General features: G+C 42.5%; 10 protein-coding genes and 2 non-coding genes across 23 annotated transcripts in view; 3 read left to right on the forward strand and 9 right to left on the reverse strand.

The window, feature by feature from the left end:
• LOC143015014 (coagulation factor VII) overlaps positions 1 to 2700 on the reverse strand; it is a 4570-nt gene extending 1870 nt beyond the window's left edge. The window contains exons 1-7 of the mRNA XM_076169077.1: positions 2610 to 2700; positions 2315 to 2393; positions 2000 to 2169; positions 1734 to 1758; positions 1267 to 1380; positions 961 to 1095; positions 81 to 373 (exon numbers count right to left, since the gene is read on the reverse strand). Of these exons, the coding sequence (XP_076025192.1) occupies positions 81 to 373; positions 961 to 1095; positions 1267 to 1380; positions 1734 to 1758; positions 2000 to 2169; positions 2315 to 2393; positions 2610 to 2672 (879 nt within the window). The 5' untranslated portion in view covers positions 2673 to 2700. The remainder of the gene's footprint in view (positions 1 to 80; positions 374 to 960; positions 1096 to 1266; positions 1381 to 1733; positions 1759 to 1999; positions 2170 to 2314; positions 2394 to 2609) is intronic.
• Positions 2701 to 3234: 534 nt separating this feature from the next.
• On the reverse strand, positions 3235 to 22698 carry dgkd (diacylglycerol kinase delta). Of its 2 annotated transcripts, XM_076168513.1 has the most exons (31): positions 22560 to 22698; positions 19219 to 19329; positions 19004 to 19084; positions 14983 to 15087; positions 14742 to 14874; positions 14515 to 14621; positions 14275 to 14400; positions 14036 to 14138; positions 13785 to 13947; positions 13564 to 13672; positions 13131 to 13270; positions 12868 to 12952; positions 12477 to 12571; positions 12276 to 12375; positions 11835 to 12150; positions 11439 to 11600; positions 11078 to 11206; positions 10800 to 10896; positions 10582 to 10692; positions 10111 to 10207; positions 9846 to 9953; positions 9580 to 9693; positions 9359 to 9493; positions 9056 to 9228; positions 8675 to 8786; positions 8431 to 8523; positions 8102 to 8221; positions 7903 to 8020; positions 7177 to 7307; positions 6785 to 6884; positions 3235 to 6585 (listed from the first exon to the last, which is right to left on the reverse strand). In XM_076168513.1, exons 1-30 carry the CDS (start codon positions 22695 to 22697, stop codon positions 6795 to 6797), a joined length of 3702 nt encoding a protein of 1233 aa, XP_076024628.1. In that variant the 5' UTR covers position 22698; the 3' UTR covers positions 3235 to 6585; positions 6785 to 6794. The 2 variants fall into 2 exon arrangements, with proteins under 2 accessions (XP_076024628.1, XP_076024696.1); XM_076168581.1 differs by lacking the exons at positions 19004 to 19084; positions 19219 to 19329; positions 22560 to 22698 and adding an exon at positions 17451 to 17723.
• Positions 22699 to 31124: 8426 nt separating this feature from the next.
• Positions 31125 to 38809, reverse strand: LOC142992622 (S-arrestin-like). Of its 2 annotated transcripts, XM_076143120.1 has the most exons (15): positions 38762 to 38809; positions 38146 to 38206; positions 37199 to 37243; positions 36541 to 36740; positions 36256 to 36315; positions 36085 to 36158; positions 35856 to 35991; positions 35396 to 35480; positions 35022 to 35094; positions 34582 to 34719; positions 33759 to 33836; positions 33276 to 33290; positions 33124 to 33176; positions 32758 to 32767; positions 31125 to 31613 (listed from the first exon to the last, which is right to left on the reverse strand). In XM_076143120.1, the coding sequence occupies exons 1-15, from the start codon at positions 38807 to 38809 to the stop codon at positions 31532 to 31534; spliced, it is 1158 nt and encodes a 385-aa protein (XP_075999235.1). In that variant the 3' UTR covers positions 31125 to 31531. The 2 variants fall into 2 exon arrangements, with proteins under 2 accessions (XP_075999235.1, XP_075999227.1); XM_076143112.1 differs by lacking the exon at positions 32758 to 32767 and having other exon boundaries at positions 31125 to 31615; positions 33119 to 33176.
• Positions 38810 to 42504: 3695 nt separating this feature from the next.
• On the reverse strand, positions 42505 to 56076 carry atg16l1 (ATG16 autophagy related 16-like 1 (S. cerevisiae)). 6 transcript variants are annotated; one of them, XM_076169523.1, is made up of 21 exons: positions 55893 to 56076; positions 54794 to 54905; positions 54328 to 54421; positions 52030 to 52135; positions 51107 to 51180; positions 50902 to 50971; positions 50590 to 50771; positions 50451 to 50516; positions 50215 to 50301; positions 49599 to 49655; positions 49424 to 49468; positions 47805 to 47907; positions 46926 to 47031; positions 46560 to 46630; positions 46019 to 46090; positions 45388 to 45508; positions 45088 to 45193; positions 44682 to 44831; positions 44509 to 44556; positions 44262 to 44363; positions 42505 to 44005 (listed from the first exon to the last, which is right to left on the reverse strand). In XM_076169523.1, exons 2-21 carry the CDS (start codon positions 54897 to 54899, stop codon positions 43912 to 43914), a joined length of 1860 nt encoding a protein of 619 aa, XP_076025638.1. In that variant the 5' UTR covers positions 54900 to 54905; positions 55893 to 56076; the 3' UTR covers positions 42505 to 43911. The 6 variants fall into 6 exon arrangements, with proteins under 6 accessions (XP_076025638.1, XP_076025412.1, XP_076025480.1 ...); XM_076169297.1 differs by having other exon boundaries at positions 47805 to 47910; XM_076169365.1 differs by having other exon boundaries at positions 47805 to 47910; positions 55889 to 56076.
• On the reverse strand, positions 45667 to 45934 carry LOC142995987 (small Cajal body-specific RNA 6). The gene has a single exon (XR_012961712.1).
• On the reverse strand, positions 47139 to 47413 carry LOC142995981 (small Cajal body-specific RNA 6). The gene has a single exon (XR_012961710.1).
• A 170-nt stretch (positions 56077 to 56246) lies between the features above and the next one.
• Positions 56247 to 59240, reverse strand: cldn15lb (claudin 15-like b). 2 transcript variants are annotated; one of them, XM_076170069.1, is made up of 6 exons: positions 59084 to 59240; positions 58249 to 58466; positions 57981 to 58145; positions 57732 to 57813; positions 57498 to 57611; positions 56247 to 57216 (listed from the first exon to the last, which is right to left on the reverse strand). In XM_076170069.1, exons 2-6 carry the CDS (start codon positions 58463 to 58465, stop codon positions 57117 to 57119), a joined length of 678 nt encoding a protein of 225 aa, XP_076026184.1. In that variant the 5' UTR covers position 58466; positions 59084 to 59240; the 3' UTR covers positions 56247 to 57116. The 2 variants fall into 2 exon arrangements, with proteins under 2 accessions (XP_076026184.1, XP_076026099.1); XM_076169984.1 differs by having other exon boundaries at positions 59080 to 59240.
• Positions 59241 to 60301: 1061 nt separating this feature from the next.
• On the reverse strand, positions 60302 to 64288 carry parlb (presenilin associated, rhomboid-like b). 2 transcript variants are annotated; one of them, XM_076169780.1, is made up of 11 exons: positions 64187 to 64288; positions 63364 to 63577; positions 63063 to 63203; positions 62853 to 62921; positions 62407 to 62455; positions 62091 to 62186; positions 61800 to 61949; positions 61346 to 61416; positions 61041 to 61142; positions 60779 to 60876; positions 60302 to 60696 (listed from the first exon to the last, which is right to left on the reverse strand). In XM_076169780.1, exons 1-11 carry the CDS (start codon positions 64261 to 64263, stop codon positions 60573 to 60575), a joined length of 1191 nt encoding a protein of 396 aa, XP_076025895.1. In that variant the 5' UTR covers positions 64264 to 64288; the 3' UTR covers positions 60302 to 60572. The 2 variants fall into 2 exon arrangements, with proteins under 2 accessions (XP_076025895.1, XP_076025975.1); XM_076169860.1 differs by lacking the exon at positions 62853 to 62921.
• Positions 64289 to 64745: 457 nt separating this feature from the next.
• LOC143015974 (nucleotidyltransferase MB21D2) lies at positions 64746 to 71522 on the forward strand. Its single transcript, XM_076170182.1, has 2 exons — positions 64746 to 65115; positions 66924 to 71522. Exons 1-2 carry the CDS (start codon positions 64863 to 64865, stop codon positions 68186 to 68188), a joined length of 1518 nt encoding a protein of 505 aa, XP_076026297.1. The 5' UTR covers positions 64746 to 64862; the 3' UTR covers positions 68189 to 71522.
• A 20013-nt stretch (positions 71523 to 91535) lies between these two features.
• On the forward strand, positions 91536 to 101770 carry fgf12b (fibroblast growth factor 12b). 2 transcript variants are annotated; one of them, XM_076143140.1, is made up of 6 exons: positions 91536 to 91734; positions 93283 to 93393; positions 95135 to 95238; positions 97106 to 97304; positions 97939 to 97981; positions 101195 to 101770. In XM_076143140.1, exons 1-6 carry the CDS (start codon positions 91536 to 91538, stop codon positions 101274 to 101276), a joined length of 738 nt encoding a protein of 245 aa, XP_075999255.1. In that variant the 3' UTR covers positions 101277 to 101770. The 2 variants fall into 2 exon arrangements, with proteins under 2 accessions (XP_075999255.1, XP_075999247.1); XM_076143132.1 differs by lacking the exon at positions 101195 to 101770 and having other exon boundaries at positions 97939 to 98099.
• Positions 101771 to 104509: 2739 nt separating this feature from the next.
• il1rap (interleukin 1 receptor accessory protein) lies at positions 104510 to 121603 on the forward strand. 2 transcript variants are annotated; one of them, XM_076170250.1, is made up of 12 exons: positions 104510 to 105097; positions 108091 to 108176; positions 111745 to 111940; positions 112959 to 113042; positions 114804 to 115008; positions 115206 to 115374; positions 115477 to 115548; positions 117302 to 117428; positions 117722 to 117870; positions 117982 to 118125; positions 118499 to 118642; positions 119314 to 121603. In XM_076170250.1, coding segments are annotated over exons 1-12 (1821 nt in total). In that variant the 5' UTR covers positions 104510 to 105095; the 3' UTR covers positions 119757 to 121603. The 2 variants fall into 2 exon arrangements, with proteins under 2 accessions (XP_076026365.1, XP_076026445.1); XM_076170330.1 differs by lacking the exon at positions 112959 to 113042.
• A 9922-nt stretch (positions 121604 to 131525) lies between these two features.
• On the reverse strand, positions 131526 to 134735 carry gmnc (geminin coiled-coil domain containing). The gene is made up of 4 exons (XM_076142904.1): positions 134452 to 134735; positions 133690 to 133775; positions 133457 to 133573; positions 131526 to 133196 (listed from the first exon to the last, which is right to left on the reverse strand). The coding sequence occupies exons 1-4, from the start codon at positions 134537 to 134539 to the stop codon at positions 132030 to 132032; spliced, it is 1458 nt and encodes a 485-aa protein (XP_075999019.1). The 5' UTR covers positions 134540 to 134735; the 3' UTR covers positions 131526 to 132029.
• Positions 134736 to 137871: the final 3136 nt, after the last annotated feature.

A 137871-nucleotide genomic window follows, 5' to 3' on the forward strand; every position in this document is an offset into this window, starting at 1 on the left:
ACTACATGAGTACATTCCATACCTGCAAACATAAACATAATAGAAGAATATTTAAACTCCACAGAGAATGTCCCCCATACCTGCCATGGACTCCCCCCTCGCTTCTGCAGGAGTCCACCGACTATACGAGTGTCATCTCCGTCCATGTCCTCCTCCCACAGCTGCGTCTGGTTCCCTCCTGCCTCCACATCCGTCACATTCAGTGCCAGCCGCTCTTCTTTTTCTGTAGTGTTCGTCCCGCCATCAGTGATGTTTCTTGCCCAGCTGGTGGCGTTACTCGCTGTGTCACTGCTGTTGTCCGGTGGAGAGTCAGTCAGCAGAGAGCGAACACTATAAAAAGCTTCATTCTGCTGTCGGCCACAGGGGAACTCCACTGCAGGACAGTACAGAGACACAAGACAGAGACACAAGACAGAGACACAAGACAGAGACACAAAAGACACCAAGAGTGACACCATGAGTTTTTTTGAGGCCCTGACCTTTCCCCTAGACTCTGACAGATGATTATAGCAGCCTCAAGAGGCCAGCTATTGCACTTGTTGTCTCTAAATAACACTTTAACTAGACTGTGCATATGTGACAAATTAGAACGAAACTAAACTTTATTACGTGTATTAACACCATTCTGATCCACCATCATACTTGTAGCAAAGCTGAGACATAATGGCGAACAGGTAAAGTAGGAGGAAGGTAAATAATTCAAATCAGACATCTTTAGTTCTCCAGCAATAGAGTAAGTTGATCAGATGTCCAGCAGATGGCGCCATATCAGATTATTCAATTTGACATATCACCATACAATATAGGTGATCAGCATCAATCAGCAAATTAATTTGACAAAAAAAAGTCTCAATGATATTAAAATATTTGTTGTATTTTCTGTACCTCCACACCTTAGTGACTGAGGAACATGGGGCTCTTAACTTCAGCTGTAGTATAAACAGTAGCCGTCAGTATTACCAGTTTTGGAGCAGCCGAGTCCATCAGAATCCAGTTTGAATCCTTCAGCGCAGCCACACTGAACTCCTGCATCACCCGGCAAGTCTGCACAGTACTGCTTACAGCCTCCGTTTCTATGGCTACACTCCAACACCGCTACACACACAAACACATGCAGATATTTGCAGATCAGGTATGTAAACTCTTAAATTGTCCCGTTAGGAGTTACTGTTAGACTTAGAATGTGTTGCATTATTATTATTATTACGGCTCCTGTAGTGGGACCGTTTGGTTTAAATGAGTGAAAACAGTGCATTGTGTTGTTACCTGAGTCGCAGGTCTTTCCGTGGAACTGTGGAGGACAAAGACACACAAAGTTTCCTCTGTCCAGAGTGCAGAATCCTCCGTTCAGACACGGGTTGGTCCGACACGGATTCAGATCTACAACACAGATGAAGAAAAGAGGATGATTCACACTATCTCTCTGCTGTTCATGTCAACAGACCAAAAGTTTGTAGGTGTTGTAACTTGCAAATATCCTGCATTACACCTGCACAACCAAGAATTTGTACAAACACAGCAAAGATGTGTCAGCATCATGTGCACACAGAGTTAATACCTGATTTACATGGTGGGGTGCTTATGGTAATCTGGCAGTAACCATAGCAACAATACTTTACTACTTTACATGATATAAATAATATGACGTGATATTAAAGCCCTAATGCCCGCTGAGATGCACCGACACAGACAGAGATTAACTATGTAAACAGCTGATTACTGAATGTACTCACTTGTGTATCTGAACCAAAACTCAAGCTGTAGAAGGAAAAAGATTGTTAAATCATTTAATGATGTGACCTTTGACCCCTCACCTCCCCAATATTAGGATTTATAAACTACTATTCTTGTGAATGGCATTGAGAAACACAAACATATCTAGAATGACTTATCAATCATTTTATACACTCAATTAAGCAAAACAAGAATTTTCAAAGTGGCACTTTCTTGATGAGCAGTCAATCCCCTCACCACAGGGGTCACAGAGTGTCATATTTACCGTCCTTTCCCGCATCCCAAAGATTTCGGCAACCTCCTCCTGTGAGCAGATCTCCTCATAACATTCCCGCTCCAGGTTGCCAGGCATGATCTCCTCCAGGAAGTTGGAGTTGGCTCGACGCCTCCTGGAAGAGAGAAGGAGCTGCCCGGCCGACGACTGATCTAGAAACACTGAGGGGGGAGGGACAAGATCTTGTAAGGTGTTTAAAACACCTGTAATTGATGTCATTTTCTGGATACTTCGGGTCCAATGTCTGACTATAATTATAGTTCTTGAGAAGTTGATGCTGAGCTGCTGGTCCTCAGTCCGTCTCACCTTTACATTGTGTCAGGACACAGCTGATGAGCAGGGTGCAGAGAGACAGAACCAGACCATCAGACAGCAGCATCTCCTCCTGCAGACAGACAGGAAATATGTCAGCAGCTCAAGTTACTCAAGAGATCAGAGTGAAAGAGGATGCAACATGAATCAAAAGACAGAACAGATTAGAACCGATGAGGATTAGTCACACACTGGAACCGTCCAGCCTGTGGCTCCAAAACCAGCAGGTTGAGAAACTCTAAATTATATTATGTGAACATGGAAGAAGGTAGGTTGGTTTTCAAATCACCTTCCTCAGTGTTGATTGAGCCTCTTTGTCAGGTCGCCGTCGTCTGTGCTCTGGAGCTAACATGGGCGCCTCGCTGTCATTCAGCTCTGATCTATTGATTGTTAACCAGACTTCAAATATTGACACATGGAAGTCAGGATCAGAAAAACAAGTCCAAGTTTCTATTCACAGCATTTGGGTTCGCATGGTGCGTCAAATACGATCAGGTCAAAGCACTCAGCAATTAAAATCAAATAAAATCTGTGTCTGATTCATTCATTTTTCAGTAGCAGTAGGCCCAAAAAACTTTGTACAATTGTTAACAATTGTACAGATTGATACAAAAACATGATAACTACAAGAGAGCTCAGATACTTACACGTGTACATTACTTTGTGTTTTAAAATACTTCCTCTAGGTGGCGCCAATATGTAGTTGTAAAACAACACAAAAATAAAAGACAAGTTAGTTTCTACAGTCCAGACATCAAGTTTATTTCTAAAAGGGAATTGTGTTGTTTCTCTGTACAGGACAGAACCTATTTACAGCCCAGCAGGGGGCGTATGTACAAAGAGAGGTATGACAGCGTACAGTATCTTCAGTTCTAATGCATAAATTATCCAATAAATACACAGGGATGCATGGAGAGAGAGGACAATGTCTGTATGTAGACACAGAATGACACGTTTAAAATCATTTTTTACATTTGGGTATAACAGCTGAGTATGAAAATGACACTCAAATGGCCCTTGAGCAAGGTATTCACCACTGTGTGTCCGTGTTCTCACTCACCAATACAAGTAACAATATGGCAGAATGAAAGACGCCATCACAGGGATGCTAAATAACACTTTCCTATGCTTGCTTACAAATGTTAGCAAGCTGACAGTTATATTTATGTTCAATATCAGCGCCTTCAACTGTACGAGTATTAAAATTGACACATTATTCACAAAATGCTCATGAGATCTATGTGCAACCAAAGATATTAGTTAACATTTTCGGGGGGGAAAAATTGGACTGTACAAATGTTTGACCTCAAATGTTTTAAAATATTAGCAAAAGACACTAAAGCACTTACCACAAAATATTAGCTGCTTTACAACCACAAACTACGGCTTTATAGTTCAAATGGGATAAGACTGAAGTCACAAAAAGCTAACGGGACCTCCCTGCTAGTACAGGCAGCTAGCTAAAACATTAGCCTGTGAGTAACATTTTAGCACAGAGTTGTTAGTTTCCTCAGTGTTCTAAAAATGTATCTTTTATAGTTAATAGTATGTTTGACTCTTCCTATCCTGTCAGTTTTATTTCTCTTTTTGGTGACATGTCAACATGCTCACAAACGTCATAAAGACAGATACATTTAGCTTTTTGCGAGTTCCACTGACTCCACCAAGCTGTTTGATGGTTGTGAAAGTTATGGCCAAATATTAACACAAAATGTAACTAAAATAAATGCTTAGAAAACAATTGAAACTTGTGTTGCTCATAAAACGTGAAGGGGCAACATGTCAGAGCTACTCACCGCTAAACAGTAAACATGTTCAACAGAAATGATATGAACGGTTTGACACACAAAGGCACACACACACGTACCACAAACTGGTTTCTTGAAATTAAAATGCCTGTTAAAAAACACTGATCTATTGGTTTGAGTTTAAAAAAGTGGGTAGGCAGCATCTGTTTCATACAAACATGAAGCTAAAGTTAAAGGGTTAAAGTTCAGAGAGTGTAGAGGAGCGACTGGCTGACATGTGATCGGAGGGAGATTTAAGGCCTCGTTCATTTTAGGACTGGTTGAGGTTTGGTTTTGACCGGCAGGCGAACAAAATCCATTCATTAGCTTACTGTTTGTGATAATAGCAGAGATGCTCATTGCTAAAGGATCGTTTTTACAGTACTTTGTTTCTAAACATTTCAGAGGAGCAAACTATTGTGGATCATTATAATACATTAATCGAGCTATATAACATAATGTTTCCTATAAACACTGCATTGTCACATCACAATTCTTCTCTAACTCCTTCCTGTCATATAAATGTGAGTTTGTTTTGGTGTAAAAAGGGAATCATTAATCACAAAAATTCGATTAAACCATTTAGCATACAAAACGGTTTGAGAGAGGAAAATCGCAAACTCAGACCCAAGCATTTTGTCAATATCAATAGAAATCTCACAAACAGGCACAGAGGGATGAAGTTTTTCTTCATTGTCAAGTCTCCAGCAACAATGAGCATCTCTAATTCAGGAAGCCAAGCGTGGACTTTATCTCCCCTTGAGTCTACAATAAATTAACAGTTTGTTTGGTCCCAAAAACACTGCTGGACCCACAACTGTTATGTTATCACGGAACAATTTCACAAATGACAAAATCCTGACATCCGAATGTGACATAGGAAGCTTACGACATTTTGACATTGGATCATAAAACACGTTTTTCTCCTGGACAAACCATGTGCACAGAACTGACATTTAACGTCGCTGAAAACATCAGAAAATCTTCTGGATTTTTCAGAGCAACAAGCAATGCTGGGGACCCCGACCGGTGGGGACAGACTGCTAGGGACAGACAGCTGGGGACAGACTGTTGTTAACAGTTGGGTCATTGGCATCAAATGATCCGATTGTCGCTGCAAAGCCTTAGCTGTAATGATTGGTGCGTCAGCGTCTCCCCCTCTGCACTTTAACCATTTTCAAAGATACAAAGTGAACTCTGGAAACTACACATCAACTCCAAGTCAGTAAAGAAATAAATATGTATATCAGTACAAAACTCTTAGTCCATTAAAATGTCCTGTTTTCCTTTCTTGATCCAGTCAGCAGAAAGGGGAAAACTATTGGTGCATGCTAGCCCACTTCCTGTTTGATGCAGGAAGTGGGCAGACACTCGAGCTCAGACATCCTATGCTCCTTTGTTTTTTATGATGTCACAGTGTTCTTATGTCGCATCCATTTTGGCGTCTCTCCTCATAGAAGTCTGGCTGGAGATGCAAAAATAAAAACAGAAATTTCTATAAAGTTTCTCTAAAAACAAAAACGCACACATCTGAAAATGTAAAGGGTTCTGCTGCAGCATGAAGCAAAACTTTGGTTCCTTCAGGTACCAGTGGAGGTTCTGATTGGTCAGCTGACTGATGAAACAATCAACTTTAAGTTACTAAGTTACATCTATCAGTGATAATCAGGAGAGGTATTAGATGAGATTTTATTTGGAACAACAAAACTATGAAAATATCTCCATCTTTTAGCCTTTTAGATGTTTGCTACAATCAATGTTCCTATTGATTTCCTAATGAATAGTTAAAGGAAAGCCTGTAAGCTTTAAACTGGGAAACACTGAGATTGTGCTTTGTAAAACGGTCAGCAGTAATAAAAGCAGGATTGGTTGTAAAGGGTCCACGTGATCGTCATGACACCAGTTCGAACCTAGGTAAAGCAACTGGGCCTTGGAGATTTCTTTACAGTGTACAGAAAATACTGCAGGTGATACGGACAGGTAGATCCTCCTGTGACTGGCAGCCACGATGGCACCACAGTCGGTATCCATGGTGATTCCTTCACTGACTGTATATGGCTGTTGTCCAGTCTGAAGCCCTTTCCACTGGTTGGTTTTGGTAGATAAGTTTGGCTCTGTATCATCCGCCTCCTGAATGCTGATTGGGCAGTGGGAGGAATGACAAGGCACTGGTGGATAAGCTGCACTCGGCAGTCAGGTTGTGAGTTTGATTCCTGACCCACGTGGTTTTTCTTCTCCCTGTTGTGCCGCTGTGATGTTTGAAGACATCACGCATGAAACAAACCCGAATCCAAACAAACTGCTGCACAGAGCCCATAGTTTTGAAACGGTGTCATGTGAAGCCCTTCATCTATCAGGGCCATTGGTCAGAGCTGAGGAATGCATCGGCGTTGGACCCGGGTCGTGAGGTCAGAGGTCAGGTCAGGTGGTTGAGGTTGTCGACAGTAGCAGAGGTAGGAGGAGAGCAGGCAGCCGTCGCTATGAGAACAACAAAGAGTCAGACTGTTTAGTGATAGCTCTACGTGTGTTGTTTTTTTGTTTAGCCACACTAACTAACGTTCATGGTGCCCAGATGATGAAACCTCATGACTTTGATTCTTCATGCAGCGCCACCAACAGGACAAACCTGAGACTTTAAGTAAGGCGTTAGCAGCACAGCCTCATAGTGATGCGTTACCTTTTGTTGGCTAGGCCTCGCTGGCACTGCTGTTCCTGTTCAGCTCTCTGATGCCCTGCAGGATACGCTTCATGTGCCCCACCTTCGTCACACCCAGGTCCTAACAAAACACACACACAGTCACAGAAACAGAAACAGAAACAGACACACGCACACACACACACACACACACACACACACACACGCACACAAAAAAACATTAAGTGCTGATGTTGAATTAGAAAAGCTACTCACTAAACCTTCATTCATCCATATTCTATCCAAACATTTATCAATTCATCCATACATCTCTCAGCTCACAGCCCAAACAGCCCTGATAAGTGCTGATCATTACCTATTAGCAGTAAGGTCAGGTAAACTAAGCTAAGCTAAACTAAGCTAGCCAGCAGTACCTTCAGGTCCCTCCTCTCCAGGTGAATGAGTTCGGCTCCGCGGACATCGTGTCTGCTAAAGATGTCCTTATATTCAGTGAGACACAGAAAGTCCAGCCACGCCCCCACCTCCTCCGTCCCCCACTGGTGAACTGAGACCAACAGGAAGTGGTTCAGACAGACAGGAAACACCCGAGCACAGAAACACCACACGTGACCCCAAGGCAAAAAATAAATAACTTACTTCTACTTCTACTAACAATAAAAAGAATACTGTTACTTTTCTTCTATGGCCAATCAGCCTTGTGTTTGTATTGTTTTACCAATGATCAATCATTATATGTTGCACTTACTTAAACGATTAAAATCATGTTTTAACATGGATATATATGTATTCTTTTTGCCCAGGGCAGAAAAAAACAAGACACCACAATCAGACATGGCGCCACCTGCCGGTTCACAAAGGGACCTTAAAGATGATAAGCCAATCGGAGAGCGATGACAATGACCAATGACAGCGAGCAGTTCGCTCAGGTGACATGTGCAAGATTGTGGCGCTATCAAAGATCATGGACCTGATTACACCACAACAGTGTGATCAAACCAATCAAATACAACCCCATAATCTGAGCCCACAGTGGGACAGAAGTGTCAATTGGGGTGAAAAAGGTGTGAGACAGAAAGAAAAAGAGTGGTGGTGGCAGAGAGAGAGAGAGAGCAGGAGAAAGGGAGAGCAAGAGACCTTACCAGGTAGTGAGAGAGTGGCACAGGTCTCCTTGTTTTTGTTGTTCTTGTCTTTCTTGAACTTGGGGACGAGGCGGAATTTGGCACTTCGACTTCGCTTCGAGAAATCTGTCAGACGACCCTGAAGACAGAGACGGACAGGTAAGACAGAAAGGCAGGTGTACATTGCAGGTATTACTGATGGGAGGCAGCAGTGTCTTACCTCGTGGTCTGAGGGGTCGATGACGGGACACAACCAGGGAACGTCGGCCAGGCGGCGGAGCAGCTGAGCCACAGAACTCAGAGCTCCTTTCAGCTGCTCCTGCTGGGGAGGATCCAACTGCTGCAGAGAAAAAGACGCACAACAGCCATCACAAGCAGGAATAAGACCAGGACCAGGAACGGGATCACACTGAGAATCTTATAAATGAAATGATTAGTGGGTTAATCCGAAACAAATTCTGACTGAACTATCCTTAGCTGCGAAAGATACTTCAGCTAAAACTTCTGCACATACAGTATATGCACCATCTTATAGAGACAGTTGGTTACCATGGATATCTTCCCAGCCAGCAGCAGCTCAGTCTCACTGTGTAAAGCCTTGACGTTACTGACCATCTGGACGACCACGCTGCAGCTCAGAGCCTGGACAGACAGAGACAGGACAACATTACAAACGGCCTGCAGTGTAACGGACGGAATGGACAGCTACTTCAGTGTGTGATTACAGCGCAGGAAAACACAGAATAGATGGGACAAACTGGACAGTGGAGGACAGCATGGATGTCATTTGTACCTCAGAGCTCTTGGAGTTTGCGTAGACGATGTCCATGGCCTTGGAGCTGGCGTTGACAGCGTGAGCCAGTTCCTGCTCCATACTGTGGTGAGACTGTGCGATCTCACGAATACTAAAAAGGTAAAAAGCGGAAGAAATGACAACACAAAACACACAATACGAATGAAATACTCTCTTGTGAGTGTTTTGAGGGTGCATGACTGATCCAAAGTTACTACTAAACTGCTTTGGTCAGATAGAAGCAGGGAGAAGTGAGTTGTGTCTGACTGGAAACTAAAATGACAAAATACTTGGATTTGGTGTGCTAATGTGATTTCTTAATTTGCTATAATAATAATAATGGTACTTATACTAATGACAAGCAGTTCTCTTTCAGGCTACCTGTGGATGAGGGTTCCTGCTGCTTGTCCAAAGTCACTGATGAGTGTCGCCTCGTCCTCTGAGACGATCTCTGGCTGTGAGGAGAGGGGGGGCTGTGGAGGCTGTGGGGGCGGAGCACGCGGGAACTCGAGCTTCTGTTTATCCTCCCATGACTTCAGAGTGCTCTCAAAGGCCTGGAAGACAACCAAAAGCTTTAAAAAGCAAAGAGCCACGTAGCTTCCAGTAAAGCATCCCACTCTGACTAAGATGGGGGCATTTGGAGACAAGGTAACTACATAAGCAAAGTTATAAATAAGTACTCACGCGGTCACGGGTGAGGGTCTGCGTTCGATTTTTGTGGATAATCTTAATGTAGCCTGGAGGCTGGATCCAGGCCTCCCCGTCCACCTGCACCGGAACGCCCTCATCACCAAGTATGGTGATCTTCACTGTCCGACACTGAGACAGGGAAGAGACAGTAAGAGAGCTGGAAAGAGAGGCAGTCAGACAGAAAGAGAGAGAGAGAGAAGGGCAAGCAGTCAGACCTGAGCTATGCGGTGGTGCTGCAGGTTAATGACCCGGGACACGGCCATCTGCATGCTGCCAAACACAGCCACCACCTCCAGGATCTTATCATCGAACGACGGTGCGGTGAAGGTCTGCAGGGAAACAGAGGAAGAATCTGGATCAGTTCATGTCGTCTCCTGATGCTGCTGGAGTCAAATTTAAGCCGACGAGACAATAACACGTCACGAGGCGCAGCTCTGACAGACAGGCAGACAGGCAGAAGGGAAGACAGGCAGGTTCTTACATCGTCCTCCTTGGTTCCTCCCCAAAAGTTGGTTCCTCCTGCGTAGCTTGGGATGTTCAACACAGCGATGCCCTGCAGACTGGGGAGGGGGATGGGGCGACCATCACACTGAACACACACACACGCACACAAAGTGAAGTCACATTTGATTGGGTGATAGATGATAATAAACAGGACAAAAACATGGATTGAATAGATTAAAATAGGACTGAAATTCTGCTCTGGTACAAAACCTTCCTGTGTTCCAGGTTGGTGTTGGTCTCACCTCCAGCAGAACTCTCTGCTCCAGGTTCTTGTAGGTTCTGTGCAGCAGCTCTTTGGTTCCCAGGACTCCATACCACATCATGTTCTTAGTGCGACTCCTGAACAGAAAACCGCTTTTCAAACATTTATCAGACACAGTTGTGTTTTGATGTGAGATGATTATAGGAGGTACAATTCACCACAACAATGTGTTCAAAAATGTATTTTACTTGAAAAGGTCATGGGGTCAGTTAAAGAAAAGGAAGATTATGGATGCACATTTACAATTTAACCCCTAATGAAGGAAACAAACATTTTATTTTGGATAACTGCTGTTCTCCAATCATAACGTTATGATTTAGGAGTCCAGCCGATGGTACCGTTACACACAAATTAAGAAATTAATTATTCTCCTCCTCTCCCTGCTCGACCCGAACCTGATGAGCTCTCAAAGGAATGTGGAACACCTTTGTCGTTTAATTTGATCTTGTACCTGCACTTCTCAGGATGCTCGTCTCTCTTGTTGTTGAAGTCCAGGGAGATTTTGGCGTCCAAGCCGATGCCAAAGTAATTATTCATGACACATTTCTCTGTGTAGCAGTCCCTGTCACGTGACAAAACACACACAAGCATAAAGGAATACGATCAAAACTACAGAAATTAAAGCGTTTCAGTTCTAGATTTTTTAAAAAGTCAGACAGACAGACTTACATGTTGTCAGGGTCACAGCTGAAGGGGTCAGCGTTAACCAGCAGCCGACTGATGACAGAGCTGGTGGACAAAGACACTGGGATACCGCCTCTGAGACCTACACACACACACACACACACACACACACACACACACACACACACACACACACACACACACACACACACACACACACACACACACACACACACACACACACAGACAGACAGACAGACAGGTTGACTTGAGAGTGAACGGTCCTAAAATGTGCTTTTGTTAGATTTCAGGACATTTCTTACCAGGAAAAAGGATCTTGGTGTTGAGCATCGGCATGTTCTCTCTACTTCCTGTCTGGACAGAGAGAGACGCAGAGCTGCCCAGTGACAGGCTGCCCTTACTCATCAACTTCTCACAGGGCGTCTTACTCACTGGAAAGACAGACAGACAGACAGAGGGAATGTAAACACAGTATGTTGGAGATAACCACTAAATTAGGTACACCTGTATAATCTGTGAAGTTTATGCAGTTGTTGACACAGTTAGCAGTATTGGATCACAACTGGAAGTTCAACTACTACCATCATAAATGCTGACCGTAACAAATACAACACACATATGATTGCTGCAGTAAGACGTGAAAGTATCGGTGCTGCCTCTGACCTCTGCGCGAGTTGCGGTTCTTGGTGCTGTAGGACGACTGAAGAGACACTTTATCTTCCTCTGCCTCGTCTTCCTCGTCCTCCTCCACGAGCCCCGGTTCCTCCTCCGATCGGCCTAAAGAGAAACCCTGCTGCTGCGTCTGAGCGTTCTGTTCGTCCACCGCTGAGACGGAAAGAGAAAGACACAGACGGGGGGAGGATTTAGTGGACAGGAAAAGATAAATAGATATGTTCAGTATGGGTCAAATAAATACTGCCATTGTCAGAACATTCTTATCTGGTTATCATCATGTAAAACATAAAGACTTAAATATAGATCTAAAGACAGATACCCGCTCTGTCCCGGGTCCGGCCTAAGCTGCTGACTTTCCCTGCTGACCTTCCCGTCCCTTCTCACCTTTCTCCGTGTGCTCTATGATCTGTCTGATGGCTTTCTTCAGGCTGTTGGCTCTCAGCATCAGCTGCTCCCGCGGTTTGAAGATGGCAGAGGATGCCGTCGAAGAAGAGGAGGAGCTGGCAGTTCGGGGTGGGGAGCAGGGGACCGAGCTAGGTGGAGCGTGAGGAAGAGGAGGGAGCAGCGGGAGGACGGCCTCGCCCTCCTCCTGCTCCTCGGCGATGGTGGGGGGTGGAGCGGGCGGGGGCACGGTGGAGGCTTGAGCTTCCTCGCTCAGAGTTTTCAGCAGAGAGTCCAGCTTCTCCTTCAGGACTCCACACTGGAACAAACAAATACAAAACACAGAGAAAAACAACATTATATGTAAAGTTTTGAATTATAAAAAATATATAAAAATAAGCTAATGAGGGACATCTGTATCTATTGGGATCAAACTGCGGTCACCTTCTTGGCCATCGCCTCTGACTCCTCCAAGTTCTCAGTGTTCTTCTCATAAGCCTTTCCAACTCGAGCCACAAAGTCCTTCACAGTCTCACACAGAACCCTGAAAACACACACACACACACACACACACATTAGGCCTTCTACCAAAACCATACAGAGCAACAGAGTAACAACCCTACACACACTGACAGATGGACGTACTTGGCAGAGGAGATAACGACAGAGTGCTGGTCTGAGGTCAGGATCTTGGAGAGGTGGGCCGCCACTGAGTCCTCATAGGTCAGAATCTGCTGAACCTGGACCAAGAGAGAGAGAGAAACCAGTCCGTATTTTGACTGTTTGACGACATTGGAATGAATTTTAGCAGCCAGTTGTCATTGATGAATCTGTAACGGATTCTCTACAGTTCATGCCGTCCAACATTTGGTTGCAATGCCACCTAGTGGACAGAATGTAGCTCAACTGGACCCTTTCAATAATGTAGATTCAAAGTCAGAGTGTGTGTGTGTGTGTGTGTGTGTGTGTGTGTGTGTGTGTGTGTGTGTCAGACCACATCGTACAAACTCGTCGGAAGTGATGCGTTTCCTGTTACCTCTGAGTCGTCGCTGCAGTCCTCTGTGACGGTGGAGGCAGAGTGTTGTCGTGGAAACTTTGTCTCGTAAACCATAATACTCCATCTAAAACAGGAAAGACAGACATTTCACTACCTGTCTCACGTCTGACATGCGGACATCCTGTTTAACTGTCAGTAATGGCCTGCCTATCACCTTTTCACTTGCCTATCTGACCTCCTGTTACTCATCTGACCTCCTATTTCCTGTCTATTATCCTGTTACATGTCGTTCATCCCGTTACCTGTCTAGCATCTTGGTGCTGGCTCTCTCCAGTTTCTCCAGGATCTGAGGCAGCTGGGTGTCGTCGTCGCAGGCTGAACCCCAGCCCAGCACTCGGGCCAGATCGTTCCCGGTGCCGAGCGGCAGCACGCCGAGCTGACACTGAAACACACACACATGTTTATCAGCACAAGAACAACAGAAAAGCATTCACTGAAAATAACTTACTAACTAACTAACTAAGTTGGAAGGTGAATTATGCGTTGGGTGCACAGATATGAATGCACAGGATGAAATCTTTCATTCTGATTATGGTGGCAGCAAGGATTTCTAGAAAACCGAAGAGCACGATCGTACAGTTAGTATGTAGTGTGTAGTATAATTGTATTGGTAGTGTTGAACAGCAATTACTGTCAAAGTGCAGCAGAGGGCGATGCAGAGAGAGAGAGAGAGACCTGTTTGTGCAGTGTGAGTGTGTCGATCTCAGACAGAACCCAGCCGACACTGCCGTCTCCTCCGCACACCAGGATCCTGAAGGTATCAAACTTCTGGAACAACCGCAGACTGTGTGTTTGTGAGAGAGAGAGAAAACTTCCTTATCAATCAATCCCGGCCGCCCAGGGCTGTAAGCATCACTTAGTACAATCATGTCCACGTTCAAACTTTGGTCCCTCACCCTAAATGTGGTCCTCCATTCATCAGGTCAAACACCTGTGCGGGGTTCAGCAGCTGTTTGAAGCGTCGCAGGAACTTCACACCCTGATTATCTCCACTTTTAGAGTTGACAAACACCAGCAGAGGGCTGGTGCACGACGGGGGACACGACGCCTTCCAGAAACCTGAGAAGCATCAGTCATTTGCTTTCAGACAAAGTGGACACTGAGATCCAGCCGGTCTGCTGTGCGCGTGTACGTTTGTGTAACTCACCGTCTGAGTCGATGCTGTTGAGTGCAGTGGGAGGAATGACCGACACCTTACACTGTCCCAGGGGACATTTAGAGGACAGCTGGTCCTTACATCCTGAGTGCACCTGCAGGACATCAGGGAAATATTGAGCGGGGAAAAAACAAGCGCAACAAGACTATAAAGGAGAGTATGAATTAACTTTGAAGAAATAAAAACAGTGTGTCTGCAGTCTGTAAAACCAGCACAGTGAACTCTCTCACCATAGCTTTACACCAGAGACACCTCCAGTCCTGCAGGCGGAGGACGCTACCGCAAGTCTTATCACAGACGCTGCATTTAGCCGAGACCGGAAGATTCCCTTCTAACCACTGATGCGGCATCGAAACCTGAGGAGGAGAGGAGAAAGGAGGAAAGGAGAGGAGAGGAGAGGAGGAGACATTTACAGTGACTGAAAAAATAACATCACACAGAGTTCACAAAGCTGACTGTCCTCCACTCACTCCGTCCTCGTCCTCGATGATGTCCTTCCCTATGGAGGCCAGCGTGGTCCATTTACAGTTGTTGGTGGCCCTGACCGCACAGCGCTTATGGGCCTTAAACTTACACACTAGGACACACAAATGAAAAATGGTGTTGATAAGAACACACACAACCAAACCCTTTAAACCTCAAGAGGTGTGTGTGTGTGTGTGTGTGTGTGTGTGTGTGTGTGTGTGTGTGTGTGTACCTTCACAGGACAGGCCGTGTGATGTGACTCCAGACAGAGCCTCTCTGCACACGTTGCAGTATGTGGGTCTGGCGTGAGAGCAGGCGTACCAGTTGTGCATCCCACTGAAATGGTCCATGCTGTACTGGGTGGACTGGGAGACAAAGACAGACACTGTTATTACTGCTGCTACAGTGAGCACGGAGAGACAGATAGACAGAGCGGCAGGCAGACAGGCAGGCGGACAAGCAGAGAGGCAGACCTCATAGTTTTGACGGTTCTGAACACTGCGCAGTGCCGCCATCCACTCCTCCATCTCCTTCCTGTTGTCCGCGCACAGAATCAAACGTCTGCAGGGAGTGATGACCTGCAGAGGGACAGACAGAGAGACAGACAGAAAGAGACATAGAGACAGACCAGATGATTAAATGGAAGGCTGTTGGCGTAAATCCCTGGAGCAGCTAGGAAAGTGTGAGAGGAAACATACTGGGTACAACACACACACAAACAAAACAGGAGTATGCATGCATTGTGCGGGGGGCAAACGGGAACTACTGAGTGTGACTGCGTCACAACTTTGGCGTGAGATGTGTGAACAGCGTCGGTGCGCGCGCGTGTGTGTGTGTCTATTCACTGTTCTAATTTGCAGGGAAACACGCGTCGACTTCCACTTCCTGTCCAGCTGCTCCACAATGAACCCTCTGTTCCCACAACGACAGAAATAGACACATGCTTTCGCAAACACACACAAGGACCCTTCACTGTGTATTGGGAGTAACACACACACACAATTTAAAACACTAATATTTGACCTTTAAAATTCTCTCCCTCTCTGGGAAACTCACGTGTGATTGTTATCACAAAACGCTGCCTGACGTACTTCCTCTCAACACGGACGTGGTGAAGGCAAATAAGTAGTTTTGCTACAAACACACACTCCAGATGTTGTCATTAGTAGTCATCAGAACTGCACCAGGATAAAGCAGTGATTTGATCATTAAGTGATCATTCAAACCAACGGCCAGGTCATTCCTGAGCCGTTAGCTGGATCAGGTTTGGCCTCAGATGATGTCACTTCTGCCCGGGACGTGTGAATGTCTGCTGATCAGGACACACTCAAGTGGAAATAATGAGCAAATATTTGAAGAGGCAAATTTCCTAAGAAGGATCCACCTCCTGAAACATGTGACACACACGCAACCAATCTGAAATCCAAATTAACCCTGTACTTGTCGAGATGTTATACCTGCTTTACCTTTAGTTGTCAAAGTCAAATCAGCAGTTTAACTTCATTTCCTTGACAGATTTGACAGCAATGAAACACACATGCTGTCCAAACTTTGGCTTACTAGGTTGGTACGTGGTGTGTGTGTGTGTGTGTGTGTGTGTGTGTGTGTGTGTGTGTGTGTGTGTGTGTGTGTGTGTGTGTGTGTGTGTGTGTGTGTGTGTGTGTGTGTGTGTGTGTGTGTGTGTGTGTGTGTGTGTGTGTGTGTGTCAAACCAAGTTTGCAGTCGACTAAAGTAATGCATTACATGTCTGTGAAGAGCAGCTCAGCCTAAAGGTTTGTATCACTGGATACATTTCTACAGGCGTCAACCTCACATTTTGACACTTTGACAATGTTCAACTATAACTCCCTACAATACCACACTATGAATAATGAGGGAGCATAACAAAAAGCACCATATGAGCTCTTTAAGCATCTCTACAACACAACCACCATTATATCACACATTGTCATCATTCCTGACACACAGAACACAAAGATGTCACACTCGCGCACACACACACGTCAAACAGAACTCTCACTGTTTCCTCTTATTCCTGCGTCATTCCTGACATTTCTTTTGGCTTCATTCCAGGAGGTCTCCCTCTCTTCCCCCCTTTTTTCCTCCTCCTCTTCGTCCTCCCTCATTTCCCTCCTCTCTGTTCAGCTGTTTTTCAACACGTTAAGTCACTAGAACTTCTCTGCAGTCGAACAACTTTCGTCCATTAACTTTCGTTACATCACATGGCTCCCTGTCTGTTGGCTTCAGCCTGGTTCAACCATGAACACGGCAGTTGCGTGTGGAACAGAGGCTTCTACACCTTCAGTTCACCTTGGTCTGTTTGGGGTCTCATATGGTAAATGGGGGTGCAAGGGTTAAAACTCTTATCAGTCCCTCCAGCTTTCTGCAAATTCAATGCAGATTCGACATTACACTGCACTTTTCTGCCATGCTGCATAATTCTCTATTTTAACCACATACATTTCACAATGAAAGCAAAGATGATCCAAATCTTGTGTGAGGAAGTGGAGCAATGCATTGGTCATGGATGGGTGATGGGTTATCATGTGTGGGTTGTAAAACAGAAGTGAAGAAGTAGTGATGATGGCACACTGGCGCGCACACACACACACACACACACAAACGCACACGCACACACACACACTCACACACACACATGCCTTGTGACAGAAGAACATAGAGGTCGTTCTATGCATATTGTTTGTCCAGTGGATCTATTCATCTTTGTGAATGTAAATAAAAAGTGTAACAGTTGCGATTGATGGAAACACAGACATGGTAACATTTACTCTGCAAAAGAGACCATGTTGCTGGAGCTCACAAGATCGCTCGACACCCTCAGGACCACAGTCCATCAATTAGATCAATGATGTCACTGAGTAAAAGACAATAATCAAAGTCGTGAGAGGGAACAGCTGTTTAAAGCTTTTAGCTGTCTTACCTTTTCTACAAAGGTTCCCTCCTGATCTTCACAGTGCTAAAGAAACATTGCAGACGCATCAATACGAGCCCTCGTCTACATCAACACGCTGTGGCCTGAACCGGGGGGTTATTTTCTTCAAACAGGCAAATAAACTTCTGAAATTAAAATCCTGATCCGGATTGTTAAAATCCTGGTCGAGTCTTGTTTCTCGTCCCGCTTTGGGTCCTGGTTTGAGTCCCCCATTCAAACATTGCGTCTCTCTGCCTCACTGAATTCAGCTCTCTCCCTCTCTCTCCCTCTCTCTCTCTCTCACTCTCTCTCACTATCTCTCTACAAACCCCGCCTACGTCGTCTCGTATGACTCAAGCCTACTTCCTGTCTGACATCATGCCGACCCCCAACTGGGAAGGGGATACAGCACATCCATAAAGACGGAGACACATTTAGACACACACAATGAGCAATGAATACGAATCTTTGTGTGTGTATATAAGTTTGTATGCAGTATGACACAGACAAAATGAATAATGGCAATGTGCTTTGGCACAAACACACACAGATAGACACATACACACACACACAAACACTCACACCGCTTAAATACATTCATGCTCTGTCTCATGTTAAGACTTTAAGTACAGTTTGCACTCTGTTAACACACACAGCTGTAAGTCACGGGTTGAAACATTGGCGCACACACACGCAGAGCTCCACCCTGCTGTTTCAACAGCCCGAAGACACTATAAATACACATCAAAGCCAAGAGCTGCTGTCTCACAGACGCCATGAACATTTCAGAGTGAGCAAAATGCAAAAAAAAAACGATGTCAGATTTCCTGAGTGTACCTGAGCGACTATACTGCTGTGTTTCATGGACACAATAGAACACAACCATCAAAATGGATCTAATGGTTTGGTCAAAAAATTCAAAACAAACAGCTGATAGAGTTAGAAGAAGCGTTGCAGGGATTATTATCATTATCACTAGTGTTTCTAAAAATGAGGACAGGCTCAGACGAAAGGTCGTTCAAATCCAAGGGGGAGTTCATCTTTCTGGAATCTGCTGTGCAAATTTCATTAAATTCCGACCATAATTTTTCTTGTATGAGCTTAAGTCAACAGGGAGGTTTTGAACTGAGCACAGAGGGCGGGAGGTCAGCCAAAATGACATGTTTCATCATCTGGGGATCAGAAATATCCTCCTCTTCAGTATGTGACGTTGGGTTGTGACGGTAGTGCTCCAGGAGATGTCCCCTGTCATCACTATTATAAATGGTTCTTCCTCTGGGAACCATCAAGGCACTTGGAAAGTTTCACTGAAATCTAAACTGTACGGTTCTGATATTTCTATGGTCATGTGGACGTTCTGTCCTGACCCTGTTTGTGAGGGTGGCACAAGACGAACAGTCATGGAAAATGTGGTACATCTGTCTGCGCATTAATCGACTCACCTTTGTACTACTCTGATTACAAATCTAATCAAAGCAGCATGTTTCGGCAGCTATTAATCAACATGGCTGAACAGCAGCTAACCTCAAGACGTGAAGCTTTAATGAGGTGGACAAACTCACCGTGAAGCTGTTGTTGACGTTCTTGGTGCTGGATTCGGCCACGCTGGCGTCAGTCAAGTCGACCTCGTCAAAGATTATCGACTGGAACACGGGAACAGTAGAGATTAGGAATCTTTCATATATATGATTACTGACCAAACAAAGGTGAACTGCATTTTACATTAATAAGATTATTGTGGTGAAGCTATCAGGTTAACGAATGATTTGGAACTTACCTTGGCAGTCTGAGCGTAATACAGTGTTCTCCCCCGAAGTTTGAAGTAGCGTCTCTTCCAGCGTTGGAAAGAGTTGGTCTGTTTCAACAACTTCCCTTCCTTCAGAACAGTCTAGAAAACACATGCAAACACCTTTCATTTCTTATCTTTTTTAACTTATGAAAACATATATATTTAATTCCTATGTTTCATAAGTATTTCATTTCAGGTGGCGAGGAAAAACTGTCCCTCTGGAAATTCATCCTCTGGAGAACTTGAAACTGTCATGGGGATCTCAGCCATAACTTTTGAGAAATCTTAATCATAGCATCTAGCAGGACTAAACTATGATTTAGATTCTGATAGATTAACATTCAAGTGAGGAGCCATGACGTCTCCTTCCAGGCTAAATCCCAGCTTCAGATACACACTTATACTATCAGGTGAGAGTGACGCAAACACGCTTAATTCTACAGTCATTTTAAAGAAACAAGCCGTTTCATGGAAAGCGCTGAAGGCTTCAGTCTGTAATAGTCTTGTGATGAAGTTCACAACAGCAGCCATTTACCAACCCACAGCACATCTAATCCCACTTAAACCCTGAATGACTGCATGGAGAGCAGAGCTGGTTTCACTGATAAACTAAACCGTCAAAACAAAAGCTCAATCTGTAGTTACCAGGATTTTTTAAGATTTACCACCAATGTCTGAGAGCTTTACAGGTCTACATAAGGGTTCTTAACCTCACCAACGTCTGTAAGAAGAACAGGAAAAACTCTTCAAAACAACATGTAAGTGGAAGAAACCGACAAACAATTCAAGGCGAGATCCCTTCTGCTTGATGGAGCAGGTGTGACAGGACAATAGGTGGGGAAACAGGAAACCGCAAAGAAAACAAAAATGTCCCAGTAGAGGAAGATATGCAAAATAGCAATGAAGCCATGATCTGGCAAGATAATCTTCAATCCTGGTTCACAAAATGTGAGACACCCGAAACATAACGACACATAATGACACATTGCACATAGTGCTTCGTGTTGAGTCTGGAGAACAAACCACACACTTACAGATTCCACTTACAATCGAACCAGATTCCAGGCTCTCAAAACCAGAAATCCTGCAAAATCTCCAGAGATAAGACAAGTCAAACAAGACTTTAGAGCCAACAAACACAGAGGGCCATGAGCAGGAACAGGTCACATTTTGGACTGGAAAAAGTGGATGAAGTCACTTTTTGTGATTGCTATGTGACAGAGCCACAGCACTTTGTAAAATACAAATAGAAACAGGTCCAGAAAAATCGATCCAGCAACAAACTCAGCATATTGGAGAAACGGACTGGCTCTCAAGCTTTGGGAATACCGTATTTACCTCAGCACATTGAAGGCACCTCAACAGGCCGCACAAATCTATGCAGTATCACACTATCTAAAGAAATCACAGCTTTTATGCTATTTAGATTTGAACTACACTGATGCAGTGCAGCAATACGTTTTACATAAACATACTGCAAAGATTATTGTTAAAAGTCCCTCAAATTAAGGTTTTAAACTATTCAATGATATCTGTTTGCATGTATATCAGTCAGACTGTACTCAGAAATTAAACTTTAAACTCTGCCCCATAATGTAATTGGTCAAAAACTAATACAAAAAATTTTGATTGTACCTTAAGTCTCACACAACAGTTAGACTTATAATTTCAATATTACATAAATATAGTGAACCCACAGACCCTTGACAGTGACCTTTGTCCTAGTTCATCTCAATAATAAATATGTCCTAAATTCCCATGAGACTCATTCTTCACGTTGGTGTCTTCCTGTGAAAAGCTCGGCAGCAGTCTGAACGCAGTGAATGATCTTTAAATAGACACGGTGGCGTTCAGCCAAAGCAGCTTCCTGTGACTCAAACATCCACGTCAATGTCCAACACTGTCTCACGTTGCCTTCAGGGAACGTCAGAAATACGACAATCACTAAGAAAACACACCAGGAGAGGCTAAAGTTATTGAACCTGGTTACATATCCGGTTGCACCACAAAATAAACCTTACAAAGCTAACAGGACTTCAGAAGATCCACAATATTTTAGGCACATTGTGCTTGTTGTAATAAAAGGGGACATTACAGTATTGTCAGAGTTTTCACTCAGCATTTTTGCCCATTTCAGTGGGCAAATGTTTCAGAATAGACCCAAAATAAATGAAATTATTATTATTACATTTTTTTCTTGGGTAATGTAACTACTATTATTATAATTTTTATTATTATGCTTTAAAAAGCCAGTTTACTCTGATTTTAAATGCTTTTAATTTGTACTTAAAGGTAGCATACTCGTTACGTTCAAAACATGAAAGACTTACTACAAGACTAAATAAAATAAAATACAATGAAGCTGAGATGGGTTTTGGGGCGAACGCTACAGATGAGTGACATTTATGTTTCTGTTACTGTATAAATTAAGCAAAATTAAAACTACAGAGACAGTACAACTTGACCTAGAAGACCGTTATGTCTAATAACGCGGATTGCAATGCTAACAAGAAGATAAAGTCCGCAGTCTCTTTGGTCTGTCCCTCCGGCCTAAACAAAACCGTCACGCCGTTGTCCAGTCCGCTCTCACGGGGTTGGCCGCAGTGGGAAACAGCGGGGCTTTCCACTGCGGCCTGAGACCCTTCGACTTCCAATCGTTAGCATAGTTGGACTAGCCTGCAACTACCGGTTTATGTGGCTGCAAAGAAAAACATTTTTATCGGACATAATTGTTACCGCAGCATTATAATTTGATGCAAAGTAGGTCTATAACTCTAACTTACTTTTTTGTTAGGATGTTGTGGCCCTCATCCCAAACATGAAGTTCTGTCATATGCAGAAACTCCTTTTGAAATATTCGACATTTAAACACAACATCCCTAATGAGTTAATATATGTAATTTCAAGCCAAAAATTGCATAACTTAGCGTTCGTTTGCACCAACTCTTCAGATCGGTAAAATCCAAATCCACTAAGGAGTGCGTCTGTTTATTTCTCTGACTGTTTTACATCGCTTGTAAGGTTGTAAAGGACGAGAAAGCCAGTTGTAAAAGGTGAAGTTTATGTTGGCGTATGTCGTATTGGAAAGCGGTTACTTATTACTCGGAAAACAACTTAGACGAAGTTGTACCATGCCTATCATTTGTTTAGTGCGGGTGTTTTGAATTTTTAAATTGTGGGATTTTCCTATGGAGTTCGGTGTACCGTTCCCTCCCACAGAGCGGTGCCATCTCGGGGATCTGTGTGGCCCAACCCCCGCTGGATGGAAACAGCCGCTACACACAGATCCATCTGCGAGAAAAAAACGCCGGGATTTAACGCTTCTCTACCTTGCTGCGGATCTGCCCGGACGTGGACACTTTCCGGATGAGTTTCTGTGGGCTGCCGGGCTCCTGCTCCGGTTCGCTGTCCGATGACTCGTCCAGGCACCGGGCCGCGGCGGACTCCGGTCCCCCTGCCTCCGCCATCCTGCCATTAGACCCCTGTGAAGGACCGTAGGAGGGAGCGACCCCTAGCGGCGGAGACGAGACAACACACTGTGGAAGGGGAAAGAAGGGGGGCTTACTGACCTCTAGTGGTTAAGAGAAGGCGTTACAAGAAACTAGCTTTTACAACATGGAAGTATAGATACCTGCAAGCAACAAGTAAACAAAACAATGCCTCTGAATTGTTGTTATATTACATTCTGAAGTGTGAAGTCATATTTGGGGGTTTTCACCTTTCATTTGCCTTAAAATCTACAAAAGTCTTTCACTACGGACATGGAGAGGTAGACATTCAGATCATTTTGTTGTGTCAATCAATTCAATTTTGAAGAATCGAGCAATCAATTTTTTTCTAGATTGTTTTTTGATGGAATAAGTCAAAATTCTCTTCACAGTTTTGAGGGACTGTCTTTGATCTTCTATGGTTTTCTAGGAATTGTTACAAATGAACATTTTTTTTAAGATTTGTTAAATTCCTTTCATGAAAAAACATTTTTGTCATTCTGGCACATCAATATTTTTTTTACAGTGAAGCTATTTGGCAAATAAAAAAGTAATTTGATGAAAAGTAAAATTAGAATCATGACTTTAAACTATACAGGGTTATGTCATTGTAGCAGATGGAGGAGTTGATTTAAATTGTTGGGATTAGTGTGTGCGTGTGTGCGTGTGTGCGTGTGTGTGTGTGTGTGTGTGTGTGTGTGTGTTCAGAAACAGGGTCAAAAGAAGGGTGTATGCATTCATTTCGCTTTTTGTTTGCTGGGATTCAGTTTCAGCATCAATTCATGTTTTGTGGGAGCAGGGAGTCAGTGAAAACAAGACACACGCTTGGAATGACCCAACGCCCCACACACACCTCCCACTAGAGGAACATGTGGCATTGTGTTTTGCGTAATCACCCTTTCACTTTCCATGATCAAGTTTAGTTGAATTTCTCATATAAAAGCTGTTAATTGGTGGTGGTGAAGTCCATTATTTTCTATATACACTTAAATGCATTTCAATTGTTTTGTATAATATAAGCTTTACTTTATGTAAGAAAGTAAAGTACAAAGCAATAGTGACTTCTTGGCACCCAAGTCAACTTTTTTGTTGTGCTGGTTCAGGGATGAAGATCCAAGGATGCAGGATTAAAATGGCGAGTGTAAGAGAACAATCACAGTCTGGTTCAGGTTCAATTCTGCACTAAGCCAATAACATTCCCCCTATTAAGGCCTTAAACATGAACTGAAATCATGTTTGCTGCTTACAGGTGGTTTACAGAAAATTGTTCCTCACTTCCGGCGAAGTTCTGGGATGTTTTTGTAGTTAATGTCACACCAGGAAATTCTCTATTTGTAAAATAAATCTCCAAACAGGTCCAAGACATTTAGGAATTTTAAGATGAAGTTAAGTTAGCAGAGTTATGGGAGAATTTGCCGATTCAGGAGAGCCTTTGGTGAGGTAGTGTGTATTTAATAGGGGCTCAGCAGTGATTCCAGACTTGGGCGTATCATTGTGCTCAGGTGTCCGATGAGACCACAACAGGCAAGAGCGAGCCAGATGACCTAAATGAGTTGCTGCATCCTAATTCCCAGGACGCTACACTAATAATGTCCCCCTATGGACTATTTCCCCCTGCTGGATCCAATAACAGCCTTCAATCAGCCAAACTGGATCACCCACACAGAGAGGGATTACAATTACATTGCTGCACATTATCAGGGCAGCTTGTGAAGTGCTATTTAGGTCACCATAAACATGACACAGTGTCTTTTCAGTGGGAATCAGACACGCTTCTTCTTTGTTTTATCCTTATTTTTCTCTTCATTTTTCCCTCAAATTCTGGATTTCCTTCAAAATGATCAGACAGTAATCTTCAAAAGGCCCCAAATGTGTGAAACTAGTGAGCTAAGAATTCTTACTTTTAAAAACTCATACATTATTTTGTGAACCTAACATCCTGATACCCAGAGGATGAACCCTTTTTATTTTAGTGACATTCCCTGTAGCACCACCGTTTGGACAAACATTTAAGCTCACTACTGGTAAAACTGAATCATGCCCCGTGTGAATATAGTGTAAAATAAAGTTAACTTATTCTGTTACATTAAAATCTAAATAAAAATAAAAATCTAAAATCTATAAAAAATTATGTTTGAATCACGATAAGGTCAAAGTTAAGACACAGGCTGGGGTTAGACAGAGGTTATGGTTGCGGTAAGCCTGCAGGGAATTAATGGAAGTCAATACAATGTCCTCACAACTATGTGGTACACGTGCGTGTGTGTGTGTGTGTGTGTATGTGCGTGAGAGAGTGTATCCATATGTGATAGGACACCTTTGTAATATTGTAATGAGGTCACATAATGCATTAAAGAGAAAACACAGGCCTGGATATCACCGTACACACACCTGTATAGAGTTGTATGGGTGGGGCAGCGGGTGGGCGGGGTCCAGGTGTTTTATTAGCTATGGAGGCTCCAACAGGCTGGAGTTGAGTTCCTGGAGAATCATCAATTTGCTTCTGGATCAGCGGTGAGAGCAACAGCTTGGTGAGTGAGACACCTGACAGGACGACAATATACACAAATAAATTATGTATTTTAACTCAGTGCTTCAAAATTACCTTTACAAATAAATGTGTAATATTCCTCATTAGGTGAGTGAAATACTTTACTTTATTAATTAAAGCAATTTTGAAGTGAAGTGCTGACGTTATACCAAGATATAGATGTTCTTAAATACATAGAAATGAAGAAATAAGTACATAATATACATGATAGACAATGGCAATAAAGATACTAACATTAATTTGCTATAATGTCAGTAATAAGAGCAGCATTATAATTTTATAATAAAGTCTTATATGTGTGTTATATTTAAAAAAAGAAAAGAAAACACACACTATAACAACAATATACTACTACTACTGTAACTGTTAGTAATATTGATATTGATGATAATAGTAATACTTTTCCAATGTCATTTATGATAATACCAAATATGTCCAGATCATATTCATTAAAACAGTATTACTGACTTTATGTGATTTTGTAAAAATTGCATATACATTACATCTTTCCTTTACTCCCCCTCTCTTTCTCCAGATGATGGCATTACTTCCTCTTCACTTTCTGCTCATGACCATTTCCCTCTCTGTCGTCATGGCGACGTCTGAGCCCCCAGACGGCAGTGCGCTCCCCACTACACCTCCCGATGATGAAGAATACGCTGCTTCCTCGTTCCCCCCTTTACCTCCAGGTCCCCTCCGTGGACTCGATTACAACTGGGATGGAAACAAGACAGACCCAGAGACAACCCCAATGCCTGATGATATTGATGCCTTCTGCCAGGGACTGATGGGGGGCTCTGCCGAGATTCCCTGGTTCTGCATGTGCACCCACTGTAGGGGCAGTAAAGGACCCAAAGGAGACCGTGGAGACAGAGGACTTCCAGGTACACACATACACATTCCTCCATCAGAACATGGGTCCTATATTTACCTCAGCTGTAACTATATTTCTTTTTATTGTGGAACAAAGTTAACATTTCGTGCTGATGTTTCATGATAAAAGCGGTCAAAGGAATGGACTAATGTTCTATAAATACCTCTAAAAAAACTCTAAAAAGTTTGTTATTGTGAAAAATAAGCATGAAGATTTATCCTTTTTTGTTGAAATTGTTGAAAGCAAGTATGTTGGGGACATAGAGACCATCAAGACATTCTGATGCTCTTCTTTTTGGTCTGGCTTCCTGACTCTCTCCCTCTCCCTCTCTTTACTATTTATCATTAGTCCCTGTTCATTTCATTTTGTGATTAAAACTGACCTTGCTCGTCTATGAAAGAGGTCACATGACAGTGGAGGTTTACTTTAGTAGCACATTATTGAGATTGCATGTGAGTCAAAGTTTGATCTGAGGTCATTGAGGGTCTCTCTTTCTCTCAGGTATGCCAGGTAGTCCTGGTAGAAGAGGGATGCTGGGGATGAGCGGTCCTCCAGGTTTTACAGGCAGACAAGGGATCAAAGGTAACTATGGAGACCAAAGCCTTCTAATTCCTTAACTACTACTACTGCTCACGGTTTGTATTTGTTTTTGACTATCTTGGTGCATTTGTCCTTCAGGGCAGAAGGGTGATGGGGGTGAGAAGGGAGGCCAGGGACTATCTGGAGGCATGGGAAATAAAGGAGCCAGAGGTTTCAAAGGTGGGTGACACAAAATCACAGTATTTCAGTCGTCCAGCTAAAGAACATTTATTAGCATACAAACTGCATCAGTGGACCAGAGCTACATGCAAACCCAGATAAGCCAATATGATGATAAGAGGGCAGAGCTTCCAGTGCTAAATGACATGACATTAGCAAACAAGGTACAAAACTGATATAACCTAATTGGACTAAGCTGAGTGATATAACAAAGCTAATGTAGCTAATATGGGGCTAAGCTATGATAAAAAAAAAAACTCAATGTTTGATGCAGAGATATGAAGCAGGTATTTATCTCCTTATCTGACTTTGTTGGATCCGTCCTTTAAATGTTCAGATGTAGTTTGCTGATATCAACCGGCTGCACAGAAGCCACTGCTCAGTCAAACTAGACTTCCCTCATTCTGTTCTGTTTTCATTATCCTGAAGGTGAAAAAGGGGACCAAGGTCTGGAAGGCCGCTTAGGGGATCAGGGTCCTAAAGGAGATGATGGCATCTGTCCAGATAACTGTGAGTCCGTTCAGGGTCCCCCTGGAAGCCCTGGCCTTCCTGGCCCTGCAGGAGCCAGGGGTCTGCCTGGATCTGAGGGGCCACGAGGACCCAAAGGTCTTCAGGGTGACATAGGTGGTATGGGTGCTCCTGGTGCTCCTGGACCTCTTGGTCAAAAAGGAGATTTAGGGCCTAAGGGAGACTGTAACTGTACAGATGGAGAAGCAGGGAGTCCAGGAGCGAAGGGGGACCAGGGAGATAGCGGGGGCCAGGGGCAGATGGGGCCTGTAGGGCCGGTAGGGCAACGGGGACAGAAGGGGAACATGGGGCCAATGGGTATGATGGGTGTCCCTGGTCCTTGTATGCCAGCGGTACAGTCAGCCTTCTCTGCCGGGCTGACAGAAAGCTTCCCCGCGCCTGGCGCCCCCGTGGTTTTCTCTCAGGTTTTCCACAACATCCAGGGAAATTATAACTCTGAAACAGGGATTTTCACCGCCCCTGTTAACGGCACTTACGTATTACAGTTCCATGTCAGTGTCAGTGACCGTGTCCTCAAAGTTGGCCTTTTTCATGAGTATGTACCAGTGATAAAAATGACGAGCTCAAGAGATTTAGGGACCGCCTCACATTCCATAGTCCTTCACATGGCCATGGGAGACAAGGTGTGGATTCTGGTGAAAGATAGCATGAGCAATGGCATGGTTGCAGGAGATGAAGCCAGCAGCACCTTCTCTGGCTTCCTGCTCTACCCAGACAACTGCGACATTCCCTCCACAAGAGGAGGGGGAATCTTTACTGAAACCCAACCAACTGACCAACCTTTCAGTTGGTCCAACCCTAACCCCACCACGCCTCCCACTAGTGATGGCTCCAACTAGCCTTTCTAATGATCAAATGACCATAGGTCATTGGTAGAGGGTGCCAATGCTGAATAAATTATTAGGCTACTAATAAATGCTGCACATATAAATACATTATACTATTGAGGATTAAATTACCCAAAACAGATAACCGAGTACTTTCTAGTAACATATTATTTCAAAATGATTGCAAATTATTACTAACAGCTGTATTCTAAATGCTTTATATTTCAACAACAAGCCATAAGCAACATTTGGGCGGCTGGATTCTCAGTTCTCCTGGTCTGCACACTTACGAACGTTAATAAGTTGTTGATAAATTGAAATAGGCTGTTGCACTGTTCCTTTCTGACCTTTCTGATGAATGAATGAGCAATCTAACCTTAGGTAAAGGTAAATAAAGCCCTGCCCACTTTTTGAGAATTCACAGTATGAAAACATTGTGTTATTAGAAAGTTGCTTGAATAAATGAACCAAACCAACTACCAGACATTGTCATCTGTACTTAATAAGTACATTAGAACCCAGACACAGACTCATAATGCGATTCTACAGAATGGCAGAATCCTACTGATTCCGTGTACCTATATGGCTTTATGACATTCTGGCTTTAATCGCTGGATGGAGACACAGACTCATAATGCGATTCTACAGAATGGCAGAATCCTATTGATTCCGTGTACCTATATGGCTTTATGACATTCTGGCTTTAATCGCTGGATGGAGAAATTTAGTTCATGAAAATATAGCACCTGTGCATCAGGAACCATTTACTGAACTACTTTAGTTTATAGTCAATACTTAGACAAGCTAAATGAACAAAACAACAAAGAGAAAAACAAATGTGGACACCGTAGCTTCACAAAATAATGGCGGTGTTAAATGGCCTCTTAGTTCTAGTGAGGGAGAGAAATCTAAGACTACACTACCAATACAGCATATAATGATATTTCAGATAACATTGTCCTTCAATTTTGTCAAAGCAGACTGACAAAAACAGTTTTACTGTCCTGACCTCAACCCCATCCAACTCATTTAGGATGACTTGGAGCCAGAATTCATCACCCAGCATCAGTGCCCACCCTCATTAAGGCCCTTATGGTTGAATGGAAGCAAAACCTTCCGCCATGTTCCAAAATCAGATGGAAAGCAATGAGTTTGGAAATTACACGGTCAACAGTGAAAACCTGGGAAAACACAACCCAAACCACTTATGTGGGGGAAATGAATTGAATTGGTGAACTGAGCCTTTAATCATTCAAATTATTCTAATTTAAATTAAACCTTGAGCAAACAACTGCTAGTTTACTTGTAAAGGCCCAAAGTTAATGTAATATGTATACTAATGTCTCCTTATGCCAGGATGAAAACTAGCTGCTAGACTTTAATGAGCTCCAGCTGAAGCTTCATGTTCTGAGCTCTGTAGATTCAGTTTGACCCTTTACTGTTTGTCTCAGTATTGGGGCATTGTTATGTCTTCTTATGTTTCCTTCACCTGCATTATCCATGAGTCATCAGATTTCAACAGAGAACAACACTTTTTTGGGGGGGGGTCACCTCCCTCTCCACTGTAATAACATCTGTGTATGTGTTGTGATTGTTCTTCTGTTGTTTTCCGTTTCTGTTGAATGTGCCAGCATATTTGACAGCAGGTTTGACTCCTTTCTCCTACGTTTCATCTCATCTCATCTCATCATTGCATGTAAACTGGTGTGATTTCAAAACATTCTGTAAACTTTTACATCCTGTGAGCCATCTGATAACCCTTTGATACTAATCTTATACAATCAGTGAAAACTGATCTATGACTTAGCTTTAGATGCACATTGTTAGGCAGGGCAGGGTTTTCCCAAAAGCTTCCCTGCTCTGTATAATGGAACAAAAACATCCCAGTCTCTAGATGATGCTGGGGTCAATCCCTTCTTTATGCCTCAGTCAGAGGCCCTGCTGTTTGTTTTCAGATGCAGACGATCCTTAGTCCGAGATCCTGATGTTTAACTTAGTTGTAGATTTTTTTATTTCTATTCCAGAAATAAAGAAATCTCTGGGACAAAAACATAAAACCATACATGCAGAGATTATTGTTCCCAAGAAATATAAAAAAATATGCTCATTCAAAAAATATGTTCCAAAACCTTTACAAAACTACCAAAAACTATTGAAGATGAAAATATATAAATAATATAATTTTCTTCTACATTGTAATTGTCATGTGACCTATTGTTGTCAAGTTACTCTCACAGTTTCCTGTGATAGACTACAAATCAAAAGCTTTTTTGTCAGAATGTCTTGATTTCCTCAAACTAAAATGTGTCTCCTTATAAAGTTTTTTTGCTTTTTACAGTGCAGCATTTTGGCAAAGGGGAAAAAATGAAAGTGAGCTCATGAAAATCACTTTAGACTCCAGAAGTTGACGGTCTAGTTTGATGTATTGGATGTCATTTATGTGTCTGATAGTTTGGATATTTCTCTCTTATCACACATGAAAGATTGTTTTGCTTAGACTGAAGGTGACTGTGTTCTCATTAAATGTCCTTTATAAGAATAACTTTAATAAAAAATCAAACAGTGAAAGCTTTGTTCTGTCTTTGTCCATCAAGTCTCAAATCAGTCAGATCAAGTCTCAAGTTCTCTAATAGTTCTATGATAAAGCCAAACTCTGTGTGTGTGTGTGTGTGTGTGTGTGTGTGTGTGTGTGTGTGTACCTCAAACAAATGTGCAAATGAAGCTGGAACATGGAGACTACAGACAATCAGACCAAAATAAGAAAAACAGATTAGATTAGTTTAAATTAATTTGTCCTGTTTAATATAATCCAACATGTTGACAAGCAGGAGGCAAACAGGACGCACATCTTCTTTTCATAGGTGACTCATGGGTAACAACTGTCATATCAACTGACCAATCACATGAGCTTCTCCCCCAGCTCACCTATGTAAAAGACAAATTCGTAAGCAGCACCTTCTACTTTTATAAAGATCATAGATTAAGACAAAATGTAAAAACTTGTTACCCAGAAGCCTTAGTCTAGCTGTGATGAACTGAAATTTTACCTTCAAATGCTAAAATATTTCATGGTTGAAGTCAGTTTGTGATATTGCATAGTAACAAGCATTTTGACTATAAATCATAAAGCTGCATTTCTCTCAACATCTACACACTAAACATGATCAGTTCAGCCCGGCACGTTCTGTTTGTTTTCTATTTGTTGTTTCTGATGGAGCGCTCAGTGCCGGAGCATTACATCAACACACGGTGTGCTTGTAGGCAGCAGCCATGTTTAGGCCTCGTCGTCATCGTCGCCGATAACTCCCTTCAGGAAGTCTCGCTTAAACTCCTCGAACACCATGTCGTCTGATTCACTGTACAGAGGGGGGGGGGGGGGGTTAAAGAGGGCTTTAATAAGTAATTAGTGAGTCGTTGGTCTATTGGTGTTTTTATGTATTCTAAAAATCTAAAGGTTTTGCTAAATGACCATAATGTAATATAATGTAGTGTAAAAAAACATACAAATAGTGGAAAATCCTTTCTCCTTCCCTCCTTCCTTCCCTCCCTTTGTTGTTTACAGTAGGCAGCGGTGCATTTTAGGTCAAAATGACGTTATGTTATCTGTCTCATATCGGTCTTCTTCTGTCTGCGTCATCATCTGCAGCACCTTCATTCTCCATCTCCCGACAGAGAATAGATCTCTCTCTCTCTCTTACCCTCATTTCTAACCTGGTTTTCTTCTCTTCCTTACATCTTCTAAAAGCCGTGCTGAGTTTCAGCTGAACTGTGCCTGGCTGTGAGCAAAGTGGAATGATGGGAGGGTGGAGCAATGTGAGCCTGCACTGTATCTGATAATGCTGCACAACAACAGAGCTTGTTTATCACTGCAACCTGGAAGGGACACCTGTAATCTTGCACGGAGGATGATAGGTAGATGGGGAGTGAAAATATCCCCCAAAAAAACCGATCACACAGCAAAGGAACAAATGAATGCACACCTGAAACTTCAGGGTCACTTTGTATGGGAATTTGAAAGCCAAAATATTTTGGACTGAAGAGGCAGAAATCTCATCTTTTGTATTATTGTATTGTACAGTATCGTCTGGGACAACGGAACAATCTCCATTGTTTTTCCTGTCCATGTTTTCAGTGCCAAAGAGAACACACGACAAACGGACATTTCATCATGAAGAAGCTTTTTTCTATTCTTTCCTTTCCAAAGGCCAAAACATTTGAGCCTCTGAAAACATCTGTGTGTGCTTTCTGCTTCTTCTAGAATTCATAATTTTTTTGTTATTTCAATTTGAAAATAGACAATACATAGAATTTAGTTAAGAGTTTACTTAATTTGTTACTTCATTATTTTAAATTTTCATGACTTCTATCTTTTCAGTTACTTTTTACCAGAAACAAGTAGAAATTTGGCAGATGACACTCAAATGCCCAAATGTGTCATCAAATAAAGTCATTGTTTTACAGAAAAATTACGAAAATAAAACTCAATTCAAATAAACTTACCCTTCCTTGGCTGGAAGTCAAAGACAAACGGACAGACAGACAGACAGACAGACAGACAGACAGACAGACAGACAGACGGAGATGTTAAAAAACAATTACCGAAAAGTATCATGCAAGTTTGTACATAAGTACACAAGGAGAAAAAGGTCAAATGAGAAACTGCACATCAGAGGTGAGACATTATGAAAATGTTTACAAAGCATTAAATATTAAACAAAACAAAAATCAGGTGTTTTAGTTTTAAGGAAAAAGCTGAAGATATTTGTTTCTTGACCCTGGACATATAACTCGAAGAAGAAAGAAAGAAAAGGAAGGAAGGAAGAGAGGGAAGACAAAATGGTGCAGGAGGAGCAGATCTGATCATACCTGGTTCTGGTTTAGAATGCATAAGTTTGAATGGAACCTCCAGAGAGACGTCACTGTAAAACACACACACACACACATATTTGCACATGATTGTACACAGACAAACAGAGTATGTTTATGTTGGAGCTGCAGGAATGGCTGGGCGGTCTTACCTTGATGCCAATGTCCTGTCGACATGAGAAGGGCAGAACAGGAGACAGGATGAGATGACACAGGGGTTTAACTAAAGACTGGCTCTGGAATGTAGAGCGGTCATCTAGGGACTGGAAGGTTCCTTGAAACTGAGCCTCTAACTGTGTGTGGTTGGTGTCTCGCATGGTATGTATCAGTGAATGAATGGGTGTATGTGAGGTCACTATTTAAGTACAGAACAGTTACCATCTTGCAAAGACTTAACCCTGCAACAGCTAGGTAATCCATGAGAATGTGGCCATCTTTGTTTGTTTCTTAAGTGCTATTAAGTGCTCATTCAAATGTGAGCTTCAGCCATTTTGAAAACTGTCATGGTGCGTTTACAGAATTTCCAATGATAAAATAATAAAATATCAGATAAAATCCCACAGTAATTTGGACAGTGTTGGGTCATGCTGTAACTTTGAGAAAAATAAAGAAATAAAGAACTGAAGGCGACTCACCCTGATGCAATCATCCTCACCACCACTTTATAGGAGACCAGCATCCCCTGGATCTCCTTCAACACCTCCTGCTTCACACTGAGACAGAGAGAGAGAGAGAGAGAGAGAGAGAGAGAGAGAGACTTTGACTCACATGCAATCTCAGTAATGTGCTACTAAAGTAAACGTCCAGTGACACATTAAGACTGAAACATACTAACAAACAAACAAACAAACTACATACAATGCATGCAATCAGGTAAAACCATTGCATTAGGTGGCGTACTAAAAATGTACCACAGCCTCACATAAAAATCAGAGTTTGTTGGTGTGTATCATGTGAATTTCCCCGTTGTGGGACAGATAAAGGATTATCTACACACCCTGCATAGGATTCCAGACCCTCCCTTTTATTCTGGATTCAGGGCCTAATCGCCTCTTTATCCTTTAACTGTGTGCAGCTTTGAGCTTAGCTGTCATTTTTCCCTTAACACTCCACACTCGTGAAAGCAAAACAGACAGCATTTTGAGAGAACACGTGCAAAGCAAGTGCAAAAAAGAGTTTCATGCCTGTGTGAGGAAGGTCACATCTGGGTAAAGTTCAAATATTTAGCGAGACGACCTCCCGGGTATCTTGTTCCATAGCTTTGGGGCGTCATTGACAAAGGCTGCATTCAACTTCAAACATTGTGGCCCGTGAGTGTTGAGACTCAATGCCTCAACACTCACGGGACCTCAATTTACATGAAGCAGCCATTCACATTTGACTCTACTGACCTAATTATGGCTCAGTGTTACAGAATGGTATGTTACAATGTTTCAGCCCGCGTCTCTTCTCTCTTACATGCTGGATGATGCCAGGTTGGTGTCTTGGTGTTTGAGTCGTCCATCCAGAGCGAGGCCTCTCCTCTCCTTGTTGTAAGCCAGCAGAGGGTAAAGAGCGAAATCCCTCTTCAGACTGGTCCCTGAAGGCACCGTATCACTGGGAATAAAAACACACACATACAGCTTCACTAACACTACAATAACTCACTTCTGGATCAAAGTCTTTCCTTAAATATTCAAACAAAGCTAATTTCAAGTCTCTCGCCTACATTTCCAACACAAGCCATGAAAATCTTCGCCAGCAGTTTTACACATCATTTCTTATTCTTAATACAAGTTTAGATAAATATTCAATAGCTCTATTCTTTCAGTGTGTAATGTTTAATGCTGTGTAATGTTTATGTTAATTATATTTGACGTAGACAGAGTACAGGTGTAAAGCTTTACACTGATACTTACAGCGTCTCTTCTCTGGCAACTGATTTGACGTACTTGTCATTAGAGTAAAGAACAATATTGGTCACCTGTTCCACTGAAGACAAACATGAGAAAACATGTTTAAGAACTCATTCAATCATATTTTCTGCATCGATTCATACAATGTCACAGTAATTGAAAACCTATTTAAGCTGCATTTAACAAAATTAGGTAATTTTAAAATAGATTATTAATGTTTGTTGTATCAGAGCAGTAGATTATTACCTTATAATAGATCTTAGTAGGGATGTGATCCCGTCAGAATCAGTACAATATTCTCTGACATATTGAAACTATAGTCGTCCCTATAAAATACCGATTTAACTCAAATACGCCAGAAACAACATGGGTGTCACCTGACACACTGATGTCTTTGATGTTCCTGCTGGACGAGTTGGTGATTTCAACAGTTGCACTGACCGGTTCGCCGTGGTAGAAGATCTGCAGATAGAGAGACAGACAAAGAGACAGACAGGTGTTACGGACCGCATTGACTCATTTAAACCATTTTCCCCAGACATTTATTTTTCTTCACACAGGATCCTCTTGCATAAAATGTTGAGTCAGCAGATTGGCTCCATTTCGGACACTTGTGACTCCACCAATTGAGATGAACATGTTTATTGTTGATTTGTCGGGCAGAGTCGCCGTGTTGCATTGTGAAGCAGATGGACTGAAATCTAAGGCGGTACAGAGGAACTAGGAAGAAGTCAAGTCTATATAAGGTCACACACGTGAGGAGCTTCAGACTGGCGAGTCTGTACTTAAGTGTAGCTGTCTCACATTTCCAGTCTGGTTGACTGTTTACTGACTGACCTCTCTGGTCAGGCTGAGTTTAACATGCAGTGGTTTATCAGACATCAGGAACTCGAAGGTTGTTTCTGCGACTGGAACCACTTGAGTGTCCACTGGACTGTACTGGATCTTACGGATGGCGAGACGAACTGAGCTCCTGTACAGAGATGTAACACAAACATCAAAACAATGTTTACAGTGTTGAAATTCATGTAACTGGATTTCTGTTGTACTTCTCACATGAACTCACTGTTTGTCGATATTTGCGAACGTGTCCTGGTTATCAGCGCAGAAAGCCTTCACCTCGAATTCCACCGTACATTTCTGCTCACACACAAACACACATAGACGGACTGGTTGACCTCACTAATCAGGAGTTTATATGCTGCTTTGCATACATTTTACACTCTTTCACAGTCACCTTCCCCACGTCAGACGGTCCAGGCTGCAGAGTGACAGAACAGGGAAGGTTGTCTGGAAACTGGAACAGAAACACAAACAGAACATTTACTTAACTATCAAATTATGACTCATAGACACGTCTGCACACTACTACAAAGTCATAGCTTATCCCAATCTAACTCCAATACATTAGTGTGTGTGAGACAATAGACTAAGTATTTTGCTCACTGGTGATCATTTCTCTTAATTTTGTGGCTATTATGCTATGTGTCTTATGTTATGTTAGAGCAAAGCGTGTCCTCGCCTCGAAGTAGAAGGGGAAGGCGTCGTTTCCCAGCTTTCGGAGCAGTTTCTCCTGGATCCTGGTGTGAGTCAGCTGCTCTTTATCCTGCAGCTCAGGGAATACCTGACGAGTCACCAGGAAGATGTCCCGCCGGAGGGCCACACCCATCACATCCATGTCGTATTGACCGTACCGGAACGTACAGGACAGGGTCACGAACACTGTGGGCGCATGAAGAAGGAAAAGGAATGAGACAGATTACACAAGAGAGAGTTTACTGGATGGATTTAAAGGTCTAAACCGATCACATTCAACAATAACAATGTTCTGCCAGGCTCTATCCCCATTAGCGAAAATGAAAATGTGTTGTTACAGTGTTTCTCTTTAGAAAGGAGTTATGCATTTTTTGAAAATCTATGTAAAGTTTTCATTTCTGCAAATAACAGAAGAACAAAAATACTAATAAATCCTGAAATTAATTATGAAAATGTGATTGCCAGATATTTCTCATATTCTCTTTATCAGATTTTATATTTAGCTATATCTCAGTCTGAATGTTTTGTAAAGCAATAAGACTGTGAGCAGACAAACATTGACTGCTTGTACATTGTTAGTCTAATGCGTGTGAGCTATTGCCTTCTTTTCTAGAACCTAACAGTGGTGCTTCACACACACCAACCTTTCTTTCCTTTGACCTGCTTTTGGTCAATTAATACAACTCCATCTGAGAGAGAGAGAGAGAGAGAGAGAGAGAGAGAGAGAGAGAGAGAGAGAGAGAGAGAGAGAGAGAGAGAGAGAGAGAGAGAGAGAGAGATTAATACATTAAATATGAAGTAAATCAAGTCTACACAGCCATCGACACTGGCCTGATTAAATTTCTTCAAACCTTCATCCTCTCTATTCACAGAAATACTGGATTGTTTCTTTGGACCACTGTGTTAACCTCCACTTCACCTACTGGTAAAGTGCTCAGAGATGTGAAACAATCCATGAAGGAGAAAACTTCAGCACCACTTGTAATAAGTACAACATTATTTTGACAAACGGACAAAGCACATAGCACAGCTTCTTGGATGATACGATTGGGTGGAATCACAGAGAATGTAATGATTTCCTCATCCTTCTCCCTCCCTCCCTCCCTCCCTCCCTCCCTCCCTGCTGCACCCTGGTCCTGTCCTCACAGCTCATCCCACCCAAGAACATGGGAAATGTTTGACAACTGAGGTAATGATTCCCCCTGTGGTAAATGTTGGTACTTCCCACCAAAATAGAAGGTTTTTCCCAAATTCAAATCCAGCATTAAGGAGGATTAGCGTTATGATCACAGAGCATTCAATTTATGGATTCTAATCAGGATTTAATGAGAATTTATGAAAGTTCAAAGAAATAAGTGTGTCAGATCAGCCTTTTGATACTGGATTTTTAAATACATTAATTTGAGGATATGAAGATGATAACATAATGTAACAAAAGTTTATGACAACAATCCTTTTTCAAGGATGATTCTGAACTTGAGTTAAAGGAAATATAGTTCAATATACATAAAATAGAAGACTGTGAAACATTGATGTGGCTTTAGGTCAGCTGGATCATAGAGTCCATTGGAATGTTTGTGTGGAATCTCACCAACTGGATCGACAAAGTCACAGTGATCCACAAAGTCCCTCTTGCCCATGTAGACAGTCACCTGGAACACAGTGGACAGGACAAAGTGTGAAATCAGTAAAGAAATATTAAGATTATGGATTAACCCTTTTGAATCTTGTCAGTTTTGCTTATTTACTTTTCATTGAATTTGGAGTTGACACACAAAAAGCTATAGCGTACTAATTGTCTCCTCAGACTCTGATCCTTGATACAGTCTGAGTGTGTGGTGGGTTTTGATCACTTATTCCTACATGTTATCTGTTGAGCAGTTAAAAACATGTCACGAGATGTGACACATGATTGGTAGGGGTCAAGTATGGGGCTTTACCCCACTATCAGCTGTCTGTTGATGAAACATAACGCATAACTTAATACATGACAGCATCTTGATACATCTCGTCTCCTTCAGTTGCTCCCCCTGCCCTAGTAAGGTATCATTGTGACTGCTGTCCCCTAGTGGTGTTAAAGGGTAGTGGATTGTTGATTGATAAGATACTGCAATTTCCTGTTTAAAATTTACAACAAAACCTCTTCTGGACCCTTTCCCCCAGCTTACGATTACTACTACTACTCTTACTGGTTGTGTAGTACTTACCGACTTGTCCTTGGAGACTTTCTTGAAGACGACATGTTTGGGACTCATGATGATTTATGAAACTGCAACCTTCAGCAGAGAGAGAAATCAGTAGAAAAGTAAAAGTAAATTAAAACGTGGACTTGGGTTCAAACCTGATTTTAAAGATTATTATAACATTAACAATGAGTATTTGTGTACATTTTATTTAATTTTTAATTTTGTTTTGATGACTGTCCCCTCTGTATGTAAGTTTAACAAAAGGTTATTCATTTTAACTATTAGCAGCCACCAGCACTAGAGCTAACACAGGCCAACTGTAAGTGTAAGTCTTAAATCTTTTATTTTACTTAACTCTCAAAATCAACCAACATAAATATGTTCTTTCCTTCTCAATGATAATGTTAATGGAGACTATTTAGTCAGACACAGACAGGTCCAAACAGTTCTTATAAAATGAATATTGTTAAATTAAACTTTTTTAGTGGTGAAAAGTCCAAATTTAACCCACTTCTTTTTTTTTTTTAAATAGTGTCATTTTCCTAACCCTAACCCTTAACATTTGATAGTGAACATACGTAAACAAACAGATAAACTGACCTGATGTGTTCAGTCGGAGGATGAGAGAAGATTTAAAACAGCTGATCAGATTTACAGAGCTGCATTTATACACACACACACAGAGCTGTCAGTCAGGCTTCCAATCACTGCCCACACACAATAATACAATAATAATCCTGGACTAATAAACACACATTACATCATCAGTGCCTCTTTTCCCCTTCCATACTTCCTGTATCTCGTCTTCATATTTATGTAAGAAAACACAAAACAACACACACACAGATATATACAAACCTCTTGTCCTCCCTCTCCCGACTAGTTAATCTAGCGCCACCTGCAGGTTAAAATATACAGCTGTAAAAATTTCAATGACCAAATAACAAAAGCTAATCTGAATTGCCATCTGCCATAAATGCACTTACAGGAAAAACTGACAGCATGCTAATATGCTAAGATCTTAGCATGTTCCAAACCTCCAATTTGGGAAAACTGCTTAGAACGTGACTGTCCAACCTTCAGTCAACAAAGCCACACCCTTTCAGACAAGATAAAACATTTCAAAATTGATAGTTTACTTAAACAATACATCTATGCATATTGTTGTACCAGGTAATGTGTGTACCACCATGAATTCTGCGTTAAAACAATGTGTAAAGGCTTCTGCCTATCTTCCTTTGAATTTGGCCGTGTCTTCATCCAAATTACCTCTCTGTAAATACTTATATCACTTATAAATGTGATTTCCCACAGCACATGTAGAGAAATTAGCACACTAATGTTAGCATTAGCTTTCATTTCAAAGCTCAGCTAACCCTGAAGTCCTGTCAGATAGAAGTCAAATATGGAGGGAAACATGCATTATTTTGTACATATGGATAGTTTGTCTATAATAACTATAATTGTGAAGCTCTTTTTGCTTTTCATAACCATGTCCACACTCTGATAAATGTATAATTGTGTAGTGAAGCCTAGAAAAACACTGAGGACACAGAATCCCTGTCAACATCTCCCCCTCCTAAAGCAGACGTGTGTCGTTCTGCCTCTTTGTATGCTTTAACACATTAAGATCTCATGGTTGCGGCTGTGGTCTCTGAGCGCGGTGAAAGGGTGAGGTGAAGCAGACTGTGTCCTGAAGTTCAACAGTAGTACAGCTTAGGTTGACTAAGCCCAGTCTGACAGTGTAGAGCTGAGCGTGGTGAGCACAAACCAATTCAACTTTTTGCTGAGTAATAAATAGTTTTTAATTTTACCATGCAGATTATTTTCTATGAATTTCCTGTGAGATCAGACTGGGCAGAAAGTAATCTGAGTTATGATTTCAGACTAACAGAGCAAGCTGCTGCAACAACAGCACCTTGGTAACATGATATACGATATATATATGATATATATATATGATAAGATATGAAGTGCGTTAGAGCCACACACACACACAGGCTTCCCCTTCAAGCTGCTGATGTCAGCACGCAGACCTGCTGAGTCTGACACTGAGGCATTTATCAGCTCAGATCAGAGCTGCACCAACACTACTGAGATATTATGCAACAATGATAATGACAATTCATGTTTCATCACAATCTACATTGAAGATGCATCAGTCTCAAATAAGTCACAACTTCTGATGCAACCTTCTAAGTATCTAATATACTGTACAATACTTATATACTTATTCTACTGCAATTGGAGAGCAAGTGTGTGTGTGCCAATCATCTGTAAACTTGCTTAAACATTGTTCAGAGGTCCTGTATTGGCATAGGGTGCTATTCATCTCATTTGCATAAAATTAGCAAAACCAAATATAAAAAATGTCAACCTATTTTGTCAGTTTGGTCAAAATGTTAAAAACTGTGCACATGTATTAAAGAAAATTTGAATACGTTGCATTTACAGATATGAACAGACGTTATTGGAATGAGAGTTGCAAGTTTAGTGTAAATTGATTCCTTCCTCTAGAACGCAGATGTTTTCAACAATGCTTCTCAGACAAACAGACAGTGACATCATGGGCGGACTCAATACTTTTCTTGATGTTGAAAAGAAGTTTCCATAGGTTTTGGCAGTGGTACCAAAATATGAATGAATAAGTGTATACAGACAATATAGACACTATATCCTGATTGACAATACAGCGGTACAACAAATGTCATCACTAACTCCTACTGGAACAACTGCAGTTTGGTAACATGTTGTGGATGTGTCCTTGGTGTGAACAGTGAATCCTGCTGAAGTGCTTTAGAGCCACACACAGGCTTCCCCTTTAAGCTGCTGATGTCAGCACGCAGACCTGCTGAGTCCAACAGTGAGGCATTTATCAGCTCAGATGTGTAGAGCTGTACAAACACTACCGAGAAAACATTATGCAACAAGGATGAATGACAATTCATGTTTTTTTTACATTCGACATTGAAGACGCATCAGTCTCAAATTACCAAGTCAAATTCTGCTGCAATTAATAAAATGAAACAAATGCAGCAAAATATTACTGAGTTTAAACCAGATACCCTCAGTTTTGTCAAAACATTTTTAAACAGCATACATTTGAAAAATTGTATATAGTTGCAGTCACAGATATGAACAGTTATTAGAATGGCAATTGCAACTTGGAGTGAATTAGTTCCTTCCTCTAGAATGCCTATGTTTTCAACAATGCTTCTTGACATGTACGGACCCAACACTTCTATTTGATGCAAGTGACCTGCAATGTTGAAAAGGTTTCCATAGGTTTTGGCAGTGGTACCAAAATATTTGTTACTGTGTATACAGATTAATATGCAGTATATCCTGACAATACAATATATGGTATCACCATCTCATTGTTCAGCCATTTCAGACTAGAAGATGTGAAATTGTTAAATTCTGATCCATCTTTACCTCCAAGTAGTTCAGCCAACTCCAACTTCACTGAAAGCCTAAACAGACGACCTGTGCAAGACTGCTGACTGGGCCTTCCAGGGAAAACACTGCAGCCCACTTTCACACTTCAAATATTTGTATACTGTGCATTTGAACTTCTGGCATATAAACGAGTACCTACAAGTTAACAGTGTTGGACTTCATTAGCTGTAAAACCGTTCCAGATATAATTTTACGTTCCCCAGAGAACCAGTCAACCTTTTCCCCTGGTCACATTTCTTTAATATCGGAGCAGTATGATGCATTGAGCACATTGCGATGAGCTGCTGTACAACAGTATGCAGTCATCAGTAGTAAAAGTGTGCGCTTCTACAGTATATGCTGATGCGTTTGTGGGGGGGGGGGGGAACAAAACAGGGTCTAGAAATGGGTTGCATCACTGCATCACCTTGCGACTTGGAGCACTTCACAAGACTAGTTTTAACTTCTCTCCACTATAATATTTCACTTATAAACAATAAAATACATTTTACGTGGTTGAGTTATTCTAAAAATAGGATGTTTCACTTAGCAGTTAACAATCCACTTGTGAGTGTTTTCCATTTGGTTGACACCATTTCATCTAAAAAGGAGATCATCCAACTGGTGAGATTAAAGCAGAATTCCATTTAAGTCTTTGCATGTTGAATGAAAGTGGTCAAATGTTTGGCTTGTTTGAATTTTTTGCTTTAGGGTAGAACAGGAAGACCAACAGCAGGGTAGAGTTAGAGTGACACTTACTGGAGTTTTAGAAGATCTTTAACCACTGATTACATCAGGAAAATCAATTCTGCTTTGCCAACATCACTTCGAGTGCAACATCAGTGGCCACAGTTTGACATTTAATTCCACAAATCAGGAATACATCAACCAAATTAACCCTTTGAGTTAATTACTACCATGGATTCTGATAACATTTTCTCCACACAAACAACATTGACGTCCAAGGTGTCTGCAGACATCTGTGGGTGTCAGAAGCAGTCTGTAGGTGCTGCTAGTGACTGGCCATCTGCAGGGGTCTAAAGGTGCCCAAATCCAACTGAAGTGGTCTTTCTCTGCTTAGTCTGATAAGACAAATCATGCAGATATCAGTTATTGGTCTGTGCCTTTGCAGCTGAGCAGATTTTATAGACTAGTTACTTACCAAATCATATCAGTTTAACTTCTAAAATCATTAACATGACATGTGACTGGAGGTAACTGAATCGAAACAGATTTCGTTCATAGTTGAAAGGAAAACAGGACAGCAGCAGATTAAAATGCAAACTGGGAGAAGACAAAAGCCTCTAAATGCAAACAAGATGAAAATGCATCTGATTTAAGCCATTTTGTGTTTAAAATAAACTTAAAGTACCAGAAGTTCTCCGATAAAAAATTCAATCCGATATGGTTTTGGTGCAATATAAACAGTTTTAGTCGCATTCATCTTTCATCTCTTCCTAATGCGGGCGTGGGCCTGTTCAGTCGGTTTGCTTCCAGTCGGGCCATTTTATGTCACATGAAGGGTCATAAAATATCCACCACAACCTGGCTGCAATGAATGCAGGGGCGCCGCGTTCAACAACAACAGAGCCTGTCCAAACACAAACGTTCATAGCCGACAGACTGGCCCTGCCTGCAGAGAGCATGACTGAGACAATTCTCTGTTAGCCAATGCCTTTACAGCCGACACCCCCACAGTCCAGTGGTGTCAGGCTGCAAGACAGCTCAGTCAATCACAACTCAGACCAGAGCACAGCTTTACTGCCCTTCTCCACACTGATGACAAAGGTTCCCGATGGTGACCAGGACACAGAGTTTATGGCAGAGCTGCAAAACACAAAGAACAGAGGAGTTAGTTCAAGACAAAAAAAACTGAACAAATGAGGATCTTCAAGACCAGACCAACCATTTACAAAAATCTTTTTTTCTACCATTTCCATAGTCAAGAAACATGGTGTGGTAGGAATGGCAGCAAGGAACTTAAGTACCACAGAGTTCCTCCTCTAGGTTATAGTTCATAAATTCATCCTGGACATTCTCAGAGGAATGTTAATGACGGTTCTCTGAGCAGTCATTTGTTTACCCATGGTTTCTGTCCAATGTCCGATCCACTTTCCCTGTCAGCACGTTCCAGACGTACAACGCTCCATCAGCTGATCCTCCGGCCACGTAGTTGCCATCAGGACTGGGGGAAAAAAACAGATTCACTCAGTATTTACAGAAAAATGGCAATCAAGTGTACAAACTTTCAACTGCAATTATGCACTCCATCCAGCCGATGACAGTTTGTCAATACAAAAATGCGGTGATGGTCTGTCAAAGTGACTGACCTGAAAGTGACTCTGGTCCAGTCTGCACCACACTTGAAGCCTTGAGCACTAATAAGAGAACAAACATTAGTCTGGAGGGGGAAAAATACAAATCAGGTAAAATGATGCAGTTAATTAAATTTTCTTTGGGACTGGCTAATTGACCACTGACACCAACAATCAGATGCCCAAACCTGAAGGTCTGTTTCACAGCATTGGTGCGCAGGTCGATGATCTTGATCAGGTCATCTCTGGAGCAGGTCAGCAGCTCAGTTCGGTCATGGTTCAGATCCAGAGAAGTTACTCTGCCCAGCAGCTCAAGCTCTCTCACTATACTCTCCGCTCTGAACACAAGCCATAAAACACTGCAGTTACTGCTATGGGCCCATGTCTGGTTACAGGTACGTACAAGAAATGGAGCCGTTTAACCTATAGCTGGAAAAGAGGTTTGTTTAGTGAAACTAAGCTGAGGAAGTGAAAACTTCTCGATTGACTGAACTTGCAGGACAGGCAGTCAATGTTCTTGGTTAAACAAGAACTAAACATAATTGCTGCAGCCAAAAGGACATTACAGTTTGAACTCAAGTCATCACATCTCACCTTATGTCCCAGAAGCGAACCTTCTTATCAAAGTGTCCACTCATGACGCACTGCTCTGTGCACACAATGTCATTGCAGCTAGAACCAGCAAACACTGTCTTCATACCTGCAGAGGCAAAAAAAAAAAAAAGGCAGAAGAGACAACTGAGGTTCAGAAATATCACTAGCACAATACTACCAGACATGAGCCTGGAAATATGGCTTGTTTGTTAACAGTTGGAGGCCAATAATTCTTGACCCCTGCAGGAACAATGGCAATGAATGAAATGATTTAAGCCAAACAAAAAATAAATCACGTACAGACTTTGCTGCGGAGGTCCCACAGTTTAAGTGTCCGGTCATAGCTCCCAGAGACGATGCGGGCATTGTCCAATAAGAAGCGAGCAGACAGCACCTTCCCACTGTGGCCTGTCAGTGTGTGCTGGAGGGGAGGAAAAACCCACCAAAGAGCATTTGATTTTGGATTCTCCAACACCTCTAAAGTCCTTGATATGGTTAAAATTACATATGTAGTACATATTTCTGGAATTGCAGGTCAAATGCTAGTTGTCACAAATACATCTTTAGTATTTTCTTGATGGTCTCAGAAGAAGTGGGATCACTAGCCCAGCTCCACCCCACAGCATGATGCTCTTTACTGATTGGTTCTCTGTTGGATGTCACTCAACACCAAGCCAGTAGGTTCTCTATCCAGGCTCAATGATGTTGCATCCTGTTTTGTCAGCAGTTCCTCGAACCAACGCTGCATCACTTGAGCAGGATGGGAAGAGAGAAGGAGCTGCTGAGAGCCAAAATGGTTGCTGTGGAGGGACCTGAGCTTCAGACCTTTTACGAGGCATCATTGACCAGAAGAGACGGATGTGGACACTGTGTCTATTTTCAGGTTGAACAGCATAAATGCTGCTTCAGTTTAAAATCAGTACGGACTCACCCTCAATCTGTAGTCGTCTACTGTCCAGATCCGACTGGCAAAGTCATTGGAGGCAGCAAGCAGGTACGAGCCCTGCAAACGGCACATTAAAACATTTGATGAAAGTTGGACTGCAGGAAAAATAAATCAGAGGCAACAAGTGTGCATGAGCCCAGACAACAAACAAGTACTCAAACATTTCCTGATTTGGAGCTTCTCTCCGCTTCATGTCTTTGTAAACATATACATCAATGAGTTGGTCAAAATTAGTTTGAAGAAAATATTTGGGCCATGACAAAAGAACGATCAAATGTAACTGCATTATACACAATGATTTTGTCTAATGAAAGCAGAGAGCTCAAACCTCTACCAAGGCTTTTTGGTTTAGTCAAAATCCAGTGACAAATTTATGCTTATTGGAGAAAACCTAAATCTTGTCTGAGGATATTAAAACAAATCTTGGAATCCTGCAAATTGGTGTGAAGAGACCGTCATGCAGAAATAAACAAACTGACTAAAGTGATGAGGTCTAAGGATCATGTGAAGAGCAGTTTGAACTTACGGCACTGTCAAATTCAATGCTGGTGATTCCTGCGTTACTACCAGTCAAGGCTCCTTTAGGCTCACAGCGACCTATACACAGAGAAGCTTTTAAGTTCAAGTCTTAAATACGTATCCAAGTGAAATCACATCAACTAGTCACTTCATGGCTATAGCATAGAGTGCAGTTGACTTTGATAAATACAGATCTCATATGATGATGTTGACTGTTAACTAACACCTTCAACCAAAGAAGTTATTCAGATAGTGTGTGAAGTGGTTAGCTTTCACATTTATGGTGGATCCTGCAAGATGCATCACCCGACAACTTTGCGGCAAATTAAGATGGATATCATCTCACGTCTTCTGGTTTTCATCCTGAACTCACCAGAGACCACCTCCCACAGCTTCACTCTGCGGTCCATTCCTCCTGTTGCCAGGAGACGAGAGCCAGGACTGAATCTCACCGCATTCACCTCACCGTCATGGGCTTCCTGAACAAACCAAGACAGACACACACATGCAAACACACAAACACTTGAATTAACACTCATTATGAGAACCCATGAAACAAACCCAAAAAACTGGATTGATTTATTTCGGTCTCAGCTTGAAAACTTGAGATCATCTCCCTGTCCTCTTCCCACACCCCGGCGCTCCATCCTAACTGGTTCTGTTGGATGTCCATCACATTGAGTCAATAGGATCTCTGTACTGACTCAGACCGTGACATTATATCCTGTTTGTCAGCATTTCCTGGGACCAACATTGCACTGCTAGAGCATGATGGGAGGTGTGTACAGGGACTGCTGGGAGCCAGAGGGTGGCTGGGAGAGACTTGTGGGTAATCAGACCTTTTACTGTTCATCACTGACCGGTAACATTACGTTAGATAATAACTCAAACTTCACAGACATGGGTGTAGACTGACAAGACAGTTCTGATCCCAACACATGATGAGCAAGGCTGTAGTATCTTTGTAGAAATAGCATTTGTAAAGTGACAAACACATAAACATTTTACAGCTCAAGTCTCTTTAGAAAAGACTTTGTTCAAGTTTAAAGTAAAAAACAAAGTAACCAGATCATGATTCCCTTCTATTTGACATAATTGGTGCCATTTTCCTGGAATGCAACGCTAGAGGCTTCGTTGATGTGTTCAGGCTACGAGTTGTTTACTTAGAGCTTATTACTACAAAATGGATCTCCTTGCTGGTTTTACTGACAAACACTGTCTGACGTCCATTGATGATGAATCTGAGACTTACGAACACATGCACAGCTGTGGTTGGCACTCGAACATCTGCACAGACTCCTGATGGGGCCTCAGTGCCTTCTGGTGACGTGCCGAGGGAGTTGGCAGTTCGACGCCTGCTGGGAGATGAACAAAATATTAAGACACTGGTTAATAACATGTTGACCAGCACTTACAGCTACAATCAAATCAGTCATCTAAAAAAAACACTTTTTTGCTACAGCTAAACTTTTTCTGGAAAACATCCAATTGTGATTTACCAATGTTGTGATTATGATGAAAATGGAACACGTAATCCAGATTCATGTGTTCCAATTTTCATTTTGAAGCATTTGCTGTGAATTAAGCGAATATCCATCTATATACTCTGTTGCTGCAGCATAGCAGTGCACAGAGTGAAAACAGGCAGTTTAACCTACCATCTCCATAAGGCCCGCTGTGTTGATTAAAGAAAACAGTGAAAAACAATTGCATGACCGATACCTGTCATGCTGTCACGACGGACATTTCCAGGTAAGACGTCAGCTGCTATTAATCTTTATACACAAGTCACCATCTATGTCAAGGATCCATCAAAAAGTGTATCAAGGAAGAATGTCTTACAATGCAGTTCTCTCAAAAACATTTAAAAAATGAAACTCAAGACAAATTGAAACAGACAAAGCCATCAATCATTTACACACCAAACTTTCTTCATTCCGTTACATATGCTCATACACGTGTACCGATACTGTACCAGTGATAAATATCAATTTGCCCATATCTCAGTCAGGCTCCAGCAGAGAAGTTATAGTTGAAGGAAAAAAAGCATTATATCCTTCTCACCATTCTGTGATTTATACACCATTTAGATCAGACACACGCAGACTTCTTTAAAAGGACACTAACAAAGGTATGGAAAGAGTGTTGGGGTGGGGGGGACAACAGGACAACCACAACGTAGCCCATGTGGCAACACTTAAGACGATGCTCAAACGTACGTGTTATTGTTTTAGTGCTGAAATCAAAGCCATTAATCACTAGATATTAACCATGTGTTCACACTGCCAACAAAACCACAAACCTGTCAGCAGTTCATTTACCTCTTACAGAGCTGAAATCAGCCAACTCAGCTTACATGTACATGCTGAACATTCATCGTCATGAATGCGTCTTTGGGATTCTAAATGTACCTAGACTCGACGTCTCTCTTACAAAAGGCCAACAACACAGAAACCATTTTAAGGGCTCGTTTGTTAAGCAACCAAATCATTCCATGATGGCTAGCATTGTTACTTTTAGTTGTTAAAATCATTGACACCAAAATAAGTACATTTTGAAGTTTTAGTCTTTCTAATACCAGGATTGTTGCATTTCCTGAGTGAAGTGACACCCATTACAAAGTGTTTGCCCGATGTAGCCAATATTGTTAAGTCTACGAGTTGGTGGGTCCTCAAATTGAAAACAATTATGCTCTGCAGACCAGTGTGATGCAGTTAGGCCCAATTTACATCTTGCATCACATGAATCCTGCCTTGGGACTGGATCTCCTTTCTTATCAAGTTTTTAAATTAAAATGACAGCAGTCCCTGACCTAGACTGCTGGCAGAGTGGCAACGCTCACAGTGTGAACACAAACACAGTGTCCTTCACCTGGAGTGTGGAGGGAGGAGTCCAGGCTGAACACAATCAGACACGCTGCAGACAGACAGGCAGACAGATAAGACAAGCTGTCAATCATGGCATGGGCACCCCAATTTGACAGTACAGCCCTCCACAACAGAAACCTCCCCTGAGATCAGGACAGAGACATTTTAAACTTACTAACCCAAATATGTTGGAGATGGAGTCCATCAGACCAGGGGGAGGCTGGGCTATTCTCTTACTAGAGGACAACCAGAAAATAGAATAAACATAATTAAACATAAATAACAGCTTTAGAACAAGCATTAAAATTCTATATGAAGCTGCTGTTCATCGATGAGAACAGAAACCACATATGGTCAAATGTTCTCAGTGGTCACACATGTATGTTAAAAAACACCAAACAAACGATTTACTTATAGTATAACCCGGAATAATCTGTCTAAAACTGTTAAGAGACACAGGTGGGGAAAAAAACAGGAGAAATCCCACCAAGCACCTTATTTGTGACTAGTGAGGCTGTAATAGGTGAAATGGGTTGTGGCTGTGTGCTGCAGGGTAAACCTGCAGGTGTTAAGGTCAGCTTTTCACTGAGCTGGTCGTCATTGTTGAAATATGTACTTTTGCATCACTGGCTGATGTCTTCCTGTATGTGTAGGATTGCTTGTTCCTGTTGGGATGTGTTTGAGGTCCAGTTTTACACTGGATTGATTTTTTTTTTTTTTAATGTGCTTGGCAATAATTGCAGTTTCATGAGCCAAATTTGTAACCAAATGTTTCACGCTCAATTTATTCCTCACCTTGGAGTTCTGCTGAGCGGTCGGTTTGGTGAAGACTCGCCAGCTCCTTTCCCAGCATCCTCTGCCAGAACCTCTATGTCGTCATCCCTGTGGAGAGAACTGAGTGGTTAACAGAGTCTCAAACCTCAACTAATCCAGTTAAGCAAATTTGGCATCCATTTTTAAGAAAACTAAACAAAAAGTTGAAAAAGGGACTATTGGCTTTGGTGACATTTGGAAAAATAAGTCACACTCACGGGTCAATCGGAAGTGGCTCTTTGGCTGCATCAGCCAATTCTTTCTGCAGCTTGGCCTGTCTACGTCTGCAGTCAAACATCAAAGTGTCAGGAAATCAGCAGATGTAGAAGAATGTACAAGGTCTTAATTATAGTTTACCTGGTGTCCTTCTCATTCTCAGCATTGAGCCGGTTAGCCTCCTGAGCCTTCTCAGCCATCCACCGGGACACCAGCTCCTGGTTGTCCTCTGTGGTTTTCCTCAGTTTGTCCTCCAGAGCACTGAAGGTTATCTGGAGAGCGTCATATTCGTCCTTCAGAGTCTGATTGGCTCTTTCCAAGTCCTGCAAAGTCAACAAGAAATTACAGTTCTATTAAACTGCTAATATACTGTACAGTATGGGGCTTTGTTGTGGAGTTTCTTCAACTTTCTTTTAAAAAGGTTGAAGTTTTATATTTGCAGCTGGTTTGTACCTGTAGGTAGCCCCTCAGATCTCGACAGTCTCCCTCCAGACTGGCAATCTGCTGTTGGTACTCCAACATCCTGAAACACAAACAAACCTGAATTTTCTAAATAAAAATCTAAGTTATGGATACGGACAATGACACCAATGATTAGTGCAGAAAACACCCAGGCGAATTTGACCAGAACATGTTGTGAGATTGTGTGTGTCAGTACTTGGCCTCGTTGCTCTGAATCTCTTTGTCCTTCTGTTGAATCAGGTTGTTCAGTTCAATCACACTCTGGGCCAGCTGAAAAGAAAAACATTAAATTTGAATGTTGAAATTTAAAATTCATTCACCTCTTTTCACTCGAGCTAAATAAATGTTTTTTTTAAATGAATACTCAGGGGTTCATAGGGTGCAACAGGTTCATCAAATGAGAACCTGATGGGTTTTGTCTTTAGCAATATCAGTCAGAGGCCTTAAAAACTAAGCTTCCTAAAATCAGTGACATAATGTCGGCACTCATTCAAAAGAATTGGTCAGCTAAATTAGGTTTTTTTTTTTTTTTTTTTTTTAAGGAAATTACAAAGTTGAGAAATCTCACTCGCATTTCACAACTTACTAGATGAAACCGCAAGGGTCAAATTTTCAGTTACCCTGGTTACCAATCAGAATCAAAAAGTAATAAAACGAATAAGCTGGAATTCAAGTAATTTGATCAGAATCAACTACTCAATTTAAATAATATGCCGATTAGATAAAAGCATGGAAAGAAAATTAATCAGTAACAATTTGCTATAGTCAAACACCGAGTTATTTAGTAAAGATATGAATTACATTCTTGTTACAAATTCTCAAATGTGCCCTCTTTTGTCGGTCATTCAATTGCAAAATGAGGGGTTGCCAGACTAACAATTTCATATTCAGGATGTATTCACCACACTGATCCATTCGTAGCATCGAAACAGAATTGTCCAAAGTTAACACCTACATTTAATTAACACTAATGATCAAAATCAGGCGGTATTATGCATAGTCAGTATGTCTAAGCAGCGTTTAGGCTGGACAGAAATTGGTGAGAAGGTTGCTGGCCCACAGCCAAGTCTAACGGGGTCAAAGGTCACTTCCTGCGAGTGTGACTGAAGAGAGACTGACCTCTCCTCGTTTCTTGTGCAGCTCAGTCAGCTCCTCCTGGTGTTTGATTCTCATCTGGGACATTTCCTGCTGCATGGTGTCGCTCCGGTTCGAGTCTGTCCCCGAGCTGCAACACACAATATAGTGTCAAAAACAGGAAGGTTCCATCTTCCAGTAGCGACAGGAAGTTGATGTAATGGAACTCGGGTAGATTCAAGGGGCTTGCATGACCGACAGCCTGGAGAAAAAAAAAAAAAATCTGTCGGGCACTCCAATCAACAAGCTTAACCTGAATGTGATCTGTCAACATGTTTATTTACTAAACCAAGGACTTCAGTCCCCATGTGGTTTGCTTGTGATTTACAGAAAGTGTGCAATAATTGTTTAAACAAAATTAGGCAGGTGCATAAATTTGGGCACTGTTGTCATTTTATTGATTTCAAAACCTTTAGAATTAATTATTGGAACTCAAAATTGGTTTGGGTAAGCTCAGTGACCCTTGACCTCCATACACAGGTGAATCCAATTATGAGAAAGGGTATTTAAGGTTTAAGGTGTAAGGTTATTTAAGGCAACTGTAAGTTTCCCTCCTCTTTGAATCTTCTCTGAAGAGTAGCAACATGGGAGGCTCAAAACAACTCTCAAATTACCTGAAAACAAAGATTGTTCACCATCATGGTTTAGGGGAAGGATACAGAAAGCTGTCTCAGAGATTTCAGCTGTCTGTTTCCACAGTTAGGACCGTATTGAGGAAATGGAAGACCACAGGCACAGTTCAAGTTAAGGCTCGAAGTGGCAGACCAAGAAAAATCTCGGATAATCAGAAGCGAAGAATGATGAGAACAGTCAGAGTCAACCCACAGACCAGCGCCAAAGACCTACAACATCATCTTGCTGCAGTTGGAGTCATTGTGCATCGTTCAACTATTCGGCGAGAGTGATGCAGAGGAAGCCTTTTCTCCGCCCACATCACAAACAGAGCCGCTTGAGGTATGCTAAAGCACATTTGGACAAGCCAGCTTCATTTTGGAATAAGGTGCTGTGGACTGATGAAACTAAAATTGAGTTATTTGGGCATAACAAGGGGCGTTATGCATGGAGGAAAAAGAACACAGCATTCCAAGAAAAACACCTGCTACCTACAGTAAAATTTGGTGGTGGTTCCATCATGCTGTGGGGCTGTGTGGCCAGTGCAGGGACTGGGAAACTTGTTAAAGTTGAGGGACGCATGGATTCCACTCAATATCAGCAGATTCTGGAGACCAATGTCCAGGAATTAGTGACAAAGCTGAAGCTGCGCCGGGGCTGGATCTTTCAACAAGACAACGACCCTAAACACTGCTCAAAATCTACTAAGGCATTCATGCAGAGGAACAAGTACAACGTTCTGGAATGGCCATCTCAGTCCCCAGACCTGAATATTATTGAAAATCTGTGGTGTGACTTAAAGAGAGCTGTCCATGCTCGGAAACCATCAAACCTGAATGAACTAGAGATGTTTTGTAAAGAAGAATGGTCCAAAATACCTTCAACCAGAATCCAGACTCTCATTAGCAGCTATAGGAAGCGTTTAGAGGCTGTTATTTCTGCAAAAGGAGGATCTACTAAATATTGAGTTAATTTTTTTTGTGGTGCCCAAATTTATGCACCTGCCTAATTTTGTTTAAACAATTATTGCACACTTTCTGTAAATCCTATAAACCTCATTTCCCTTCTCAAATATCACTGTGTTTGTCTCCTATATGATATATCTAACTGATTTTTTTTATCCTAACAACCAATGATTTATAAAGGAAAATCATGAAAATCAACAAGGCTGCCCAGACTTTCGCATCCCACTGTATGTATATTCCTATGGTTGTGCGAGCGTTTTCTTCGCTGAGTTGCACCATTTCACTGCACTTTTTAATTTTGTTATACTATTCGTGCAAAGACAATAAAGGCATTCTATTCAATTCTAAGTTTAAACCAACAGATAGACACAGAACACTAAAAATATATGTAAAGAAGCTTTTACAATACGTCATATGAAATCTTTAGCATGAATCCTCCCTGAGTGAATGTTTCCATCACAATATTCACACGACAACTGAATATACTGTAAATGTTAGTGTTCACCGGCAAAATGTCATAAATGCATACATGAGTGCATTTCACTGCACAAGTTGACTCCAATTAGACTCCCCCAAAAACCCATAATGCACTTTCCCCCATTGAGTCCATGCGCTGCACACAGCTGATTGAATGAGGTGTGTTCATGTGATCCAGAGTTTGTGCCTTGCTGATAATGATTAAACACTTTAAATTTATGTCTCTCACCTGGACTCATGTCCTCTTTGGAAGTCATATTTATCTGTTTGGTATCGCTCTGACAAAACAGCCTGCAGGTCCGACTTCTCCAGCAAGCGATTATCTGTAAACAAATATCTTCACTGTGACGTCACACAGGTTAAAGGTCAACACATGAAGTCTCTGTCTACGATATTGTTTAGGACTCCTAACAAAATCAATCAAAAGCCCTTTAGAATTACAGAAGGTGTCCAATAATTTGGAAACTATAACCTGATGACTTGGCGAGTTCTTCTGGAAAGTAACAGCATCAATACAGGAGAGAAGTTATGCAATAGTTTAAAGCTTAATTCAAATGCAAGATTATATTCATATAGCGTTTACTGAATATGAGGAGATTAAATCCATTAAGTGTTTGCTGAATCTGATGAGCTGAGATTTGTGCTGCCTGCAGCGATAGAGAAGTCACACATTGTAAACCACAAGAAATACTGACATTGGTGGATGATTTCCTCAAAGGCTTGACGCTGGACTCTGTCTCTAAGCTTCAGCTGCTCTGAGACGTGTCTCTTCCATGAGCATTCCACCCGCCGCTCAGCCATCCCCACCTAAAACACAGAAATAAGTGAGAATAGAAAGCCATCAGATTAGAGTTCATTTTGTACTAAAGTGAATGAAGTGTCCTGTGTTTGCGCATGGGTTTGATTTCTTTAAGTGAAACTAGTGTATTAGGTTTGTTTACTTAACTGTAGGCACCAGGTTGGCATATGAAGATTGAAGAGAAAGAGGCTGAGATGAACTGGGTGATGGTATTCCATGAAGTAACATTTTACAATTTAGTAAAGTGTAAATGCAACATCATTGTTGCATCTTTGTTAGCTTCAATGACATAATTAGTTTGGATGACGTCACTGTTGCAGGTGAAAGCAATCAAATACAAGGCAGGATTTTAAAAAAAACCTGCGGGATCGTTGATTGGCTTCACCTGGTACACAAGGATACGCCGGGTGACAGCAATTAATTACATTGCGAGATGGAATACCTGACATTTTAAGTTAACGTTTTTTTATTATCTTGTCGTGAGGCACAGAACAATCTGACCGAGCCACTTCGCCAATATATATTGGTGACAAACTTCCATGTTTCTGCCTGTAGGAGCCTGGAAACCGCGCCATCTACTGTGCCGTTGCGGCTACATTATCAAAAGTGCATGACGGGTCGCAACCACAACGTCAAAACACGCGACTTCAACACCGAGAAAAGCACATTTTAATAAAAGTCATTTGTCCCTTTCAAATCGAGACATTCAGCAGCTATTACAGAAAGACACCAAAGGACGTGCAACCTAGCAACGGGACCCTGCGTGGTCATATCTTCTACTGGCTTATTCACATTAAACCAGTGTACCGGACTTCAAACACGGTGGCCTTCACACCAGAGCTAAAAATACGGTACTTTAAACGGTTTAAATGAGCCAGGCGCGGCGTAGAACGACACCCGTGACTCGACATGTTGGCCCGTTAGCATAGCGACATGTATCAGGCGCTAGCAGGTGACATTCACGGGACTTAAAGCAGAGAAACAAACCTACTTACGAAGTTCCGGACGGAGTCTCGGTTCCCGTCGCGTCTCTACGTTCAACACACTGTTGGTATCTCAAATGGTTTGACGTTACGAATTTAACTCGTTAACCAACATCTGCTTCTTCTCTCGCGTCGTTCTGCTTGTGCTCCATTTTGGATTGCACGGCACACTTCCGGGATTGTCGCAAGAAAATGACGTTCTACTTAAGAGATATCAGAAGGGTATTTTTACCCCAAAGGTGGTCTGACAAGGATATCAGTTCTATAATCCACACATCTACACACACTATTGTAGAGAAACCAAGAGGAATACCTCTTTACATTATTGTGTTGTAAGATGGCAGCAACAGAATGAAATTATTATCCTGAATTTAATATCATAATTGTTTTATTTTTCAAGTTTTGCCAATGCCCATGTATGTTTGCAAACATTGTCATCTTTTTCTTTTTTCTTCAACAGGTGACAATTTTAGATGAACTAGATAAACTCAGATAACTAAGTTAATACATCTTGTTTCCGCTGCTTTTCAAGTCAACAACTTTGGTATACATTGAAAGTCGGTTGATCCGTTAGGCTAAACTATTTGTCCATACCATTTTCCAACAAGTACCAAATGAAGCCAACAGATTACATAAATAATTTGTTTTTGAAATCTGGTGGCTATCTCTTGCTCCAAGGTTGCATATTGACCTTACGGTTTAACAAACCAAACGCTTTACTCTCCTGGGAGACTAGAATCAGGTTTAAACAACCTATACTGTAGCAGAGAAGGTGTGGCAGAACGAAACAGAAAAGAAAAACAATTTAGTGGGTTAAGGCAAGCGCTTCAAATCAACAGAAGTTAGTTTGTCACCAAATACTTCACAACAAAACATCGTTTACATGTTTTACTGATTAAAAAAAACAAAACAATATCTAATCTATTTTATTAGCAGGACATCAAAACTGCACAGAGGCTGGTAACCAACAGTTGGTTGAAAAATTTGGAACTGATGTTAAGTAAGTGGTCAGGTCCAAAAGCGATATATTGAAAGGTACATTTTCATACATGAAACAAAAATTCAAATCTTATAAACTGAAGATGTCAGTTCTGATATCAGCAGCTGCTCTGTGGTCTGATGTCAGAAAATTGGTATATACAACAAATTCAAATTCAGACGCATCACTCAGACAGGCAAACCAATCGGGACCACATAAACGTCTTTTTTCTTCAATTAGATGTAAATTGATGTGGTTTACACATAAGCTTTCGAGCTGCTGCATTCTGAGGCAGGAGTTGCTGTGTAGATGTAGTTCTGTTCTTGGCCTGTAGGAGGGTAGTTGTAGGAAAACTGCCTGTTGGAGCAAAGAGAGGCGAGGGAGGGTTATATTTTAAAATAGTGAGTGAGTACATAACTCATACACAACACAAAAACAATGCACACCAACAAAGCAGTAATATTTCATCATTTCCTGTTAAATACAACAACACAACACAGAAATGATAGTCAGAGGATAAGACAAGGTGAGTCAAAAACATGACTTGACAAGAATATAAGACAAAACAGACACAAAGACAAAAAGGTGACAACATAAAGGCAACAGGTCAAGGTAAATCACTTGTGGCACTTATTTACCGTGCGGAGGGAGGAGGGGAGTTCTTCCTATAAGAGCAGCAGAGCATGGAACCTCCCAGGATGGCCAGACAGGAAGACCCCCAACCCAGATAGAGACCAGTACCCAGCTCAAACCTGAAACACCAAAAAACACGATGGCAGTCAGGAACAAACTGAATACACACAAAGACATGCAGCAGCAGTAGTAGTAGAAGTTCTGGTGATAGTAGTAATGCTTGTGTGTGTTTAAAAGACCTGACTCCTCCATTGAAGGGGTCGTAGAAGTCATGGATGACCCTGGCAGCGTACCAGGACACTGCTGTCAGAGTAAAAACACCTGAATAAAGTAGAACAGACAGAGAGCAGAACCGTGAGCAGCTAGCAAGACATGAACAGACCTGTGTGAAGCTGCACAGAAGACAATGGTAAATTTCAACAACACAACAATCTCAAGCAATTTCTACAATTTCACATTTTATTTCATTTGTCAATACAGCTCCATACCTGACAATATAAACATGGTCCCACCAGTCAGGAGGATTTTGCCTTTGTCTTGTTCTGAAGTCCTGCCAATCTTAATACACTTGAGTCCAAGAACAGAGACGACGATGGAGACCAGACCCAGGAGCAGTGACAGGATCATCAGAGCCCTGCAGGCCTGTAGATGAGCTATAGCAGGAGATAAGCAGTTGAAACAGACAACCTAACAGCTGTTGTCTTACAATGTTAATTTAAAAAACACCCCATAGGAAATGTCGACATTATTATTTACCTGGCAGTCCCAGCACTGTGCTGAAACTCTTGCACTGGATAGATCCCAGTGAGGTGGCAGCACAGCTCATCCACAGGCCCTCAAACTGCCACTGGCTGGTGCTCACAGTCTCTGCCTGGCTACGAACCCTCCACATCTTAGAGGAAGTACAACTGGACTGCACACACCAAGACAATATGCCCAGAAACAGACCTAACACCTGCAGGACCAGCGCCATGCTGCACATCATGGAAACAATCAGGGATGAACGTCATTACAACTCAAGTCCAATATCACCATAACCAGAGTGTGATGTCACAATCATGCATGGCCACATGGAAGGCTTCAGTATGGCACCAAAAAAGGACTTCAGCAGACATAAGGGTAAGAAACAAACGAAACAAATACGAAAAGCTGAATCTGTGCAGTTTGGTTCAGGTGAGGTCAAGGTTTCAACAGAGGTCAAAATCAATGAAACTGTCCACGTCAGTATGATCCTCGTCCTCTTGTTGACAAACCCTTTGTGTCTCTGTTTTCTTTCCAGCACGTATGTCAAGCTTCCTGTTTTGGTCACCTGAGCTCAAATCTTCACTTTCACTCAAATCATAAAATAGTACGAAATAAAATAAACAAATGTGTCGGTCATATAAATATATGACCGTTTATGGCAAAATCTAAATCTTTGCATTTTGAGTGCAAAAGGAACAGATGAGAACTCATATTGAGGCAAAATGTAGGTCTTTGTCTCCTTCATTGGATAGGTGATGACAGCGGTGACAGCCACTTTCAAATGTCAGCACTGACATATTTAACCTGTTTGACCAGTAAACATAATCAGAGCAGGGTTCTTACCTACAGAAAAGGCTTGGAGGACAGAGGCAGATGTTCAGGTGTTGTTACAAATGATTTGTTTCGTGTCTCCTCTCTTTTGTCGGTTTCTAGCCGTTTCCACGATGGACCTGGATCTTCTCAGTGAGCGGGCTTTTGTGACCAGGGTCATTGAACTCTGGGAGAAGACCAAACAGTCACTGAACACACATTGGTAGACCCTCCCAAAGTTAGGAAACAAACCCTGCTTTTTGCCTTTAACGCAGCTCAGTAGAAACATGATTCAGGAACCTTTAACCATCTGGAATATTCAGTTTTGTAATTTCACTTTTCATTGAATTTGTTTTGTGACAATCTGGACATTTTGGAATCCACATTTTATTGAGTGTGTATGACTAAAGAATCAAAGCAGGAACTTGGTAGAAATGGATGTTTTACAGTAGATAGACACAGCTGTCTAATGTGCATGCTGCAGCACTGTAACGCACATTGAGTGGAAACAGGCCATTTTAGATTCTCTCTCCTGTCAAACATCCTGCTCTGTTCTGATTGGCAAGCAGGCCTCGATGCTGACCATGGATCAGACTAACTTTTGCCCACTAAGGTATTGCAAAATAGACCTCATAATGAAAATAAGTACAAGGAAATCTGAATGATGGTGCATTAATACTTTACTGAATTATCTTTGAATGTTTCAAATATCATAATTCAATGTTGTCTTTGTGAAGTTTTAGTTGCAAAAAAGTCAAGAAATATAACATTCAGTATTATACACATTTTACAAAAACAATTACAAATTTTGCATCTGAACCCCCTTGTCATATTACAGTTTATGCGCAATCTCTCCAAATTCACTTTGCTTCTACTGTTATTAAACTGTTATAACTAATCCCTTTGATATGTTAAAAAGCTGTTACAAATTCTTGATCTGTCCCTAAACAAATTCTAATCATCATCATTCATCATGTTAAACTAATGTGATCTTTTCCTTTATCTGCTCTGCTTTGGCAGAATCTTACTCTGAGAAGAACATGAACATTTGTAATTCTTTTCAACATTTCAGCATCATGAGGCTCATCATTGTCGGACTAAAAGATGCAGTGTGAAAAAATCCTTTACAAGACAGGACCAAGATTTAATAATAAAATAACTCATATTCCAACAGTTGGTCTTCAGTGCTGTCACACCTCCGCAGAGAAATCAAGAATATGTTTATTGTACAGTGACAACATATGGGTTTGTGTTCTTATGTGCATTATAAACGCAGAGAAAGAAAACAAATGAAACACTCTGACCTACTGCTGTAATTTCTATTTCTTATCATAAATTAAGTTTTTCCATTTCTGTGAGATGAACAGTTAGAACAAACTTTTTATTGTCTCCTTCGAGGTAAACAGAGGTAGGGAAGCTCTGCCGCATCTTCTCTCTCTCCATGTCTGTACATTTTATACATATTTTGAAGGTATTAAAACATTTCCCCATCAGTCTGTGGTTTTTGCATCCTACAAGGAGCCTCTTCAGTTGCTGCCTCCACTGTCAGGCCCGCTGCCAGGCCCGCCTCGAGTTCGAAGGTCATGCCAAAATTTAACAAAGGGCTCCCGATTCTTCCAGATCAACTCGTGTCCTTGCAAGACATACCAGCTGGAGGAGAGAGGGAACCATTAGTGAACACACGTGAACACAACGCCTGGGAACGAGCAAACAAATCAACAAGACCACTTACATTCCAAATAAGGCTCCTCCTAGATGAGCAGCGTGGTCAAAAAACTTCCACCCCAACACTACACCGGCTGTATCCATGGCAACAATGGCCTTCAGAGCCTAGAGAGAGAGATTTGGACTTAGGTTAAACTTAGGTAAAGGAGGATTTTTACTTTTCAGTGTTTTACAATGCAGAATTTCTAAGGAGAGGCCTTAAGACAGACTTGCAACCACACAGGTGCACAGAGAAGCAGTGAGAGACAGACAGACAGAGTGTGTCTTACATTAGCAGCAGTGAAGGTGAACATTGGGAGGAAGATGATGGCAAGTTTTGCTTCTGGCATTTTGGTGCACACAACAGCCAGGATGCTCATGATGGCTCCAGACTGGAAAACACACAAACACGTACAGAAATGTTTACCATCCACCGCTTTGTTTGAGGTTGAAAACGCATTAAGTGTTCTAAACTAAAGTCTAAAAAACACTTTTTGGTAGAATATGGTCCTGATACACATACTGTACATCAGAAGGTTTATGGACATCCAACTCTGCAGTTTATTACATATAAAGACAATCAGCAGCTGCTCACCGCTCCCAGTGACGGGCCTAACCTTCCCGTCAATGTCTTAGACACATAGCTGGCAAACGTAGAGATCACACCTGATAGAACACAAAACAACAAGAGAGACTACAATAAGGTGGAATCAAAGTTACTGGCATAGACACAGTGCAGTGTACAGAACAGAAGAGTGACCATGTGTTCATTTTTTGATAATGATGATCAGCTTGTGGTTCAAAATCCAATAACCAAATGCTTTTTTCTGTTTTATTTATACTGAAATAGACAATTGGTTTGCAACCAATCACGCAGTCCGCAAGGGGGCCAGCACAAATGCTGCACGTTGCTCTTTTGCTTGTCCCCACGAACAAGTCATGCTGTATATATTAACAATGTTGTGTGTGGTGATGTGCTGGTGCTGTAGCATTAAGACAGATAAGATTGGCCACATCACCCAGCTCTATAGTGAAGCATATTGTTTTACCTGCAGACATGTACACAGCGATAAATTGCTCTCTGCCCAGCATGGACACTGCACTGTTGGAGAAGCTCCAGAGGACGTACATGTTCGCAGCCATGTGGAAGAAGGAGTAGTGACTGAATGTGGAGAGCAGCATTGGGGAGCACAGAGTCTCTGGAGAGGACAAACAACAACAACAACAGTGTTAGTGATGGTGACATACTGGGCAGCATGAAATTCAGGGTAGCACTGCCATTCATTTCAATGATTACATCTAAATGTGACTGAGTGTAGTATTGGATTGGCTGTACCCACTGGAGGCGGGGTTAGATGTGAAGTATTTGATCATGCTGCGCTGGAGTGAGGGAACCCTCCAACAGCAGAACACTAATGCATTGAGGGCAATGATCCCTGGGAAGAAAGAAAATAATAGTGAGGATAAGACACAAACATAAAACACGCTAACACTGAAATCACCACTTGATTTTGCATGGCGTATTCCAAGAAATATAAATGATTGTCGAGACCTAAGTGGTCAAAGTGTCGTCATCAAAAATTTTGGGAAGCATAAAGTTACAGCTGGAACGAAATATAAGTTAATAACACAGAAAACACAATCTGAAGGACTGACCTGTGACTGTCCGTTGACCTTCACTTAAGGAGGTCCACCATTGATTGATCTGAAAAACAGAAACTGCCAATCAGAGAACAGACAGACACGCTTCAGTGTAGCATTGAACGTGTCACTGTGGCTCCACAACTGCATCAGATTGAAACGGAGGAATTATTGTTTCAATTAAAAGGGTTATATCATGCTCTTCTTTTTTATAACTGACAAATTGCTTTTCGTAGATAAATGGATGGAGTTTCAGATTACATTTGTTGTTTGTCGATGCCTCTCCTCTGTTAATCTAATGTTGGTCAATGAAAGTGAAAAAGCACAACAAATGGTGTTACTGTTTCTTTAAAAGATCAGCTGATTCAGGTTACTGAGGAATCTTTTTACACAAGAAACAACAACCAAAACAACTAAGCAACCCTATTGTTTTAGGCTTTTGCCTTTGCATTTGGCATTACCATTTGCACAAGGGTTTCCATTGGTTGTACGTTTCCTGCTGGGTTGTTGTTTTCTTGCTGGGCTGTGGGCTAATGGAGAGCCAAAATCACAACAACACACAAAACCTCTAGTTCCACTGACTCACTGTTGGTTGCTATGAGCCTTAGGATCATCTTCATCTCTCATGGACAAACACATTTCTAATAAGATATGATGACAGAATGTTTCACCTCTTTTCGTACATCTCCACGTTTCGAAGGTCGCATTTTCTCCATCCAATCAGCTCTGACTTCATCAAAGTAGCTCTGCACCCGAGACTTCAGAGATTCGTACTGCCAAATGGTGGCCGAGGCGAACGAGCAGCCTGTAAACTGACATGGAATAAGCACTTGCCACACCAAACTAGAACCTGGCTGATACTTCATCTTTCTGGCTGATGCCATATCCATATTTGAGAGCTGCTGCATATATGAAAATAAAGATATATCTGAGATAAATTCCTCTCAACTGAATGAAAATATGTATTTTTACCCCCACAGTAAACAACAGCGGTTTCAATAGCCGGCCAAACGCTCGTGGTGGAGTGGGCGGAGCCTGAGGCTCCCCGTACGGCGCTGTCGTTCTGCGGTGAGCGACCTCTGTAGTGTCTGTGTGGGCGGGGCCAGGCTTCTCCTCCACTTTCCTAGACTCTGGTTTTCTGGCTTCTTTCCTGAAGCCACAGCGCTGCTGCACGGTGTGCCTCCACCTGCCAACAGGGAACAGCAGATTCAAGTAACACATTTCCATGGCGCTTAAGCCCTCACAGACCCAGCAGCAGGCTTTTGATCAGTTTCTTTAAGATGGGTCTCAAATATAAGTGATTGCAATGAACAGAAAAACACAAGCTAAAATTGTGATCAAGGGGACTTCCAGGTTCCCTAAAATAAAGAGGCTAACTGAGACTGCAGACTCCTGCAAAACATGACATTAGATATAATTTCCTTACAACTTATATATCGACACCTGTATATCTAATATTGAATATGGAGATGTCCTCTGAAATCTCACCAACTGGAAATTGAGCAAACGGTAATCAGACAGATGTGCCTGCGATATTCTAAGATTTTTCAACCATAAAGAACCTAATTTGAATGGTTTAGATCGCGTTTTTCTTACTGCGGAAGAACTGTCATCTCTGAAAGCCAAGCCCAGACTGTTAGCGACTCTCTGCTGTCAGCAGCAAACAAGAGTTAGCTCAGTTAGCTCCTGATGCTAACTGCCGTCTAAACTTCCACTAACTTCACTCAAACCCGGGGTGGTTTGACTCTCCGTTAGCCGGCACCAGCGTGTCTCTCTCGGCCTGAGTGTGACTGACCTGTCCGCTCTCCCGCAGCTCCGTAAAACATATTCCCCGCTCAGTATGGGCAGGACAGAACAGCTCCTCCACGCCATGTTGGAGCCCAATGACCCTGACAGCTCAAACACTTCCGCACAACAACAAACACACATGGAGTTGAGCGTAAAACAGCAAGCGACACCCTGAGGACAGTAATGGGTATTACACACAGATTTAAAAATACGTCAGTTTGTGTGATTTACAGAAGTGTTTGACGAGAAAATTCGAATTAACAGATATGTAGGGCAAATATTGCATAGCAGTTATAACGGCAACACCAATATTAGCAGGATTGACAGTTTTATTCATTCGTGTTGTATGTATTTATTAAAATTCGCTTTATTTTATTCATCATTATTTTATTATTTTATTGCTTTAAATAAAGTTGCATTCATTTTGAGATATGTGTTTTACTGCATATGATGTGAAGAACAGAGTACAATAAACAGTCCAACGTCGATTTTATTTTGAAGGGGGCTCGTCCACTCACCAAGAAACAATCAGTTTTACTTTGAAAGTTTAAATTACCGGAAGCGCATCGTGTTGTTCGCCCCGCTGTGTTTCGGTCGGTTGTGGTTTCTCGGTTCGGCTCGGCTCGGCTCAGGCCAGCAGCGGAACCGGCCGTTGAAAAGCAGTGTGCGACGGCGGTGGCAACATGGCGGCTCCTGCTCTATCTGCTCGGGCTGGCTCGGTGGGCAGCGTTGGTAACAGCCCCACCTCAGCCGCAACAAGGCTGCCGCACGGCGGAGCAGGCGGCGGTGGGCCCGAGCTGGACTTCAGGTCGGCGGCCCGCATGGAGGACGTGAATCGGCTCATCCAGGAGTTCAGCAAGCACGACCAGCGAGAGTACGACGACCAGCGGGCTCTGGAGATCCACACGGCCAAGGACTTCATCTTCTCCATGCTGGGTGAGGAACACACACACACACACACACACACACACACACACACACACACACACACACACACACACACGATGAATCACAGCAGCGATGATGCATTTAATGGAAAGCCCGTACGAATAACTAACTAGATACATCTACGCCAAATGTATTTAAATGCCTTATGTCATTCTGTTATACGTTCAGACGGGTGTGTAGTTTGATGCGTGAGTCTGAGTTGGAGATGAGCATGCAGCTCCCCTGCAGAAACACTCAGTGTCTGAAGAATCAAATGGACGGTAATGTTAAAGCTGCATGAAGCTTAAACACTGCAGTACAGTGCACTACACTCTGACGTGAAGGCTTCTACCTGTGCACCCCAGAGTATCACTGGGTGACCTCAATGTATACCATGATGTACAGGGTTTTGTAACTGTGCAGCATGGCAAACATATACGAATATAGCTTTCACCATATTTGGAATTGCTCTGGTTTTAAAAGCTGACGATGATCAGCAAAATAAGGGTCTGTTTTCATTGAGTCTATGTTGAGGTCTTGCAATGGTTTAATATGCAAAATGTACGTGTACTCTCCCTTACTATAGCACTTCTGTGCACACTAAGGTTGTGTCTCATCAGGTGTGTAGGTTAATTAATTAAAGTATTATCTCAATGTCAGCAGATTGGAGATGAATCAATTACAAACAAATAACCTTAAGATCAGTCCAGCACATTTTGTTTGTGTTACTGAATGCACTCAAGTTTGACTATGCCTAAGACATCATCTGCTGTATTACACTGTAAACATGAGGGAATACAATAACATTAGAATGTGTTCCTTAGAGTGAATGGTAATCAGCGACGTGTCTAGTTCAGTGACAGAAATGACTTCTGTGTACTGGTGTTTTTGCAGGGTGGTGATGTGTGAAATTGAAGCGAATAGTTGTCTCCGCTGATGCTTTTACTCGCTTACACTCAGTACGGAAGCTCTGAGTGTAACACGGATTTATTGATCTCTGAAAAGATCTGCAGTCCTTAAAAATTTTAATCTCTGTACACTCCTGCTTTATTAATGATGTTAGTGTCCTGACAGTGAGGTCAGCGCCTCTGCATTCATAAAATCTCATTAAACCGAGTGATAATGTAATGAAGGGATGATCTCATCATAAGACAAAAGTGCTGACACACATGACTCTCAGGAAACAATCTGGGGCCAGAATGTAGAAGTGAGATTTAATCTGTTAAAGCACTTTTTGAGAAGGGGTGAGGTTAAAAAACAGACAGGGAGTGAGGAAGAAACATAATGCACACAGAGACAAAACTGACCCTGTTATTATCATGCAGGCACTCTGTCAGAATGCAAATTAAATTAAGAAACACCACAGAAAGCCTCTTACATCAGCTCAGTCAGATAACCCCAGTCTGAGGCAGAGGACACAATAATATGAACCTTACAACTTAGTCCACTTTTGGATGGAATCTGTGATACGTGTGTCTGAACTGTACACTTGTGTATGTGCTTATAGGAAGGCTTTTATTTTACCAGCATATCAGAGATGATTGAGATAGATGATGACCGTTGCAAGCCTTGAAAACAAGTAATAACGCTTTCATATTGATTCTGTAAGGAACTGGAAGCCAGTGTGAAGCTGTATCTTTTCTTTCTGTCATTAACAAATTATAGTTCTGATAGTGTTCTTCTCTGTCCTCCAGAAATGGTTCAGAAACTGGACCAGAAGAAATCATAACAACAGTATTTTTACATTTGAGTACCTCAGCAGATTCAAATATTAGTTTCTGTTATTACTCATTAGTAATGATTTCTGTGATCATCAGGAATGGTCCAGAAGCTGGACCAGAAGCTCCCAGTAGCCAACGAGTACCTGCTCCTGTCAGGAGGCGTCCGGGAGGGCGTGGTGGACATGGACCTGGATGAACTGAGTGTCTATGCCCGTGGCACAGACTACGACATGGACTTCACCCTGCTGGTACCAGCGCTCAAACTCCATGACCGGAACCAGCCGGTGACCCTGGACATGCGGCACTCTGCCCTGGGCCACTCCTGGCTCAGCCTGCGCCTCTTTGACGAAGTAACCATCAACAAGTGGAAGGACTGCTGCACCATCGTGGACCACATCAATGGAACCACCAACTACTTCTTCTCACCAACACTAGTGGCAGACTGGTTCTATCAGTCCATCTCACTGGTGCTGCTGGAGGTGCAGAAGAAGCCACAGAGAGGGATGCCCAGGGTGGAAAAGGTGGAGAGGAACGGCACCATCATCTCCGTCATCCTGGGAGTGGGGAGCAGCCGTATGCTGTATGACATCGTCCCTGTGGTGTCTTTCAAAGGCTGGCCTGCTGTAGCTCAGAGCTGGCTGATGGAGAACCACTTCTGGGACGGGAAGATCACGGAGGAGGAGGTGATCAGTGGCTTCTACCTTGTCCCTGCCTGTTCCTACAAGGGCCGAAAGGAAAATGAGTGGCGGTTGTCATTCGCTCGAAGTGAGGTGCAGCTGAAGAAGTGCATCTCTTCCAGCCTGATGCAGGCCTACCAGGCGTGTAAAGCTATCATCATCAAGCTGCTGTCCCGCCCCAAAGCCATCAGTCCCTACCACCTCCGCAGCATCATGCTGTGGGCCTGCGACCGCCTCCCTTCCAACTATCTCTCCCAGGATGACTTCTCTGCCCATTTCCTGCTGGGCCTCATCGATGACCTACAGCACTGTCTCGTCAACAAGATGTGTCCCAACTACTTCATCCCTCAGTGCAACATGCTGGAGCACCTGTCCGACGAAACCGCCATGCTGCACGCTCGAAAACTCTCCTCTGTGCGCTCCGACCCCGCCGAGCACCTCCGCACGACCATCGAGCATGCGAAAGCTGCCAACAGACTGACCATGGATCTGCAGTGGCGGGGCAGCGCCAACAACCTGCCGTCACCGCAGTCTGACGCCGGCGGGGAAAACCAACCGGACGACCGGTTGGCCAAGAAGCTCCAACAGCTGGTCACCGAAAATCCTGGGAAATCCATCTCAGTCTTCATCAACCCGGATGATGTCACAAGACCACACTTCCGCATCGACGACAAGTTCTTCTAAGACTGAGATTCGTTCTCCCCCCATCTCCTCCCCCTCTTCCTCACACTCCTCCTCCTGTGCCTGATGGCCGATCCTCCTTTGAAACTTGTTTTTATTTTTACATTTTTATATGTTTCTCTGCCACAGAGTGAAGTGATCGTATAGTTGTCTGCCTTTTTTAACTCCTTTTTTTAACTTTTTTATTTCCCTCCCTCCTTCCCCTCCCCTTCTCACTTTGTGCCCTGTGGTTTTAACCTTCTGAATGCCTTTTAAATAGAAAGCTAAAGAGTGATGGGCTATATTGTGAAAACTGAAGGATGGGGTGACATTCCACCTTAAAATAGAATTCACTGTCATAGTTTTATTGCCGATTTTGTGATCTTTCAGAGGTCCTGGGAACTGAGACAAGTCCAACACCTCTAGGAAACATAAGTGGAGCTTCATCATGTACGTCGTGTCAAATTATTGTGACGCACGTTTCACAGAATAGGTGACAAAGGAAGCCCTGATCACTTCCTCTGTCCTTTGTAGGCAGCAATGATCAGATAGAACATTAGCGTGATGATGAGGATGATGAAGTCACAGGCTTGCTGGTTACTCTTTGACACTGAAGGAATAACACTCACAGACATTCCAGTTACACCCATGACAGCCTAACCAACAACTTGACTTTAGGATGAGATGTTTGAGTTCAGAGTTTTGTTAGAATTTCATCTCCGAATTTTCATTTCCTGTTTCGTCAGTAATAGAATCTGATCTTCCAGCAGCTTGTGTTGGCGATTAGTCTCATACTCAACATGCATGCGCAGACATTTCATATCATGCTTCTTCTCTCAAATAGCTCCAATATCTCGTCACCTGCCTCAGCTAGTTGCAGTTAAACGCTTCACATGTTCACGCAAAGTCTGGAACAGCGCAAGATTGTCAAAGACTTAACAAGATTGTATTTGCACGGCGCAACGTTTTAAGAGTTAGTGTAGCCGTAATGTATCTGCTCCACATAAATACATGTACTCAGTGTGTTATGCTCTTATACATGGTGTATGTTTGTGAACTTCATAATATCGACATGACTCAGCCCTTAAAGGTGTAGAAGGTCTTGAGTCGGGCTCATAAACAAGTTTCAAGCCTATGAATAAGGAAGGAACAGGATTCTGTTTGAAGGTGGATTGTCTCGGTCCTGAGGGGGACCATGATGGTACTAATGTCTTAGAACTAACTGTAAATAGATGAAATGACTGAAATACAAAGACAAACGGGGACAGAGAATGGCGGGAGACTTGTGGACTACTTTTTGTCTTATTTTGCACAGAATGTAAAGACACCACACCCTCTCTCGACCCTGGATGTTGTGTTTGTCTGAGGTGGATTCTGGAACGATGTATCATATCTTGTTGACGGGACAAACTGGTGTCGCTTTAGTTATTAATGGCTGTGCTGCGGTTGTTTTGAATCTGTAACGTAATCGTTGGAAAAGTATCAGGTACACAGTAATTCCCTCATGCGTGCAGCAGACTATAGATCAGCTCCTCACAAACCAGATTTATCCAGAGTGTCTCCATATTGGGCTCAAGTGAACAAGACGATTGAGGGTATCTACCAGATTTCCTTGTGAATTCCTGGTCACATTCTTGCTCAACCAGTATAGGAAAAAAATCAGTTTGAACCTGAAAATAGTTATTGACAATCTGACATCACATGCTTTCATCTGTCATCTTTTCTAAAGTAGCAGGTGAGGTCTGAAACGACTCAGTTCGTCCTCACCTCACCTCCACATGCCATCAAAGACACAAGCACCATGTCTCCATCGTTCAACACTCAGGTCAATCTGCTGCATTGTGACCAGTAGAAGAGTTCCAGAAGAATCCTTAAGACATCTTATCACTAGAAACTCTTTTCACTTTTGTCATATCACTTCCACGTTTTTTTGTTTTGATCATTAGTGATTGCACATCTCAATAAGCTAACATATCGAAATGACCTAATGTGTTGTTGCTTTTTTTTTCTAACATGACTGACAATTTCTCTACAGATTGTTTATTTGTATATTTTTTTTATAACAACTCATCTTTAGTTCATCGAGTTCAAGATCACGATGTTTTGACGATAGATTTTAAATAAGACTTAGATTACCAACAAAAGCAAACTGTCGCTAATGGTGGAAAGCTAATTATTAGCTTGCGTATAACTAATGCTGAAAGAAATGTTAGGCCCAAATATTAATTAGCAGTTTAAATATTTGATTGATTGTGGTTATTTATCACTGAAAAAAGGTCAAATAGTTGCTGCACCATTTCTCAGTTTCACATTCTGGCAAAATCAGCAATTTGAAGATTTGGGCTCTGGAAACTTAAGCTAGGTCGTTTAACCAATTAAAGATTGAATTTGTAATTAATCAGTTAATCTTTACTAATGGTTCTAATTGAGTTAAATTCTGCTCTAATCTGTTCACAGCATTTTTTGTTTCTTGGAGCATCATCTAGGGACCATTAGAGAAACTGCTGCTTTAGACGCTACATTTGGCAGTTTGCAGACATCTTTATCAACAATAAATATTTGTACCTCAATAGATTCAGAATGGCAGGATGGGTTTGTCTCAGACTGATGAAATGTTTGTGTTACGGTCGAAGGGAGTTTGGCTTTTGTCTGGAGTTTTGTTTTGCCAACAGAAGTTTCCAGAAAAATGCCAAAAAGACAAACAAACAACCAAAACAGAAGTCTGACTGGCAAAGTGGTCACCATTTCCTCATCCTCAAGTGCAATTAGTGAAAATGCAACAACTCTGTATACACACACACACACACACACACACACACACATGCTGGACTAGCTGCATTATTATGGGAATGGCATAGAAGGTAGTTGTAGTCAGAAAGTTAAGATTGTGGAATGTTTTACACACAAACACACACACACACACACACACACACACTCCTGCTTGGTGGAAATGTTATCAGTGTGTTGTTCTCCTGAGCTTCATAACCTTTCACCTTGTTTCTCTGTCTTACCGTCTTTGTTCAGAACCTTTGAACTGTGATTTTTAAGTTTTCCGTATGTTGCTGCTCTAATTTATCAAACTGTTCAGATTTTGTTATGCAATGTCCACCCTGCTGCTTTAACCCGTCAGATGTCAGCTTCCCTCCTGTCTGCGAGCTTCTTGTGTCATTCAGTTTGCAGTGACACAAAGACGTTAGACATTATCAATCATCTATCAATTATCAGTTAACCTGAAATCATAAACGCTATGAAAGTCGACATATCAGTTAATCTTCATCAAGAAACGTCACATCTCCAATTTGGGGAATTTCTGTATTTAACACCGACAGGAAACAAAGAAAACATTAAGCTCATGATATTTGTTTTGGAAAAAGCAGAAAGTCTAAAGCAGATAAATATATATCAGATAATGTGTTGGACGGGAGGGAGCTGCCATCTGAGCGGCTGCTGTCTGTAGAGCGATGGTGATTTTCTCTGCACCTGTAATGTGTAACTACTGCTGTAAATACACTTGATGAAATAACAACACAGATCCTGTCTCATTATTCACACCAGAACTCACTGTCACGTGTTTGTACCCAACATGAAGGATGTGGCTTGGCCTCATGCAGCACCATAGTCCCCTTTCTTGGTTTTCTATTAAGATTGCTATAAAGATTTAAATTAAGGCTACGTAACCCAACTCTCAATTCTCAACATAAACATAAACATAAACCTAGAATATTTAAATCTTTATAGAATTAGTTCTGTTCTGGTATGTAGGTGCTGCAGTTCTGCTTGGTTCTTCCATACCAGACTTCTGCAGAATACAACATACATGGGGGAAAATAAAACACTTATTCAGGAAGAAGATTTTAGGGCCCCATAAGGACTGGAATGGCTCCTGAGAGTATATTCTCCCCTCCTCTCCTTCTCTCCCACCTTGCCAGCTTTTGTACCTCCTGTGGTCTCAGCACCTGTCTCCTCCACCTGTGTTCCTTCTTCCCCTGCGTCCTCCTGCTGTGTTTCTTCCTGCTCAGCTCTTCCGCACAGAGGAGCCTCGCTGTCATCAAAGCAGTTGCCAACATCGTCCACAAACCATATATTACCTTCCTTCCAAAAGTGCAATACAACATAAAACACAATGTACATACAGCAACTATATATAGAGGCGTACACATGGACAAAGAAAGCATTTTGTTCTCTAGCTAAGAGGACCCCTTTCTTTTCGAGACCATTGATTCTATCAACTTGATGTCGAGCCAGTTGAAGACAAATTGGACAACAACACCAACAGTGTTCTTTCCGGTTATACCATGAAAACCGGCCAATGTTTTCATGTTCTAGAAATTAATGATCCGTTTAATGATCATTTACCAACTAATTCCAACGCAACACCATCAGAACTCATCAATAAATCAGATTTAATTGCTCTCTGTCTGTGTTAAGGCAGGTCTAAGGCCCCTTTTAGACCTTTTAGACCTAAGACCTGGGTCAATATCTGAATCTGGGATGATTCAGATACATAAATTACTCAGATTGGCATCATAGATTTTTGGCAACAGGCAAAAGTCTACAAATGCCTGATCAATGCAGAGTGCTCATCCAGTTGTGACTGTGTTGGATTGTTCTCTGCATAAGAAGTGAGTGCAGATACAGTCTGGTTACATTAGACTCAATCCCTTCATGAGACAGAGCACTGTTGGAAGACTGAGCCACGCCCGCTCAACTTTTGCAGCCAATTTTAACAAAACGGTGAGGAATATAAAAAAACTAAGGCGGACAAAAGACCTTTGTCCGCCTTTGTCCAGACAAAATTTGGTGACAATTGTAAATTGTAAGAGGAGATACACAAAATATGGAATCAAGTCAAATTTATTCCTGAATGGGATAGGCCAAAGAAATACAAGGATATAATCAGTTTGATTTTATGACTTGCGGGTTCAAAATTTATAGACCGAAAACCTGAATTACTGCGCCACCATCAGGCTGATCTCAAAATCTTAATATGGGTTCATCCGTGGATCCAAGTCCCTGGGTGAAGTCCAACGTGCCCACCAAATGACATTGAGATCCGTCATTGACTTTGTGAGGTAATCCTGCAAACGGACAACTGAGAAACAGACAAACAGGACTGAACTAAGCAGAAGCAGAGGACTTTGGGGCCTTGTTGGAGGTATGAGCGCCCCCAAGTGCCCTCTGGCGGTGCCGCAAGAGCATAAGGCTCCAAAATGGAAATAGTCAAGGAAAGAAATAATACCATCGAGTCGACTGAAGTGCTCGGTAAACGTAGGTAGTTACTTTAAAATTATATTATCATCATTTCACCTTAAAAAATCGGCTGGTGACGTCACTCCGCAGCGCTCAGCTGCAGAGGGAGAGAGAGAGAGAGAGAGAGAGAGAGAGAGAGAAAGAAAGAGAGAGCGAGACTGAGACAGGTGAACGTCCGCAGGAAGGAGAACCAGCGACTATCCAGCGGTTTGACTCGTTAGCATCATTTTACTCCAACTGCCGCCGCTGTTTCTGTTTTTGTTCCTCCTCCTCGTCCTCCGTTGCCACGCCGGTATCGATCTATCGGCGAAAGATTACCGCGTTTCTAGTAATTCTCCCGTAAAGGGCTCGACGCTGTGACTACAAGCAGGAAAAGGAGGAGACGGAGGAGAGAGAGAGAGAGAGAGAGAGAGAGAGAGAGAGAGGGAGAGAGAGAGAGAGAGGAAAGTGGGCGAGTTGCTTTCCGACGAGAGAGAGAGAGAGAGTGTGTGTGAGAGAGAGAGAGAGAGAGAGAGAGAGAGAGAGAGAGAGAGAAAGAGAGAGATCCAGAGCATCTGAAGAGGAGGACTTCAGCTCACCGCACACCGGGAGATGGAGAGCAAAGAGAAGGCACCCGCAGGTAAGAGATGGAGGGGTGGAAGTTTGTGTGTGTGCTGGCGGGGATCATATAGATGGATGGGTGGATGGAGGGATGGAGGGATGGATGGGTGGATGGGTGGATGGGTGGATGGAAGTTTCCTCCCTCAGCATGGATGAACTTCGTGTTTTTTCCTGCGGCAGGCAGGATGGAGGGATGGAGTGATGGAGGGATGGAGTGATGGGCTGATACACGGATGGAGGGAAGGTAGATGAAGGGAGGGAGAGGAGTGGTGTGTGTGTTGGGAGAATTGGACTGCGGTATCCTGCCTGCTGCTCACATCCTGAATGCATCTGCACTGGAGCTTTTTAGGTGTGGTTATTATGGGATGGGGTGCAGTGTGTGTGTGTGTAATTGTGTAATTGTGTGTGTGTGTGCGAGTGACTGGCTCTGCTGTGTTTGTTTTCAACCAGCAGCTCATCCACTAAAAGAGAAGCCTGATGCAGCAAAACACAGGGAGGCAGACAGAGGGGGAGAGAGAGACAGGTGGTTAGAGGGAGACAGGATTTTTAGAGACACATAAGACAAGTTGTGAAAAAACATAGATAGGACAGGGGAGACAGAGACAAGAATGCAGACACAAGAGAGACGTTGAGTTGAGAGGGAGAAAGACAGACAAACAACCGGTCTTCGACAGACAGGAAAACACAGACGAGAGGGTAGGGAGACAGATACCCAGCAAGGTTGAAAGACAGGAGGGATGTCTCAGACAGACAGATAGAAAGGAAGAGATAAAAGAGAGAGATGACGGGTAGAGACATAGACAGAGGGGTGGCAAGAGAGACAGACGGGATTGTGAAGTGTCAACAAGTTCACAGAAAGAAAGACAACAGATCTTAAAGAGAGAGACAAGGGGAGACAGAGACGAAGGGAGACACACATCTGCCCAGCAGGAATACTTCCTGATTTAAATGCCTGTCTCATGAGAGACAGGAACAGAGTGCGATTGATGAGACAGGATGGATGAGGGAGTAAAACAGCAGGGTAGGGAGACAGGTGGAAAGTAAGAGAGACGGATGGGGTGGGTGTTACGACACAGACAAGATGGAAGAGAGAGACAGATGAAATGGCAGAAAGAGATTGTTGGCTAGAGGGGCAGACAGGTCAAAGAGACCAACATCAGCCTAGAGAGGTAGAGAGGAGCTTTGAAAGACAGATAGGTTAACAAGAAGACGGGTGCCTGGTCAGAGAGACAGACAAGAGGGCTGAGAGACAGACAGGAGTCCTGAGAGACAGACAGGAGGGCTGAGTGACAGACAGGAGGGCTGAGAGACAGACAGGAGGGTTAGGAGACAGACAGGAGGCCTCAGAGAGACAGACAGGTGGCAGAGACCATTTCCTGCCTGATGTAATGAGGACTTTAGCAGTAACAGGTTCAGATTCATGACACGTGAATCTAAACAAACAGTCTTTATGGAGTTTATGTCTCATATTTCGAGGGCAGCGTGTGTCTGTGTGTGTGTGTGTGTGTGTGTGTGTGTGTGTGTGTGTGTGTGTGTGTGTGTGAATGTAGGCTAGCTGAAAGTGAGTTGCATTCGTCATCAGTCTCACTCTGTGCTGTAAATAAAAACTAGGTTGGACTAAACTCTAAAAAGCCACGCAGGCTCTTTTACTTGTATCTAAAGCAGCGTATGGTGGATTTATTTTTGGACTTCAACTCACGTCACAGATTTGCGTGTAAGCAACTAGAAGAAGATGTATGAAAACTTAATGTCCTCATAAACTGCTGCCGTGGTGTACGGGGAACTTAAGATCATTTTGCACAACAAACATAAAGAAGAGCCAAGCTTACGTGGTTTGTTGCAGCTCGGCCAGGAAGTCATGTGATCTGACTCCTTCGTCTCAACTAGTTCTGGTTCTCCGTCTTCTCAATTCGGTTTTGATAAGTTTTCAACCAGAAGACGATGACATCTGTGCATTTACACCAAACAATGAGATTTCAATCAGATTTCAAGGTAACGATGAAGGTGAAAGTCTTGAGTGAACTCTAGTTGTGTGTGTGTGTGTGTGTGTGTGTGTGTGTGTGTGTGTGTGTGTGTGGCAGCCCACTGGGATATTGGCCACATATACTATATATCCATATCTGCCAATGGATTACATCATTAATGCTTCTGTGTCAATGTCAGACAAGGGTGAAAATGCTCCTCACAAGTTCTCTGAGTCCAAGGTGACATCTTCACGTAAACTATTTTATTTTCATATATAGAGATTAGAAAACTATTTGTTGATTATTAAAATTGTTGATTAATTGTCTCTGAAACTACGTGCTCATTTGGATGTATGAAGTGGATTATTGCCTTCAGTGTTATTCAGCAGGTTTTGTGTTGGTAAAAAAATGATTACCTTCTGCCTCCTGCTTTGTTTATCTTACCCACAATGCACTGTGGACCAGGTGTGGCTCATTTGACTGTGGAGAACAGGCACAAGGGCGAGTTTGGTTTGGGAACGCTGCTTCATCAGCCGTGTGACTTCACCTGGTCCGGAGCTCTGACGCAGCACTGGAAGCATCTCACTGTGGTTGGTCGATGTGATTGACAGGAGACATAATGTAAACACACTAAACACTGGATACTGTTGAGACGTATATTTGAAGAAGGGGGGGGCAGAAATGAGTCGCATAGTGACTCAGTGTGTCCTTTGTGTGGAGTCAGCAGCGGATCAATTTGTTGGGAGAAACTCTCCTCACGTATCGATTTTGGGATCAGATCCACAAAATCCAGGACTATTTGTGACCTACTGTCCAGTCCAGAGGGTAACCTGAGAGACTGAATGGACAGACACACTTAAACACACTCACACGCACATGCACACACACACAGTGAGAGACACACACGCACTGTCCCAGGGGAGGTGTGTATTTCTTGTTGATATCTGTTTGTGTTTCTGCTGATCAGCTGAGAAACACCCAAACACCAATTGACTTAAGCCAGACAGACGTGACCCTGGCTCACTGTTTGTGTGTGTGTGTGCGTGTGTGTGCGTGTGTGTGCGTGTGTGTGTTTATGTACATGGAAACTCTAGTAGATTGTCACTATTTCAGCATAGAGGAGTAGTGGAATCCCAGAGTGTTGTTGGACTTGCCTGGGGCTCTCGCTGTAGTACGCTCACACTGCAGAGGTGAGACATTTGTCCTCACCTTTGCAATTCACATTCACTCTCACACTCCAAAACACGTGTTCTGTCCGAGCTCATACCTCCACCAAGGCCACCAACAGTCTTCCGATTTAGCTTTTTTCCCATAAATCTACATGCGATCATTTCATGTGGTGTGACTTTCATGAGATTAGGGTCACTGGTGCATAGATCAGTTTATTCAGCACAGTGGTTCTCAGTGCTGTTCTTTGGGTACCACAGCATTGTTTGTTACCTAAACCAGGTGTGTTTAGTAAATCAAGCTGTGGGAGGCGCTGGACATGTGTGAGGAAAAATGGGGGATTTGCAGAATGATGCTAGAGCACTGAAATCCCTAAACAAACCACTCAGATTACACTCTAATCGTATGTTATCACTACTACAACAAAACCAGGAGAGCTCCTAAAATGCTGTGCTGATTTTTAAATGTGCTTATTAATGTCTGTACATGTAGGACTGCACACTGGACACTGGGCACAAGCAGAGGAATTCCTTGGAATAAGACTTTGGGAGAAATTCCTAAAGTCATCAATACGTCATCAAGGGGGAATTGCTGTGTAACCATGTTCCCTCATTCATTAACGTCCTTTTCTCGTGTTACTACGGTTCTTCCTCACTGACCTGTTGGAATGAAGGCTGTTCATAAAACACGACACCATGCAGAAAGGTTTGACATCCTGAGCCTGACATCTGCAGAAAAAGGGGTGATTGATGTTGAACTGCTGAGGGCTTGATGTGCACTTTACGTTAAAACTGATTTTGCTGCCGTTACAAGATGTTTTAGCAACCTTTCCACTGCATTTCTTGATTTGCTGTAGCTAATCGGAGGTGTGGATCAATATATCACCTTGTAGTTGGATCTGAACCAGTGCAGATCATGTTGACACCCCATTTGAACTGATCAAGTTTGCTCAGACCAGCACCAACAAACCAGAGGGGGTATTAAGTCCTGATCATCATCTTAATTTAATTTAATGATATTAATACACACTGTTACATAAGCATGTTTTGAAATGAATATGAGCACCACACGCAGGAAATATGTGAAGAGCCTGGTGGCAAGTGTGAGTGAGTAAAATGCACACGCACACACACTGTGCTGAGCTCAGCATCTGCTGCTGTTTATGTTCTCCGCCATGTTGGAGGAAGGGCGTGTTAGTGTGTGTGTGTGTCTAGAGTGTGTGGAGAGAGAGGGGGGGCTTTTTATGGCCTTTGTGCCTTAGTGCTCTCCTCCTCTGCAGCTTGCTCTGTTTTATAGCTCCATCAGCTTTCACCAACTCTCCTCCCTTTCCTTTCCTTTCCTTTCCTTTCCTTTCCTTTCCTTTCCTTTCCTTTCCTTTCCTTTCCTTTCCTTTCCTTTCCTCTCCTCTCCTCTTTACTCGTCTTGTCTCGTCTCATCTCATCTCCTCTCCTCTCCTCTCCTCTCCTCTCCTCTCCTCTCCTCTCCTCTGTGGGACACAGCTACAGTGCAACTTCTAGCACTGCTCCATCATGATGTATGCTTGAGAATAAACGTCAAGCCTTTTGCTCCATCTGGTTGTAGTAAAATGTTAGCATGAAGCCTGTTATCTCATCACAGTCTACACTCCGGTGTGTGAACATCATTTACACTGTAACATAAGATCACCGGAAATTGAAGTTGAACCAATGGGACACAGCAAACAAAACTGTGCTGAGACCTGTGTGTTCTCCTTTAAGAGTATTTCCATGGAGACAGTGCGAAGGGGCAAAAGACTGCAAATGAGAGTGTGCGTTAGAGAGCGAGTGAGCGAGCATAACCTTAAAGTGTATCGTCATGTAGGGAGAGAGAGGAGTCAGCAGACCTATCAATTATTTACGAGCCTCTTCTGCAAATGGGGTCTGTGCAAGGAGAGGCTGTACTCCATGTTAACACACACACACACACACACACACACACACACACACACTGAAAACTGGGTTGATGAGCAGTCAGTCCCGCTCACCCCACTTAGGGCGGAATGATTTTCCTGAAAGCAGCCTAATGTATTGCGGTGTAGCGCCTGGTCTCAGCTCGTCCTGCCGCAGATGAACATGATGTGTCTTCTAATCTGTCTCCTGTGCGATGACTCTGCTGCAGCTCCACTCCCATCAGCGTCGCCTTCACCTCCGCCTGTGCGCACTTTGCCGCAGCGCTGGCCTGCACTGCCGTTCTGTCTGCAGAGCCACACAGAACACACTTCAGACACAGACATGCGGCTGATGTTTGTGACACACATCGTTTACAGATCCTTTCCCTTTTATCTGTTGTTGTCATCTTCTTTCAAAGTAAATGACAATCGTACATCGCCGATAGTGTGTGTAGTGCTGTAATCAGTCTGCTACCATTCAGTAACGTTCATCTCAATCAGCTGTGTTTAAATCTGCTTGTCACAAAGTTGATTGTGAATGAAGGGAAGCATCTAGGTCAATGTCAGACAAACTTTGGTTTTTCAGTCCATGATCCGTGATGGCTGCCAGGCCTCCACCATACGATCGTCATGTGCAGGCTGTGGTTTGAGGCAGTTTATGTTTCCATGAAATGTCTTCAGACTGATGAAACTTAACTGTTGATACTCGATCTGGTTGTTAGTATCGGTTATCCTCCAGCCAGCCAGTTAATTGAATGCAAAGCTGCCAATTTACTGATCGATCTGTGTTCCAACCCTTACCTATATGTTTTGAATTCTGTATAATAACTGTACATCTGTAATGTATAGGGATGAAAAGAATGAAATCTCAGATACATGCGCCTGAAATGAGTTTCCTCTACATTGTGAGGACTCACCCTTAGGGAGAGCATTAGACGTCAAGGCGTCTAAGGCGGTTTGAGCGTCCTATTAGGATGCTTCCCGGAACAAGGAGCTGTAAGTGCTCCGGGTGAGGTTTCAGGAGACCACGGGACAGACCCAGAATATGCTGGAGGAGTTTTATGTCTCATCTGGGCTCTTAGTGAGAGCTGTAGGACGTGCTCAGGGTCACACAGAACTGTGTAAACAGTGGGAAATGGATGGATGGAAGCATTAATATCTCAACTAGCTTTATTTCAAAACACAAACACCTCCTTTGTAACAGTTTTGCTGTGGCAATGTGAGATCTATAAAGAATTAATCAGTTATTAACATTAACATGTATTGGAGATCAGTGGTAGCCAGTGACCTCGTGGACTGAAATATTGCTGAAACACTGTATGCAATGGTTCAGAAAGAAGAGTGTGATACTAATCCTGAATCCTCAATCAGACAGTGTGACCAGTAATAATGCCGATAAAAATTCAAATCAGGGTTGAGAGAGAGAGGGAGACCTTCTTGTTTAAGATCTCTTAACTCTCTTGTCAAATAGACTGCAGTATGAGCGCAAACTAAATAGTATTTGAGGACAGTAGTGCTTACTCGACAGCAGTAAAGTGCAGTTAGCGCATCTTGCTATAGAACGCAGGTGTAGCCAGGCATTCAGAGACAAATGAGGTTTTCCAGATTAAAATTCAGCACTCATGTGGTTTTGTAGAACTATGGCTTTTCAGATTAAGTACACTGTCATCACACTTGACTAGAGTTGTATTTCAACATGGTTTTGCAATGTTTGCAGTCAGCATTGTCCTCGATTAGGTTGTAACGCTCTCAAACAGTGTTTTACCCACTTTATCTTAAAGCTTCTAGGTATAAACGTCTGCCAACAAGGCAAAATGGGAATTGCATCCTGATGTGCCAAGTGTTAAAATTATTGTCAATCTCGAAAAAGTATATTGGTCTAATGATTCATTCTTTTGTAACATTCCTAGACAGGTTAGAGAGACTTTGTTGCTGAATACGATGAGATATAACAAGAATTTAATGAAACAACTCAAAGTACTAGGAGGATTAGTGAGTCAAACCTCCAAACAGCAACCGGTACTCAGCCTCAGACAGACGGATCAGCTTCAGACAGACAGATCAGCTTCAGACAGGTCATCAGTCGTGACCTTGCAAAGCCTCAGTGGAGCGTCGCTACAATGTAGCAAAGGTACAATGAATTCAATGTCAGATTAGTGTTTCCCCCCCAGCATGCGGTTACAGAGAAGGTCTCTCTCTCTCTCTATCTCTCTTTCTATTTTTCTCTCATTGGCTCTCATCCTTCTCTGTCAGAATCCGTCTCTCTCTCCCTCTCTCCCCTCACACAAACACACTTGACACACACAGTTGAGTTGCTGTGGGCCCTAGGTGTGTGATTCACTGTCCCGCCTACACTGCTGCAGAACTGCTCCACCCAAGAGGACACCCACAAAAACACGCCTACGCTCTGTACTCACTCACACACACACGCGGGCACGCACACACACACTCTTTCTCTCTCTATGTGCAGAATCGTACATCTACAAAGGAATACATTTGTGAAGTTATGATGCAAATGAAGAGCACCGTAACCTTAGTCAACAGGCGTGCTGGCACAGGATGTGTTACTCTGGTTAACACTGTTCTGCTGGTTGTACCGGGTCACTGCTGTGGTGTCTCCATGTCGCAGCACGGCCTTGCGCAGTCTCTTGTCCCAGCCAGCATGTGGTCAGGGACCCTCTCAACCTCCCTTCGGCGACCAAGGACAAACTATGAATATATGTATTGGACCCTATATGGACACATGAACATAACTCACTGAAGCATGGAAGTAGGGTGTGGAGGCATAAACTGTTACGAGGGGACAATTACCTCATGGTGCTCACAGTGTAGGTTGACTTGCTCCCTTTAGGGCTTCGGGTAGCCCTGGTAACTGTTACAAAAGCCGTTGTGGTTACAGGGTTTTGGTGGTTTCTCTTTGAATTATGAAATAAAGACACATGGTGGAGTAGAATTCAAGAGAGAGGTTTACTGGTCTTGATTATCCCAGCAACTCCCAAACCATCATGATGACAGGACCAGGGTTGTTACCACGTTCTCTGTGTTGTATTGTAGGATGGAACTGTTACTATGGTTAATTTTGGACCTGATCTGAACCTTCCCAAACCTGAGAAAGAGAAGGTGGAATGCTCCAAAACGTAGTTGATCAGAAGAACAAACAGAGAACGAACAGCAACATTGGAGATTAACAATTAACAAGCAACTTTTCATTCAAGTTGTGCTTGACGTCAGTAAACAACCGCTCCATTTCTCCTCCATTTCAGTTCATGCTCTCCATCTCGCATCATAAGCACAATTTCTCTTCTCGCTTGGATCCACTTGGGTATAGACTGTGTATTGATACACGGACCTGAGACTGAGCTGAGACCTGATCCAACCCGACTACATTGCACGTCTCGTTTCCTACTAACTGAGTTGACCTGCGAAGACCTCTAATGGACAGAGAGATAAACAGGCAAACAGACGGTCAGCTCACTCTCACTCTCTCTCTCTCTCTCTCTCTCTCCCTCTCTCTCCCTCTCTCCCTCTCTCTTGTACATTAAGGAGTGGTAACTTCAGATGAGATCGACCCAGTGATGACTCTTCACTTCCTCCTATGTCACACTTTCCATCACTTCTCCATCAGATAGTAATTTCCTAACTTTCCCAGAATGCCTTTGGGAAAACTCCAGACTACAGGCATTACAGCACCGATGTATGCGTAGGCGAAGAGATGGAGTTAGAGTGATGATAGCATAAGAGAGTTTTCCAGTCAATAATGGGTGGGTCTCACTTTCCTAAAAGACTTTTTGACATCCGAGAAGCATTACATTCATTAGCTGTGCTGTCGGAAAAAAATTAGACGCACATTAAAAAGGTTTCTGTTCAGCAGTACGCTTTTAAATCTCAGATGTCAGAGTGTTTCTAAATGCACCAACAGAGGGAGAGTTTTCAAAACACATAACTGAGAAAAACACAATGTTTCTAAATGTTGACTATGATTGATTATCAGTCCCACAAGCCCTTGAGAGCTGATTTTCATGAGACATGAAAGCAAGTTAATGGCTACCTGGATGGAAGGAAAACAGTGTAAAAAAGGGGATAATGTTAGAAAAGTTTGCATGAGTTGTCAGAAAAATATGACAGTAAAATCTGCCTGTATGAGCTTTGCAAATTGTAAGCAGTTTTGGGTCAGACCACCTTAAACAATAATACATTTTGGCAGGTGGATGGAGTTTGGGATGTGGTCTCTCTCTCTCAGACTTGATATTACAAATTTCTTATTGTTTCAGCATTTTTGATGGTGAGGTGAAGGTGAGGATGATGATGGTGAATCCTTCCCCCACATGAGTTTGGGGTGATGCACACTGGACTTAACCTGTTAAAGGCATAATAATGGTGTCGGAACGTCTTCACCTCCTTCCTCTTTTCCTTTAGGTAGGAAATCAATCTTAAGAAGTCATAGATTATTTGGAAAAATATCAGCAGTATTTAATGTACTGCAACATTAAAAGACAGCAGAATGTGAAAAATAAAAAATAAATCAGTTTTCCTGTCTCCTCCATGTTGTTTGTATTATATACATTATTTATACTGCAGTTGAGAGCAGAATGATGAAGAACTCTGAACCACGACAGCTCCAGAATGTTTCACACTGAGCTCGGTGATGCTGATTGCTGAGTCTGATCAGGGGGATGTGATGTCTCCGTCTGTCCTTCACTGCTCTCCCCTCTGCAGGTTTGTACCAAGCTGTTAGTTTGCTGATCAGGTTTCCCCCTCTACGGTCGGTCACACCCTGGATGCTTCATTTCCTGCTGTCCACTGCCCCCTGCTGGTTAGGATGGCAGAGGCAGGGGAAAACGCCTCCCCACAGGCTCTGCAGTCAGATACACAGCAGCAGATAGAGACTCTGCAGTCTGCTTGCTGTCTCTGATTGGGAGTCTTAAATGTGGTTAAGAGTTCATTGATCCACATTTAGGTCTCTTGCAAAAGTTTTTGTCCCTCCATCTTCTCAAAACCAAATACACCTAAGAGAAAAACATGAAGGTCAGTTTCAGGGTCAGTGCTGTATCTTTGGTATACACTAATAGGGGCGGGGGGAAAAAAAAGTCAGCCATTAATTCTGATATCTGATTCATAAAATTAAGCTCCAATCTTTGAATTTGTGTATTTTTTTAATAGAATATCTACATGTAACACAGAACACACACACACACGCACACACACACACGCCCACACACTTGAGTTGTCGTGGGTCCTGACCTGTAACTCATTATACTGCAAACATGTAGAGCTGTTGGGACTCTGGGTGGTTTTGTCCACATACTGAATTTGGCTGCTGCTCTAAGTTATTGGCTGATGTAACAGCAGCAGACGATGACACGGAGGCTTTGAAGCCACTTAAGGCAGCAGCTCCAGTGATGTCAGAGGGGAAGGAGAGATTTCTATTTAAAGCAAAAACTGCAAATTTGTGCAGTAAAGGGTTAGGGAGAGAATAATTGGAATGTTTTGGCCTTTAGTACATCACATTATTAAGTTTCACAAATACTGTACGCTGTGAAAGGATCGATTCCGTTTTCATACATAATTAATTGTATGTAATTTAGACAGAAGTAACTAAATATTCCAGAATCGAACTGAATCGAATTGAACCAGGAATTTGTGGATCAAAATCAAATTGGCTTGTGATGTCAGTATCCTTAGTTAGTGATCCAGTTGCATTGTATTGGCTGCAGAGAGACGATTGATATGTTCAGAGCCTGATTGATTGGTTTGAGTTGAAGTAAGAGAATCCCTGTGATGGTTTTGGTCTGAGCTCATGGAAATGTTTGTTGTTTGTTGGTCAACACTGATAAAAATAGTCCCGTTCAACCTTTTGGGGCCGCTGCTATTTACACCCTCAGAATAACCCCTATATCCTCTTACTGCTGCGCCCGCTCAGGCCCGGGTGGGAGGCATTCACGTCCATACTTCAAATCCACACATTAGGTTCACACGCTGGGCCTGCTGCAGTTACACGTTATAAGGAGAACGTCTTCTCATGGTAACCCAGATGTTCATTTATGTCCTGACAGTGTGTCGCAGCAATCCACTAGGTAGTAATGGCCGAGTGACGTCACTGTAAGATGTAATGCTGAGCTGGGGTTCACCTGCTGCATTTAACTTTCCCTCCCTCGTCTTCTTCATTACTGAAACAATATCTTTTTGGTTGAATCCATTCTTACTTTGATATCGGATGAACAACCAGTGATGACAGTGGTTGTAATATTTATAAATGTGCGTGTGTGTGTATGTGTTTGCTGCGCCGCTGAGTCAGATTGTTTGTCAGATTAATGTAGTGGTGACAGGAACAGCAGCGTGTCTTTATGTGTGTTTGAAGGGCGTCAAACCAGATTAGACATGCACTGTAACACACACCACGCACGCACACACACACACACACACACACACACACGCACACACACACACACACACAGTGGCAGGTGAACCAGAGTCACTTCATTGTTATTACTGCTGCAGTTGCTGTTATTTTTATCTGTTCTTCTTCCATTAAGATTATTAACGCTACCTTTCCTTTTCTTTTCTTTTTTTAAACTTCATTTACTATTATATAATGTTATCACTTTGCCTTGCAGTATAATTTTTCTGTCACTGCAAACACTTAACTTGTGTAGTCGTCTTCCTATTATTTTGACTATTTGTGTTCCTAAGATACAGTTTCATGTATGGCTGTGGCTGACAGTACGACTGTCACACATCACAGGGTCACGACAGCTGAGCAGCGTGGCAAAACAGGGAGGTGTGAACTGTGGTGGAGGAAGACAGGCGGACAGTGAGACAGGCAGAGAGAAAGTGACACTGGGACAGACAGATCCTGAGACAAACGGAGGCAAATCAGAAGGAAACCCTGCATGAGATCCTTATGGTTACTGACTGCAAAGCTGCAGCGATTGAGTGACCGACTGATTTGGTGACTGCCTGACAGCTTTACAGACTAATAGACTGGGGAGTTTAGCGGCTGATTGGTTGATTGACTCTGCTTGAAGTCCTCAGTCTGGAGCCAGGTCAGGTTTTATAAATGATGACCCGTTACCGCGGCCTGTTTCGTCGCCTGCTGTCCAGCGGGAGTAAAGGCGAGGAGGCCAGTGAGGAGGAGGACAGAACCCTCAGAGACAGCAACAAGCAGGGTGAGTCCCCAACACAGGTGGGACCTGGGTGAAGCCAGCGTGGATTAGATTTGGAGACAGATCAGGAACCAGATATAGAATTTTTTCAGGACAGGATGTTTAGTCTTTTTCTGGCAAACTTAAGCATTAATCCCATAAAAAAAAAGAAAACCCAGTTATGTGTATCATGTGATGAGCTATCAACAGTTGGTGTTCAGGCCTTCGTCACAGCTCCTTTAAAATCTGTGCTCCTCTTCTCTCACATCTCCCTTTTCCCCTGTAACAGCACCGTTTGGTAGTAGCATAAATACTGTAGTAAACATCGGCTCTCATCAGATCTCTGTGATTCACACCTTCACTGGTTCAAGGCCAACCGCTTCTCACCTCACAAAGGCCCCATGACACGTACACACACACACACACATACACACTCACACACAAAGTGACAAGACAGCTACAGAAGACAATAATCCAATAATGGAAAATGTAGTAGTGGTCATTGTAGTAATAGTAGTATCATTTAACCTGAAGTTCTCCTGGGTGTCCAGAAGATGGCGGTGTGTGACTTTATAATGCAGCAGTGTGACTTTGAGGCAGCTCAGCTGTTGATTGGTTCAGAGCTGATTCAAACTTTATCATTACAGTAACTGCACTTTTGGCACTGCAGCCTTTCTGTTCCTGTTATTAATTTATCTGTTCTGTTAAGAGAGTTGGTTGTCAATTGTTTCTGTTTGTCTCAATGCAGATTTTATTTTTTACACATTTTATTTAAATGTGAGCAAATCCTTTTACAAGAAGACTTCCATTACATTAATATACTCAGGGAATGTTTGGGGATTTGTGAATGTATGAAGACAGTGTCAGTGACAATATGCTGGTCAGTGATGCTATGGTGTGAACACACACACACACACACACACACACACACACACACACACACACACACACACACACACACACTTGCAGTGCCACGGAAGTGGAAGAGTTAGGAATGAAGGACAGGAAATCCACTGTGGCAGTTTGGCGATCGATTGCTCAGCTCATTAACACCCCACAGGAGTGTGTGTGTGTGTGAGTGAAGGTATGTTTCCTGATCAATAAACAAACTGCTTCATCAGAGGGCAGCAGAATGTCACCATGACACCATTATCATTAAACCATCGGCCACTGAGCCCACAGCACAGTACAGAGTCTACAAATCACTGCACACATACAGAACTGAGCTACTACACAGTACACCAAGTTTCTCTGACCTTTCCAACCTCCGAGACAACTTTTTAGGTCCCAATATTCTTCACAACCCCAGCAATTAGAGCTGCAAAGTATTAACGTAATACCTTAACACAATATATGTCAAACACGTTCGTATTTCATACACACATACAGCATATGGTCATGTTGTGGATGATTAATCATCACTGTTTAAATGGATGGAAGCTCCAAACAGATGGCTATAATATACTGTTCTCGTGCCACAAACTGGTCACATCAAACTCACGCGTGAACGTCTCAGTCAGCCATGTTGTTGTTGCTGGAGTTACTGGTGTGCTACTAAAGAGGTTCTGATCAGTTTCCAGGAAAGAGGAAGAGGGCGGGCTGAACACGGGTTCAAGTCAGGGATGAGTAAAGGAAAGCGATCAGACCTTCAGTCATTACATTTTCACTTACATAATAACTGTATTGTGAGTGGTAAAATATGTGTTATATAACAGGCCCAATAGCTCTTCTAAATCAGGATGTTTCTCTCTGCTGTACAGCAAACACACATCACTACTTAGCAGGCTGCACTGCTCAACATTATTCCATCATTGCACGACGCTCTGTGTCTGTTTAAACAGATCCCACAATCCCACAATCTGAAAGCTTTGACCATGTGTGACAGCACACTCAGCTATTCACACTTTTGCATGTGGTTGCCTGAGGGTTTAATGATTAATGATTTGTCATAACTTCCGTATTGGTTATGTCATCTTCTAGGTGGGGCCATTAGGCGTTACTCAAAGTTTGTTTCTATGATCTCCTTTAGTCCCTTCACTGCTTGTTTTGTATCTGTTCAGCATGCTTAGCATATGCAGGTATAAACAGAAGGGAAGAAACAGGTACAACTAAGACATAAATATAGATGTATAGATAGAGATATTAGAGGCTGACAGACTGGATTTGAGCTCATGAAACTGAATCAGAATGAACAAGAATGTGATGGAGATGAAGATGATTCTGTCTCAGTTCCTCTGCTTAATGTCCCACTGAGCAGGTACGAGGACACAAATACACGACAGTAATTAAAGCGGCTGACCTGGTTTCCTTGATGGCTTCGTAGGCCTACATTCAGCATGGTGATGCCTTCACTGACCTGCTCTGTGTGCTCTGAGAAGGAAAGAGCTGGTTGTCAAACAGACTCAGCTCAGAATTATAGACTACAGTTAGTTAGTTGTGGGTAATGAAGGTGTTTACTTAACATGACCCAGGAGAAGCTTTTGTCTTTGTGGTTCCAGATCAATCGATAGCTCTGTAGATCTGTTTGCAGGCTCTGACCTACTTGGGATCTTGTTCACCTCACAAACATCCTACTAAAGAGTTTAAAATCTATAGTAACTAAAGCGCCTTTAACTCAACCCTCTGCCATGAAGGGTTCTGTAACAATCTGAACAAGAATTTAACTTTGTGTTGTGAACTTGACTGGCCTGTCAAATTTAACATTGTGAAATTTGATGTAGGTGAGCCTCTGTGATTGGCTAATTAGCTCTAAAGGGTTTGTTACACAATCCAATTACCAACACTAGAAAGGATGAGTCACTCACAACAATGAGGAAAAGCACAGGCAACAAACAGGCAACACTCAAAGTGAGAGTGTGAGGGGGCAGAGTGAGGAACACGAGGAGAGAATGAGAAACCAACAAAAGAGGTGAAAGGATGAAAGTATAATTCTTAACATATGCAGGCATCAATGAATGCGCACAAACATGTCGGTGAAGCTACAGGACAAATCAGCTGCTAACTGCTCATCATCATCATCATCATCATCCGCGATTTCTTCAAACTGTAATCAATCTGTAAGTATGAAGACTTCTTCTGGCCAAACACATGCAGAGGTCTGTTGCTTGTTTGGCTCAGTAGAAGCCCAGCATAACGTAATCAATCAATCCTCAACCAGCAAATTGATGGCCACGCCCACAGCCACAGCCACAGCCACACCCACATGTTCTTGTCCAGTGAAAAGAACTGACAGTGGATAAACCCGGGATGGATTCTTACATATATATTTGGATTTCTATTAAGGAACTGTAATGGATTCTTTGTTTTGATCTATTCGTTGTCTCATATGCACTTAAGTGTTGAGTGTTGCTATGCTTTCTGATTTAAATGAAAAAAGGGTTTATGTTATACAACCACACTTCACATGAGTCCTTTGTGGGGTTTGTTTCAAAAAATATTTATAGTTAAAATATCAAACCGTTACAGCAGTGTATTAAAGGGAAAAGGGGGCATTAATAGGATTCTGCAGCGTGTAATCTGAGTCCCTGTGTTGAGGAAGATGAGGTGGCTTACTCTGATTTCTGGCGTTTACGCTTTGTTTGAAAAAATGTTGCCTTAATTGCAATATAATCGTGTATGTAAGTTTAACGTGCGTGTAAACGGAGTCAGCAGTAGTTTTTGGATAGCATGAAGGCATCACGCTGTGAAGCTGCAGCTCTATAGTGTTGAAGCATCATGCAACATCAGGCAGAATATTTTTAGGAGCTCAGCTTGAACACCTCCACCTTCTATCTCTAACTCCTCTCTCTCTCTCTCTCTCTCTCTCTCTCTCTCTCTCTATCCCTATCACTCTCTTTATCTCTCTACCTTCCTTTGATGATGTCTCATTTTCTCTCTGGCAGTTTCTGTCTTTTGTTCTCTCTATCCTCTATGACTCGCTCTCTCTCTCCCCCCACCCCCCTCTCTCCCAACTTACTCATCTCTCTTTCTCACCCTCTCCCCCTCTCTCCCTTTGTCTCCCTCTCTCCTGGTCCTTTCGCCCTCTGTCTCTCAGCCCTTTCTCACACCTCACATCTCTTTTCTGTCTCTCAGCCCTCTTGGCCATCTCTGTTTTTATCCATGCCAGTTCTCCCTCTCCCTCTCTCTCTCTCTCTCTCTCAGCCTCTTATCACACTCAGTATCGCTCTCATTGCAAGTGCAAAGAGGAGGAGGAGGAGGAGCAGCCGAGAGAGCAGAAAGCGGTAGAATAGAATCAGAAGCAGCAGAGTAGATGAGAGGACGAGCAGAGACTCTGCTGCCACGTCTCTTCTGTTAGCTGGGTGCTGCTGATACTTTGGGATACTTTGAACGTGGCGATTTTGTTGATGCATCTCAACAGAAAGACTTTGCTCGTTTTCCTTCATCAACCCTCTGCGTGGTGAGTGCGGCATTTCTCTTCCATGAATTCCCTGAAGTCCTCAAATGAAAAATTAAAATGGCACAAGTGGAGATGGATGTGAGTCGACAGAGCGGCCATCAGCTCCATGGAAGTCGCTGATGGATGGAGATGGAAGATGGAGGTGTAAATGGAGGAAAGCAAAACATCGATGTTGTATGACATCATGTGGTGTTACAACCTTTATTGACTGATGATCCACCACAGAGAACTTCATGGATTAATTTTTCAAGTTTTCTGTGAAATTGATTAAATACTTTTGTCGCCCATAACAGTAATGATTCACCCAGAAAAAGTTTGAAACCACGCTGATTTGTTTCTGTAATTGGCATGAATCTAAAAATGAAGCAGCTAGGTTTCTCCTTGAGTCAGACCATCAGTTCTACACTCTCACTGCAGTACAAAGAAGTATTTTTGTTGCTGTTTAGCTGAAGTGAAGCACTGTAGTAAATCATTAAGGTTCTTCATGTATTTCTGAGATATTTTGGGAGCTTCTCAAGTGGATCCATGGCATTTGGAGTTCAACTTGTCAAAGTTGTGACAGAGTCTATGACTCAGCAGCTGCTGCAGGAGATCGATCGCTGACATGACAGTAAAATTCTCCAAAGAATATCACTGAAGTGAACAGCAGTGGAGTTCATCATGGAGATAAACACAGAGTACTGGTTGTTTCCCAAAATGGATCCATAAAGTTTCCAAACAGTTTGGACAGTTTGACGTGATGGAGCGACCATAAGCAAGAACGCGGTTATCAACAAACTTCTTGAACCATTTTTACTTTGCATCAGGGGGCATCACGTGTCGTGCTCCACTAAACAGGAAGTGACATGACACCCATCTGAGAATAAAAACAAACTTTCTCATATTCTGGAGTCAAAGCAGGAGTGGAGAGTTGCACCTCAGCAGATCTGCTGACCTCAAGAGGGAGATGGCAGCGGCCATCGCCAGCTCTCTGATCCGACAGAAGCGCCAAGCTCGGGAGTCAAACGGTGAAAAGGTAGCGACAAGCAAGAGGCGTTTGAGTCCCAGTAAAGACTCAAGGTCGTTATGTGAGAGACACTTCTTCACTGTGTTCAGCAAAGTTCGGTTCTGCAGTGGGAAGAAAAGGCCCGTACGGCGAAAACCAGGTTGGTCCACAGCATCAGAACCCTTTGCTTCATCTATTGCAGTGTGTGTAGATGTACTGACACAAGACATGAGGAGGAAACATGACTTGACTCCCGAGAAGGTCAGTGTTATTGATTTAATAATATAGTCTGAGAAAAACTGCATTTATTGAAGGAAACCTGCTTCTAAATACTGATTCTTCCTTCACTATAACCTAGTTCTCTGTACTTTTTTCACTTTAACCTGTGCATACGTGATGGGTGAAGTCAGCTTGGGATGAGTTCAAATGTTTAGCTTCCTGTCTGAACGTACGTATCGGCCCCTCGGTCTGTACCACCTATTTCATAATAAAAATAAATAAATAAATAAATATAAACCTAAGAAAAGATCCTCACTGAACTGCACTTAGTCGATTGTGGATCTTTTGTTGTACTTAACCTGCACAGTGAATTCTTATGAAGTTTTAAATGTAATTTAATGTATTAAAATGTGAAGTAAGTGAACAGTTCCATGGCTCTGAGTTGAGATGCTAATGTGGCTGTGGTGGCTTAACAGCAGCCTTTAAAGATGTGCCACCTTCATCACATCTCTGTCTGAGAAGCAGCATGTGATGAGGTGTTATTGACGCCGACTATTTTGTCCCACAGGCTCACCAAGGTGTTAAAACTGTCACTTCTTCCCCAAACACTGTGACACGTCCCCCGAACTTCAACCATTTCTTGAGTCTGTGGTTCTCTCTCAGCCTTCAGTCTCTCTATAGAAGTGGCACGGTGTCCTGCCCCACATTGGTCTCTCCATGTTTGGGTCTATTTCCATCTCTGTCAGAGACTTTCTGGCCCACATTGTCATCAGAAGCATTAGACCATTACTTAAGCTTATGTGACAATTAATATTCGCAATATTGTCACTCAAAATATCAAATATCTAAATAAATTGAGCGTATTCAAGGCATAATAATCAGACTGTTGTTAGCTTTTCCGTTTCATCTCACTGTAAATCAAACCTCTTTGGGGTTGTAGACTGTTGGTCAGACAATTTTTTCACAATAAATCGTTGATCACAAATATAGTTGATAGATGAACTGTGTGTTCTGACAGGAAGTGTGGTTGTGTGTTGTGGTACAAGCTGTGCTGGCTGAGTGGTGAAGGCGTGAAGGCGTTGCTTGCAGTGACGGCTTTCTTTATTTACTCTATTTCACTACATATATGTAAAGGTATAGATAGATAGATAGATAGACACTTTATTAATCTCCAAGAGAAATTCATGACAGGTATGTGACAATTAAAGATCTTGATGACACATTGTTTACGTTTGTGCGCTGGGTCTGTTCCGGCTGAGTTTTGGGTTGCAGCTCTGTTACGGCTCTGGTAGGCCAACTGCATGGCTGCCTGATTACTTTCTTGTGTATTGAGATGCAGAACTTCTGGTTTGGGACGAGCTCTCTAAGTGACTTCGCATATGTTACTATGAGTAAATCTGAAGGACTTAGTACCCCCGCTGGTCAGATTGTGTGCGTGTGTGTGTTTGCATCAATAACATGTTGCCTCTGTGTGTGTGTGATGTTTCAGAGCCTCAGCTGAAGGGGATTGTGACACGTCTCTTCAGTGAACAGGGTTTCTACCTGCAGATGCAGCCAGATGGAGCCATCAGCGGCAACAAGGACGAGAACAGCGACTACAGTGAGTCTCTGCTCCTCACAAAGGCCTTTGAGCTTTGAACAGAACATTCCTACTCTGGAAGGTTCCCAGAATGTACTTGAATTTTCCAGGGGAATCTTCAGTGTATGTCCCGATATGTTAGTTCAAGGCGTTGAAGTTATACTTTAAGAAAACAGGAACTTATTAAACTGGAATATACCTTTACTTAGACAGAAACCTTCTTCCAAATTGGAACATTCCCAGAAGGTTTTTCAAACTTATGGTAAGAGTTTGCAAATTTGAAGCCTTAGATAACATTACACGAACATTATCTGCTTGTTTGGCTGTCTTTAAGTCCAAAAATCGCAGAGAAAACCATGACCGAGCTTTTTGAAAACTGCTGAAAGTAAAGTCTGTGTAAAGAGATCCACCTCAGATGAGCAGGGATCTGTTCCAGGAGTTACACTTGGCAGCTTATCGGTCTTATAGAATTATGTTAAGCTTGCTTCCCGGAATCCTGTGGCGCTTTTTGATGCAGGACAACAAGAAGCTGTGTATGATTATGTGAATTTTGATGCTCCTATCCCTCAGCGAGTGGGCATCAGCAACATGTAGCGTGCAGTCGCACCAGTTAAAGGTTTAGTATCATTCTTTGATTGTTGGGAGTTGCTGTATGGTGATTTTTATTTCTCTTTTTTTGTGGAAAGCACATTGTGGACAGAAAACAGAAAAGAAAAAGACCTGTGCTTCTCGTCTCCTCTGCCCTCTGTCTTTGGCTGTTATTGACTCCACATCCCGTATTAGTTTCTGTCCTCCTCCTCCTCCTCCTCTTCCTCCTGACATTTCACCACCTCCACTGATATAATATTTATATCATTCATACAGCCAAGCTCCTGTTAGTTTTATAATCTTGTATCATCTTCTTTTACATTTGGTGCAAAATCTTTTGAACCACCCGGCAAAAAAATGATGATTCAGGCCTGGAGGCTAATGCTGCTAATGCTGCTCATGCTAGCTACCTGATTCTTCTTTTCATTACAAGCTCCAGAAGCAAGAACAACAAGAAAGATGGACAAAAAGTTTGGATTTCTTGAAGTACATTTGATACGTAACACATTCATGTTTGTAAAAAGTGCCTGTAGTGTGTTTGTGGATGTTTTCAGTCGTGGAATTTGTGTTTATGGCTTACCGCCATTTGGAAGTATTAGTCGTCTTATTACATCCCCAGCAGCCAAAGATTCTTTATACACCTTCTTTTGGCGATCAGGTGATCAATGTGGTGAATTAAATTGCCACTTCTTTCCCTTCAGTGTTTTTCTATTTAATGTCTCTACACCTGCATCACGGGTTACATCAGCTTGCAAGTCTCGCACAATCTTGCGTAGCCTCAGTCTAAGAGTTTTGTCACCCACAGCCGTCATCTCTTTGCTCCTGCATAAAGTTCAGCATCAAATGTGTTGTTAGAGCCGCCCAGGTAGTGCAGGTTGAAGTTATGAAGGGGGGAAAAGTCCAAAGTCCAAAATAGTTCATCCTCTTCCTCTGCGTATCATGATCAGTATCATCGTCTTAAAACTGATGATCTGACTAAACCTCATTTGGTCCACGTCCAGCTGCTGATACAGTCTGTCTTTGTCACTAACTCTGCAATAACTCTCTCTCTCTCTCTCTCTCTCTCTCTCTCTCTCTCTCTCTCTCTCTCTCTCTCTCTCTCTCTCTCTCTCTCTCTCTCTCTCTCTCCCCCACTACCTCCCTCTCCTGCTCCCCCCCCCCTCTCTGTCTACAGCTCTGTTTAATCTGATCCCTGTAGGTCTGAGAGTTGTGGCCATGCAGGGAGTGAAAGCTGGACTCTATGTTGCTATGAATGCAGAAGGATTCCTCTACACATCAGTAAGGACACCCACCCACCCAAACACCCACCTACCCACCCATCCATCCATCCATCCATCCATCTGCCATTTCACCTAATTTAAATGTGTGTGTGTCACTTTAGTAGAGTCGATGCTTAACCTTGCTCTCAAAACAATTTTAGGATAAATATTCTGAAGCTGGGCTAAGGGAGGATAAAGTTACTCACTGGGCCTCTCATGTATAACAGGAACTACTTCTTCCACTGTGTGAGGGGGGATCTGATTTCCAGATGTTTCTACCAAGCTGTCGCTGTATCTCTCAGATAAAGTGTCCCCTGTTTAGGTATATCCTGTGTTTGGAGTAGTGCCACTCATATCAAAATCAGGCAGTACGTAACCTGCTGTACATGAACTCATCAACAGGTGCTGGTACATTCACAATAACCTTTCATATGCTCGGGTTGAAACATTCAGTAAAAATTAAAAGATGAAGAAAAGTGATGAAATGGTTGAAAAGAGATTAAAGAGTTTAAAGGTATGATAAGAACAACTTACAGTACATATGACAGAAATAGATTTCAGAAATCCTTCAGGTGTTGCTCATGAGTCAGGGCAGGATGCAGAGGGACATAGATTTGCAGGATGATGCAGCATTTGCAGTGATGTGAGTCTTGTACTGGTGTTGTATAGCAGCGTTCAAAGCTCCAGCCCTCACATGGGGTCATGAACTCTGGGTGCTGATCAGATAAATGAGATCACAGATTCAATCGTCTGGGATCATTTTTCAGTCTGAGAGGTGTCGGGTCTAACCCTGGGGAGGGTGCATAGCGTTCCATTTAAACATAAGAGCCCGACCTTAAATTTGTTGGAAGGATGTTGGAGTAAGTAGCCAAGAAAGGTGAGGATGATGATGAGAGTGAATATCAGTGTGAATTCCTCCAGTGTCCAGCGGTTGATAGCTGTTATGCTGCTGCAGGGAGTGATGGAGAGAAAGAAACAGATTCTCTCCCAATGTGAAACCAGCTGAGGAGGAAGAGGAGGAGGAGGAGGCGGAGGAAGAGGATATTTTCCAGCTGAGTTTTGCCTCATCGGGCAGCTTGGTCTCGTGTTGACACTTTGGTCTGGATGTGGAACCTCAGGGTGCTGACCTAAGAGGCTCTACAGCTAAATTTGGATTGGTCAAGTGCTGAGACTCGACACTGGTATAGATGCACGTCTTGGTCTTGATGTGTTCTGATCTTTAGACTTTAGACTTCTTAGACTGGGACAAATCAAACCTTAAACCACAAAAGAACCAAGGAACCAAGAGTTCTTCATTTGGTGTTTTCTTTCTTACATTTGTGCCTTTTTTGTGTTTTCATCCCCTCCTCTCTCCATCTGCCCATCATCTCCATCCTTATGCTCCCTAAATCTGAGATTAAGTGTGCCGTGCATACACACCAAAACTAAAGGTTGTGTCAGAAATACAAATAGTTAAATCTAAAATTATGTTGATTTCATTTACACATCCATACAATACGTCTCATAGTGTTTTCAGTGTAGTTTGTAGTAAATAATGCTCTCTGGTGGTGGCTTAGTTCAATGACCGCTGAAACGTTATGGAAAGATAAACGCGGTAAACTGTTAAATTCAGAACTTGAACTCAATGTGAACCATGTGACTTTAATGTGACATTCATCATAATTTTAGGACATAAGAGATGTTAATGCTGGTGTATGTGTGTGTGTTTATGTGCCCTCTGGTTATAACAGGTGGCCGGGGAGGAGCTGAGATTCAATCAGAGCAGAACAAACGTGGCACAATAATCTAAATTTAAGAAGCATCAACAGGTTTCAAAATCACCTCAAAAGCAAATCCCATTCTCCCTTCTTCACCTGTGTGTGTGTGTGTGTTTGTGTGTGTGTCAGGATATCTTCACAGCAGAGTGTAAGTTCAAGGAGTCGGTGTTCGAGAACTACTACGTCATCTACTCGTCCACGCTGTACCGGCAGCATGAGTCCGGCAGGGCCTGGTTCCTGGGCCTCAACAAGGACGGAGTCATTATGAAAGGAAACCGAGTGAAGAAAACCAAACCCTCCTCTCACTTCGTCCCCAGACCCATTGAAGGTGACACACACACACACACACACATACATACACACAGAGAGATAGCGACACAAACATGACAGTTTCCAAGTCAATGTTCACTGATTGTAAATCAAGTGTTTCCTCATAAAGTTAGAGACATTTGTTGCATCCACCATCCTTTTAACGTGCTCAGGTCTCATGAGGTTCTGATGGTAGTTCACCTCTGACTCAGGCTGAGGGATCAGAGTTCGTCCTGCAGGTTCTTCCTCTGAGTCTAAGGACAAACTGAAGCTCTAATATCACACAGAGACTTTAAACTGGAAACATGAAGCTGCAGCTCTGCTTTCATCTGATCTCTCTCACTCTCTCTCTCTCTCTCCATCCTCCACATCTTCTCTTCCATACTCTCCCTCCTGCTCATCCCTCCATCCCTTGCTTCTGTCTTCCTCTCTTCCTTTGACCCTGCCCTTCCCTCTGTTCCCTTCCCCCTCCTCCCCATTCTCTCCCATTTTCATCCTCTCACTTCTGTTTTGCCCTCCTCCCCCTCTGCTCTTCATCCCTTTCTCCAAATGTTGTTCTTCTTCCCTCTCTCTTCTTCTTGTTCTTGTAATCTGCCACACCTGTCTGCCCCCCCTCTTTTCTCCTCCCCCTTTTCATCCCTCCCTCCCCACAGTGTGTATGTACAAGGAGCCGTCGCTGCACGAGATTGAGGAGAAGCTGCTGAAAGACTCTGAAGAGCTGAACGGCGAGGAGAAGGCGGACGGGGAGCAGCAGCAGCAGCAGCAGGACTGCACAGAGCAAGACGGTTCGTAGCCTGCACCGCCCCCTGCAGCCCCTGAGGATGACAAGAAGGAGGAGGAGGAGGAGGAGGAGGAGAACTCCCATTTTAACACTCCCTCTGTTCAACAACCACACCAACGACAACAACAACAACAACCGCCACGATGACAACGCGACAACGGTGACAACAGCAAAAATGAAGAAAAAAAGAAGCTAAAAAATGGGAAAAATCTTCTTGCTGGTGATGAAATATTTTAGAGAAAAATCTAACAGGGACAGAGAGGGTGGGGGCGGGGTTTATTTGAAAATCTATCAAATCAGGACGAGGAGGATGATTTTCATTTATGTACATTTTATGCAAAAAGCCCTGCTGATGAAATGGCGCCTGGGAAGCTAGCACATCTTACTCTTCATAACCATCATCGCATCATAACCATTGCCGTCGTCATCGTCTTCATCACTGTCGGGATGACGACAACTTTCCAAATGTTTTCCGAGTCGAGCGAGCGCTGAGAACTCCTGAGCTTTAAGCCATGTAGAAACTTCACTCGTCCTTTCATTTGCAAAAACAAATGCAAAGACTCAGCACTTTTGGCACACGCTTCTTCTTCTTCTTCTTCTTCTTCTTCTAGTTCGTTGTCTTCGTCTTCCTCTTCTTCTTCTTCTTCTTCTTCTTCTTCTTGTCCCTTACTTCTATGTCCCGTCCAATCGGAAACAAAAGTTTTGCCGAGGATGAAGACGTCTCTCTGTTTCGTGTTGGTTATCTCTGTCTTCTGCTGCCACATGTTGCTTGTTTGGTTTGTGTTCTTAGGGGGTCGTTGGGTTTTAGTTGCAGACACTGCCGACACTAGGGTGCAGAGTGAAACTGAGTGAATCCTGAAATCCTTCCAAATGCTCCCTGCTCTGTTTCTACCGGAGGACAACGGGTAACTTAATTTTTATCATTTAACTTTTATATCACAGCATTTTACTGCAGCTTGTAGAGCGATTAGAGTAGTCGGACTCCAGCAAAGTCCGAAATTCAGATGAGTGTCATGCATACTTTTCATTGCTATTGGAGTTTGTCATCCACCAATTTGTAGATTGATATGTATCCACAGAAAAGCAGCAAACATTTTTCCTCTTGACTGAGGCGTAGAAGTTGTCATATGGATAAAGAGAAAATAGGATGAAATCACAGTCAGTCAGGTGAATTTTGGAAATAACCTGGAAAATAATTGAAATCTGGATCAAACATGAAACAAGGTTGGAAAGGTTGGGAAATGACCATGAAAAATCAGGAAAAACAAGAAGAGAAATGTTATAAAGTAAAGAAAGGGGACAAATTCTGACCTGGGAAAATTTGCAACAACAATTGCAAAACAAGGCCCCAAAGTGACTGTAGATTGGTTTTGACAGAAATTGACTGAAAACAATGACAAAGAAGGAACCAATGAAGAAACTGATGGATGATTTTGGAAAACAATGTAGAAATGGAAAGTAAACACGATTTTCAGCTAATGAGCTAAAAAGTGAAAGATCAGCCGTAGGACCTAAAAATAATCACGTGCTGCGTTCAGGGTCGAACAGAAAACTTTTTTTGGGATTTGGATTAGTTTGTTTGTTTTTTTTCTTTTGAGACCATGTATACAAAATATTGCATGTTCTTATTTCCAAACGTATAGCTCCGCCCACAGCAGTTTGAGGGATCGTTAGTCATTAATTGAAGTGAAGTCTGAAGTGGACTGAGTGGATGATGGTGAACAGTGTGATATGATGACACTTTGGAGATATGTGACAGCATGTGTTACATACTGTGTGTCTAGATACAAAAAACTACTACAGCACATTTATGTTTTGTTTTTAGCATAGTGAAATGTTTGAACCCTCTGCCGTCTCATTTTCAGTGAATTTGTCTTCCATTTACTGCCTAGACAGTTGCATTGTAAACAAATCAGTTACTACAGAAGGGAGAACTGCAAATTCTGTTATTTTTCAAAAGTGAAAGAAATATCAATTGAATTCACAGCCTTTACAGAAGTATACAGACAAAATGTGCAGCTTCTTAGCTAAAAAAAATGAAGTAAAATTAAACGCCAAATGTAACTGCAGAGGATTTGCTGAGCCCTGATTGGAGCTCTTTGAAAAAGGGAATGTCACTTTTAAATTAGTTTTAGTTGAAAACCTTTTGTCTCAAACTGCCTCAAACATCACAAGCTAATGATGTGAAAGGGGCGGAGCTTTAATATAGATATGGCCAATAACAATTTGAGTACACGCTCGCCGGACATTTAGTTTTTTGGGTTTGTGGGGCGGGCGGGGAGTCTTAATCAAAAAGCACTAGAAAAATTGAATATTGTTATATCTTTTTTCCTATAAATGTAATCTGCAATAAAAACGTCAAATTTGTGCAATAATATTCACAGATTACTTACATCTTTACTATTAATTAATCACAGCAAAAAAACTAAATAAAAATCTGTTTCTGTTGAAAAAAAAAAACCTTAATTCTTTTCAAAGGTCTTTGAATGTGGATGTTTATTATTAATTACTGACATTCACACCAAAGACTATTGATTTTATCCCAGAAAGGTTTGGGTTGTTTATCATGCAGTTCATTCAAAAGATAAATGTTAAAAGTGTTTGTCTTTTAATTATAGAAATGCCCCTTATATTAAAGAAAATACTAATAAAACTAAAGATGAGAGCAAACTGAGGAGGAACAAAGAACATTCCAGGCTTCACTTTGGTCTGTGACGGGTCAGATTCAGTTGTTTTCTCCCTTTAAAGTTATTCAATTCGTGCACATTCCACCTTATTCGTAAGATGAGACATTTGTGGGCATTCTAAAGTAGATTATTATGGTATTTTTCTGCTTATTTAGATATAAGCATGTAGAAAAATAGTTCATCCAGGTGTGGCACCATGTTCCCTTTTCTGTTTTGAGAGTTGACTGTTCATGGTTGCCGCGGTAACTGACCCAGCAGTGTGATTGGGTGTTGGCTGATGGGAGCGATGGTAAAGTTCGACAACACTGCCCTGCTTTGTTTAGACTAAAGCACTGCCTTGAAATCTCGCTGTCTTACTCTGAACTCATCTACTAACTCAGCGTTTTAAACCTCCTGCTGTTTGGAACACAATGTGTCTTTTTATGGAGCTGTAAAGTATAGGAAAAGGGAGCGGAGGTCAAATGTCAGACTGCCTGCATCAGTTGTGTTACAAAGAGAGTCAAACTGGAGGGGATGGCAGTGAGTTTTTGGATGGAGCTCAGGCACTGCACTGCCCTGTCTGACCTTTACGCTTGCTTCTTCTCACAAGTTACCTAACAGGTTTCCCAAAAATCATCTGAACTTGTTTAAGTCCAGCTGAAGGAGACACCAGTCTCAAAACCAATCGGATACAAAGCTTGAACATTCTTTCTGCAGAAACCAAAGATAATTTGATGACATAATTTTTTTTTACAAAAACATAAATCACAAACAACACAAACAAATAATGACAAATATATCAGGAGACACAGGACTAAAAGTTAAACAGTTTTAGATTGGAAACCAAAAGCTCAATGTATTTGTGTCTAACAGGATAAACACAATATCAAATTCTAAATTAATAATATTTGATATTGTGTAAATTTAGCTTATACTGATTCACTGATGATCTTTGGGAAATCCAGTCAGCTCCCATCAGCTGGCTTCATCACTCAGACAGGAAGTGGATTTTATTTTCACAATAAAACACCTGGAACCTTATGACATGATAATATTTTTATAATCAGCTTATTCCGTGCGAATTTATTTGTTGTATTTTTAGAGTGAAATCACACCAAAGTAAAGCGATTTGGTTAATTTCTGCATGTTTTTGCTGAATGCATGTTGCTTATTAGCTGCAGTTTCTGACGCCATTTAAGCAGTGATGACACAAGAGTCAGGGAGGGGAGGGGAGGGGTGGGGGTGGAGGGCTGCCTCAGCTCAGCTTTTGTTGTTTGGATTGAGTGAATTTTTTTAGGGGGGGTAGGGTAGCCCTGTGGTCTAATGTCATTTTTTAAAATTTTACTTTTTATTAAAATCTTTTATTTGCCACATAAAAAGCTGCACTGTAAAAAAAAAAAAGCCAGACAGAGGACAGATTTTTTACATTGATTTTTTTCTCGAAACTTTAATGAAAAGTAAAATTACAAAATGACTTTAAAGACCACAGGATTGAACATTGATGGATGTATTATGATGGGATGCAGGGAACTGAAAGAGCCAATCATAATCCACACCATACTGCCTCTGAGAAGGTCTTCCAATGAGTGTAAAGACGCCCGCACAGGGCTGGATGGAGAACAGACCAATAGAAATGTCTTTTACTGTTGTCTGTAAAAACTACACACCCTGGTGAACGTACTCCCTTGTTTATATGTTGCTGTAACATGAAACCAAATGACTCAACAGGAATGTCCTTCCAATGCTTCAGAGTCCTCATAATGTGAGGAGAACACTGAGCCCACAGCGTGGAAACACTCTTTATGTTCAGTTTAATCTTCTGCAGTCTAAAGTCACACATCTAACATCAAATATCTGAGAGTTCGTTAAAAAATGTTAAACTATAAACGTTTGACTTCCACAAAGAACCTCTTACACTTTAAGATTTGTCTTAAATGTGAAAAAAGGCAATTCAAAGCAAAGGAAAACTGCAAAGATGACTTCAGACTCCAGAGGGTGAAATCTGTGTAAAAATGCTGCGTTCAGATCACATAAAAGATGTGGGACAGTCTTAATTCAGGTTGCTATAACAGAATTTGCATGTCAGAAGTAATTCATGCACAAGAATTTATTTTAGTTTGTTTTGGGGAATAAAGGTTGTATTTTTGTTTTTTGATAATATAAATCAAAACATTCTTTTGTTTTGTCAATGTATTTAGATTGAGAAGAAATGTAACCAACCTCAGTTTGATTCATGTTACCTGGAATACAAAATTTAAAAAACTGTTATTTTTTTAAGTTGAGTTTTACAGGTATATGGAAATGAAAATTTAAAACATTGCAAAATAATTGCATTTGATAAACAGATGGTGGTACAACGCAAGTCAAAATAAGCAACTGAATTTTCATGTCTCGAGTGAGACCTGAACGCAGCAGTATGTTGGTTCATTAGGATTAGAAATCTTATCAAATTTTGACTACTAAAATGTGTGATTTGTGTGGAAACAGCAGGTCGACAGAGGAGCCATAAAGCCATCAGCTGTGACACTTAACAACGTAATCATTAATGTAACACTGAAGATCAGTCACGAAACTACCATTGCAGCTTTTAGGAGGCAAAAAAATCGATGTAAAGTCAAATGATGAAAAGTAAAAGTAAGAAAATATGTTTGAATCCATGTGAGTCGACCGGCTGTTTCCTGCTGTGCTTTTAAAAAAAAGAGACCTGTCCTGTAGAGGGCGCTGTTGCTGCTGCATGGGGGAAGCTGTGCGATTTGATGATGTCATTACCCAGGGACAGAGGTGAGCAGAGAGATGAGCTGTCACCGTGTTAGAGAAAAATGTTTCTGTTTGTGTTTGCTGACGTTTGCACCTTTTTTCACTCATCGTCATATAAACATATAAACATCATATATTAGAAACTATTCATTGCAAATACGCAGCAGGATGAAAAAGATTATTGAAAAATAAAAAAAGAATGATTAAAGTTTTTGTGTCTACTGCTTCCTTTTTTAAATGACTGTTGAATGTCTCTCTCCCTCTCTCTCTCTCTCTCTCTCTCTCTCTCACACACACACACACACACAGGAAACAAAATGCAAAGAGTATGCAAAAACATAAAACAAAATACATTAAATTAATTTTTAATAATAAGGAGGTAAAAGTGTGACAGCAAAAAGAGAGGAAGTAATGTGATTATTCGTCCAATACGTCCAATGCTCCACATATAGCAGTAAATGTACTAATAAAAGGACACAACATACTGAGTGTTTGTGGAAAAGACAGTTTGCTAGTAGTTATCGTCAGAGCATAAGAATTGTAGGTTTATGTCATTACATAATGTAACCACTAGAGGGAGACATTTGAAAATAAATTGGTTACTATTGTTATCTAATGGTTACTGTCAGTATCTGTTGCCGGAGTCGTAGTCGCATGTAATCACTGTTATTACTATGCGCTGAAGTAGTAACCGTAGTATTATTAAACGCAGGGGTAGAGTATTATTACATAATAGTCGCTTTAGCAGTTGAAGTAGCAGAAGTAGTCACAGCAGTACTTGTAACATCTGCCTACATGGATTAATAATATGAGTACAATATTTTCAGTAGTCATTTTCATAGTGTAGTCACAGATCAAAGTGTTTGGTCGTTCTCTGAAAGTACTGTTTGACTTGTTGTTGGCTGTGGACGTTGCGTTAAGTTATTGCGAAATCACGGAATGTCGCAACTCTTTCCCTCTCCGTCTGAGTGTGTGCACGCGTGTGTGCGAGTTGGAGGAGGAGCATCAACCGGAATACAGTTGAACTTCTACTTCCTTCTGAAACAGTACACATCGCCGTGTTCTATACGTTTACCCGGTGGGGATTACGCACATTTACTGCCTAAGGAACTCCCGTTTTCTTTCCGCCTGTCCGGTGTCAAACTCCGGCACCGGAACCGAGCCGCAACAAAGAAAGGACTGATCCATCATCTTATTGATGGGGAAGAACATCTGGAACATGTGGGGCACTTTAATTAGTTGATTAGCATACGGAGGTAATTTGGGGCTGATTGATCACGCCATCATCATCAGCTTGGATGGATTCCCGGGAATCCGCGCCGCCGGACCGGGCCGGCGAGCCGTTGTTACCCCGGGGAGATTGACTGTCCAGAGGCGTAGCCGTTAATCAGTCTCGTTCCTCCCCGGTGTGCGGTGTTATCCTGGTCTGAGTCAGCAGCGAGACTCTGTCAGCCTGTCAACACACACACGCACTCGCATATCCAGTAAAGAGCGGACACACACCTGCCCCGCCCCCTTCTTCAGGGACACCCAACCAGCTCTGCTCCGCCCGCCTCGAACGGACATACGCTGAGCACACAGAGCACACCGCACCCTGCCGCCGAGCATGTAAGTAAAGATCCCGCTGTGTTTGACTTTATTTACTCAACATTGGACTAATGTGGAACTTTCTCTTGGTTGTACTGTTGCGATAGTGGTTTTACCGTAAATCAACGCGTTTGTGCCGTGAAATTAACGTTATTTGTTTATCAACCAAAAGACTGCAAATCTACAACGTATTAGCAGAGGACAGAGCCACTGTTTACCGTTTAGCCCTAATGAGTCTCTTATGTAATATCTTCTTTTATTATTTTCACCATCTTTCTTAGAGCTTTGCACATCTGAGGAGCCAAACTCTTCATTTTGTCTAATGTAGTTGTGTTTTTCATTATGGCTCGGATCCAAAATTAAACTATACTCTCATTTCAGTACAGTTTCAAACTTTTACACTTCCTCTCTTGTTATTTCTCAGAAGAAGAGAATGCGGAATTCTTTACGCTAACCAACGGTTTGGGAAAATATTTGCCTTTATCAATCAAACATTATAAATAAGTTTGGAGTGGTTGTATTGATCAGTTTGGACTCCCTTTATGGGTCACTGGCATAATTTGTCACATTTCAAGAAACGTATTTAGCTTGTTTGGGCTGTATACTTGTTGTGTTTAACTGTATTCATTAATGAACCTGCTCAAAACAAATATTCTACATTTCTTTTTTATGAATAATACGATTATATGAGCTGTCTAGATAGTAAATACAAACAGTTGCTCTGTTATTGTTTCTCCGTTCTCTGTTGAGCTCTGACAGAAGGATGTGTGAAATTGAAAACATTGGATATTTGACGTTCAGGACCTGATCTCATTGTTCCATTCTAAACAAAGCAAACCTATAAATCTGTATGTGTTAATCATGAGGTGCAACTGGGAAAATCGCAGACAAACAGAGAGACAGACAGGCAGAGGGAGAGAGACAGACAGGCAGTCAAACAGACAGACAGACTGTGAGGCTTCTGTCACTCTGCAGGCACGTATTGATTCGGTCTGATAATCAGATTATTGTGAGTTTGGAAATGCTGCAGCCTATCAGAAACTGGCTTTTCATTATCTTCATCTTCATCTTCACCATCCTCATCACATTACTATGATGAATAGTAGAAGCTACATCTGACAGGACATTACACTCTTCCTCACCTCTGAGCATTAAACCTTTAAATGAATTAAAAACTAAAAATTCATACGATATTTGGCAGGAAGACATAAAATGTAATCATCATCTTCATCATCAGATGTCTAATTACCTGTCCGTGTCTAATTAAAACAATCAATTAAAAATGACAGAAAGCTCTTCGAAGATGATCACCATCATCTTCATCAGCGGCATTCAACTTTTTCTTTATCTAATACACACAAACACACACACATACATGAAGGAGGTCATTTTGTTGTTGTTCTCACACACTCACACACACACACACACACGCGCAGAAGGTCATTTTGTTGTCGTTCACACACACACATGCACACAAACACACACACATGCAGGAAGTCATTTTGTTGTCGTTCACACACACACACACAGACACACACACACATGCAGGAAGTCATTTTGTTGTCGTTCACACACACACACACACACACACACACACACACACACACACACACATACAGGAGGTCATTCTGTTGTTGTTCACTCACATACACACACACACACACACACATGCAGGGAGTCATTCTGTGGTCTTTTATTGTCAGACTCCCTTGAGAAAGTGTTGATCAGTTTCTCCTGGTTGGAGCTGTGAGTCAGTTGCACCATGTGATCATATCTAGATGTAGTGTCCATCTCTCTCTAGTATACACACTCCCCTTAAATCACAATCTGACAAATAAGTGATCCTCATTAAAGCATTAAAATCAACTTTGGGTTTGAACAAATGTCCACGCAAAAGGAGTTTATAACGATGGACCCACTGCAGTAAATGTCTGGCCGTTATTGGAGGCAGTTTGATCAAAATGTGCCTCTGGGAACAAACAGTTTAGTTGAGTGAGTGACTTGTTGACCTGCTAATGGTTCTGAACCGGCTTCATGAAGCTGATGACACTGAGCATGCCCAGGCCCTCTTCCTCTTTCAGCTGCTTTATCAGCGGATTCTCCTCAGACATGTCTAGTGTCTTAGTCACAGTCGTCTGTATGAGATGATGAGTCGGTTGCTGAAATGGTGGCAAGTCCAACAAAAACAACTACCCACAATCCTCTAGGGTGGTGGTGCTGTCATTTATACATTATAAACACTTCTGTAAACACACACACAGAAAACTTCAGGTGTTTTGGTTGTATTGACTGTGTGTGTATGTTTGTATGTGTGTTTGTGTGAGTGTGTGTGGTTTGTGTTTGGTGTGTGTGTGTGTGGTTTGTGTGTGTGTGTGATGGAGGTGTTGTGGAGTAGCTCTGCCTGATCTGTCGGCTGTGACACATCGTCTGCTCTCTCTCTCTCTCTCTCTCTCTCTCTCTCTCTCTCTCTCTCTCTCTCTCTCTCTCTCTCTCTCTCTCTCTCTCTCTCTCTCTCTCTCTCTCTCTCTCTCTCTCTCTCTCTCTCTCTCTCTCTCTCTCTCTCTCTCTCTCTCTCCCCCTCTATGTTATAAATCCATGCAGCAGCAGTGCTAAATCAGAGGAGGTTGATTTATTAGAGGCATTATGGAAGATGGAATGGGATGGATGATAATGACCTTCACCTCTTCTTTTTTTTTTTACATCCCTCTCAGGCTCTTCTGCTCTTCACCCGTTTCTCTCCTCTCCTATAAATTCCGCTTCACCTTCTGCCATTTTACAAAATATAAGTATGAAAGGTTGATTTTTAAAATGAATCCCCTCTGATTTGTCGGTGTCATTTTTGTCGTACGGTGGAACATAAATGCGTCAATATGTGATTTCTGCCTGTGAGACACACACACACACACACACACACACACACACACACACACACACACACACACACACACACACACACACACACACACACACACACACACACATACTGACACGAATGTCTCTCTTACTCTCTGCAGGCCGGACTTCATCTCCATCCTCCTCTTCCTCTCTGTGGTGCTGGGCGGGGACAGGCCAGCTGTCAGTCAGTCCTCTGACCAATCCGGTAGGTGACAGCTTGGTGCTTGCTGGGGACACGACCCATTACACCTGCAAACACAGAAGAAAGGCTTAATGGAACACCTGACACATGGTTTTCCTTCGCAAATTCCTTCGCAAATGCAAATATACTCTCTGCACCTCCCAAACTATCAGAAACACACCACTAGTGTGCACACTGAAACCACTGTGATGATTCCCCGTGTTTTTTGCAGCTTAGTTTTATTTCTCTAATACATTCTTTTATGGATACTGAACAGCAGGTTTATGGTATTCTTCATCAGTGTCATATTATATGGACTGTTTCCCGCCCTCCCGGATATTGCTGCAATTTATTGTACAAACTGAGTCTGTGCGTCCTATGCAGACATTCATGCAGAACACTGAACCCCTAACTGCTGCTGATGTGGGGGACGGCACCTTGCATGGCATCAGTGTGTGAATGTGTGTATGAATGAATGTGAGGTGTATATATAAACTACTTTGGATCGTCAGATAAAAATGAGCCATTAAAGTACAGACCGTTTTCCATTTACAGTCCTTATTTGTCATTTGGCTCATAGGTGCTAACTGCTCAAACTGTCTCATTGTCTGTAATCAGAAGTCAAATATTTTAGAAATGGAGGTTTAATTTCCTGTGTTTGTGATTGTCAAACACCTAGACAAGGATTTCAGATTAATTTTGCATCAGAGGCGTCAAATTATTGAAGTGGCATTAATTCAGTGATGCAAATTTGTGTTTTCCATGGTTTACATTGGTTGGATGTAGCAGAGATCCTAAGCAGCAGTGCAAAGATCTAACCAGAGTAGAACCTCCCTGGAGACAGATAGACTCTATCATAGCAGGGAATTCTCTCTCTCTGTGGGGAAACAGAGGTTCAGTGGATTCATGTGCCAGACTCCTCTGCGCTGCCGTCTTCCTGTACAGCGTTCTACTCCGCAGCTCCTCCTCTGTGAAATTGAATTGAGAATTGAGAATTAAGATCCCGGTTCATCAGGTGCTGCCCTGCAAAAAGTGGGGTTAATTAAAAAAGCAGCACGCTCGCCCGGCGGGACAGTGAACGTATACGAAGGCAGAGAGCAGGGTCATTTGTAAAGCTGTCTGAGAGGGGGATAGAGGGGGGCTAGAGGCTGGGTGGGGGAGGACAGTGGGTGGTTAGGGAGGTGGATGGATGAATACACGGTAAGTGGAGGAGAGGAGCAGCGTAGTGGTCCTGGGGGGCCATCGAGCAGATAGATGAAGTTGAATCTATGAGGGTAAATCAGATTAGATGAAATGGTTCCTCTGGGATTAGGGTAACAGGAAACGACAAAAAAAACACACACACACAACGCAAACAGGAAGAAACAGGTCAGAAGGTTAGTTAATAATAACTAATAATAATTACAGTTGCGATTTACCAGTCATGCAGTCTAAATCTGCCTGGTAGGAAAGGATGAACAGCAGGTCAAAGGAGGATGAGTGTGAGTGTGGATGGTTGGATAGTAAAGCAGGAGGGAGGAGTGGATGGATGGATGATGGAGCAGGTTTTAATAGAAAGACTAATACTCAGGCTGGGAAAACCTGACAGGTCAATTACCGCGCGTATATACACACACGCACGCACACACACACACGCACACACGCACACACACACACACACAGTCTGTAGAGCAGGTGTAGAGGGCCTCTATTAATCCAGTGTTCAGTGTGGAGGATCCTCAGGCGCACTGAGGCAGAACACTCATGTTTCCTGCTGTGTGGAGGATCTGTAGAGGTTTTGGGATCTGATCAAATAGCTTTTATTTTATGTGTTGAATTATTTCAACATTTGCCCATTAAACCTAACAAATCTGCAATTGAATTCCACATGTATGAGAGAGGAGTGTCATTACAGTCGCGGCCGTGCTCCTGTTTGCTGGTCTGCTGTGTTGTGGTAATTATGGTGCTGATGATGTCACCATCGCTCCAAAACAGGGAGATAATATTTTGTCTGTCTTTCAGGGATATTGGGCAGGTTTGAGCAGGTGAGCAGGTGAATTTGCTGATTATTGAGAGCATTTTACAGGGTTTCAGGGCATCTGTCAGTTATCAGTTTCAAGGGATTTGAAGCAAAAGATTTGGAGAAGAATAAGCGAACAATATAACATCTGAAGTATCGTGACACATAACATTTCTGTAACTTTGTCTAAAAATTAAGAACTGCAAACTTGATCTGCTCTGTGGCGTGTTAGGGAGTCTGTGTTAACACTAGTGGAGCCTGTTTCTACAGAACACATTAGTCATCACTATTATTATCACTTATTGAATAGATATCACCTTCTTCCTCCTTATAATGAGCTCATCCATCATCAATGAGTTCCTAAGCTCTGTGTTCCCTAAAATTGGAGCTTCTACAGATTCATTGATTGATCGATTGGTTGTGACCCACTGAATATTTGAACCAGCGCCGAAATGATAGATCAAATACTTGATGGTGTACCACAGAGATGAATGGCTGGATTTTGTCCTTCAGCTTATTAATTGATTGCAGTTCCGCCACTGTTTCTTTTGATTGATTCTGTTTTTGGCTGTTGATCAGACATAATAAGCTTTTAGCCTGTAAACAGACACTTACAGGCTAAATGTTTGATGGGACTGCTGTGTGTGGAATCATAGCAGGAGCATGGCTGGTGACCTCACATCAGCATTGACCTTCGTCCTTACGCTGTGTTGTCATTTTAGACACTTTTCTATTTTGGAACTGCCTGGGTCGTGTTTTATACAATTTGTGGACTGTAAATTGGCTTTCTTAACACAGGTAGAATTGGCTGAGGTCTGTAGTAAGTGGAAGCAGCTGAGGGTGTTTGCTGTTAGATGGAGTCCAGCATTCACTCTGATGATTCAGGTTTCATAGAGCCGCTGCTGCACTCTGTTTACTTCAACAAGGACACTTAAGAAGCTCAGCCACAGAGCTTTGTGTGATGCACTGATGACTGAACTCTGAATCAGGCCATCTGGCTGGCAGCTGCCCTGTGTGTGCGTGTGTGTGTGTTGTCTTACAGTTGCTGCTGTTTAATGTTTTAGCCACTCTAGCAGCAACTGCTACTGCTGCTCCGTTCTTGGTCCAGAGTGATAAACTGTATCTAAAATCTATTGGATGAAATGTAATTCAGGCTGTTTAACGAATCCCACCACCAGCCCAAAGTTTACACATCCAGTGCTTTAGTTCATGACAAACTACCCATGTTACCCATATTATCATACTAACTAACATGCTAACATAAAGGATAACTTTGTTGTTTTTTAACCAAAGCCATATTATAACATTGTTTGTACTCCACACTAACTGTTCCAGGCACAATGCAGGCCGGAGTTGGCATCAGAGGGTTTGTGGGGTTTTAGAGTCATAATTCTGTCCTATTGAGTCCCATTCATTTAGACTGGGGGCTGTGAAAGCAGTTTACCTGAAAGCACACCAGCTGGATCTGTTGTGCTTGAATGGCTTACAATTTCTGCTTTAATCTCTCTCTTTCTCTCTCTCTCTCTCTCTCTCTCTCTCTCTCTCTCTCTCTCTCTCTCTCTCTCTCTCTCTCTCTCTCTCTCTCTCTCTCAGAGCCCATGTGTTATGACTGGGGCGAGTCGAGGGAAGGAGCGGTCAGTGTTCTGGAGGGGGAGGCCGGATGGCTTTCATGTCCTCTTTTCTCTCATCCCTCCGTCTACAACTACTCGTCCACTCAGAGCACCGGACACAACCTCTTCTGGTACCGCCTGCCTGTGGGTCACGACCTGGAACAACCTATAGGATACAGGTACGGCGGCGTTTCATAGGATCAGACAGGAAGTGAGGGGCTGCTTTAATAACGTTCGATTGTTTAATGAAGTGATAAAGATTTTGAGGAGGACTAATCTTGCTGGGGGTTTTTTGTTAAATAAAACTTTCTTTTTCTTAACTTACTAAGAAGTGGCCATGAATTAGTGAGCTCAGAGTGAAACTGAAGCCAAAGCATGGGAGCGAGGTCGTCTAAATCATTAAATCCATCCTAAAGACATTTAACTGGAAGTGAATCTAGAATGTCACATCTGAAACAACGGCATGTAGAGTAGGTTGTGAAAGTGTTCCAAGTATGCATAATGGCTGTATCCCAATATGCTGACTTCCGAGTGTGCACTTGGAGTCATAATCTGGAAGGTTACACTCAAGGGTGCAGCTGCAGGCGTGTGGGCTGTTTGAGGTGAAGTGGGTTAATGGACCTGAATCTGTCACAGAGTTAGTGGGTATGTGTTCATATCGGCTCATAACAAGAAAACAATGTTGCGCTTTAGCGTAACGACAAATATAAACAATCGCAACAAATGCAAGTATCCATAGTTCAGATTTCATGGTCTGTGAGGTCTTGGTGGTGACATGAGCTCACTGAGTGCTTTAGCTTGTTTTGATGTTTCACCACATAATCTGTTTATTTGTCAGGATGCAGCAAAGGTTGAAAGTCACATTGGATGGTTTTGTTGTTAATAATTAGATGTGCCTGTGATTTTAAGAGTTTTTATAGGAAGTTTGTCCAAATGATACGAGCCATCATCTGAGCTCTCTGACATCTGATGAGCATAAACCCAAACACAGGTTATGTTTGATTGAGACACTTTCCAATGAGTGAATGATGAAGAGCAACCTGAACGATTTGCTTCCTAAAGTGGATACATGGGGATTTGGACCAAAGAGGCTGGATTAGTCTTACTAAGGGCATTAGAGATCGTTCTAATGTAATTCTAATTGAATCTTATCGGATTTACGTTACATGCAGAGTCTAATCTGATTTTCTTCTGTAGCCTGCGACTCAGCAAAGACAGAGAGAGACTGTGGCTGCAGCCGGCCACTGTGGAGGACAGCGGACAATACATCTGTTTGCTACGGTAAGGACAGAGAGACAACATCTGCGTGTTAGAGGGCTGTCACACACTAATATTTGGAAATACTATGTATCAAGTAGTCAGTATTTGTATGTGCGTGTTTACAATATGTGTCCATTGTGTTTAATGGTTGTTATCTAGTTGTGCAGTAATTGAGTGAATGTAATGCAGCAGCGGGCCGGTCGCTTATTTAGAAAACACATAAAAAACTAAATCCCTGGGGAGGATCAAGTTGCCAAACACTATAAGAGTTGATATCTTGCGTTTGCCACTGTAGCAAGTAATCGATAGTGTGTAATTTTGATACATGATCCTTTGTTTTTATTGGATACTGGTTTTTATTGGATACTGTAGATTATGCTCGATTAACGGTGACAGCCCTAATATATTACACAGTAAGTCCAAAATTACATCTCTGCTACAGTAAGTACAAACGTCTGCATGCACCACATTGTGAACGCTGAAATCACACACGCAGTTTTGGAACGCGGCCATGCGAGCGATCACATCTCAACCCCGATCTCAGTTTGATAAAACCTGCGAGCTGAGCAGCAGCATCTTAAAGCCACTAAGAGTCACTTTAGCTGATTAAGTGTCTGGATGGAAGCTGTGAGTAGAGCTGACAGCTGCTATCTGCACACATCCTGAGGGTCTGATGGCACAGCTACAGTATTTAATACAAAAGAGCCTCCTGTCATAGGCTCACAACTCATCAGTCAACCCACATGATTTGAGATCTGTGCTGGCATTAAGACGGGACCTTACAGCAGTTGAGGGGAGTTTGACAGCCAATTAAAATGACTCTGATTAAGGCTTTGAAAATCCATCCATCCATCCATCCATCCATCCATCCTTGGAGCAGCAGGCTTAACATAGTGGCTTAGATATTCCCTTTCCCTTGCCACCTTCTCCAGCTCATGGTTCAGGATGCAAAAGCTCCTCCTGCATATTCTGTCCTTTATGTTTTACTGCCTTCTAAATAAAGCTTCAAGTCAGCTGAGAGCAGAAATTCCCGCAAAATCAATCTGCACTGGAGGGTTTTATGGCACAAAATGCATGAATAATAACACACGCACACACACTCACACACAGTGGTTTCTGATCCGTGCGATCGGTGCCAGGAAGTGCATTTCTGTTCCAGCTAGAGCCAGCTCACCACTGATGTTGTCTTAAAACCAGCGGTTTAAGGAGACAAGGATCTTTTATCGTGACTTCAATTGCTCAATAACTTCTGACTGAGTAGGCTGACGCACACAACCACACATGCACACAGGAATTCGTCTTAGCTTTCAACCCTGAACGTGAAGCAACAGTAAACTGAAGTATCCCTCCGTCAAACAATACCAGTCCAAAGTGTCATTTAGTGCCGGACCACTATAGTTCCACACCATTACCATTTACTATACTGCATGCCTCGCTGTATTCCAACAAAGTACTATAGCACTTATATTGCTACAACTGACAGTTTGAAGATAAACTGAGGAGCAGTTTCAGTGTAATCTAGATTTAGTTCCTGTTTTGTCATCATAGTTTCATCTCATCCTTCCCCTTTTGTTATCTGAGCTACTTTTTCTCGGAAAACCGACATTTCTGAGAAACAAATTGGTGAAATGGTGAAACTCTTGTGTTGAGGTTCAGGTTTACTGCTTCGGCCAAGGAGCTTTAAACTTTAACGATGGGCCTTTAGTTTTCCTTTGATTTTGTGAATCTTTAGTGTCTAGTGTCCTTTTATCTCACAGTAACACACCTGTCTCTGTCTTCCAGCAACAAATCGTCCTGCAGCAAGATCGCGATGCGTCTCGAGGTGCTGTCACGTGACCAGGTGGCGTCGGGCCCTGACTGTGCGGTCGCCACGGCACCCAGTCAGGTGATTATCCCTCTGCAGGAGGGTAAGAAGCTGGACTGCCCTGACCTGCAGGATGCCATCAAGATGGCAGACGGCGGCGACCTGAACGTCACCTGGTACCATGTGAGATAACTTAACTCATAAGTGACATAACATAAGTGGAGGATATCTTAACATGAAGCAATGGCAGATTTCACTACTGTGAGCTGCGGGAGTAACACAGACTATCAAAGCTCCCTCTGATAATACTTTGTCATGATCTTGTAAACACTCAACATGTGAACTATCTTTCTGTCCCTTTGTCTGTCGGTTTATCTCAGCATTGCCGTCAATATGAAAGATGGAACATGGACCGGGAACAGAAAGGTCCCAGTCTGCTTGTTCATCTCATGATCGATTATTATGAGGGTCTATATTATTGCAAAGTTCAGTACCAGAGGAGAGGACGTCTGCAGCAGTTCAGCAGGAGCATCAACGTCACTGCCGTCAGTAAGATACTCACACTCATACACTGCTGTTAATGGTACAACACAGAATTAAACTAATATAAACACGTAAAGGAGTGTTCACCGTTCTGGTTTCATTTTTCAGATCCCCCCTCTTTGGATAAAAATCCCAGCATCATCCATCCGGGCAAGGACCAAGTCTTCTCTGTCAAACAAGGTTGATTCCAAGGTTACTGTTAGAAATGCTTCTGTAACTGTCAGACAATGAACCAAAGCATCCAAATATAAGTCAGCGTTCTTTCAATTTCCTTAACTAATCCTCTGTCATAATATATTGAGAGATCTGGACTTCACAGGTTGGAATTAGTCAAAATGAAAGAAATCCTGTAAGTGTTATTAAGTGTTTGTTCCTAGAAAAATATCTCAGGCTCTCTAAAAAATAGCGAATATTATGAATATTTAGCGCTGACAATGTAAAGCCACATTAATATTGTGACAGTGTATTTGTGTTTACTAGTCACCGGCACTTTGTCAGTGATTTACGGCCAAAAACAAGTCACTTCTCTGCAGTCACCATTTGTGATTCCTTTCAGTCCTTGTACCATCTTTCATTAACCAACCTCTGGATTTTTGTCTTTCTTGTACTGTGGAGTAATTGTGGGTAATTCTGACTTTACTGTACAGTATCTGAGCCAGGAGACACATTGATCGGTGCAGATGACAGTGGGATGTTTCTAGTGAAGGATGTGGTTGTCAGGTTGATGGAGCGTTACAGCTGAACCTTTCAACCACGCTAATTTGTTATTGATCTGAAACAAAAGAACAGAACTGCATTGATTAATTATTAAAGGTAGAAAGCAAAACAGTCTATGTGACAAGGACACTGAATGCACCATTTGTAGACTAAGTTTCCTTCTAAAGAGAGGAAAGCTGGAGGATCTCCCCTAACAAACAAAGATCCATCCATCAAAGTGTCTCCTCAGAAACCTGGAGGTAGAGTCACTTACAGGTCTCACTGGATTCCTGCTTCCATTAGGCCCTAAACACAGAGTGTTGTTTCATGTTGTCCTGGCCTCAAAGAGGTTGAGTCCTCGTCTCACCTGCAGCCACAGTCTCGGTTTGCGAAGCTGCTGTGACAGTGATGAAGATTCCTCTGCCAACCAACTTATTTTAAATTGGTTTGCTCAAGCAGCTCGGACGAGGGCCGACTCTACATTTCCAAAGTTAATCGCCCGCGGAATATTAGCAGAGGCTGCCGAGAGCTCGTGCCATAAAACAGAACAAGGCGTTATACACTTACATACAGACATACACCTCCATAAGGAAACACACACTCACACACATTCACTCACACACACCTTGAAACCATCAAACCCAGCTGTAAATGTATGTATCAGCTGAAGAAAATGACCAGTCAGTGAAAAGCAGAGAATTACAACCAGCAACTGCACGTCAGCCTGTGTAAAAATGGATAAATGCATAAAGGAAATGCGTGTTAGACTAGCTTGTGATAAACATTTTATGCACGCCTGTAAAAACTGGAAGCTGCTGGAATTAAATTATTTTTCGCAGAGTACCGGCACGATAAAAATACAACGTGTTGTGCCAAGTTTCTCTGGCAGCGCAGCCAAGAAAGTGTTCCATTCAGGTCAGCGTGTAAATTACAGTGCTCATTACAATCTATAAACAAAGCCCAAGATACAACGAATAAGGATGAGCAAGGTTAATGTCAACACTTAAAATAAAGTACAATAAGATAAGACATATACAATGCCAGTTAAACCTCTGGAGTCTGCAATAGTTTTTGAAATTTTACTTTTCATTGAATTTGCCATGTATTTAACAGCTAAAATGCCTCACTGTAAAAATGAAAAAAATCCTTGAAATTATTATCTGAAGTCAAAAATAATAACATGACAAAAACAGTTGAATATTATTTCTCTTATTGTTATTGTCATGATTGTGATCAGGCACAGAGGTGCGTCTGACGTGCACAGGCCTGTTTCCTTTCCTGGAGTCACCGTGGGAGATCTGGTGGACCATCGACGGGAAAACAGTTGAACAACTAGCCGACCCTCACTTCTCCAAAATCAACAGGTAAAAAAAACATGCGCCCCTTATCAGCCATATTGGAGGGCTTCACCATTTAAACCTCCAACTGGAATGGATGAACTCTGCAGTCTAAATCAGTTTACTTGACATTTTGTTGTTTTGAATCAGTTGAGCTGCTGTGTTGGTGTATTTTGTGCCTGATTGCAGAGAGGAAGCTCTAATTTCATGGCTCTGGATAGAATCAGCGCCATCAGAGCCAAAGTAGGATTTTGCTGAAAGAAACAGATTCAATGTCTGTATTTTACCCTTTATTGTTGTGCTATTTATGTGTTTTGCAGGTTGGTAAGTTATAACTTTGGCGACCGCACAGAGGAGACCGTGCTGGTGATCAAGGACTTCTGGGCTGAAGATCTGAAAAGAGAGTATAACTGCTCACTGAGGAACCAGAAAGGCTCCGCTACTCGCAGAGCTCAGCTAGAGGAGGAAGGTTAGACCATATCAACTGTCGCGCTACATGTTGCTTCGTCATGTCATGTTATGTGAATGTATTTGTGTTTGTCTGTGTGTTTCTTACATGGTTGTGCGTTGTGTGTTCCAGGGTCGCTGCCCTCAGTGGAGCTGGGTTGTGGTCTAGGCGTGACTCTGCTCCTCATGCTGGTTCTGTTCACGGTGTATCATGTCTTCTGGTTGGAGCTGCTGCTGCTCTACCGATCCTGGTTCGGCACTGATGAAAGACACACAGGTAAACGGCTCGCGGTCTGTCAGGTGCTTTTCTTCTGATGTCATACATTAGTAGCTGTGCACAATATCTCTTCATCGTATCGTGAGGTTTTGTCTGTTATTGAGTCCTGAATGTCATCAAGCAAGTCGAAAGGAAATTGAGAAAGTATTACAGCCCTTATCATTTCCTCACACGTCAGGCTTAGATTTTATCTATCAATCAGCATATAAATCATTGACAAAATACATTTTGACGTTGATGCTTTCTAGGAGGCTGACCTATATATCTGGCCTGTAGATGATATGAGACACATCAACAAAACCTATGAACTGATTTCCTGAGTAAATAAAGACAATAACAGTGTGTGTGTGTGTGTGTGTGTGTGTGTGTGTAGATGATAAGGAGTACGATGTGTACATCTCGTACGCCAGAAACAGTGAGGAGGAGCAGTTTGTCCTGGTGACCCTCCGCAGAGTTCTGGAAAACGAGCTGGGATACTCAGTGTGTATCTTTGACAGAGACAGTCTGCCTGGAGGGAGTAAGTACACACACACACACTCGTGCTACAGTACAACACAGTACACTGCACGTAACTATGCTACTAGTAAAAATAGTCCTATGTACCTTTGACAGTCCTGTAGGAGTGAGTACACACTGATACAGCACAGATAACTACAGCACTACTATGTAAAACTAATTTATTTAAATTACATTTTGTAAAAAACAGTAAAGGTACTCTGTATGCAGCGTTGACATACTACACAGCCTATACTACACACTGCTTCTGTGGTTACTTCTAATACTACAACTAATACTAAGTGCTATCTACTACTGCATCAACTAATTGCTAAAAGTTAACAACTATAAAGCTAATGCTGTTACTATTACTTGAAGTACTACTGCTACCACTAATACTGATGCTTCTACTCTAGTCTCCCACTGCAACTAATCTTTCTTTCTCCTTCTGGTGGGTAAAGTATGTCAGAAACAGCTCCAGCTAAAGCTCCTTTGTGGTACTGGTACTGCTAACACTCTTCCTACGACTACCGCAAACTTCTTCTGCGGCTGCTATTAGTATTTAAGCTGCTAGGAGAGCTAGTAGTGCTGTTATTACTGCTGCTTGTGCTCCACGCACACACACACACACCCCATACATCCACCTATCATCCATCAGTCATCCTTTAACCCCCACCCCCTCTCATCCTGCAGTCATCACAGATGAGACGCTGAGTTTTGTGGCTCGTAGCCGGCGCCTCCTGGTGGTGGTTAGCCCCGATTATGCATCGAAGGGCTCCCAGGCTCTGCTGGAGCTGAAGGCCGGCATTGACAGTATGGCACTAGATGGCCACCTGCGGGTGATCTTGGTCCAGTACAGATCGGTGCAGCGGCAAGGCTGGGTGAGGGAGCTGAGGAGGGCCCGCTTGGCCCTGGCTCTGGTCCGCTGGCAGGGGGACAAGTCCAGAGAGCTGACCTCCCGCTTTTGGAAGAGGTTGAGGGTGGAGCTTCCTGTGCACAGGGTTAGCAAGGAGGGGGAAGCGTGTACGAGGAGGCTTCAGAGTCAGGACAGCACCAGCTCTCAGACCGGACTCATCACCAAGACTGCCAAAGACCCACAAAAAGTATTTAACAGCGTAGCTGTAGCAGCGTTCTGATTGCCCAGAACTGAACCATGAGCTTCTCCTAGCATGAAGCTAGCCAGCTACAGGAGCTAATAACCAAAGTCACTTTCCTCTACCAAACTGTTAATTAATTGATATATATATATATATATAAAAATATAATTAACAGTATTTGTCACTCAGAAGAAGTTGCCTTAAAAGTAGGACAGGATACCGAACATGCAGTGGCTTGGTTACCACGGCAACATTTCCCTGCATCTATGTGGGTCACTTCCTGTTGTTTTGCTTTCGGCCCACCACCAAACACTTTGAGGTTAAGTGATTTGAACACTCTAAATTGGCTTTAGGTGTGAATGAGACTGTGTGTGTGTGTGTGTGTGTGTGTGTGTGTGTGTGTGTGTGTGTGTGTGTGTGATTGTGTGTGATTGTGTGTGTGTGTGTGTGTGTGTGTGTGTGTGTGTCGCTAACTTACAATTTCAAAACTGTAGCAGGAAATAAGCCCATTTATTTAAACAACACAATTCATTTGAAACTGCACTTACGTATGTTCTATAGAAAGCTTGAAAAGCTTAAGACAAATGGATGAAATATACCCAACAAAGGTTACAGAAACAACAAGAGTTAAAGTATTTAAGGTGCAACATTTTCAGTATTTATGTTTCAGAAGAAATCTGGGCATTGTTTGTATTCACATGAATAAATGTTCAATTCTTCTCAAGTGAAACTTTAAACATTTCTGAATCAAATCGGTGAAACCAGGTGGAAGTAAAAGTCATGTTGGAGGGCGCTATCATCCCTGCTCCAAAGTCACTTTCCTCTACCAAACTGTTAATTAATTGATATATATATATATATAAAAATATAATTAACAGTATTTGTCACTCAGAAGAAGTTGCCTTAAAAGTAGGACAGGATACCGAACATGCAGTGGCTTGGTTACCACGGCAACAGTTCCCTGCATCTATGTGGGTCACTTCCTGTTGTTTTGCTTTCGGCCCACCACCAAACACTTTGAGGTTAAGTGATTTGAACACTCTAAATTGGCTTTAGGTGTGAATGAGACTGTGTGTGTGTGTGTGTGTGTGTGTGTGTGTGTGTGTGTGTGTGTGATTGTGTGTGATTGTGTGTGTGTGTGTGTGTGTGTGTGTGTGTGTGTGTGTGTGTGTGTCGCTAACTTAAAATTTCAAAACTGTAGCAGGAAATAAGCACGTTTATTTAAACAACACAATTCATTTGAAACTGCATTTACGTATGTTCTATAGAAAGCTTGAAAAGCTTAAGACAAATGGATGAAATATACCCAACAAAGGTTACAGAAACAACAAGAGTTAAAGTATTTAAGGTGCAACATTTTCAGTATTTATGTTTCAGAAGAAATCTGGGCATTGTTTGTATTCACATGAATAAATGTTCAATTCTTCTCAAGTGAAACTTTAAACATTTCTGAATCAAATCGGTGAAACCAGGTGGAAGTAAAAGTCATGTTGGATTCTTTGGTACCTCAGTGTTTATCTTTGATAATAAGTAAAAACTAAAAAACAGCAAAGCCTTGCGACAGACAACTAAAGATACAAGTAGATAGAAGTAGGATTTTTTTTAAACACCACCAGAAACACAACACAGGAAACACAGACATCCAGAGCAACGCGAGTAAAATAAATATCTAAATATCTAAATGTATACTTCTGTTGAGAATTTTCTGCACTTTTGTAAGCATAATTACAGTAATCAGTGGCATATAAAATAATTGTATTGCTGTGCTATAGTTTGTTTCACATTTCTTTAAAAGGAATTAATAGGAAAATGCACATGAATCTTGAACTTTGTCATGTTAATAATGTTTCGTTGTTGTATTGGTCAATAAATGAGCTGTTCATCTATCATCTTTCATCTCATGATTTATTTCACTGTGTCATTCATTTCATATTCTCCAAATACAGTAAGGGTTTGGATTTGCTATTCCTACACACACACACACACACACACACACACACACACACACACACACACACACACACACACACACACACACACACACACACACACACACACACACACACACACACACACACACACACACACACACACACACATACATATTATCTGCTGCCATGTTCAGATTTGACCTGTGCAGCATTTAAAGGAACAATTTTATTGATTTTAGGCTCTGAGAATCAGTCTTGAGTCTGTAGCCAACTAGGATCCTGCTCCTCAGTAAAAACAATTTCATCCAGAACCAGAATCTCTTTCATTAAATCCTACTCACCAAACTCTTGAACTGACTCTTTAACTGAGTAGCAGAGTACACCATCTGCTATACATTTTGACAGCCACCTTAATTCTTTGTTTTCTAACTTTACTGTGACCCCAAGCTCCCCTTTAGCGTCATGTTTTATTTACATCCTGCTAGCTAAAACCCACCCAAGAGCCCCACTGACACCTCAATAATGCTTGCCCATTTTATTAAACCCACACATACTCGGCTCCACCACACATAAATACCACATATGCATATATAAATACAAAAGAGACGGATGCTACAGCAGGTCAAAGTTTGGCATCTGGTATCTGTTTTTGACACTTCCTGTTTCTCCTCTGTCAGACCTATCAGAAGCCATCCTGCACTCCATGCGGCTGAGCCGCCACCTCCTCTTTGTCCTCAGTCCGGACTTCCTGGCCGAGAAGAGCCTCAGCCTTCTCGAGTGTCGTCTGGGTCTGTACCTGCAACATGGTCACCGAGCCTCTATTGTGACGGTGGTTTATCACACTCTCAGCAAAATGCCATGTGTGGAAGTGGCTCAGCTCAGACAGGCTGCCACCAGCACTGTTACCTGGCGGGGGAGCCAGTCTGAGCCACAACGATCCCGGTTTTGGTTGCGGCTGAGGCTGGCGCTGCCCGTCCGCCCACTGGCCATGGGACGGAGGTTGATTGACAGCACATCGTCACACTCAGACCTGGCCGCTCTGGCACTGCAGCACGTTCAACATATCCAGAACCATAACAACATAACAACAGCCGATGACAGCAGGAAAAACAGACGGACAACATTAAGTCAGAGCCGCAGACACAGACAGGCCTCGCTAAGAAGGAGCTGCAAAGTGAGGAGGGTAGGAAGTCAAGGGCAGTCTGGGTCAACGGACATGGAGGGGGGGCATCAGCACAGCACAAGCTGCTCTGGGTGTGTCAGGCATGTCAATCAAGTACTGGCTCAGGAGCAGAGGGGGGCGGGGCTTACAGCAGAAACAGAGATGCAGTTGTCACATGACCCAACTGACATAAGTCCAGATTGTCCCGTTGAAACAGAACACGCCTCAATTCCTGACTCGCCACATGAATCCAACTCTGCTTCTAACCACACCCACATCCATGACTCCACCCCTGACCCCACCCTCTCAAGTCCCCCACAGGATGACGCAACAGAGGGCAACAGATAATTCATTCCAGAAGACTTTTGGGGTAAAAATACAGGAAAGGGCTTTAGCCACTTTAGCAAACTTTTATTATACTTCCCATCCCTTTTCTTACAAGGATGTGATTGGTAGGTCACTACCACATGACACTAAAACGTTGTACCTCTTAATTGGTTTGTACGAATATGGCCAAATAGTTCAAGTTAACCCTGAAATGTGTTAACTTTGACTATTCATAACTCTTAAAACAAAATAATAAATAACAAATAAAACACAAGATTTATAATCTACTACCCCATTAGTGCCCCGAGATGCTACATCGTCACAATTCCTCAGCATACAGTATTACTAAAATATTGGACCAACAAATTAATGATTAATTGATGATTAGTGGGGCTAAGAATGTAATGTTTGTCCTCGAGGTCACAGGGTTGTTTACCGTGAAATATAAGGTCACTGCATCCATCAGTAAATTAGTTTGAATGAAAAATCTTCAGCTTAACACGTTGCATGTGCAAATGTAAAGTAGAGTAAGTGAAAAATATTTTGTTCAGAAGGGCTGATTGATAAGTATCATAGTGAAGCTGTTATCCAGCCGTATTGTAGTTCTTCTTTTTCCAACATAACTTCCTTTTGTCGGATGGGGCTTTTTCAGGTGAGTATGGCTCAAAACCACAATCATGGATAGCAGACAGCATTGTAATCTCTGCATGTTGGCCTTACTGAGCTCAAATGAAAAGTAACTCAGCAATTACAGGATATGAATTAAACTAAAATGCAGACTGGGCGGAACCATGGGCCAGGGTCAGAACTTATCAGTCAACCCTTGTTCAAGTCAAACTCCTCGGGCTGTAATACTCTGACAGGTTTTTTATAATATTCATTATAACCAATATTGTTCCAATTCTTACATTACATGGATTTGATTGGATTTGAAATGATAATAATAAAGTACTTTTGTCCTGAAATGGAATTTTCTGTTTTCATACCAGCATGCTGCATGAGATTACTTCAACTCATTATGTTCTGTTCAAAGATGAATTCATATGTGCCACATAAATATGCAGCCTGGTTCCAACGATGTTTATTGTCAGAACAATAAGGCTTCACACTCTGAAGCACTCACTGGGTGTCACTGTTTGACCAGGAAACATGGGACTGCTGAACCCTGTGAACTCTCTCTCTCTCTCTCTCTCTCTCTCTCTCTCTCTCTCTCTCTCTCTCTCTCTCTCTCTCTCTCTCTCTGTGTGTTTGCAGGTGAAAGCTATTCAGAGGTTCAGATTAAAAGTTAAGTATTGTTTTAAAGAAGTTTTATTAAGGTTATATTGAACTGAATGAACAGAAACCAGTGACTGCAAGAAGAAAGCCGAGAGGGATTTTACCAAACACAACACAGACGATTAGTCCTGGCCAGCAGAGGGCGCTATCATCCCTGCTCCTGGGATGCAGGGACCGTTTGGGTGAAATATGATGGTTTGTATTTCACCTCAGAGCCAAGCAGAGCCCAGCTTCTATGAGTCAATGGTCTAAATATCCAAGCTTTAGTGTGTCTCAGGGCCAATTCATACATTTTGATGTTGGTGGCCATCTAAAAATTCCTTCTCCTTAGGTCTTTATAATGATGAAGATTTCCTCCTCTTTCCAAAAGTGCAATGTTCCTCTCTTGAGTTCACTCATGTCTTGGAGCGTTAAGCTGCTACTACAATTTTGGCTAAGTGCTAGCTAAGATCACCATTACACCATCCTATGTGTTTACTTGAGTCAGGACTAATATCGTACAAGTGGAACGATACAAATAATTAAGGCAACTTTAAAAAGTGAGTGAATTCCTCTACATTGTTCCAGGTCAAAAGGTCAGCAGGAAATTCGGGGAGTATAGAGTTAGGATGAAGGACCGAGGCTGCAGTCTGGATTTCTTTGGGCAGGTCCTGTTTTGAGGGAATGAACCTGCTAATCCTTCAGTTATTGTCCTGCCACAGAAAGAACTGAAACCAAACCACTTCCTGCGTGCTGGCTTGAGTTTCAGCCACGAACCTGAGCCGCAACCTGAAACGAAGCTAATCTGTCCCTGGAGTGACCGACACACTCCTGGGGCTTTGATTTTCATCCGGCTACAACAGATCTCAGCGAATGTTAGCAGCTGCTATCAACATCACCTTAAAGATTTGAACTGTCTATACATATAGAAATCCTCAACCATCGAGCCACAGCTGACTGACAGAAAATTGACCAATCAGTTGATGACTCTCCTGCCTACAATGACTTGGTCACTGAGCACATGATGAGGTTTCCCCTGATAAAAGGTACTTAGAATACTGTAGAAGGTTTTAAGCTTTGTTTCGGTAAATAAATGTCCTTTGAATCTCATCTTAGCCTTCCTAAACAGAATTCACCACAAACTCTGTTATAAAGAGATATAAGCATAAAAAACAAGCCAAAAATACAGGCGAGATTTAACGTTGACACTCCACTGATGATTTCAGCCCTGAACCAGAAGAACCAAGGACACTCGTTTGTGACCAACAGATATCACAGGACTGATAACACTCTGTGTGTGTGTGTGTGTGTGTGTGTGTGTGTGTGTGTGTGTGTGTGTGTGTGTGTGTGAGACACCTCGCTCTGACAGATGAGTGTCTGTATCTGACAGGCGTCACTATCTGGGATGGTTGATAGTGAGCCAGTTGGAGGGGGTCAAAGGTCAAGTTATCACTCTGCTTCCTTTGGTTAACCCACTGCTCTTCTTCTTTTTTTAAGATGGGCAAACACCAAAGCAGAGCATGAGCGCCACCATCTGGTAAAGGGTGTGATAAGTCCTCTCAGCTGTCAGCGTCAGATCTCATCACTGCCCACAGCTCGGCATCAGCGAGCTGTTAACAGGTGTGTTTACAGATTTTAAGTGGAAACATCAGGAGTTGAGACACAAGTTAATGGTCTCTCTCGCTCTGTGCATACATTGATGTATGTATGTATGTATGTATGTATGTATGTATATGTGTGTGTGTGTGTGTGTGTGTGTGTGTGTGTGTGTGTGTGTGTGTGTGTGTGTGTGTGTGTGTGTAAGTGTGTAAGTGTACCCTTTTTCTTTTCTTTTTTTTACCTCAAACTGAATCCCTTATAATGTATTCAAGTCAGATTAGCGGAGCTGTATTCCAGGCATGTACATGTACAGCACATTAAAAAGGGTGATGTAGTTAAATTGGTGCAGTGATAAAGCCGGGGAGAAAAAACTAAATCAAATCTCAGAACATGTGAAAGTGATTAATTCACCAAGGTAAAAAATAAAATAAAAAACGCTCAGGATGCTCTGAACTATAAATATAAGTCTAATTATTCACAGCCTACACCACAACATCCATCCATCTTCTGCTGCTGCTGTGTTTCAGAGTATGTGTGTGTGCAACAGCAACAGATCAATAGCAATACAGCACTGCCTATTCAACATATTTGTGTGTGTGTGTACTCGTTTGACTGGGAAATAAAGAACACTGAGTTCAAAAGAAGTACTACTGTTTACAGACGATGTACCAATAGTGATGCACTGTTTGAGTCTAGCACAGATATATTAGATTATTGATTAATTAATGAAAAAATAAACATTGTACAAACAAAAATACACAAGATGAATGTGAATAATGGTTTCACAACGAAAAATGTACGAAACAGTTTCTGTGAGTTCATTATAATTGAAAGTATGACATCACCACGAATGATTCAACCTCTTGTGCTCAAACAAAGTTTCAGCCTTTCAGTTGAGTTCAGGTGGCGCTCGATGGGGCGGAGTGCGTGCAGCTCAGGAGGAATGTGGAATCTGTGATGTGATATCAGATTTAAGATGTTTTTGTGTAATCTAGTCCTGCTGATCTTTTTATAAACTGGTTCTACCTGTTATTAATTATAGCTCTTTAGTTAGTTAGCTCATACCTGTGTGTTGTTTCATTGTTATATCAGTGGAAGACTGAGAGCTTTGCCATCATCAAGGCTTATGTTTGAAGTGCAAGTAGGAGTGTGTGTGTGTGTGTGTACACGGCTGAGTGTTCATGGCATTGTGCCAGTGCTGAGGTATTTTGTGTGTGTGTGTGTGTGTGTTTGTGTATAGTGCCAAAGGTCGTTTCTGTGGTTGAGTTACATTCCGCACACGCTTAGAACACGCGACCGCCGCTATTTGATCCACAGGCTGGAAAACAAATCCGCTTCCTGGTGTTCTGGGATGATCCGCGTTCATGGTTTTGATTTTTCTGTTGTATCTCAGCTCACACACATGAAATTAATGTCGTCCACATCAGGTCCAGATTTGATATGCTACGGATGTACAGAGCTGATTGATGACATGTTTAATGAAACAACCCATTTGGAAAAGTTTGCTGATGAAAGGTGATTAAACATTACAGTTCAAATGGTGGTTGAATTTATCTGTGGAATTTACAGATTCAGGTGGCGGTGCATATGTGGATGTGTTAATGCTAATGTTTATGATAATACTTACAGGATAATATCGCACTTTCACAAACTCTCTGACCGCTGATCCAGGTTTGGTGACATCATCAGTGCCTGACATCAGTGGAGATGATGCTAGAGGAAAGACGCTGAACGCTCCCCAGTTCTGCCACGGCCGTGAGCATCAGCGCCTTCAGGGGTACAAAGAGGAAAGTAATTAATATTAATTATAGATGTTGTATAATAAAGATGTTTGTCTGATCAAATAAGATCTATTATAAAAGAGATGCGAGATGAGAAGATTCTCTCCCCCAGTGATCTAACGTATCATTTTCTAGCATTTACATTATTTTTTGGTGGCTATTACGGACTAGTTTTAGTATCCGAAAGTGTATGTGTGATGGCTACTGATGATGAATATATGAATGAATATGAGGAGAAGTATAGCAGAGGCGGTTGTGCAATAGTGACTTTCATTGACCGCACACAGTGTAGCTGAGGGTCCTGACATCAGAGAGACGAGCCGCCCGGGAGTGTCTGCAGCAGGGGAAACGCTGCTTTTTATTAACTTGAACACTGAGAGATTCCTCTGTGCTGTGTGTCTGTTGCTCATCTGTGCCTCCACTAAATATTCTCTGCAGGCGCCTCTGAGCAGAGACCACAGGGGTCAGTATGTTAGTATGTAGTTACTGATCACACAGTTAAAACCCCATAAAAACTCATCAAACATTAAACTGACAGAACACACAGAGACACACAGAGACACACAGAGACGCGCTCTCTCTCTCTCTCTCTCTCTCTCTCTCTCTCTCTCTCTCTCTCTCTCTCTCTCTCTCTCTCTCTCTCTCTCTCTCTCTCTCTCTCTCTCTCTCTCTCTCTCTCTCTCTCTCTCTCTCTCTCTCTCTCTCAAAATTCTTAAACTGTTTGGCTTAAAAGGTTTCCTGATCCACCGTGTATTTCCTATAGAGATGGATAGAGTTTAGAAGACACACATTTTGTGTGCATGCGTGTGTGTGTGTTTTTGTGTGCTGACTGTATTGATTAGTCTGTGTCTTTTATAATAATTAGTTGATTGATGAGGCACTACTGTTGGGCACACACACACACACACACAGACACACACAGCGTTACAGATTGACCATGTCCACTGTGTATTCACACTAATTGGTTTTAGGTAATACATCATGTATAAGTCGTATGGCTGCTGACGACCTTTGACCTCGAGGATGAAACGAGCAGTGAGGGAGAAAACCAGCAGCTCAGATGTGACGTTTGGTTATGAAACCAATAAAAAGAAGAAGAAAAAGGGAGTGAGTGTGACTGTGAAGGACAATGAGGAAGTGAAGCATCACTGGGCACAGACTCATCTTTACATTAGCATGTATGTTATGTGGTTGATATTCAAAATTGTTTTCAATAACTCTTTAACACTTTGGGCAATTACAACAAACTGTTGACATACAGGCCCTATAGGTGGCGCTACAACAGCATTATGAATAAAAATGTCAACAACTCATTGGTAACAAGTGAATGATTAGTAATAAGTTATAGTCCCTGACAGCATCCTCCAAAAACCATGAGCACCATCAGCCAATCAGAATGACTCGATGCAGATGGAGTGTTAAAGGTGTTTGTTCTAAGGAAACATTTACAGCCTCAGTATAATGAGAATATCTCCTCAATATTCTACAGGCTAGAAACCTGAGATGAAAACCAAAGCGCTGCGCTGCATCCTTGAGTGAACCCAGCAATTTAGTGAAAAGGGCATTCTGGGATATCTCTCTGACAGACAGATGGGGTGACACCATGTAATGGTGGGTTGTGGGGTTCAGGGGGTGGAGTTCAGGTTTGTAAAGGCTGTGACAGCTCATTAAGAGTTAATTTGGGGTTAATGTGCTCTCTGGGAGTGTGTTGTGGTCTCGTGAGGCTGCTGTAATTGTTACACCTACACCTGACTGACAGTTGCTGGCTCCGCCCACCGCTTAAACACTGACCTCTGACCTCACACTGGCTGACATCACTAATAAATCCACCATTAGAGACTAAAACCGATGACGTTTATATTAACTAATCTGTTGAGACGCTTTTATCTACACTTCATACTGCCTCATGATGTCACCAATCAGTCTGGCTGTTGGGGGGCAGCAGTGTATTGAGCGGTGATGACTAGAAAAATGGGCTGAAGTCTGAAAGTAAAGGTAAAGTCTCGCTTAAAGTCTCAAGGAGAAGCTGATTGGTTTTTTGTGGAACAGAACAATCCCACATCACCTGCAGAAAAGGGACTAAAGGTCCTGATGTCCTCCAGAGCAAATCCATGTGACAGACTTCCACAAAGAAATTTCCATGATGCTTTTTTGTTTAAGTTGATCAATAAATTCCATTTAAGTGGTGAACCGATCATATCTCAGAAATACTGGTTTTTGAAATACTGAGCTGGAGTCCAAATTCTCTTTCTGGGACTTTAACACATAACATTTGTTTACCATTAACGTTTGATGATAATTTCTATAAACTTTAATTGCTTAATTTTGATAAAATTAAATGTTCACGTTTTCTGTACAATAAAATAACTTGTGGTGCTGCTTTGCCTGAGTAGCTAGTTTAGTTGAAAGCTGAGCTCTGCCTCGCCTCAGGAAACTGTGGGACCTGTTGAGACACAGCAGCAGAGGAAAGCTGACATTGTCTCACCTGTTTGAAGCAAAGTGAGAGTTTGCAAATCATTAGCTGATGTTCTTTGAGGTGAGCCAAGCTGTCGGGTTCTTGCGAGAATGTGGTGGCAAGGCCATTCCCTCGATCAGCCGGGGTGGATTGAGTTTCTTTAATGAGCCCTTTGGTTGTTGGATGGCGAGCAGCAGAGCCTGTGATGTAGAGCCAGACCCCTTTCACTGTGGGGCCTTGCTGCCCTAAACTGCCTCCAATCTGTCGGACATCTGCAGCCAGTTCTTACCGTGTCATTACAGTTAGACCGCTCGCTCTGCACCTCCATGGACAAGGCTCGGTGTTGACTTTCCCTCAGTACTGCCGCTCTCAGGGGACCCGGGGCAGCGCCGGGACATCCGAGCTGGGGCCCCTCGGGGAGTACAGGTCCTCCATCGTTACCTCAGGGGGCGGATCGAGACTAGAGGGGGAGTCTCCAGGGAGCCGCCTGCCTTCTTTTGTTCCTGAGAAGAGAAGGAGCTGAGGACGGTCAGACTAGTTTATCTGGTAACTGAGCTAAAGAGACAGTCAATCCCACAATAATGCCTTAAAACTGACGCTGCTCAAAAAAGAAACTGTAGTTTCCATCACGAATGTGTTAAAGTGAGTAAGAACCTCCATGAAACACCAGCTTCAATCAGATGATACTGGCAGAGACGTTCTCTATCATACAGTATCTCTACAAGGAAGGATCACACCTCAATGGCTGTAAGTGCCTGGACTCTCATCTCCATTAGTTGAGTGCAATGTGGTGTGTTAACCCAACAATCTAAACATCTACAGCCTTGGGTTGTTCGGGTGGAGCTGAGGCCTGTTGCCAGGTTTCTGCCTGCTTGGTGTTCCTGCACAGTGTGTGGGCCGCTGCTCCGCTTGTATCAGAGCCGCAGTGTGTAGTGGGCTTACACATAGGGTGATAAACAAACAGTAAATCATATAAATCATAAACAAAGATTTCCTCTGTTAGGTAAAATGGGAAATAAATGCTGCAATGGACACAAATGAGAGAAACAATTACACACCTGTCAATCATACTATGTGTGTACAAGACAGGAGAGAAACACACTCACTCAACTCTAGGTCCCATATGTGGTGACGACATCACCAGATATGGGATGATACCTATCACATGTACACGTTCCCTCTATTCACACATATCCCATTGGACAAATTACTAATTGATTAATAAAAAGTCTTCCATTGTGAGAAGAGAGAAAGCAACAATGGCAGTGAGAACATTTATTAATAAAAATCCGCTTCTTTCAAAATCCATAATCCCATGTCCTATATGCAAACAATTAATCAATCAGATCAGGTTACACTGATTAACACTGATTAACTACTTTAATGTACAAATTAGACTGAAACTAAATGCTTTTATTCAAAATTTCTCCACTAAAAATGACTGCAGTTCTTTGTGTTGATGGCAGTTTTTTTTCACACAAAATGTCACAACTATCTTCCCACTCGACAGCTTTTAAAATTCATAGAAAACATTTTAGGCAGTCCTGTTATTTTCTAAATGTCTAACTCATTGTACGTTTTCAAGATTGTCTAGATTAACTAAATACCTCAAATGTAAAACAATTCCATTTCTCCAGAGGTGAATCCTTGTTTCCTACAGGTCCATGAGCTGTGTGAATCAGGCTCAGATTCATCTTGTATAGTAAACTGGAGCCAGAGCAGCTGTTTAAACTGTAACATCTGTGGACCAAAAAGTTAGATCAGCAAAGAGTCAATGTGCAGCAAACTGAGACAAAGACAAATCTAGTGTCCTTGTTTGGGCATCCAAGTGAACTTCCATCTTCCCTCTGTGTCCTTTCTAACAAAGGCTTGTCCCTGGGGGAAGCTGTGTGTCTTGACACTGCTGGACGAACTGAGGGACATGCTGAATGCCAAATCTGTCCGACCGCGGGGCGTTTGTGGTATCTGGGGTGTCTGAGGCGTCTGGGGCACCTGGGGTATGGCAGGAAGCTGGGCGCTGGCGGCAGAACCCACAGACGGGCTGTCCGGGCTGAGGCAATGCTTCGTTGGCGTGCAAAGCCCCCCAGACATCCAGGCTTGGGACGGGACCGGGCTGGAAGCTGAAACTGGGGAGAACCGAAGTCTTTCCGCGGTCGGACTGATGTGGATGGTGTCCTGACGTTGTCCTAAGATGTTTCTGAGTTGTGTACAGAGAGCCAGACGTTCTGCTGGGGAAGCTGGGATGGAGGAGATGTGTACCCTGTCTGTGGAGGGGGTGAAGGGAGATGTGTGTGTGCTCTGAGACAGTGGAGACTGAAGGGCAGTTAATGTGTTGAAGCTGCTTATCACAGCTTCATTAGCTTCATACTGACCCATCAGTCCAGTGGCAGTGAAGTTGAAGCATGGATCTAAAGAGTGATCGACTGCAGGCTCGCTGGCGTTTGTGGGTAAACTCATATTTGCGTCTCGACATTCAGCGGCTCTGTAGCTGTACTCAGTTTGAGGTGCTGAGGTTTGGCAGTAGATACCGGTGTTGTGGGTGGGAGGAGAGGTGTAGACGGATGATGAAGAGGTGATGGAGGAGTTGAGAGTAAGCTCGGTAGAAGAGGGACAGGAGAAGACGGAGGGACAGCTCGGGGGCGTGACGGCAGAATCAAACACGGAGCTGCTGAGGCTGTATTCAGATGAAGAAGGGGAGAGGAATTCAGCAGAGGAGGAAGAGTCGGTGGAAGGATCGATGGTGTCTCTGTCCTTCAGCCCCAGCGTCCTCAGAACCCAGAGGTCCAGGTTTGTTTCAGAGGCCATAGACACTTCTGACGTGTCCGAGCAGAACTCAGCGGTCAGGTTCCTGCAGACGCGTTTACTGACCCGAGGGGAGTGGAGTGTGAGATGACTGAGACTCTGTGCAGATCCACCTCCAGCCTGAGACACGTTTCTCTTCAGCTTCATCCTCCCATCAGCTCTCAGTCTCTGTGAGAGGAGAACAAAGACAACTTAACACTAAAGGCTGGTTTATGCTTAAGAGACTGAGTACACACAACTACGGGGTTAGAAACTACTAGTGTTCCTGGTTGATGGATTAAAATGTCACTGAAAATCTCTTGTCATAGGCTTCAGAGTAGCTGCTGACCAACAGGATATCTAATGTAAGAGACAATAACATGAAGGATACATATGATACAGAGTCACATGTTCTTATCTTCATCTAGGGTCTGTTGTGATTGTCTCACCTTCGCCTTCTCCTCCAGGCTCCTGACAAAGGAGGAGCTGAGGAACTCTCTGAGCTTGTTGTTCTCCTGCTGCAGCCTGGCCAGCTCCTCCTCCCTCTGCAGCAGAGTGTCCTGAAGCTGGACACACACACAGGTCATCAGTCCTGTTCATCAGCATTTTCACTCTATTAAGAGGTTCAACCAAACCTTCTATTCACCCAAAGCCAACGTGAACAGTGACAATGAGTGTGTACCTGTTTGTTCCTCTGGATGTGAGGAGAGAGCTGCTGTGTCCACATCACACCAGCAGGGGGAGAGGAGTCAAAACCACAAGGGGTCCCTGGATGCCAGACAGACAGACAGACAGACAGACAGACAGACAGACAGACAGACAGACATGATAATCGGCTTAGGACCTTTAACTTTAAACATTTTTGGGCCGTTTAAGGACCTTTTTGAACACCTCCTAAAATGCATCATTGTGGCTAACAAAGCAGAGGTTGCATTATATTCCTGAGGGGTCAAAAGGGGGAATCCCGGTTGGACCTGCGATCCGATTAAAGCAGGACTTTGTTTCTGCAGTGACCCGTGGTGCTGATGCAGGTTCTGCAGTCCTTCACACAGAGATGCTGTGCTGCAAATTTGTAGGTGGGATGATGAATTACGCTGTCTGAGGGAGGGGATGCGGGGAAAATTAAAAGATGAATCTTCATATAAACTCTTCCGATCGCTCATGTGGAACCTCCCGGAGCATCTTGTTACCCAGAGTACAGAGGGGAAACCACCAAGCTCGGCTGTTTGATGAACGAGCCGGCGCTCTGCTGAACGCTTTCACGGAGCAACAATATTCCGTTGATAGTGAATGAAACCCAGGCAGCACAGTGAAGCAGTGTTCACTGACACACAGATATGATGGTGTCACTGCTTCGCTCAATCTCAAGTATGACAACTAATACTACAGTAATTAATGAAGTACACTGCTAAGTATCACTGTGTGTTACTGTCAGCAGACTCACCCCACACAGACACTGGCTCATGCTGCTTGGCGCAGGGGTCACTGAGGTCACAGGGGTCATGAGCCCAGACTGAGGCCAGGGTCTCCATGGAAACGTCAACAGTGTCAAGGCCAAGGGCTAAGTCCTGGAGGCAGAGGAGGAGGAAGAGGGGGTGGGGGGGTTATTTTGAGAGAATTGTTGAAAGAGAGTGAAAGGGGGATTAATTTTATGTGTGTGTGTGTGTGTGTGTGTGTGTGTGTGTGTGTGTGTGTAAGTGTGTGTGTGTGTGTGTGTGTGTGTGTGTGTTTCTCAGTGCAGCAGTGCCAGCCATGTGTTGATATGGTGATGATCAACACTTTAGTCACTTTTATATTAAAAGAATCAGTGAACTGGTCTCTATCTGTCTCGCCCGCCCGCCCCCCTCCTCCCTCTCTCTCTCTCTCTCTCTCTCTCTCTCTCTCTCACTCTGCCTCCCTCCCTTTCTCTCTCTCCCTCTCTCTCTTCCTCCCTCCCTCCCTCCCTCCTTCCCTCCCTCTCTTTCTGTCCTCTCTCGCTCTCTCTCACACACACACACACACACACACACACACAAACACATACACACATACACACACACACACAAGCACACGCACACACACACACACACCACTCTCTTGTCTTGTCATGCACATATTTGCCACGGACATTTTCTTTCTTACATGTCTGTCTGTAAGCTTCAGTGATAACTGACCTTCATTCTCTGTCACTTTGACTCAGTCACAGTCCTACTATCTCACTTCACTATTTACAGTTTCTAATTTCCCTCCAGTACATCACCTAGAGAAAATGTGTTGGTTGCCATAGCAACAACACTAAATTTAACACAATTAAACCTTAACAAATCAATACATTTAATTGAAATATTTTGCACCTTCTACTCACTAACTTATACTTCAGCCATATTCTCATTACAGGGTTAAATAAGTATACACCTTTACTTTGAATACTTGTGTACCTTTACTGTTTATACTGAGCAGGATGTTCTTACATTTATATGATACCTGTAGCCAGTAATTACTTAAATTAGTTACTTCACAGATTAAGGTTTGCATGCACACATATATCATTATTATCATCATTATTATTATGATTTCTGATAGGTTAAAACATGCAGCCCTATAATAAAGAACTGAAACGATAGACTTAATGTAATATTCCTCTGCTACACTTGTGTTCACCTGGGAGTGAGTCGGTTCTCTGCCTGTCTCACCGCTCTGCTCTCTGCGGTCACGATCATCAGCTAAAGCTCAACAACCTATACAACCACCAAAAGAAAAGATGAAGAGCAAGCAAACTCACTGAGGATGATGACACCTGGGGAAGCTCCACACTCCTGCAGCGCGCACAGCTTCAGGTTTGGTCACACGTGGTGCGCCGCGCTGTGCGTAAAGACGCTCCAAGTAACACACACACACGCATCAACTGAGAGAGGAGAAGAGGCGTTTGATTCTGTGCGGATCAGACATTAATACCGAATGAAGCCTGACGTGACAAAAAGAAACGAAGATGAAGATGAAGAGCAGCGGAGAGAAAACATGCAGCGGCTCCGAGCAGCGAGGAGAAACATGACACACACACATAGACGCACAAGAGAGAGAGAGAGAGAGAGAGAGAGAGAGAGAGAGAGAGAGAGAGAGAGAGAGAGAGAGAGAGAGTGTGTGTGTGTGTGTGTGTTTGTGTGCGTGCGTGCGTGCGTGCGTGTGTGTGCGCGCGTGTGCGTGTGTCTCAGATGACGGATGTTGATTGGACAGCAGGTCGTGTGTGTGTGTGTATTAAAGGATTAATTGGCACATTTGCTGCACATGTTGACATGTTAACATTGTTGAGTCTGAAACCTTTTACAGAGTTTAATACTGTTTTTACTGTTTTTACTTCATTTTCTTTCATTTTCCACTGAAATAACCTGCACAGTAAAGAACTTTAACAAAGCATCAGAGCTATTGTTCCATTACATTTAACTACAGTGTAATTCCATAACGTTTGATTCTGCTTATTATTTAAATGTGGGTGATCTCCTGACCTAAGTTTTTACTTAAAAAGTTCATATTTCTTTATTTTGCCTCATGTTTATGGAGTAATAGATGGGAGTTTGTGTTGAACGTGCAAACGTAAAGATGCTGACTTACTTTTGCTCAATTGCTTGTCATTCATATGTTATTTCTTCTATTATTCATAATTTTGGTCTTTGGTTTTATAGTAACAGGATAAATTGACCCTTTATATGTTTTCTTCTTTCTAACTGTAATTACATAAAGATCACATATCTGAAACCTTCAAAGATCAAAGGCTAGACCAAGTTGATACAAAGGGAAAATAGTATTTATTTATATTATTTTTTTTTATTTTTATTCTTTATTGCACTACAATGCTACAATTGACTGATTCTGTTACTAAGCACACTGACATTTACGGATGGGTCCTTTAATGTCTGAGTTGATACTATACTGTGGTTACACATAGCAAGTATGTGGAGTACACACACACACACACACACACACACACACACACACACACACACACACACACACACACACACACACACACACACACACACACACACACACACACAGATCCTCCTCCGCTGAGTTAACCTGTAATCTGACAGCAGGTCGGTTAAACTGCAGCAGCAATTATGATTCTAATTCTTGTGAACAAAGCAACATACCAAAGAGTGACACATTAACGAGGAAGAGAGGAGAGTAGAGGAGAGTAGAGGAGAGGAGAGGAGAGGAGAGGAGAGGAGAGGAGAGGAGAGGAGAGGAGAGATCATGATTCCTTCCTGTTACCTGTTACCTGTCCACTGACCTGCTGCAGAGATGAATGTGGTCTCAGGTGTGAGTGTGTATGTGTGAGCTGATAAACCCACAGAGGGGAAGTAGAGGAGGTGTGGGTTTAATTGTTCTGTCCTCCTTTCTCCTCCTAATCGACTGTAATTGGACACTTATTCACACTTATTCACACTTTTCCACACTTTTTCTCAGCATGTCAGAGCCTTTGAATGAAGTTCACTCATCACACACACTCAACAGTCTTGTCAGGTTGAACTCATAGCAGCAGAACCTCAGGATGGAGATGTGGCCCAGATGAGATAAAGATATACAACATAAATATATAACACTCTTTCACTCATTTCTAGGTTGTGTCTTTATGTTTTTGTTGACCTCCAAACTAATCTGCTGAGGAGCTAAAGGTTGGAACATCATGCAAAATGGATGCAGACTACATGTCTGGACTTTAGGGCTACACACTGTGACACTCTGCTGTCCCTGCCTTCATTTTGCCACCAAAACACACAGGTCAGAGGTCAGAGGTCAGTTATAGTAGCACCGATACCATTTTGTCAGTGTCTGCTAGAAGAGTCAAATGCTTCACTCTGTCTCGTACTATAATATCTGATCAAAT

Source organism: Genypterus blacodes, unplaced genomic scaffold (assembly GCF_046128005.1).
Source record: "Genypterus blacodes isolate CSIRO-AG114 ecotype Tasmania unplaced genomic scaffold, CSIRO-AGI_Gbla_v1 ptg000003l_1, whole genome shotgun sequence".
Classification (NCBI taxonomy): Eukaryota; Metazoa; Chordata; class Actinopteri; order Ophidiiformes; family Ophidiidae; genus Genypterus; species Genypterus blacodes.

Excerpts from the sequence above, each read along its gene's own strand:
- il1rap (XM_076170250.1), top strand. Across the intron at positions 118,126-118,498 it reads CACTGATGAAAGACACACAG|ATGATAAGGAGTACGATGTG; the intron begins GTAAACGGCTCG and ends GTGTGTGTGTAG. Across the intron at positions 118,643-119,313 it reads AGACAGTCTGCCTGGAGGGA|TCATCACAGATGAGACGCTG; the intron begins GTAAGTACACAC and ends CTCATCCTGCAG.
- fgf12b (XM_076143132.1), top strand. The coding sequence starts at position 91,536 with ATGGCAGCGGCCATCGCCAGCTCTCTGATCCGACAGAAGCGCCAAGCT. Across the intron at positions 93,394-95,134 it reads GGACGAGAACAGCGACTACA|CTCTGTTTAATCTGATCCCT; the intron begins GTGAGTCTCTGC and ends CTCTGTCTACAG. Across the intron at positions 95,239-97,105 it reads AAGGATTCCTCTACACATCA|GATATCTTCACAGCAGAGTG; the intron begins GTAAGGACACCC and ends TGTGTGTGTCAG.
- LOC142992622 (XM_076143120.1), bottom strand. The coding sequence starts at position 38,809 with ATGAGTCCCAAACATGTCGTCTTCAAGAAAGTCTCCAAGGACAAGTCG. Across the intron at positions 36,316-36,540 it reads CCTTCCCCTTCTACTTCGAG|TTTCCAGACAACCTTCCCTG; the intron begins GCGAGGACACGC and ends TTTCTGTTCCAG. Across the intron at positions 33,837-34,581 it reads AACCTGGCATCATCCAGCAT|TGTGAAGCAGGAGGTGTTGA; the intron begins GTAAGAGAGAAG and ends TCTCTGTCTCAG.
- atg16l1 (XM_076169297.1), bottom strand. The coding sequence starts at position 54,899 with ATGGCTGAGCGGCGGGTGGAATGCTCATGGAAGAGACACGTCTCAGAG. Across the intron at positions 47,911-49,423 it reads CTCCTCCCTCCACACTCCAG|CAGGCGTCGAACTGCCAACT; the intron begins GTGAAGGACACT and ends TTCATCTCCCAG. Across the intron at positions 47,032-47,804 it reads CCACAGCTGTGCATGTGTTC|GAAGCCCATGACGGTGAGGT; the intron begins GTAAGTCTCAGA and ends TGGTTTGTTCAG.
- cldn15lb (XM_076170069.1), bottom strand. The coding sequence starts at position 58,465 with ATGGCGCTGGTCCTGCAGGTGTTAGGTCTGTTTCTGGGCATATTGTCT. Across the intron at positions 57,814-57,980 it reads GACCATGTTTATATTGTCAG|GTGTTTTTACTCTGACAGCA; the intron begins GTATGGAGCTGT and ends TACTTTATTCAG. Across the intron at positions 57,612-57,731 it reads CCCTTCAATGGAGGAGTCAG|GTTTGAGCTGGGTACTGGTC; the intron begins GTCTTTTAAACA and ends TTGGTGTTTCAG.
- dgkd (XM_076168513.1), bottom strand. The coding sequence starts at position 22,697 with ATGGCGGAGGCAGGGGGACCGGAGTCCGCCGCGGCCCGGTGCCTGGAC. Across the intron at positions 12,376-12,476 it reads GTCGTTATCTCCTCTGCCAA|GGTTCTGTGTGAGACTGTGA; the intron begins GTACGTCCATCT and ends GTGTGTTTTCAG. Across the intron at positions 11,207-11,438 it reads GAACCGCAACTCGCGCAGAG|TGAGTAAGACGCCCTGTGAG; the intron begins GTCAGAGGCAGC and ends CTGTCTTTCCAG.
- parlb (XM_076169780.1), bottom strand. The coding sequence starts at position 64,263 with ATGGCGTGGAGGAGCTGTTCTGTCCTGCCCATACTGAGCGGGGAATAT. Across the intron at positions 62,922-63,062 it reads GTGGAGATGTACGAAAAGAG|CCCACAGCCCAGCAAGAAAA; the intron begins GTGAAACATTCT and ends GCTCTCCATTAG. Across the intron at positions 60,697-60,778 it reads GGAGGAGCCTTATTTGGAAT|CTGGTATGTCTTGCAAGGAC; the intron begins GTAAGTGGTCTT and ends TCTCTCCTCCAG.
- gmnc (XM_076142904.1), bottom strand. The coding sequence starts at position 134,539 with ATGGAGACCCTGGCCTCAGTCTGGGCTCATGACCCCTGTGACCTCAGT. Across the intron at positions 133,776-134,451 it reads TGAGCCAGTGTCTGTGTGGG|GGACCCCTTGTGGTTTTGAC; the intron begins GTGAGTCTGCTG and ends TCTGGCATCCAG. Across the intron at positions 133,197-133,456 it reads GCCTGGAGGAGAAGGCGAAG|AGACTGAGAGCTGATGGGAG; the intron begins GTGAGACAATCA and ends CTCCTCTCACAG.
- LOC143015974 (XM_076170182.1), top strand. The coding sequence starts at position 64,863 with ATGGCGGCTCCTGCTCTATCTGCTCGGGCTGGCTCGGTGGGCAGCGTT. Across the intron at positions 65,116-66,923 it reads CTTCATCTTCTCCATGCTGG|GAATGGTCCAGAAGCTGGAC; the intron begins GTGAGGAACACA and ends TGTGATCATCAG.